This window comes from Lepidochelys kempii, chromosome 3 (assembly GCF_965140265.1).
Source record: "Lepidochelys kempii isolate rLepKem1 chromosome 3, rLepKem1.hap2, whole genome shotgun sequence".
Lineage (NCBI taxonomy): Eukaryota > Metazoa > Chordata > Testudines > Cheloniidae > Lepidochelys > Lepidochelys kempii.
In genome coordinates, this window is record NC_133258.1 from 110,236,129 (window position 1) to 110,358,024 (window position 121,896).

The 121,896-nt window shown below is 41.5% G+C and overlaps 2 protein-coding genes across 5 annotated transcripts; both read right to left on the minus strand.

Annotated features, from left to right (window-relative positions):
* Positions 1-24,750: 24,750 nt before the first annotated feature.
* Positions 24,751-75,461, minus strand: EPM2A (EPM2A glucan phosphatase, laforin). Of its 2 annotated transcripts, none has more exons than XM_073337536.1 (4): positions 75,035-75,461; positions 56,106-56,280; positions 29,596-29,837; positions 24,751-26,669 (listed from the first exon to the last, which is right to left on the minus strand). In XM_073337536.1, the coding sequence occupies exons 1-4, from the start codon at positions 75,294-75,296 to the stop codon at positions 26,395-26,397; spliced, it is 954 nt and encodes a 317-aa protein (XP_073193637.1). In that variant the 5' UTR covers positions 75,297-75,461; the 3' UTR covers positions 24,751-26,394. The 2 variants fall into 2 exon arrangements, with proteins under 2 accessions (XP_073193637.1, XP_073193638.1); XM_073337537.1 differs by having other exon boundaries at positions 75,079-75,130.
* Positions 75,462-95,790: 20,329 nt separating this feature from the next.
* Positions 95,791-121,228, minus strand: FBXO30 (F-box protein 30). 3 transcript variants are annotated; one of them, XM_073337538.1, is made up of 4 exons: positions 121,001-121,228; positions 115,006-115,111; positions 99,774-101,871; positions 95,791-98,778 (listed from the first exon to the last, which is right to left on the minus strand). In XM_073337538.1, the coding sequence occupies exons 3-4, from the start codon at positions 101,853-101,855 to the stop codon at positions 98,575-98,577; spliced, it is 2,286 nt and encodes a 761-aa protein (XP_073193639.1). In that variant the 5' UTR covers positions 101,856-101,871; positions 115,006-115,111; positions 121,001-121,228; the 3' UTR covers positions 95,791-98,574. The 3 variants fall into 3 exon arrangements, with proteins under 3 accessions (XP_073193639.1, XP_073193641.1, XP_073193640.1); XM_073337540.1 differs by lacking the exon at positions 115,006-115,111; XM_073337539.1 differs by lacking the exons at positions 115,006-115,111; positions 121,001-121,228 and adding an exon at positions 102,118-106,181.
* Positions 121,229-121,896: the final 668 nt, after the last annotated feature.

Below are 121,896 nucleotides of genomic sequence, written 5' to 3' on the forward strand. Positions count from 1 at the left end.
CACCCAGAGACTCCCCACCCTTTTGTTGTATTAACCATTGTGATTAAAATAGAGATAGAGGATGTATGTGGATGGATGCTTGGTGTGGATAATAACTGAATGATCAGGGAGGTGCCAGCCTAAGAATCCAGTGTCCATCGGCTGAAGAAGGTGTCAAGTGGAAATAACCAGAGGACCCCACCCGGAGGGCAGACTGGAATCCACCCAACAGCCTCAAGAATGGGAGAACCAAAGAACAAGATAACATCTTGGAGCCGTCAGGAATGTGCTATCTGCTGATTGATTCAGCAACAGCATGATGAAGCAATTCCCATAGACTGGCATAGGAAGAAATTCCTATAAAAATAGACTCTAAAAAGTGAGAACTTTGGGGTCTGATTCTGCAAACCAACTTCCAGGAGCATCAGATGAGCATCTGACAAGGCCCTGCTCCCTCCTCATGTCCAGGCCACCTGGCCAGTGGCTTGGCATGAGCAACTCTAAGGCTGGTAACTATGATAACAACCTTGCAGAACCTGTGTGTGTGTGTGTGTGTGTGTTTGTATGAATGAATGTGAGAATAAATATGAGATTGAATGGAATGTTATAGCTATAACTAACTGCTTACTATGATTCTTTCTGTATTCACAATAAATGTGGTATTTTGCCTTTTTCCCTTTAATAAGATCCTGCTGGTTTTTATTTTATTGGTACAACATTTTGGTGGAGAATTGCGAAAGGGGGAATATTGGTAAAAAACCTCAGTTATTGTAAATATTGGTGTGCACACCGCCAGCTCTATTGAGCTAGGCATTTCTATTAGGTTAACCAGACCTGCTGGCCTCCGAGAAGGTAGCAGGGAACCTGCTGGCCTCCGAGAAGGTAGCAGGAAAAACAGATTAAACCAGACCTGCTGGCCTCTGAGAAGGTAGCAGGGGACCTGCTGGCCTCTGAGAAGGTAGCAGGAAAAACAGATTAAACCAGACCTGCTGGCCTCCGAGAAGGTAGCAGGGGACCTGCTGGCCTCCGAGAAGGTAGTAGGGAAAACAAATTAAACCAGACCTGCTGGCCTCCGAGAAGGTAGCAGGGGACCTGCTGGCCTCCGAGAAGGTAGCAGGAAAAACAGATTAAACCAGACCTGCTGGCCTCCGAGAAGGTAGCAGGGGACCTGCTGGCCTCCGAGAAGGTAGTAGGGAAAACAGATTAAACCAGACCTGCTGGCCTCCGAGAAGGTAGCAGGGGACCTGCTGGCCTCCAAGAAGGTAGCAGGAAAAACAGATTAAACCAGACCTGCTGGCCTCCGAGAAGGTAGCAGGGGACCTGCTGGCCTCCGAGAAGGTAGCAGGGAAGAACAGGTTAACCGGACCTGCTGGCCTCCGAGAAGGTAGCAGGGGAAAAACGCATAGATTAAGCTATGATTTCAGAATCTAGGCTGTGTCACTTGCTAAGTAATACCAGCAGTGACAAAGAGATTGAAATATCCATGTTAAGATGTTTAAAAGAAAACAGGGTAAGCCAGTACCAGAGGGAGGAATGGAGTCAGAAGGAACTCCAACCTCACCTTTTGTTAAAGAAATTACACCTTTTAAACAAATCCTTCAAAAATTTGGGCACAGTCCTTGGACTAAACAAGCCCTAGCTGATGTCTGCACTATTTCGGACCTAGAGGATAGATTGGCTCAGTATATCCTCATATACAAACCTTCTAGTGCTGCCAAAAGAGATGCAGCAGCAATTTGGTTGTTGTGGGAGGCATGTAAGGATTCTTCCCTCCGCTTGTCTTCATGTAAAGAGGAAAAGGCACAAATGGAAAAGGGAGCAGACAATTGGAAGGTGCTGGCTACAAATATCCAAAGCCAGCTGAAAATAGTGAAAGAGGCACTCCAGGAATATAAAAAGAGTGAAAAAGTTAACTCTGCAGAGGCTGGAGGGAGGCAGGTAAAGGGGGAGAAGGTCCTATGTACGGCACCCCCAGGCATAATTACAAAGAGAAAAGAGAGTAAAAAAAAAAAAAAAAGTTAACTCTGCAGAGGCTGGAGGGAATTAAGCAGTTAAACTTTGTATTTCACCCAAACAACTTTTAACCGAAAATGTTAAAAAGGAAAAGTGTTAGAGCATTCTTGGTTTCTTTGCAGCCATTCTGAAAGAAAAATGGGCCCTTTTCCAAAGGAATGTCTGTAAATTAGCCAGGCAAAAATAAACTATCTGATTAAAATCATTTGACTGGACAATTTAGTCAAATTTGCTAAAAGAACATAAGAGGGTTCTATTGGAACTTAACTGCCTCAAATGTATAAAGGGAATGTAAGATGTAAAAAACAGAGCAGTGTGGAAGGGATGTTAAGGAAAAGAAAATGTGTATGTATCTGTCTGTGTGTGTGTAAATATGTAAAGTTCTAAGGACCAGTTAGTTTTGTTTTTGTTAATGCCACTAAAAATCCATTTGACTCTTTAATTCAAAGTTGCAAAACTGACAGACCTTTTTGCTAGACACAGGTAATTAGTGTTGTTTGGCTTTGGGATTTGGCATTTAACCCTTAAAAGGTAACTCAATGCTTTACAAAATTTAAAATGTTTTTAAGTTGTGGCTGCAGCAGGGCAGTCAAAATCAGGAGAATATAAAAAAAAAATATTTTGGATTCTTTTTGTTTGTTTTTTGTTTGTTTGTTTTTGTAACAAAATAGCAGATGAGAGTTGTAGTAAAAAAAAAATTAAAAAAAGACAGTGCCTCTCTGAAGCAACAGCAGGGGTGAGGTGCACAAAACAAAAAGAAGCAATGTTAGAAACACTGAGTCTTAAAATGGCTCTGAGTAATCAGACTGTCACTTTGATAAAGGTACATGAAAACTCTGTAAGCAAAAAAAGAAATAGTGACACCTTATGTAAAAATGGATCTGGATAATGTTATAGAAGTTAAACTATGGAAGGAATGTGCATTTGCCCCAGAACATGTGCAGGATATATTGTAGAAGGGGCAAAAGAAATGCAAACATACCATGCTACTTAATTAAAATGCTATTAGGGCTCCAAAGGGAGCCACAATAGGTTGGGTTTTCTTTTTCAGATTGCTGTGTGTTTTGGAAGCAGAAGTTAAAAGTAATCAAAACTCTGGTGAAAGTTGATTGTGTCCCTTTTAAGATAGAGTCTCTGAGCTGCTGATGGCTTTAAATCCAAAAGCAGGAAGTTTCTGTGAAAATGCAAATTACCTAAATGATAAAGGAAGGAAAGAACTAGCAGCACAAAGGAGCTGCAGATAAAGGACATACCTAGTCAGCAAACAAATTGTCTAAATAAAAGTCATGGGATAACAAGATAATTTTAATAAATTTAATGATAATAAGTATCCCTGTAACAACGTATAGTGTGTATGATTTTTGGAAAAATCCTTTAAGGTCGTATGGTAATGATGCTTCTCAGTTATTACCTGTAAATAAAACTTAAAGCTTAACACAGCAGAAAAAACATTATAAACTTGGTCTGCTGTATAAGAAGGAAAACTCAGGGATTTAATGACTAAACAGTGGGATAATTTCCCCATAACCCTTAAAAGATAAAAGCCTTTGAAACCTGGCCTGCCTATAGAACAAAAACAGGAAAATATGGGGGCAATTTCTCTGTTTTGCCTGCAATCAGCAAGGGTATTTGTAAAAGAAATATTTTAAGCAATAATCTGCCACCCCAAAAGGGGTAGAAACATGTTCTTTTTGTCTTTCAGAAAATCAGGAAAAGCTGCCAGCTGAAAAGCAACCCAATACCATGAATCTACTGTCACAATAGAAATTGTGTTCTGTGTTCTATGTTTTGTCTTGTGTTTTGTGTTGTTGCTAGCACTGTTGTGTGTTAAAAAAAAAATACTGAAGACCTGTAGGAACTTAAAAATAAATTAAGCTTTCTGTCCCAGCTACAGGACAGCCTGATACAAAAACAAGTACATGCCAATGTAGACTTGGTCCAAACTGGTCTGGGTAACCTAAAAGACCAATGGAATCTTTAGTAATGGCTTAATACTACCACATGGCTTATCCATAAGAAAAAAAAAATATTAGAAATAGGAAACTACACAGCCATAGCTATGGGATGCACTGAAATGCAGATACTTGCACTAGCTACTTTGGAACACAAAATGTTCTGGGTCATACTGGGAAATATTAAGGGTTTGATGCATTTGTTAAAAAAGAAAGAGATCATTGTTTGACACTTATCAATATGAATGGATGCAATATGTTTCCAGTATTGTAAACCAGACTTGTTAATGGGAGAAAATGTTGTCAAAATTGCACACCAACAGTCCCTGGAGGCAAAGGTATTGAAGGTTAACCCACTCCCCATATTACACATGGGATCCTTTTGGCTACCCTGGACCTTGAGCCAGTGGGCTGGGGAGGGAGGGAAGCTATTGGACACTAGAGGTTGTACCGAATGGACTCCTCAAAAGTGGGTGTGCCTCACCTTGCCTGTTTCCCCAGAACCTTGTAGTAAAGATACATCACTAGGATCATGTATGTGGCATGAATTGGAATCACAAACTCAAATTGCCTCACAGTACTTTCTCTTGAATAGGCTACATAGAAAGTGACACTGACGATTATAAATCTTAGTGTCAAAAGGGGGATTATGTTGGATCATATTAAAGAAGTTCTGTATTAAAATCACAAATGAGTTTGATTCCCCAGAGTTTAAATTCCAGGGTATTACTAATTAAGAGGTCTCTTGGGTTTTGGTACTGTTTCTCTCCCTCTATGTGTGAAACTTGCAAGCTGCTAATTGTGTTAGTACATTCTAAGACAGAGTCTGTTCTCAAAGCAATTCACAGAGAGAGAGACTCAAAGCAATACTCTAACAACAGAAACAGCACCCAGAGGCTCCCCACCCTTTTGTTGTATTAACCATTGTGATTAAAATAGAGATAGAGGATGTATGTGGATGGATGCTTGGTGTGGATAATAACTGAATGATCAGGGAGGTGCCAGCCTAAGAATCCAGTGTCCATCGGCTGAAGAAGGCGTCAAGTGGAAATAACCAGAGGACCCCACCCGGAGGGCAGACTGGAATCCACCCAACAGCCTCAAGAATGGGAGAACCAAAGAACAAGATAACATCTTGGAGCCGTCAGGAATGTGCTATCTGCTGATTGATTCAGCAACAGCATGATGAAGCAATTCCCATAGACTGGCATAGGAAGAAATTCCTATAAAAATAGACTCTAAAAAGTGAGAACTTTGGGGTCTGATTCTGCAAACCAACTTCCAGGAGCATCAGATGAGCATCTGACAAGGCCCTGCTCCCTCCTCATGTCCAGGCCACCTGGCCAGTGGCTTGGCATGAGCAACTCTAAGGCTGGTAACTATGATAACAACCTTGCAGAACCTGTGTGTGTGTGTGTGTTTGTATGAATGAATGTGTGACTAAATATGAGATTGAATGGAATGTTATAACTATAACTAACTGCTTACTATGATTCTTTCTGTATTCACAATAAATGTGGTATTTTGCCTTTTTCCCTTTAATAAGATCCTGCTGGTTTTTATTTTATTGGTACAACATTTTGGTGGAGAATTGCGAAAGGGGGAATATTGGTAAAAAACCTCAGTTATTGTAAATATTGGTGTGCACACCGCCAGCTCTAGTGAGCTAGGCATTTCTATTAGGTTAACCAGACCTGCTGGCCTCCGAGAAGGTAGCAGGGGACCTGCTGGCCTCCGAGAAGGTAGCAGGAAAAACAGATTAAACCAGACCTGCTGGCCTCCGAGAAGGTAGCAGGGGACCTGCTGGCCTCCGAGAAGGTAGTAGGGAAAACAGATTAAACCAGACCTGCTGGCCTCCGAGAAGGTAGCAGGGGACCTGCTGGCCTCCGAGAAGGTAGTAGGGAAAACAGATTAAACCAGACCTGCTGGCCTCCGAGAAGGTAGCAGGGGACCTGCTGGCCTCCGAGAAGGTAGCAGGGAAGAACAGGCTAACCGGACCTGCTGGCCTCCGAGAAGGTAGCAGGGAAGAACAGGTTAACCGGACCTGCTGGCCTCCGAGAAGGTAGCAGGGAGAAACAGGTTAACCAGACCTGCTGGCCTCCGAGAAGGTAGCAGGGAGAAATAGGTTAACTGGACCTGCTGGCCTCTGGGAAGGTAGCAGGGGACCTGCTGGCCTCCGGGAAGGTAGCAGGGGAAAAACGCATAGATTAAGCTATGATTTCAGAATCTAGGCTGTGTCACTTGCTAAGTAATACCAGCAGTGACAAAGAGATTGAAATATCCATGTTAAGATGTTTAAAAGAAAACAGGGTAAGCCAGTACCAGAGGGAGGAATGGAGTCAGAAGGAACTCCAACCTCACCTTTTGTTAAAGAAATTACACCTTTTAAACAAATCCTTCAAAAATTTGGGCACAGTCCTTGGACTAAACAAGCCCTAGCTGATGTCTGCACTATTTCGGACCTAGAGGATAGATTGGCTCAGTATATCCTCATATACAAACCTTCTAGTGCTGCCAAAAGAGATGCAGCAGCAATTTGGTTGTTGTGGGAGGCATGTAAGGATTCTTCCCTCCGCTTGTCTTCATGTAAAGAGGAAAAGGCACAAATGGAAAAGGGAGCAGACAATTGGAAGGTGCTGGCTACACATATCCAAAGCCAGCTGAAAATAGTGAAAGAGGCACTCCAGGAATACAAAAAGTGTGAAAAAGTTAACTCTGCAGAGGCTGGAGGGAGGCAGGTAAAGGGGGAGAAGGTCCTATGTACGGCACCCCCAGGCATAATTACAAAGAGAAAAGAGAGTAAAAAAAAAAAAAAAAAGTTAACTCTGCAGAGGCTGGAGGGAATTAAGCAGTTAAACTTTGTATTTCACCCAAACAACTTTTAACCGAAAATGTTAAAAAGGAAAAGTGTTAGAGCATTCTTGGTTTCTTTGCAGCCATTCTGAAAGAAAAATGGGCCCTTTTCCAAAGGAATGTCTGTAAATTAGCCAGGCAAAAATAAACTATCTGATTAAAATCATTTGACTGGACAATTTAGTCAAATTTGCTAAAAGAACATAAGAGGGTTCTATTGGAACTTAACTGCCTCAAATGTATAAAGGGAATGTAAGATGTAAAAAACAGAGCAGTGTGGAAGGGATGTTAAGGAAAAGAAAATGTGTATGTATCTGTCTGTGTGTGTGTAAATATGTAAAGTTCTAAGGACCAGTTAGTTTTGTTTTTGTTAATGCCACTAAAAATCCATTTGACTCTTTAATTCAAAGTTGCAAAACTGGCAGACCTTTTTGCTAGACACAGGTAATTAGTGTTGTTTGGCTTTGGGATTTGGCATTTAACCCTTAAAAGGTAACTCAATGCTTTACAAAATTTAAAATGTTTTTAAGTTGTGGCTGCAGCAGGGCAGTCAAAATCAGGAGAATATAAAAAAAAATTTTTTGGATTCTTTTTGTTTGTTTGTTTTTTGTTTGTTTGTTTTTGTAACAAAATAGCAGATGAGAGTTGTAGTAAAAAAAAAAAATTAAAAAAAGACAGTGCCTCTCTGAAGCAACAGCAGGGGTGAGGTGCACAAAACAAAAAGAAGCAATGTTAGAAACACTGAGTCTTAAAATGGCTCTGAGTAATCAGACTGTCACTTTGATAAAGGTACATGAAAACTCTGTAAGCAAAAAAAGAAATAGTGACACCTTATGTAAAAATGGATCTGGATAATGTTATAGAAGTTAAACTATGGAAGGAATGTGCATTTGCCCCAGAACATGTGCAGGGTATATTGTAGAAGGGGCAAAAGAAATGCAAACATACCATGCTACTTAATTAAAATGCTATTAGGGCTCCAAAGGGAGCCACAATAGGTTGGGTTTTCTTTTTCAGATTGCTGTGTGTTTTGGAAGCAGAAGTTAAAAGTAATCAAAACTCTGGTGAAAGTTGATTGTGTCCCTAAGACAGAGTCTCTGAGCTGCTGATGGCTTTAAATCCAAAAGCAGGAAGTTTCTGTGAAAATGCAAATTACCTAAATGATAAAGGAAGGAAAGAACTAGCAGCACAAAGGAGCTGCAGATAAAGGACATACCTGGTCAGCAAACAAATTATCTAAATAAAAGGCATGGGATAACAAGATAATTTTAATAAATTTAATGATAATAAGTATCCCTGTAACAACGTATAGTGTGTATGATTTTTGGAAAAATCCTTTAAGGTCGTGTGGTAATGATGCTTCTCAGTTATTACCTGTAAATAAAACTTAAAGCTTAACACAGCAGGAAAAACATTATAAACTTGGTCTGCTGTATAAGAAGGAAAACTCAGGGATTTAATGACTAAACAGTGGGATAATTTCCCCATAACCCTTAAAAGATAAAAGCCTTTGAAACCTGGCCTGCCTATAGAACAAAAACAGGAAAATATGGGGGCAATTTCTCTGTTTTGCCTGCAATCAGCAAGGGTATTTGTAAAAGAAATATTTTAAGCAATAATCTGCCACCCCAAAAGGGGTAGAAACATGTTCTTTTTGTCTTTCAGAAAATCAGGAAAAGCTGCCAGCTGAAAAGCAACCCAATACCATGTATCTACTGTCACAATAGAAATTGTGTTCTGTGTTCTATGTTTTGTCTTGTGTTTTGTGTTGTTGCTAGCACTGTTGTGTGTTTAAAAAAAAAATACTGAAGACCTGCAGGAACTTCAAAATAAATTAAGCTTTCTGTCCCAGCTACAGGACAGCCTGATACAAAAACAAGTACATGCCAATGTAGACTTGGTCCAAATTGGTCTGGGTAACCTAAAAGGCCGATGGAATCTTTAGTAATGGCTTAATACTACCACATGGCTTATCCATAAGAAAAAAAAAATATTAGAAATAGGAAACTACACAGCCATAGCTATGGGATGCACTGAAATGCAGATACTTGCACTAGCTACTTTGGAACACAAAATGTTCTGGGTCATACTGGGAAATATTAAGGGTTTGATGCATTTGTTAAAAAAGAAAGAGATCATTGTTTGACACTTATCAATATGAATGGATGCAATATGTTTCCAGTATTGTAAACCAGACTTGTTAATGGGAGAAATTGTTGTCAAAATTGCACACCAACAGTCCCTGGAGGCAAAGGTATTGAAGGTTAACCCACTCCCCATATTACACATGGGATCCTTTTGGCTACCCTGGACCTTGAGCCAGTGGGCTGGGGAGGGAGGGAAGCTATTGGACACTAGAGGTTGTACCGAATGGACTCCTCAAAAGTGGGTGTGCCTCACCTTGCCTGTTGCCCCAGAACCTTGTAGTAAAGATACATCACTAGGATCATGTATGTGGTATGAATTGGAATCACAAACTCAAATTGCCTCACAGTACTTTCTCTTGAATAGGCTACATAGAAAGTGACACTGACGATTATAAATCTTAGTGTCAAAAGGGGGATTATGTTGGATCATATTAAAGAAGTTCTGTATTAAAATCACAAATGAGTTTGATTCCCCAGAGTTTAAATTCCAGGGTATTACTAATTAAGAGGTCTCTTGGGTTTTGGTACTGTTTCTCTCCCTCTATGTGTGAAACTTGCAAGCTGCTAATTGTGTTAGTACATTCTAAGACAGAGTCTGTTCTCAAAGCAATTCACAGAGAGAGAGACTCAAAGCAATACTCTAACAACAGAAACAGCACCCAGAGGCTCCCCACCCTTTTGTTGTATTAACCATTGTGATTAAAATAGAGATAGAGGATGTATGTGGATGGATGCTTGGTGTGGATAATAACTGAATGATCAGGGAGGTGCCAGCCTAAGAATCCAGTGTCCATCGGCTGAAGAAGGCGTCAAGTGGAAATAACCAGAGGACCCCACCCGGAGGGCAGACTGGAATCCACCCAACAGCCTCAAGAATGGGAGAACCAAAGAACAAGATAACATCTTGGAGCCGTCAGGAATGTGCTATCTGCTGATTGATTCAGCAACAGCATGATGAAGCAATTCCCATAGACTGGCATAGGAAGAAATTCCTATAAAAATAGACTCTAAAAAGTGAGAACTTTGGGGTCTGATTCTGCAAACCAACTTCCAGGAGCATCAGATGAGCATCTGACAAGGCCCTGCTCCCTCCTCATTTTCAGGCCACCTGGCCAGTGGCTTGGCATGAGCAACTCTAAGGCTGGTAACTATGATAACAACCTTGCAGAACCTGTGTGTGTGTGTGTGTTTGTATGAATGAATGTGTGACTAAATATGAGATTGAATGGAATGTTATAACTATAACTAACTGCTTACTATGATTCTTTCTGTATTCACAATAAATGTGGTATTTTGCCTTTTTCCCTTTAATAAGATCCTGCTGGTTTTTATTTTATTGGTACAACACAGGACCCGGGCGACTTGGCGCGAGTGGAGGCATGCCAAGCCATCTATTCGGCAGCCTCCTCCGCCCGAGTCAACTGGGTCAAGAGCTCTGGCTTGGCGGTGGGGGACTGGCGGCAGGTGAGCTCCCTCCCACCCGCACTTCAGACCATCCGGTGGAGTGCGGGTCCACTGCTCTATCTCGGCGTTTACCTTTCCGCCACGCATCCTTCCCCGCCGGAGAACTGGCAAAATTTAGAGGGCGGGGTGATAGAGCGGATCCGGAAATGGACGAGGCTTCTTCGATGTCTCTCCCTCCGAGGGAGAGCACTGGTGCTTAACCAACTAGTCCTGTCCACGCTCTGGTACCGGCTCAACACCCTGGCCCCGGCCCCGGGTTTCCTGACCCATCTCCGGAGATTGATTCTAGAGTTCTTTTGGTCAGGAATGCACTGGGCCCCTGTTGGAGTTCTTCATCTACCCCTGAAGGAAGGAGGGCAGGGCCTGAAGTGTCTGTACACTCAGGTCCGCGTCTTCCGCCTCCAGGCCCTGCAGAGGCTCTTTTATAGTGCAAGTAGTTCGGCGTGGAGCATACTGGCGCACGCCTTCCTGCGCCGTTTCCAAGGGTTTCGATATGACCGGCAGCTCTTTTATCTTTCTCCGAGGGGTTTTCCGCGAGACCTCTCCGGGCTGCCGGTCTTCTACCAGGACCTCCTCCGGACCTGGAAATTGTTTCTAACAACCAGGTCCGTGGCGGCCACCGTGGGGGCAGATCTCCTCACGGAGCCCCTGCTACACAACCCCCAGCTCCGTGTGCAGGTGGCGGAGTCCCGCTCGGTGCGCCAGAGGTTGGTTCTGGCGGAAGTCACGAGGGTCGGAGACCTCCTGAACTACGGCCGGAGAGACTGGCTGGATCCCCTGATGCTCACTCGCATCATGGGGCTCTCCAGCCTTCGTACCCCCCGGCGCGTGCTTCAGGAGGTGAAGGCCGCCTTGACCCCCGCTGCTCGGGCTTATGTTAGCCGAGCCTTGTGCGAGGGCGCACCCCGCCCATCCCTTACCCCGGGCCCGCCGGACCTTTCCATCGGGCCCCCACCCCGTAGATCCCAACAAACCCCTCACCCTTTCACTGCAAGCCGGCTGCACGAACTGCAGCCGGTTAGCTTTCAAATTGCTCCACGGAAATACTTATATACACTTACGCTTCACACCCTTCACGCCCACACCCTGGTGTCCCGCCCCGATACAAAGTGGCGGGATCTCCTGCCACCTTTGGAGGGTGAGCAACCTCGGTGGGCCAGCCTGTATTCCACCCTGGTCCCAAGGCCCGTCGGGGACATCAGTTGGCGGCTCCTTCACGGAGCTGTGAGCACGGGCGTGTTTTTGACACGGTTTACCCCCATTCCGGACACTTGTCCTTTTTGTAATGTGAGGGAAACCCTGGCGCACGTGTATTTAGAGTGTGCCAGATTGCAGCCCCTTTTTCGGCTCCTCACAAATATTTTATTACGCTTCTGGCTTCATTTTTCCCCCCACCTTTTTATCTATACACTTCCCATTCGTGGCCCCACAAAGTCGCGGGATCTTCTGGTCAACCTCCTCCTAGCTTTGGCTAAAACAGCCATTTATAAAACCAGAGAGAGGAGGTTGGCCCATGAAGCGTCCTGCGATTGTGGGGCCGTTTTTCGATCCTCAGTACACTCACGTATCCGGGCGGAGTTCCTCTGGGCGGCGTCCACCGACTCCCTTGAAGCCTTCGAGGAGCGGTGGGCGCTGTCTGGGGTTCTCTGCTCGGTGACCCCGTCCGGTTCCCTCCGCCTGACCCTTTGACTGAGGGGCAGAGCGAGAGACGCCAGCCCCAGCCGTTGCCGCTGTGGATACCATCATTCCTGTCATCTAGGAGGGGTCTTATAATACATGGGTGTCTACCCCCCCCCTCCCTAACCTGCCCACCCCGCAGCCGTGCCCATCTTACCGGGCACTCTCAGGAGGGGGAGGATCGGTGACACTGGGCGCGGCACTGGGTAACTCGAGGGGGTGGAAGACCACGAGTGTCGAGGAAGCCCCCCCACTCTAGGCCACCAGGTAACTCAGGAGGGTGGAAGACCACGAGTGTCGAGGAAGCCCCCCCGCTCTGGGCCCAGGCTAGCCTGAACACTTCTCCCTCCTGAAAGCTGCTGTGTTATACCTTCTGATTGCGTTGTTTTGTTGCATAGTTGTTTTGTTTCCTTTGGTAATTCTGTAAGCGTTACCAATAAATTTTCTTTCTGTTTCAAAAAAAAAAAAAAAAAAAAAAAAAAAAAAAACCTTCCCTGTTACCTTACCCAGGGAAAATGGACCTACTTAGCCTGGGGCTAATATATCTGCCTTCTATTACTCTCCTATAGCCATCTGGCCCGACCCTGTCACAGTTAGGATATAGATATTCAGGCCTGTCTGTAAAGGCCTGTACTCTAAGAATTTAGGAGTATTCTTATCACTTAGCTAGTTATAGAGGTATAAAAGAAAGAATCAAAATCACTGTCTGCTTGTGTAAGGGCCTTCTCTTACTGTGACAGTCTGAGGCCCTGTTCTTAGGCTAAGATCTCTGGCGAAGCAGCAGAGGCAGCCATAAGCTGGGAAGCGAACGGTCGCATCCTCACATTTCAAACTAGTCACACTGAAATAAGGCAATCTGGGGCTCTTAGAAAGGTGATCTGATCTATCTCCTCCAGGGAAAGGGAAGCACCTAGAAAATGTAAAAGGAAACTTAGTTTGATAGCATCCTGTCTGGCAAGAACTCACTTATCAATAGCTGGGATGTGAAATCCTCATTTCGGTCGTGTTCTATCATTGTAGTCCCCATTTCCCTATTGTTTGTCTGTATAATCTCTGTCTGGTTCTGTGATTATTTCTGTCTGCTGTATAATTAATTTTTCTGGGTGTAAACTAATTAAGGTGGTGAGATATAATTGGTTAAATAAGCATGTTACAATATGTTAGGATTGGTTAGTTAAATTTCAGTAAAATGATTGGTTAAGGTATAGCTAAGCAGAACTCAAGTTTTACTATATAGTCTGCAGTCAATCAGGAAGTGAGGGGAGGGATGGGAACAGGGAATGGGGGTGGGGAAATTGGAATCGTGTTTTGCTAAGGGGGGGAATGGGAACAGGGACACAGGTAAGGCTCTGTGGTGTCAGAGCTGGGAAGGGGGACACTAAGGAAGGAAACTGGAATCATGCTTGCTGGAAGTTCACCCCAATAAATATTGAATTGTTTGCACCTTTGGACTTCGGGTATTGTTGCTCTCTGTTCATGTGAGAAGGACCAGTGAATAAGTGGGTGAAGGAATAAGCCCCCTAACACATTGTTCTTTTCCTACTAAAACTCCGACCCATGCTCAAGTAAGTGCTCTGATGCCTGGATCCAAAGTCTGTATCAGTTCCATGGGGACTTCATCTTCTCCTGACTGATGGTGCTGCCTGTCTCCAGCACTCCTGTCATAAATATAAAGGGAAGGGTAAACCCCTTTGAAATCCCTCCTGGCCAGGGGAAAGCTCCTCTCACCTGTAAAGGGTTAAGAAGCTAAAGGTAATCTCGCTGGCACCTGACCAAAATGACCAATGAGGAGACAAGATACTTTCAAAAGCTGGGAGGAGGGAGAGAAACAAAGGGTCTCTGTCTGTCTATATGCTGTTTCTGCCAGGGATAGACCAGGAATGAAGTCTTAGAACTTTTAGTAAGTAATCTAGCTAGGTATGTGTTAGATTATGATTTCTTTAAATGGCTGAGAAAAGAATTGTGCTGAATAGAATAACTATTTCTGTCTGTGTATCTTTTTTGTAACTTAAGTTTTTGCCTAGAGGGATTCTCTATGTTTTGAATCTAATTACCCTGTAAGGTATTTACCATCCTGATTTTACAGAGGTGATTTCTTTACTTCTATTTACTTCTATTTCTATTAAAAGTCTTCTTGTAAGAAAACTGAATGCTTTTTCATTGTTCTCAGATCCAAGGGTTTGGGTCTGTGGTCACCTATGCAAATTGGTGAGGCTTTTTATCCAACATTTCCCAGGAAAGGGGGGGTGCAAGTTTTGGAGGATTGTTCATTGTTCTTAAGATCCAAGGGTCTGGGTCAGTAGTCACCTAGGCAAATGGGTGAGGCTTTTTACCAAACCTTGTCCAGGAAGTGGGGTGCAAGGTTTTGGGGAGTATTTTGGGGGGAAAGACGCGTCCAAACAGCTCTTCCCCAGTAACCAGTATTAGTTTGGTGGTGGTAGCGGCCAATCCAAGGACGACGGGTGGAATATTTTGTACCTTGGGGAAGTTTTGACCTAAGCTGGTAAAGATAAGCTTAGGAGGTTTTTCATGCAGGTCCCCACATCTGTACCCTAGCGTTCAGAGTGGGGGAGGAACCTTGACAACTCTGGACCCTGAGCTACCACCACCACCTGGAAACCCCGATTGATTCAAGCTTCATGGAGTGGTGAGAACCCAGCTCTCTCTCTCTCTCTCTTTCTCTCTCTCTAGGGGTAGCCTTCTGACCCTGACTTGTGTGATCAGTTATAGTTTTCTAAACCTGACTTTTATAATCAAATTTAAGTTAGATTTAATATTGTAACTGTTTTGTTTGTTTGGCTCCCCTTGTATGGTTATTACCTGGCAATAAATAACTTTCATGGTTAAGCTGTTTGCTTCTCTCTCTCTCTCTCTCTCTCCCCCTCATGGGTGTTTTTTGACTTCCCCATTCGCTCAGCAGCAACTCTCCTCATACCTAAGCTAAAGATCCCTGCAGCGCCCAAAAATCCTGTGGGGTTTGCTCATCAAGTGAGTTACCACCAGAACAATAGTAACGTGAAAGTGGGGAGAGGGACGTGCTGAACCTGGGGCATATGAGTGTGGCAGACTGAAAGTGCTGCTCCACCCAGCCTGCTCAGGGGTTCTCTATCCCAGTGTGCTGTCCATGGCATATGAGGGTGGCAGCTTGGAAGTGCTGCTCGACCCAGCCTGCTGAGTTGAGGGACATATTGGGAGGAGTGGTAGATACGCTGGAGGGGAGGGATAGGATACAGAAGGACCTAGACAAATTGGAGGATTGGGCCAAAAGAAATCTGATGAGGTTCAATAAGGATAAGTGCAGGGTCCTGCACTTAGGACAGAAGAACCCAATGCACAGCTACAGACTAGGGACCGAATGGCTAGGCAGCAGTTCTGCGGAAAAGGACCTAGGGGTGACAGTGGACGAGAAGCTGGATATGAGTCAGCAGTGTGCCCTTGTTGCCAAGAAGGCCAATGGCATTTTGGGATGTATAAGTAGGGGCATAGCGAGCAGATCGAGGGACGTGATTGTTCCCCTCTATTCGACATTGGTGAGGCCTCATCTGGAGTACTGTGTCCAGTTTTGGGCCCCACACTTCAAGAAGGATGTGGATAAATTGGAGAGAGTCCAGCGAAGGGCAACAAAAATGATTAGGGGACTGGAACACATGAGTTATGAGGAGAGGCTGAGGGAGCTGGGATTGTTTAGCCTGCAGAAGAGAAGAATGAGGGGGGATTTGATAGCTGCTTTCAACTACCTGAAAGGGGGTTCCAAAGAGGATGGCTCTAGACTGTTCTCAATGGTAGCAGATGACAGAACGAGGAGTAATGGTCTCAAGTTGCAGTGGGGGAGGTTTAGATTGGATATTAGGAAAAACTTTTTCACTAAGAGGGTGGTGAAACACTGGAATGCGTTACCTAGGGAGGTGGTAGAATCTCCTTCCTTAGAGGTTTTTAAGGTCAGGCTTGACAAAGCCCTGGCTGGGATGATTTAACCGGGAATTGGTCCTGCTTTGAGCAGGGGGTTGGACTAGATGACCTTCTGGGGGTCCCTTCCAACCCTGATATTCTATGATTCTATGATTCTATATAGGAGGGTCAGCTTGGGAGTGCTGATTAACCCAGTCCTCTCCGACGTGCTCTGTGTGTGTGTGTGTTCGTCTGATTCTGGGGCTGGAAGAACCCAGCCCCGGGGAACCTAGGTCCTGCAGGATAGCTCCATTGGGAGGGGACTTGCAGAAGGGAGAAGTAGAACTCCATGTGAGAACACAAGTGACACAAGCAGTACATTGATAGAATTACAGACAGCCCCTCCCCCCCACCAGAAGAGCAACCCTAATAAATGAGCATAGCAAAAGTAACGGACAGATCTGGTCACAATTTGTCTGCCCTGCTGTGTTACACTCATTTGTTCTGTGCCATCTCTGTCCCTCAATGCACCCTGGCCACGCAGTGAAGCCTGCATTACGGGCCAAGAGTGCTTCTCCCTTCACCCCACATTACAATACTGGTCATTTAACCACAGAATAAACCAGATACTGTATATTGGATGCATGATGTTTGGCAATGCCTCCAGGTAGTTGGGGGGGTTATTAAATCCTGACACACCTCTAATGCATATGACTGCTTGTCTTGTTAACCAATTGTACTGGGTTAATTGATTTGATTTGCTAACACGTTGACTCAGCGTTCGATTTGAAATGAACAGCAGAACAGATTTAAAGTCCATTCTGTGGGCATCATGTACCGTTCCACTTAATTGTAAGCAATCTAATAAAGTGGGCAGATATGATGTTGCTGGTCTCATTGCTGGCAACAGCCATGAGGGTTTTGTAAGGAAGCCTTAGTATAAACAATAATCAAAGTGGAATAATAATAACTTAAGCAGTGAAGTGGTAAAATGAAAAGGACTTAACGTCTGTATCAAAATGAATGTGCAATAGAGGAGCCACATATGGAATAACCCAAAAACCAGCAGAGATTTGGGCCTAGGAAACGTCTCTAGCTCAGGTGTCTGACATGCAGGTTCCAAAGGGTGCATGGAATCTGCAGAGCAGTACCTGGGAATGGGGTTATTCGTGTACCTGAGAGCCAGACCACCAGCTGCAGCTTCTTCACTTCATGGAGAATTCTCCAGCGTTGGCTGGAGTCACTTGTCTTCACTTGAACAGGAAGTGCCCCCCCGAAAGGGGTTGGTTTGGGTGCAACCGGCAAATAAAAAAGGCACTACTTTGGACTACATCCCCGGAGACTGGAAAGACTCAAGGAAAAATTAATAGCTGGCACTCGAACCCCCTCGAGTGTATAGTCACTGGGCATTTGTCTGGTCACAATGCCTTTGCGCATCTGTCAGATAAAGCAGAGCACCAGCTGCACTCAGGAACATTAGTTGGATTTGGAATTCCTCCTGAAGGGATCTGGGGCCACAAAGAAATTAACCAATTACAAGGAGGCAGCATCTTCAAATGCAGCAGGTATAATCTTGTTCTGGTATTTTCAAAGGTCTGGAACAAACTCTTACTGTGCATTGGAAGCGTTGTAAGAGGGACATAGCAGAATATAAACCCATACAAGGAAAGGAATTTTCCTTGAACTATCTACAGTTTGTAGCTTTGTTTTAAACGGGGTGGAGTGTGGGGATGAAACGCCAAAGGAAAAGTAGCATGTGAGTAAACTCATGCATTGGAATTTGAGACAATCATATGTGTGCATAACACTTCGGAAACATTGCTAAGAACTGCAGTCTTTATGGAAGATTGCCCCGTGATTCTGCCAAGGTCAGTGTCACGACTGGAGTGTTCAGTAATGTAGGTGTCAGTTATGCTTCTGAAGTTCATTCATCTCCTTTTCAAAATGAGAGTGACTGCGAGTCTTTGGAATTTTGCTCTTTTGCCATGTTCTTCTCATTCCAGAGTGTGTTGTCTCCCTTCTGGGCTTGTGCATATATACAACACATGCCACATTTGGGTATGGGTCATTGCCCAACATTGTTAGCAAGCACAATCTGGATTTCAGACATACAGTAAAGTAAGTGGAAGAACCAGTTTCAGCTTCTTTTAGTTTCCACTCCCCTGGAAAAATTAAGCCATTTCATCTGACTATTTTACTGGTATTATTTATTACACTGACACTGTGATACAGACAACAAAGTCCTGAGTGCACTTCTAAATGCTAGCCATCATGATATTTGCACAGGGCATTATGATGGCAGATATATACAAATTTAGACGTCAACTCATCATTAGTTAAAGCTGAGATCCAGCAAAGCACCTAAGCACATGTGAAATGTTATGACTGAAGCCCATGGGACTATTCTAATACTTAAAGTGTGCTGAAGTGCTTTGCTGGATCAGGTCCTAACTGGGGGGGAGCATGTGTCCTGTACACTCAACGAAGGCTTTTATAATTCCAAAGAACAAATAGTTAGAATGTTTGATTACTTGCTACTTACCTCAGTTACTGTCCCCTCACATCCCTCGTCAAAAAAAAAGCAAGTGTACTTTGAATAGGTATAAACAGGTTCCCAATGATCTTCCTTTCATGTGTCTTTCTCTCCTCTTTTGTCATCAAGTAAGCAGATTCATGGGAGGAGAGATGCTGAGGTTACTCTTTGCTTTTCTCATCTGTATTGATTTTCTGTAATAATGCCAGTGGATTTTTATTTATTTATCACAGACTTAAATAGGAAGAACTCAGTGTCTTGACAACAGCACATGGAGAACCAGTTTTGGAAGCAGCTTTTGGTGATTTGTCCCTATGCTTCACAGAGGTGATGTGCTTTAGCCTGGAGTGGGGGAGGGAACTAGGAAAAGGAGAGGATGACAGCTGCACATGGTGGTCCAGGTTCTGATCTCAGCAACAGTGGTATAACTCTGGAGTGGCACTGAAGACAATGAAAATACTCCAGATACATACCAGAGTCTCTGAGATCAGTATTTGATCCTTTATCTGGTGACCCTTGGAACAGCACTAATGTTAGGACTAGTCAGGAATGGAGAACAAAAGCCATGTTCACCACTGAAATAACATTTTTGATTTCAATGTCATACGCAGAAGCTCACAAATGGCATAGCTCAGCATTTTCCATAGTGTATTCTAGTCATGTTTCACATTATTTCTTCTCAGCAATCAAGACAAGACTAATCAAATTTTTCCTCTTTAAAATAATCATCTTGGCAAATTTTGTTAAATAGTTTGCCAGTTGTTGTTTTTTTTTTTTTGGTCTTGATGCAGCATTTCCTCACTCATCCAGTCTTTATGCTTTCAAACAGTAAACTGTGTAATAAGGGGAATGAAACTTCCAAAGCAAATAGAAATAATAGAGGTAAGCTGTATACTGAGGTCACACTGCTCTCACTCCCGGGAAGCAGACCATCTATTATCCCATCCACTGATCCTTTCACAAGGTTCCTATTCATTTCAAAACTGTCCAAGATTTTTGTCACTCTCCACAAACTCCTTGATCTCCCTCTGCTCCTCCTTCTTACTTTGCTTCCCCAGCATTAGCCACCTCTTCCTGGATCTTTTCATGTGACCTTGCACCATTGGAAGGTCATTTATTCTGCCCTGTCTGGAACACTGGAACACTCCCTCCCACTTAAGTCACATCTTCTCTTACTATTGCTATTAAATCTTCCTCTTTTATTAGTATATGCCTGATTCTCATTCTGCAGAATGTTTTGTCATATTGTGTAATAAAGTAATTCTAATTCTACAAACACAGTATGGTACCTATTTAATTTATTTATTGTTATCAATTCCTAAAGTTAGGCACCTAGATCCACAGCTAGGAAACTAAATAGGATGCTTGACTTTCAAAGATGCTGAGCACTCACAGCTCTCATTGATTTCACTAGTATTTGAAGGACACTTTGAACAATCCTCAGATGTGAAGTGCTATATGAGCCCCCAAGTATTATTACGAAGGAAAGACAAAAGAAACAGGAAAGACAAAAGAAACATGTGCCTGGTGATGCTTGAATCTGTTCCTTGTTTTGAACTGAAACAGCCTATTCCAGCTTGGAACATAAGACCTTTTCCGTAAAGTAGACGCACATTACAGAGCCAGAGAGTCGGGATTCTTAGGAACTAGGCCACAGGGTGTCTGTGGCTGCAATCAAGTTGGCAATATTTTGGTTTGTTTTGGTGGTTTTGGAGGGAAGGAGGGGATCCCTGTGATAGTTGAATCAATCACGTAGATCCTTAATATACCGTTAACTTTCAATTACAAGCTTCTTCTGTTAACACAGAGCCATGGTCTCAGTGGAGTCTTTACTGCCACTGTAGCTGGAGTCACTGATTCTCTCTCTCCACCCAGCTATAAGCCCCAGGTGTGACTAGCATTATCATCATCCTTTTAGAGATAGGGTTGCTCAGGCACAGAAAAGTGAGGTGATTTGTCCAAGCTCATGCAGCAAGTCAATGACACAACAGCGAGCATCACCCATGTCTCTTGTTTTCCAGGCTGGGCCCCTGAATGCTGGAATACACTGGACCTCCCCCACCTTCATGCTCCTAAAATAGAGGTGGGCAAACTATGGCCCGTGGGCCACATCCGGCCTGCGGGACCCTCCTGCCCGGCCCCTGAGCTCCTGGCCCTGGACGCTAGCCCTCCCCCACTGTCCCCCTTCCCCTACAGTCTCAGCACACTGCGCCACCGTGCCAGGCAGCACGGTAAGGGGGCAGGGAGCTGTGGGGGGTGGGTTAGAGGGCAGGGGAGTTGGGGGTGGTGGTCAGGGGCAGGGGTGTGGATGGGGCAGGGGTCCTGAGGGGGCAGTCAGGAAGGAGGGGGGGGTTGGATGGGGTGGGGTGGGGCAGTCAGGGGACAGGGAGAAGGGATGGTTGGATGGGCCAGGGGTCCCGGGGGGCAAGTCAGGAATGAGGGAGGGGGGTTGGATGGGGTGGCAGGGGGCAGTCAGGGGTAGGGGGTCCGGGAGTGGTCAGGGGAGAGAGAGCAGGGGGTGGTGGATGGTGTAGGAGTCCCGGGGGAAGCCATCAGGGGGTGAGAAGTGGGGGCCGGATAGGAGGCAGGGGCTGGGCCACGACTGGCTGTTTGAGGAGACACAGCCTCCCCTAACCAGCCCTCCATACAATTTTGGAAATCCGATGTGGCCCTCAGGCCAAAAAGTTTGCCCGCCCCTGTCCTAAAAGGGCTAGTTTGCGTCTCTCCCTGGCACATCTCCTCCAACTATACAACATGCCCTCTGTGCACTTGGTCAGTTATCATAGAATATCAGGGTTGGAAGGGACCTCAGGAGGTCATCTAGTCCAACCCCCTGCTCAAAGCACTTTTTGCCCCAGATCCCGAAATGGCCCCCTCAAGGATTGACCTCACAACCCTGGGTTTAGCAGGCCAATGCTCAAACCACTGAACTATCCCTCCCACCCTAAATGCCAAAGGCAGATAGTACCTGTGCAAAATATGAAAATCATTCAACTTATAAATAAGTGACTTTGAAGCTACTGTTGCTTCAACTGCACTCTTCCACTCTAGCGCTCTGGCTTAATACATGGGGGTCCTTTCCCCAGTAACACTTGAGAGGCTGTGCTGTAGCAGCTCTGCAGAACAGCCATTTCTGTCTGACAACAAAGAGTGCAGCCAGCCACACACATTCTGATGCTTCCATTTGTTTAGGCATACGTTTGGAAGTGCCTTTCCCACCTACTTACCCTATTCTGAAACACAATCCCACACATCATGTTTAGGATCAAAACACCTATTCCTGGGGCTTGACTTTATTAAACAAGTAGATTTTAATGCTCAAAAAATCACCACTTGCAAAGTGCATTCACATCCAGCACCTACCATGCAGGGCATTGCTATTGACTTTTAAGATTTGCTTTCTGTGGCTAAACTTGAGAATAAAACTTGTTCAGAAGTAATACATATCATGACGATCGCACTGACAGTGATGTCAATGGGAGTTTTGCCATTGACATCAAGAGGAATGGGTTCAAGTAATCCCTTTATAAATACTATGCTCAAAACTATGCCCCCCAAAATAGTGCCTTTTCAAAACTATGCCCCCCAAAATAGAGGAGTACCAGAGAAAAGAAAAAAGAAAAACAAATTCCCTTAGCTGAATATGTTAAAAAATACAGTTCTGTTCATTTACCCATGAGAACAGAAATGCTGAGAGTTAGAAACTCTTACCCAAGTTTTGCTCTCAGCTACATGGATGCAATTCCTATTAAGCAGACTTTTGTCCATTTTCATTTTAAAGGCTGATATCTGCTTGCCAGATATGTGCTTTCTCTACAGTCCTTATGCTTTTACTTATATATTCATGATTTCCCATTACATAGCTCAGCTGTTTTTTTGATTAGTGGAATGGGGTTATTTTGCTTTAAATTCTACATTAGCTTTGAAACATCTCACTGCAATTTAGTGAGAAGGAATAAAAGGAGAGAGGAACAGAGGTTTTGTGGCAATTTTCTTTTTACTATATCAAATCAACAATTTTCCCAATTCCAGAACAGTAAAGTCAGTGTGTAATCCTGTAAAGTAGAGATGAAAAAACCCTACAGTGGTAGGTGCTAAAGTCCATTCTTTTGTCAGGGAAAGAGTATTCCCTACAGTACCTTTCCTAGTGCTTGTGCTTCTTCTGAGATTGGGTTTCTACCAGTTCCCTTGGCATTGTATTCCAGACACACAAAGGTCTCACATTTCCCAGCACCATGCACCACGAACATCACTGTTTTCCTGGGCACCTGGCTCCCACCAGGGGTTTTCTTGCATGAGGAGTGTGTGCAGGTTCTGATTGTAAGCTCTTGAGGGCAGGGACTGTGTTTCTTTGGTAACTTTTGCAGTACATAGAACACAGTTTGAAAAAACTAACGAGATGTTGAAACTAGATGTATTTGTTACGACTTAATTGCAGTAGCACCTAGAGGCCCCAGCCAAGATCACGGCCCCATTCTGAGCTATACAAACATAGAGTGATCCCCGAGGAGCTTACATTCTTAACAGGTAAGACAGACAAAGGGTGGCAAAGGAAGCAGCAGTAGGGAATTTATTTACCAGTGGTCACACAACCTGTCTGCAACAGAGCCAAGAATAGAATACAGAGCTCCTGACATCTAGTCCCCTATTCACTAGACCACGCTGCCTTGCTAATTAACTTTGTTAGTTAGTGTTCCCTATTTCTTCCTTGGTCACATTTTTTGGTCTCAGAAGGAAAACTATTCGTGAAATCACAAAGCACAGGCACATTAAGCAAGTCCCTCTGAGGGGCTGAATGCCTCTTACAAAGATATTGAGGGGAGTTCAGAGCACTTGGGGTCTTGCAATATTTGGCCATAAGAATAAATATGTGTATTAGTATCTATCCTAATATTAATATTGAGATATCATTATTAACCTGAAGTTGTAAATGGCCCAGGTTCATTCAGCAAATTCCATTTGCTTCTTCAACTAAACTAGATAAAATAATATGAGGGCTTTACTTCTACCTGGGCATCAAATACTTGATGTGCCAATTCTAACTGACATCTGTTTTCCCCAATGATACCTTCCAGTGATGATGGCCTATATGAGCTTTTGCATTGGTTTTCCCTCTTTGTCCTTGTACACTACTTTGATTTATTTTGCCCACTTTAAAATAACTACTGCAGTTTATCAATTCTTAATTCCCTTCTTAGGAGTTATTCTCTTCTAAATATAGTCTAGCCATAAAGGTGTTACTATCAAGAGGAAATATACAAGCATATTAACAGCAGCAATGCCCTCATCCTTTCACCCAAATTGCATAAACAGTTTAGTTGTGGAAATGGCCGATGATCCAATCAGCACAAGAACACATTTCAAATTAGAATTTTAATAGGTAAGCATTAGATACAGGCTTATCATGTCATTATGCAGCTGGGAAAATGGAATATTTTGAAACCTTTGCTTTCTTGTTGCTGTAGCCTTTTGCAATGGGCTCTTTATTATTTAAATGTCTGGTGCTTACTAATTGCATTTGACAGGCAGGACTTTCAATTAGTGTTACCTAGTAGAGTGCCTTTCAATAAGGAGGCAGGAATCAGTGCTCTGGGGACAATATGACAACTGGGTATGTTACAGATTATGTACTGTGGGTCTACAACCCCGGGGAACTCTTCGTGCCATTTACTAGTACATTTTTGGCAGGCTGGTTTCATCTATCTAATCTATTTACATAATCCACCTACTATATGTCCCCATCACTACTGCATGTGAGTGTCTCATCAGTATTTAAAAATACTTGCCTGGGTCAGCAAGAGGTAGAGAATGGGTGGGGGAGCAGCAAAGAATTGACCCACTTCTCTTACTCACTGGACACCATAGCTAAGCCAGCATGGGTAGGTTGTAATTTACTGCTGGTATAGGCCAGTGGCAAATAACTACCTCCTAAGAGCAAATGAGAAGAAGAGGAGGAATTAGGAATCAGGTATGAGTTACTGCAATACGGTGTCTCCCCAGGGCTGTGCCTAAAGTCACATTCTAGCCTTAAGCGTATGCCCCTAGCTGAGTTGCATTATGGCATACTCTTGTGCTCCTTGAGTAGGATGGGCATCATCAACACCCTTTAGTTCACAAGGTCAGGCACATAGATAGAAAACCCATTCTTGTTCCAGTCAGACCACGGGAGACTAGAAATAAACAATTATGGTTCCAATGGCTACTGTCCGCTCTTAAGTACAAATAACAAACATGTGAGCAAAACTTATGGAAGTGTCATAAGGCTTTTATTTAACATTGGGCTATAGTTTCATCCTGTATCTAACTGGTGACATACATTATTTCAAAACAAAAATCTGAAATAAAGTGATGATCAAATACATACATTTAAAATAACTTCCAGTGGCTTCTTCACATCTGAGGGCATCTGAGGGGTAGAAGATAAAGCAAAATATATTATGATGGACATTCTCCGTGAACAGTGCCCAGCATATTGTAACAGTGAGATCGCTAACAAGTCTCCAGTGGTAGGATTTCCTTATAATTAAGGTCACATGTGTCTCTCAACACCTCTTTATCATGGAATAAATCTCTATATAGACAAATCGTTTTTCTAAAAATAACTGGAAAAGGGATTTAGCTCAGCCATCTGCCTCTAGAAATTAGTTTCTTAATTTTTGTGTCCTCAACAAGCAACTCTCCCACCCAATCAGACCCTCAGTGGAGGAATTTCTCCACTTCCTCCCCTCAAGGTCATGAGTTGCAGCACCTATTTTTGGCTGAGTGGGGCATGTTTGGACTCTGGAGCCTAGTGGTGTCCTTCCCAGTTTTAGCTAATGGGACAGCAATGTCTGAGCAGCAGTGGAAGCACTTGTCTTCCACAGGAGCAAGAGACAGCTGGTATTGCAGAACTTCCAGGCAACGCCAAATAGGGGAATGAGATGGACACTGCACCTGGGGACTCTAAACTGGGCAAGAGCCTGCATATAGGCTCACCAGGCCAGCTCCCATATCTTCTGCTTTAACTCAATTTTCTTTATTGTTATTTATCTTGCCGAGGCACCAAGAGGCCCTAATCAAGGATTGTGGCAGTGTTAGGCACTGTACAGACAAGGAAAACAAAAACAGTTCCTGCACCAGAAATCTTACAATCTAGGATAATCTAATAAACCAGGAGTTCTGCCTTGCAGTAGATTAAATATGTATAAGTGGAACTTTTCCCCACCTTTATGCACAGCATCTAGAGTACACTCAGCACCATAACAAAGTACAGCAGTAAATTTAACTAAATGACATTAACTATAAACCTAAACGAGAGAGAAAGGGCAGCTCTTGCCTAATTAATTGAATTTAACTTGCTGTTTGTTACAAAAACAGAACTGCAAAAATCAATTTCCTTCTTCTTTTTCTCAGTCAGACCATTTCATTATAAACGTCTTTGTAAACACACCAAAACAGAAGGCTCTACCTGAAATGGTCAAACAACCCTGACTACCCAAGCCAGAAAAAAACCAAAAACCACACTGTTGACTTTTATTTCTTTATATAGCACTTCTGAATTGCTCCACCTTCTTCTTACCACAGTCTTGCCATCTTGCATGGCTGTATCTTGTGATATTTGTCCCAGCTCCTGGAGTCACATGAGTATCTCACCTTCCACTTTGCAAAGTAAGTTCCTAGCCCTCCTGGTTGCAGTGAAAAGTTTGAAAACAAGAACCCCAAAGGCTAAAAAACAGAAGGCAAATAAAAATCAACTAAATTAATTATTGTTTTTAAAGCTCATGATTTCCCACACACTCTCTCTCTCACTCACACACGAATTTGGGGGGCCTGACTTATGAATTTTGAATGCTTGGGGTTGGCAACTCTGTGATGAATCTCTCCCCTCCTCCAATCAGCTTTTCAACCACTAAGGTTTGCATGAGCAGCGAAGAGGCCCAAATTTCTGATAGAAATCATCTTCGGCACGAACCAGAGCTTCCTCATCTATGTAGACAGCTGGTCTCCTGGAGGCCACAAAGTACTGCACTTTCCTCAGGTTCCATCCCATCACATACTTTAACCAGCCACAGATGGCGGCTGTGGACCTGCCCACACCAGCATTGCAATGCACGTAGACGATATGTCCATTCTCTAGCAGCCCGTGCAGGAGACAGACAGCCTGAGGCAACATCTGTATTCTTCCTAGGATTAAAAACAAGGCACATTCCCATGAACACAAGAAAGGGAGGATCACTGTTAACAATATGTTTCTCTATTCTGCTGTACTGTGAAGTCATAGTGGCAGGCAAAGAGAAATCTATTAAAGCTAGTTTCTCTTCTTTCTCTGGTAAGAGAATATAAATGTCTACATAGGTTTTCTGGACTGTCAGAAATTAAGTACTCTTTTGCACAGGCTAGGCCTAAGATTTCCAAAAGTGAATAGTGATTTTGGATGTCCACATTGAGATACCTTACAAAGGCTCAATTTTAAAAGGGTAGATGCGAAGCACTTCCTAAAAATCTGGCCTACATGTGAAACTGTAGTGTCAGTTTTCCCAAATGACCTTCAACCCTCACATTTTGCTAAGTAATAGTTCCAGGTAATACGAAAGTCCACATAACTTGGATCCAGGACCTATTTGGCAACAAATGGTGATCTGCACTAAAATGTGTGTAATAAATCAGTGGTTCTCAACCTTTCTAGACTACTGTATCCCTTTTAGGAGTCTGATTTGTCTTGCGTACCCCAAGTTTCACCTCACTTAAAAACTACTTGCTTACAAAATCAGACAAAAATACAGAAGTGGCACAGCACACTATTACTGAAAAATTGCTTACTTTCTCATTTTACCATATAATTATAAAATAAATTGATTGGAATATAAATATTGTACTTACATTTCAGTGTGATACTTGCGCCTGATCTTCATTTGTGAGCCTTGTCTGAAGCCCGAGCCCCACCACCCCGGGCTGATGCAGGTAACTTAGCTTTGTGGGGGCCCCCTGTGGCCTGGAACCCCAGGCAATTGCCTTGTTTGCCACCTCCCTAATGCTGGCCCTGCACCTGCACCACCCCCATACCTGTCCCGTGCCCCCCTGGGGGTTGCAACCCCCAGGTTGAGAAACACTGATCTAGATGAGTTGAGTACCCCCTGGAAGACCTCTGCATACCCACAGAGATATACATACCCTGGTTGTGAACCACCAAAGATTACTTTTATATGGCCCACTGTCCCATACAGACTGAGTTGAGACAACCAATTTTATTTCACAGACCACCATAGATTATGTTAAAACAGTGGAGCCAGAAGTGAAATGCTTTAGTCATACAGTGTTTGCGAAGCCATCCAGATTCTCTTTCATTTCATGTCTCATACAAAGAATAATAAAAAAAAATAGCAACTTATATGAGAAGTATAAATGTTTCAACCAATTTAGAGGCAGAATCGGTCCACAGAGGCATAAGGAAAATAGGTACTAACTTGATTTATGTAATAGTAGGGTTACTTTAGATGAAATATACTTTAATTAATGTATTCAATTAATTCATTGTCAAATTGAATTCAGTGCCAAAGATGGTGTTTGTCATCAGTTCAGATATGGAGGCTGTATAGTATTTAATCTGAACACTGTTTCCTCCCCGCAAAAATCAACTTTTAACTGACCTATAAATGTATTCTTATATTTCCAATTTAAAACAAGAATATGGAAAGAACACTTCACATTTTATCCAAAACGATGGGGACAAGAGCATCTCCATAAACCCATGTCTCAGTCTCAATTTTAGAAATGTGCAAAATTAGCAGCTGCGGTAAATTAAGCCTTCCCAAGTCTCTCCTATGAAAATGCTATATTTTGCCATCATAGTACATTAGCAATCTATTGGAACATTCTGTGTAGAGCACAGACATACCTTTCATATCATGTTCAATTCTGAACATTAAGTAACAAAGAAATCCTCCTAATCACACACCTCTCTCTACTTATATGTTTTTAGGGCCTATAAATGGCAAAACTTCTACTGGCAAATTAGAGTGTATGCGGGCGGGGGAGGGGGTGGATTTGGTACTGCTGGAACCATGAGCTTCTCATGACCCATTTTCTTCAATTATGTGCATATGCTGGCATCTCCTATAGCCCTCTGTTGAGGGTCACTAGGTCTTTAGGCAAGGAGGACTAGATGGGATTTCCTTTGAAACTCATCAACATTGCCCTTTAATTTCTATCAAGCACATGGTTATGCAATGCAAAACAATCTTTTCCCCTCAAGGGTTGAGAAATCCCAGTCCCTATCAGTCCAAGGAGTGAGACTGCAAGAATCAAACCCTCGCTCTTCCCCCTGGCATAGCTGATCATTAACACAAAGCCAATCCATATTTTTTATTTCATTTTTCTTCCAAGTCTCCTGCCTCTCTTGATGCATATAACTGACATGACAGTTCTCTCTCTGTGACACCAATATTTCACTATAATTAAAAATTATCCTATATATTTTCCAGTATTGCAAACCACTCAAGTTTTCCAACCTCCTGCTTATCCATGGTTTCTTATCACTTAATCTATTTTTTAATCAATGTACCAAGGATTGTAACAGCCAAATAACATATCCTAATTTACGTTACAATTTGGCGTGCTATGCGTATCCTATATGATTACAAATTATTATATGTGACAATACAGTGGCTCAATAGACTGGCACACAACTGCAAAGAGAGTGGTGTACTAAGGGAACCAGAGTAGGTTACCTAGCACTGCTTATTTGGTTAAAACCAGCAGTTATGGCAATTTCATTTTCTTGATGTGCAAGCCAATGGTCATCAACCTGATGAATTTGCATTCTCACTAAATCAGTGCTGAAAGAAAAGGTTTTCAAACAGTCACCAATTTTCGGAGGGGATGGGGATATACCGAGAGAGGAAGATATAGATCAGAAATCGTTTGGATGACCTCTCTGCATATGACAAAGTGTACAGAATTCATTAGGGACAACACAGCAAAGTTACCAATTACAATTACAGTAATAATAAACAAAAGTTATTCAGAAAACAACAACACTAAAGCAATGTCATCATGTCATTGAGAGGTTTTGCTATTATTTATCCAGTTGTAAGACAGGTCTGAACATTACCTTCAGTGCTCATGTCTGGGGTTGGCATCCAGACATAAGCGAGACCTTCCTCTTTATACAGTTTCATAAGCACCTCTGGGCTCATGGGTTCTGGATAGCGGTTACAGCCCCAGGAATTCTGAACAACATCCCACTCGGTCTGGAAGTTCATTACAGCCGTAACACCCAATTCGTGTTTTAGCTTGATGGTCACATGCTCCACGTGCCGAGGGCAACTTCCCAGCCAGATGTTTGGCAGAATCCTAGCATTGAAAAAAATTGTAGCGTAGCTCATTAAGCACTTTCAACAAAAGAACTCCCCCACCCCTGCACAAAACTCACATTTTCTGTCAGCTGAAAAGGCATTCCGGTTCAAAACATCAGCACGTGAGATACATTGTTAAACACACCCGTTTTGTGTCCGGTGATAAACAGCTTCTCGTTTCATTACCATTTAACCAGTAATGTACTTTAAGAACCGAACTCTAAACCCAGTGCACGCAGCCAAATTCACTTCACCTGTGTAGACTGCAACCCTAGCAAAACCATGGCCTAATTAGCAGCACAGGTCTCAAAGACACCACTCATTCAATCCTGCAGCTGAAGCTTACTAGCAGCGTTGATGAGAATAAGGGAGCTCAGAAGACTCACACAATCTCTATGCAGAAAGAAACCCAACAGGCTCACAAAATTCAGATGTTACAGTAACAAATTGTAAGCCATATAACTATTGTTGTTTTATAGCTACTGCCATCGCAGCGGGCAAATCAGATCAGGTTAAGTCACCACCAGCCTAAGCCATATTTTCTGTGGTCGTCAAAAGAGTTTGGATTACTTCGTCCCCACATGCCTCTGCAATTCTGGAGTCCAGGCAGGACCAGCTACAGAAATGTGAACTATGTTTGGGCTCCCTGGAAGAACCAGAAGAACCTCAAGAGGATTGGATAATTTGTATAAATAGCCACACGTTTTGGTACTTAGACAAACCAAACCTCCAAACCTTCTGTGGTTTTCCCATCTCTAATGATCATAAAAACTATTATATGCCTTAGCAAGCTTTGGTACATAAACAAACTGAAACACAGAAGTGGGTGCCTAATTTACACATGTAATTAATGTGATTGCATTCCCAATAGAGTATTTACATGTTTAAATCATCAGCTACACATCTACCTGGCCTCTGGCACATACAAATATCCTATTTGCACAGGCAGTTACAGTAACCACACATGCAAAATAGGCACACAGTTGCACATGTAATTTTGCAAATCAGGCCCTTAATTATTCACAGGAAAAAATATGGCATCTTTAAGAGTCAGCTTCCATGACTCCTTTCAATCTATGATGAAAGTAAGTGTAGCCCACTGTGAGTGTGTGTTACAAGTCCCACTTTGCACCAATCCACAGCAGATATGAATGGTTACAGCTCCCACCTAGAGAGCCTTGGCCCTTTAGTTCAAGCTATAGCCACTCATGCTTTCAGCTCTGGTTTCATCCCCAGTGTGTTGGCCAAGACAGCAGCTGTCACATAAGTACTTCAAAAATGAAATAGGCCAAGGATGTACTGCCCACAGCTTTTTGCAAATTCTAAGCATTTGGGGTCAGACTGTGGAGTCCTTGCTCCCCCAAAGAGCATATATTCACATGAGTAGTCTCATTAAATTCTAATGTGAATACCCCCCAGCCCCTAAATTTGATGGTGCTACCCTCAGGAATAAATGGTCACTAATAGGAGTAAAGGCTCTGCAAATGGACTTTTGATCATGATTACATCCATCAGACTAGCCAAATTCAGTGTCAGCAGTTTGTTTTCCTTATAATTGTATTGTGCTAGCACCCACAATATGCTAGGTACCCATTAAACACATGGGAACATACAATCCCTGCCTTGAAGAGGTTACAATCAAGGCACCTCTCTTAATATGAAGATGAAGAGTGTGATTTTAAAATTCTGTATTTACAGCAGGGCCCCATCTCCCCAGTTTACAGAGAACTAATAAAAACGGTTCATTGGGGCACATTTATTAGGCAGGTTTCAGAGTGGTACCCGTGTTAGTCTATACCAGCAAAAAAAAAAAAAAAACGAGGAGTACTTGTGGCACCTTAGAGACTAACAAATTTATTTGGGCATAAGCTTTGGTGGGCTAAAACCCACTTCATCAGATGCATGCAGTGGAAAATACAGTAGGAATATATATACACACAGAGAACATGAAAAAAGTGGGGGTTGCCATACCAACTGTAACAAGACTAATCAATTAAGGTGGGCTATTATCAGCTGGAGAAAAAAAACTTTTGTAGTGATAATTAGGATGGCCCATTTCAAACAGTTGACAAGAAGGTGTGAGTAACAGTAGGGGGAAAATTAGCATGGGGAAATAGTTTTTACTTTGTGTAATGACCCATTCACTCCCAGTCAATGCCCCTCTGCCATGTACATTGGCCAAACCAGACAATCTCTACGCAAAAGAATAAATGGACACAAATCAGATGTCAAAAATTATAACACTCAAAAACCAGTCAGAGAACACTTCAACCTCCCTGGTCACTCATTTCAGACCTAAAAGTTGCAATTTTCCAACAAAAAAAACTTCAAAAACAGACTCCAACAAGAAACTGCAGAATTGGAATTAATTTGCAAACTGGACACCATTAAATTCGGCTTGAATAAAGACTGGGAGTGGATGGGTCATTACACAAAGTAAAAACTATTTCCCCATGCTAATTTTCCCCCTACTGTTACTCACGCCTTCTTGTCAACTGTTTGAAATGGGCCATCCTGATTATCACTACAAAAGTTTTCATTTCTCCTGCCGATAATAGCCCACCTTAATTGATTAGTCTCGGTACAGTTGGTATGGCAACACCCATGGTCAGGATTACAGTCCCTTAATTTCTAAAACTACACAAACCTACCATAGTCACTGCTACACCACCCCACCTTCCACTCACATAAGAGATATTGTATAGAAAAGGCGGCCTGGTCAGGACTTGCTTACACATTCGAGATCTGCCACTATCATCATGGCCCCTTAGGGCCCTTGGTTATCAGTATAAATTAAAGCAGCTAATTTTCACTGAGGACCAGATCAGTGCCTGGATGACCCCACGATTGGGAGAGCAAAACAGTGGTTTAATGCCACCTCTGTGGCTCCTCTCCCTATACCAAACTGTGCTGAGTGCCCGTTGGCCACAGCGTTTCATGATACAGGATGAGAAGCCAACTGTGTTCTCTGAGGACAAGAGCACCTTGTATTTTTCTTCACAGTTTTCCTGAGAGTTCAGTATATTCATATAATAAACCCCCAATGTTTTATGATTTGGGAATCAACTAACGTACAGAGTTATCATCTCTTCCAAGGGACAGAAGTGTAGATTCTAGCAGATGATTTAACCAGGAGGGACTAGAGTCCTTAGACCAATAATGCAATACAAAAATTGGGCTACAGAGAAAACACTACCTTAGAAATCGTTTCCTATGCTTATCCAGCATACATGCAGATGAAAATCTGTGAGTGCAACATATTCTGTATCCAGATTTCAGAGTAACAGCCGTGTTAGTCTGTATTCGCAAAAAGAAAAGGAGTACTTGTGGCACCTTAGAGACTAACCAATTTATTTGAGCATGAGCTTTCTACCAGGTGCTTTGAGACTGTCCACCAGAACTTTTGGACCTTCTAGAGTCCCCATTGTACTTCAGTTCACAATTAGTGAATCGTCTGGTGGCTTTACCATTGAACATCATCATATTTCCATTCAATGGAATGGAGGAAAATGGCAGTACACAGAGCAGAATCAAGACTAGGGCTGTCACCTGCCTGGATTTAGACCAAATGACTCTTATAAACTGGTTCCTTGAGACCAGCTCCAGGAGTTTTGCCACTGAAGTCAACAGGATCAGGATTTGCTCTGGTCTTCCCTATTCTGTTTACCAGTAATGGCCATAAAGCCTTGGTATACAGTGCATGCATTACTTAATTGGGTTTAATTGTTCTTTTATCAGGACGACATTCATTATAGATAACGTGCTCTGCACAGTGACACCAAGCAGATTTGTTTATTTAGTCAATTTATTTAAGAGATCTAATTATGATTATTTCATTCTTTGGTGCCTGGGCTTTCATTCAGCTTTATCAAGTTCATTCCTTTATTTTCTCTTCACTTAAAAGAGGGTTTCAGTTCAAATACAATCTGCAGAAATTGATGAACAGTTCAGTAATTGTATTCTATATATTTATGCCAGATATTCCTCACTTATCAACGGTTTCACTGTATGATAGATAATGGAAGTTAAAGAATTGTAATGCTGGGGGTGTAATGCTAGGGGATGATACTTTCAAATTTTCACTTCCCTTACCAAAAAAGTATGCCCTTTTTAAAAAAAAATGAACTTGTTTCCTTCTGGAAATTGCCACTTTATTTCACTAGGTAACCAGGTTTGGACTAGACTAGTACCAGGGGTGAGCAACCTCTTCATTTTCAGCTTTGAGCTACTCAACAGTTGCTGCCTTCCAGCTCCAGAAGTAATTACTTTTCAATGGTAGATTAAGTAACCTTTCCATATAGTTTGAAAAACATTTACAGATTAAAGGGGATATGTAAATGAAAGATCATTTCAACCATTAATCCCCTTCTCTTCCTAAAAAAGCAATGAGCCAAAAATAGTATGACACACTGGTTTTTTAAAGTGGAATTATAGGTATAATATGTCAATGTAAAAATGTTGTTTGCCATATTGTCGTAGCTGTGTTGGTACCAGGACATTAGAGAGACCAGGTGGGACAGACAATATCTTTTATTGGACCAACTCCCGTTGGTGGAAGAAACAGGGTCTGTGTCTCATCTCTTTCACCAACAGAAGAGGCTCCAATAAAAGTTATTACCTCACCCACCTTGTCTCTCACTGTAAAAATGGCCCTTTCTTACTCAATGTATCTGTGCACTGTGTGTTATTAAGGCCTGGTCTACACTAGAACTAGGTCAAAGGAAGCTGCCTTAAGTCGACCTGTTAATGTATGGGTCTACACTACTGGGTCCTTTATGTCAACCTAAGTTGCCTCTGATGTTGACTTCTGTAATCCACCTCTGCAGGGCTTAGTTTGATTTTCATGGGCCGACGGCGAGGTAGTATAGATGCAGCGTTTTGTAATTCAACTTAATTGGCCTCCAGGTGGTGTCCCACAATGCTCATCTGTGACTGCTCTGGAGATCATTCTCAACTCTGCTGCACTGCAGCAGGTACACAGGAAACAGCCCCTCCCCTGCTAAAGCCCCAGGAGTTTTTGATTTCCCATTTCCTGTTTGATCAGCATTGGGAGCATGCCAGCTTGAGCACAGCTGATCATGGAGACTACATGCCCCAAATGTGCTCCGGCCTGGTCTGCACAGGAGGTGATGGATCTCATCGCTGTGTGGGGAGAAGAGACTGTACAGGCAGAGCTCCAATCCAGCAGAAGAAACGCTGACATCTATGCAAAGATCGCTCATGGAATGAGGGAGAAGGGCTACAAGAGAGAGACACAGCAGTGCCATGTGAAAATAAAAGAACTTTGCCAAGCGTACCAGAAGGCAAGGGAGGCGAACAGTTGTTTTGGTGCTGAACCCTACACATGCCAGTTCTACAACGAGCTGCATGCGATTCTCGGGCATGACCCCCACAAGCAACATGGACACCTCACAGATGTGTGAGTCTAGGGACAACAAGGAGGATGATATGGTGGATAAGGAAGAGGAGGAGAAGGAGAATGGGAGGCAGGCGAGCGGTGGATCCATTCTCCCCGAGAGCCAGGAAATATTTTTAACCTTGGAGTCTTGTGGGTCGCGGGACATCACAGTCGACTTCATTAATTCGGGGGCTTGAGATCAAATTAGATAAAGTTGACTTAATTTTGTAGTGTAGACAAGGGCTAAGACTAAAACATTATATAGGGACTCAGAAGACGTGCTCAAATCCCAGCTCAGACACAGACACCCTGTGTGACTTTGGGCAAGTCACTTAGGGTCCAGTGACTAAGAGCTTGTTTACACGTTACTTCAGGCCACACCAGAGAGGTGTAAATGCTAGTCTGCATGAGCCTGTCATGTACTGACTGGCCTGTGTGGACCCTAAAAGTTCCCCAGTGCATGCCAATGTAGTCCTGTTTCAAAAAGTCTGCCTTTGTGTAAACTAAGGAACTTCTAGTGCAGGAATTCTCAAACTTCATTGCACCGTGACCCACATCTGACAACAAAAATTACTACATGACCCCAGGAGTGAGGACCAAAGCTTGAGCCCATCCAAGTCCCACCACCCTGGGAAGGAGGGTTGAAGCTCAAGGGCTTCAGACCCAGGCTGGAGGTCTGTAACCTGAGCCCTGCCACCCAGGGCTGAAGCCCTCGGGCTTCAGCTTTGGCCCTGAGCGGTGGGGCGTGGGCTTTGTCTTTGGCCCCGGCAAGTCTAACGCCAGCCCTGGTGACCCCATTCAACCGGGGTCCCAACACACAGTTTGAGAACTGCTGTTCTAGTGGATGGCAGGAGGGTCCACGTGGGCCGGTAAGTGCAGGACACACTAGTGAGGACTAACATTAACACCCCCTTGGTGCAGACTAAAGCATCCTTTTGACTTGTAAAATGAGGCAACCAATCTGGAATCATCACTCATAAAAAACAAACATGGAACCTTGTGAAGTCACTTGTACAGTTGCTTTTCTGACTGTCTTCACACTTTAATTATTTTCAATGATGCAAACATATATCGTGCTTGGATGATTCTCCTCCAAGACTCTTTTAGTCTTGATTAATTATGGCTGAAACCACATATTTATTTCATATAATCAATAGATATGCAATAGTTTGCTCACCCATACAGCCATACTGAGTCTGGAGCAGTGAAAGATTAGTGTCCTGATACTTTTTTGCAGAGTGGATTGCCACTTTCAAGCTAAAAATATATCCACCAAAGAGCCACACCACTGTGCCTTTCAACCCCAGATCTCTATCTGCAGCCTAAAGCCAATCTAGCATTTGTGGTCTTGTAGAAAACAGCATGATTCAAACCTTCAAGGTCTGCTTATACCTATGGCTGACAGCGTCAGTCAAGGAACAGTACTTTGTCAGAGTCAAAGTACTTCACACAGGTAATTGGCCATAAAGTCACTCTCAACCTGCAATTTGTTTATATTGCTGATCTCATTCAGATCAGTCAGTACATTATTTTGAACACAAGGCAGTGGATTCTTCCTCTGAGGCCAACTCAAGATGTAATCTAATGTAATCAAAACTTGAAATTCACTTCACTTGGCCACTCAGACACTCCACTACCACCTCACATGGATTAAGGAAGATCAAAATAAGAATCCGAGGATGCCAAGAGGAATACTAATATATACAGATAAAAAGGGCATCATCATTCACCTGAGGTGACAAAGAAAACAGTCTTCAGGTTGACCGGCCCTTCCCTCAAGGCTTTTAGTCCCTGAAAGGCTAAGGATGCAGCTCAGAATGCATTTCTGAATCTTTCCCTGATGATGTTGCAAAACTCTTTCATCCTACCTTTGCCTTCTACCTAGTGATATCTCTTTTCTGTGTTACGTCACATCACACCAAAGTGCAACATCACCACCACAACATCAACACCCACAGCTATCATCATCTGTGAGCTCCCTCCTTTGCAGTGACCTTCTTTAACACCTATAGGCAGTTGTTCTTATGAACCTTCCTGCCTCCCACCTGAGTACCTAATTGTTCTTATTGCTTCTGGGCCTTCTGAGCTCCCTCTCCCTGAAAACCTATGTGAGAGTAACAGTAGTTTGCTTGCTAGTGTCCAGATAGGGTCCTTGCATCTTGTCATGATGATGATTATGATGATAAAGGAGAACATATTCAAAGCAATCTAGAAAAAATACTTAGAAAATAACCTAATCTGCTGGGCTATTAGTTTTAACAACTACCTCAGGAACAGTAGAGTTAGGTCAACACTGAATGCTTTTGAACATCTTATCCTAAAATGTATGGAGCACTCTGTTTTTGCAGGTGTTTCAATCTTTCCAACCCTATACAACTGAGATGCACAAGAAGCTGACAGATTAGTTTCACTTTCTTCTCACAAATTAAATGGCAGATCTCTGGTATATTTTACTCTGTTAATCAAATTGTATTGTAGCACAGTATCTCAGAGATCACAGACGACTTAGACCTACAGTGCTGGATTACAACCTCAGTTACACCTGTGTATAACCTGAGTAACTCTACTACTGTTAATGGAGTTATTACAGATTTACATCAGTGTAGCTAAATCCATTGGGTCTAGTCCATGATCATCTCAATGAAGACTCTCCCCTATGGTATATTACTTCCTACTTTATCCATCTGAGTTTTAAATGATTCTAGTGATTAGGCTTCCACTACTCATCTTCTTCTGTTGTTTATTTGTTGCAGCTCTATTCCAAAATGTAATTCCTCATACCCAGCAGACTTAGAAAGACTGATTGAGAGGGTATGATGACTGACCTACTTTCTCATAGCTAGATGTCCTCTCCCTCCAATCAAGGACTGAAACACTCTATGCTGTGGTTTGACTTGGAATGCCACTGCCTGCACTACACCTATTCTGTGGATACATGGAGGAATTCAGTCTCCAAGACTCTCAGTCAACATTTTTCACAAGAAAAAGGGGTAAAATCTGCAAAAGACTGAGAATTATTCTGGATAGTCAGGACTAGAGAAGTTTGTTAAGAATTCCACAGGTACCAAACATAGCTGAACAAATAGGCAGAACAGTGGCGGTAATACACCTTGGAATAAATAATATGAACTACTCTAATACATCAATCTGATGAAGTTCAACAAGGACAAGGGCAGAGTCCTGCACTTAGGACGGAAGAATCCCATGCACCGCTACAGACTAGGGACCGAATGGCTCGGCAGCAGTTCTGCAGAAAAGGACCTAGGGGTTACAGTGGACGAGAAGCTGGATATGAGTCAACAGTGTGCCCTTGTTGCCAAGAAGGCCAATGGCATTTTGGGATGTATATGTAGGGGCATTGCTAGCAGATCGAGGGACGTGATCATTCCCCTTTATTCGACATTGGTGAGGCCTCATCTGGAGTACTGTATCCAGTTTTGGGCCCCACACTATAAGAAGGATGTGGAAAAATTGGAAAATGTCCAGCAGAGGGCAACAAAAATGATTAGGGGACTGGAACACATGACTTATGAGGAGAGGCTGAGGGAACTGGGATTGTTTAATCTGCGGAAGAGAAGAATGAGGGGGGATTTGATAGCTGCTTTCAACTACCTGAAAGGGGGTTCCAAAGAGGATGGATCTAGACTGTTCTCAGTGGTAGCAGATGACAGAACGAGGAGTAATGGTCTCAAGTTGCAGTGGGGGAGGTTTAGGTTGGATATTAGGAAAAACTTTTTCACTAGGAGAGTGGTGAAACACTGGAATGCGTTACCTAGGGAGGTGGTGGAAACTCCTTCCTTAGAAGTTTTTAAGGTCAGGCTTGACAAAGCCCTGGCTGGGATGATTTAGTTGGGGATTGGTCCTGCTTTGAGCAGGGGGTTGGACTAGATGACCTCCGGAGGTCCCTTCCAACCCTGATATTCTATGATTCTCTGATTCTATGATCAATGGGTTCTAAATAAACTAGAATCAACCAGGAAAGAAAACAATGTGTCACTGTGGATGGCTCAATGAAATCATTATTTCAAGTGGAGGTCAGAAAGCAACATTAGACTATACAAATAACTGCATTTAAAGTAATACTAAAAATATGGTAGCGCCATTATACATATCAATAGTAAACTCACATCTGGAGTCCACCATTCAATCCTGGTCATCCCATTTCTAAAGAGATACAGGAAAAATGGAAAAGGAGATAAAAATGATTGGCATCATGAAAAGATTTCCATATGAGGGAGACTGAAAATAATAGCCCTATTTAGAGGTAGACAGACCATTACATAGAGACAAATAAGAAAGCACGTGGCAGAGGTATATAAAACAATGACTGGAATAGAGAAGGCCAATTGGCAAGGCCTCCGGGGAAGGGAGGGTGAAAGGGACATTTTGCCCTGGGCCCTCCATTTGAGTGGTGCTGCAAGCTAGTGCGCAGGGTCACATTGCCACTTGGGTTTGGCCCAAGGGTCTCTCCATCATGATGGAAGGGCAGCCAGACCAAACCCAAATAACCCCGCGCACCTGGTCACAATGTCCTGAACGGGGAACTGGGCCTAGCCCTGTGGGACAGGAGCTGAGCCACCACTGCAGAGTGAATATGGTGCAAACTTGCTCTCCAACTTCCCCTTCGCCCCTCCCTCACTTCTCCTCAGTGATAATTTTTTTGGGGAGAGGAATGAAGAGGGGCTCAGTTTCAGATTTTGTCTCAGGCCCCTCCAAACCTCTGTGCAGCCCCATCAATTGGATAATCCTATTAATCCTTTCATAATACATGAGCAAAGGGATATTCAATTAAATTGAAAGGCAGCACATTTAAAACAGATAAAAAGTTTGGGGGTTTGGGGGGTTGTGCACAGGATAATCAACCTGTGGAACTCATTGCCAAAGGCTAAGAGTTTATCAGGATTCAAAAAAAGGATTAGACAGTTTTATGTAATATACTTGAATCCTCCCATTATACATATAATAAAAATATAAAGGATATAAACATTCATGATTCAAGCATAAACAAACTATTAAGAAGAAGAAAATCCTCTTATATGATGGTTATTTCACATATTTCCTTCCTTTCATCTTCCTCTGAAGTATCTGGTACTGGTCACTGAAGGATACTTCACTATCTGGATCACTGGTCTGATCTGGTGTGAGAATTCCTGTGTTCCATTAAATTCACTTTACATGAAAATAAAAAACAAATCAAAATAACTCCTTATCTGATGAAACAGTGGAGTAGAATTGACAGATTGAGGCCCAGCTTTTTCAAAGCGGCAATTGTTTACTCTGCAGACCTGACCCATTCTGCTGGTGACTTACTGATAAAGTTCTCCCACAGACCAGCCAGATCAAGTTTTACAATGAGAGGCTTGACTTGAATAGGATTGAGCAAACTGATGCACTGAACTACTGACAGCATGAGCAGAAACACTACTGACTGGAGTAAGAGAAGAAGATACAAGGATTTGCCAGCAGTATGATCTAATCATTGAAAACTATGATCTAATAGACAGGCATGATAACATCAATTTTATCAATAAAGACACATAGAACGGCCATAACCTGAGCAAAAGCCAACACAGGAAAAAAGCTGATTAATGGGAAAAACATACACTGCTGAAATGACATAGCAGCAACGTTATTAAGGCTACTTACGCTCCAGAACAAAAGTTTACTTTTATCTAATGCCACAAGCAGAAGGAATATAATTTCGTGATTAGAAATTCATCCCAGTTTACTATTAAAGCTGTAAGGTTTATTTTTAAGTATAGAATTCAACTGCAGGTTTTTAAATTAGGAGAATTAAATAGACTACAATATAGTTCCAATGGTTTGGAGCTTTTTCGCTTCTCATTATCTGTGGCACCCTGATGAAAAGTAATTAAGCTCTGGCAAATTTTCTTCTTAGATGTAATTTGGACTACTTATCCGGGATTCTCAGGTGGGAGTAGACTTGGCAACTGAATGGAAACACCTGTTTTTATCACTGCAGAACAACACAGTTTATCAGTCTGCAAAATTTCTGAAGCCCTTGAACACTGGTTGATATGCTTAATAAATGCTTATTTATTCAGTGTTCACAAATTTATTTATGAAATATGGCACCAAAGAGCCTGGTTCACTGATCTGCAAGATAAACAAGGCATTAAGCCAATCAACCTTAAGTTAACAATAGAATCAAATGAAAACAAAGGCTAAGATATAAAAATAATACCGTGCTGATAACTGAGACATGAGGCTATGCTGACATCAAGGTGCTAAGCAACTCATGAAGGTGCAGCGCACCCTCAGCTTATATTGATTTGAGGAGAGGAAGAATATGTTAGAAAATTGCAGAAATGGAAACAAAGTACTTATTCCCGATTACCATTTTAAATGGCATTCACAGGTCAAACCTGCAGCCCCCACTGCACCAATGATACACAAAGGAAGGAAAACTGCCCTAGCAAGGTTGCTAGGGATTCTCCTTTATACCACTCCCTGATGCATCTCCCAAATATAAGATGTGGAAGGAGGCATGACCAGAGTGCAGTATGCTCCAGTCATCCTGGGTTGATGGAATTACCCCTAAGGGGCAGTTACTGATGGCATGAATTAAAGCATCCCAGTAGCTATACTCTTTTATGTCACAGCCTGAATCTGGCTTACCCCAAGGAAAGAGGAAGTGTAAAGGTAGATTTAAGCCAGCTTTGCTCCTCTGCCCCAGTGAGAGCTTAGCTGGACCCAAGGATCTGGCCCAATGTTTTTTAAGCCTCTAAAAGCAGAGGGCACACTCCACTGAATTCAATTGAGACATTCCTGCTTGTCAAACCAATTAATTTGGCCCTACAAAATAAGTAAGCAAAATAAAAACATAAATAAACAAAATCAAAACCCTTAGACGGTTTCTTTATATCTCATAAGGCTGTGTTATAAAATGGTGTATGGTAGAATAAAACTACTTTGATTCTGTCTTCTTTTCTGGGAATGTCCTAGCACAACTTGCCATGGTCATGCAATACTTTAAGTATGTGACCACCCTCAACTTTGGAAAATTAAGTGTTCTCTTCCACATCACCTGATACGTAAGCTATGTTATGTGAGGCGGCATTTTGCATTTGTGCATTGTGCAATTGTGGAAAATCTTGTTCCAGATGGTTATTTATATACACTCCAGTGTCTTATAGGAGTTGACGTCCAAAGTTAGCCCTGTGAAATTTGCAGTCAAATTTTACCTTCTAACGTGCATGCTCATTGATTCTGAGGAGATGTTTGCATACTATATACAGCAGAAACCAGAATTTGGTCCTCTTTGGTCCTGATTTTTCCCTCACTTTCACTGGTATAAACCGGGCGTAACTCCACTGAAGTAAGTGGCATGTCACTGGTGAAAAGCCAGGGTGAAAGAAGAATCGGGTCCAGTGAGCTCATGCCAAATGATCTGAGAAGTTAGTCATGAAGATGGCTTCTCATTTGGCTTCAGAGAATTAGTATTTAAATGCTCTGATTACAAAACACTGCTTAGTGCATTGGTTGCCAACAGTTACTTGCTACATATGTCTTCATCACATTGCCAGCATTCAAATTTGTTTTGAATTAGAACTAATAATCATGAATGTGAGGTACAACAGGGGGTGCTTAACTAAGCCAGATAGAAATGAGCCATGAATCTGTTGGCACCAGGAACCAGGATTTCTAACATTAGTGCTTAACGATGGGACTGATGCCACTACCAGCACCTTTAAAGTTAAAATACCTTACAAAATTCATCCCCTAAGGGTGAACTTTAAGTAAACAGTTCAGAAGACACAGGCATTGCTGGTGAAAATGTCTTATTTCATCTTTGTGCTAAGTTAACTTCACAGGGGCTGGTTCGAAATCTGAACTTCCCAAACAATGAGCTACTCCCCAAAATCCTACTGCTGGGATCCATTGGGTACACATTAGAAACAAGCCCTGAAGATGAAAATTGTGTAACTGAAAATTAACTTATTTTGGTTGAGAGTTGGCTTTGTGGGCTAGTGCCAGTGTATAAATATGAAGGTGACAAAGTCTCTGCTGGACATGAAGAGCCTGGAGCTCTCTGGAGGAAGCACATTCAGAATTTGTGGTACGTGAAGAGGATGGAAATAGCCCACTTAATAAGAAAAGGGGGACTTGTGGCACCTTAGAGACTAACCAATTTATTTGAGCATAAGCTTTCATGATGCATCCGATGAAGTGAGCTGTAGCTCACGAAAGCTTATGCTCAAATAAATTGGTTAGTCTCTACGGTGCCACAAGTCCTCCTGTTCTTTTTGTGAATACAGACTAACACGGCTGCTACTCTGAAGCCCACTTAATGTCACTCAAATGCAACCCCTCGGACAGGTTTATTTGTAGTTAAAATGTCTTAGAACAGCACAGTGAATTGTAAGAATTGTTAAGAAAGCTAGAGACATGCTAGAGAATTACAGATGGGAGCATTAGGCCTTATAAATACTAATAGAAAAAATCTGAAAAAACTCATCTGACCACAGTGAGAACTCCAAAAAGTTTTAAGACAAGGTAACCCCAAAGCACAATCATAGGGACAAGATGGCAGGACAAGGACAAGGCATAGGGACAAGATGGCTGGACACTTCAATTGTATATAATGTACCAATCAATTGCTACATTATAAACCCAGGAAGAGCAATATTGACAGGGATGGTGTGCTGCCAAAACTTTAACATGGGACTGCTTCAGTCAGCCATACAAGTCATTCTCTGAGTAAATACTCTTCTCTCAACTTTAAATAAACAAACATATTTTATACTTTTAAGCACTAGCTGAGCGACACCTCCAGCACTCATGGGAACACTCACTTTAAGAACTCCATTTTCCAACCTACCACCTAGCCTATCACCAGAGATGACTGGATACCCAACTAGCTATTCCATAGCCAGAGGCCATAAAATGTCCTACATGCCACTACCACCATCACCACTGCAGCTGTCACATAGGGAAGCTACTTACAGGAGCCTCCATGAGGTGCTGGGGAGGGGGAAGCATGGTGGATTAAGAAGTATTGGGCTGGGTTATGTGGGGAGGGACTGGTGGATTTGAGGTGGGGTGGAATTGATGGAGTTGAGTGGTTTTCTCCTGACTCTTAGAGGAGGCCCTCAGGTGGTGTGTGTTGCAGGGAGAAGATGAGTACTTTTGCAGCTGTGAGGATTGGTTTGAGAATAAGGCACCAGGCTCCCTCCCACTACCAGGTCTTGAAACTCTGGTCTAGACAGACAGCAGTGAGGAGAAAGGTGGGCTGCAGGACTCATGCTCAATGCAACAGAAGAGCCCTGTCTCTTCCTTTAAAGAGCTTAGTCTATTTAGTTTAATGAAGAGAAGGTTAAGGAATGACTTGATTACTATCTGTAAGTACCTACGTGAGGAACAAATATTTAATAATGGACTCTTCAGTCTAGCAGAGAAAGCTATAACATGATCCAATGGCTGAAAGTTGAAGCTAGACAAATTCAGACTGGAAGTAAGGTGTAAATTCTTAACAGAGTGTGTGATTAACTTTTGGAACAATTTATGAAGGATCATGTTGTATTCTCAACCACTGATCTAGTCTGAGCTCCTATATAATACAGACCATAGAACTTCTAAGAATTATTTGGGGGAAATTCTATGGTCTGTGTTATACAGGAGGTCAGACTAGATCAGTGGTACTCAACCAGAGGTACATGAACCCTTAGGGGTATGCAGAGGTCTTCCAGGGGTACATCAATTCATCTAGATATCTACCTAGTTTTACAACAGGCTATACATAAAATGCACTAGCCAAGTCAGTACAAACTGAAATTTCATAGACAATTATTTGTTTATATTGCTCTATATACTATATACTGACGTGTAAGTACAATATTTATATTCCAATTGATTTATTCTATCATTATATGGTAAAAATGAGAACGTAAGCAATGTTTCAGTAATAGGGTGCTGTGACACTTGTATTTTTATGTCTGATTTTGTAAGCAAATAGTTAAGTGAGGTGAAACTTGGGAGTACACAAGACAAATCAGACTCCTGAAAGGGGTGCAGTAGTCTGGAAAGGTTGAGAGCCACTGTACTAGATGATCACAATGGCCTCTTCTGGTCTTGGAATCTATGACTCTCTTCTGGCACTGGAGCAGTAGGAAGGGAGATAATGTGAGATGTACTCTGAGAGGTGGTATGGGAAGGGAATTTTCCCCAGCAGTAGCAGGAGGCTCAGTCCTAGCTTCAAAGAGGGCTAAGTGCAGTAACGAGTAGAGCTTTTTCCAGTGGCAGAGAGACCTCAAGAGGAGATGTGTCTAGTCTTTTTCAGCCAGGACTGACAATCATACTATGGAGTCCTGAGAAAGCTTTGGAAGTCAAGGAGGGAAAATAATTAGTTTGACTAGAACTTTTAGGAAGCTGGCCTACAGCAGTTTGTTTCTATGGGAGCATAAAGTTAACAAGCACTGGGAAGGGAGGAGTGGTTGTCTGGTTTTTTTAAAACTACTTTTTACTTAGATTTACTTTGTTGCCTAGGATTATGATTTCATCTGCTTTGAAATAGAAACTGTGGGCACTTTGATAAAAGTACTAAAAGTGACCGACTGTAGTTTATGTAAGTACCTCTAGATCCCCTGCCAAACATTATTATCGTAACTCTGTAAAGTGTTACTCAGCCCTCGATAACAGATAGCCTTACTTCCTACACCACAAGTGTAGTAGGGAAACTGGGTTTGTTTGTTATTTTCTCTATCTCCTTTGGTGGAAATGTTACCCACTGGAGAGTGGTGAAAATGCCTCTCTGGGGCTAACCATAAAGGATATGAGCTGTTACAGCCCACAACTACAGTGCCTTGGATCCATAGCTCAAACTGTGGCAACTGAGGCTTTCAGCTCTAGAGATCTCTGGTTCAATCCCCCATGTGTAGACCAGGAAAGTGGACATCACAGAAGCACCTCAGCGTTACGGTAAGTTCAGCAATAAAGGATCTAGCCTTCTTTAGTGCTATGTTGTGCTCATGGTGAAATTCACACAAATGTGAAGGGTCCACATAAGACTTTCCACATCTTTGAAGATTGTTACAGAGGGAGGGGGCACCAAAGGAACAGCACACTGGGAAACTCTGCACACCCTACCTGGTGAAGAGCGAGGTATTTTCCCACAAAGGCTCTGAATATGCCAGTTTTGGGGTTGGCTAGAGATACACATATCCAGTGGCCCAAAACTGCAGGGCAGAGAGTCAGTTCATGGCCACACCCACCAACAGACTCTATGGATGAATGTGGCTATCTCACTGCTCCTCCTTCCTTCTTCACTCAACACCTGTACAAAGTCCAAATACTTGGGCTGTGTGTTTGAAGGGGTAAATTTCACCCTTAAAGAGCACACTTAAAAAGAACTACAACTACTAACATTTATAACTTTCACAATCTTATTTGCATTTCACTTTTCGCCACATTAAAAATTAAATTCGTGCTTTCATTGCATTTCCTCCCTCTTCTCCGTTTTTTCTCCCTGGATGTTTATAATCATTTTCAAATTATGCAGCCTTACCACAGGAAAAAAAATAAAAATAAAAAAAGTACCCTAAGACATTTCATTCTAATTTGCAACTCTTTTTTGGTCTGGGTTTTTCCCTCCTCTAATAAAAAGGATTTGAAATCCATATTTCACATAGATTGGCAACCTGCATGACACTCTGCTCAATTTTTGTCATGGTTCACTGAGGACTTTCACAATAATAAGAGTTATGCACCTAACTCCTTGAATTTGAAATGAAATTTTCCACTGCACAGCATTAAAGCAAAAAATGAAAGATTTTCAGTTAGAGCCCTTTTCCATGTTCTCTAGGAAGACAGCAGCAGTTCATCTGTTTTGTTTTGTTTTCTTCTGCAGAAATAAAACAAAACTCTAGCAAATATAGCAGCAACTCTGTAATATTTATTTATTCTCAGGAAATAAAACAGTAATGTTTCTGAAACTAAACTTCAGGGAAACTAAAGGAGATATTCAGGTTTAATATCTAATAGCTTTTTTGTTTACAGTTAAAATATGATCCTTCACACTTTTTTACACAGAGGAACCTTGTTGAATTCATCTTTCAAACATCAAGGGTTTTTAAGCTGCAAACCTGAATCTATATTTGTTGTCTGTTTTATAAATTCCTAAGGCATGAGGAAAAAGAAAAGGAGTACTTGTGGCACCTTAGAGACTAACCAATTTATTTGAGCATAAGCTTTCGTGATGCATCGGATGCATCTGATGAAGTGAGCTGTAGCTCACGAAAGCTTATGCTCAAATAAATTGGTTAGTCTCTAAGGTGCCACAAGTACTCCTTTTCTTTTTGCGAATACAGACTAACACGGCTGTTACTCTGAAATAAGGCATGAGGGAAATTTTGCAGGTTAGCTGTAGTTCACCAGTTTTTTGAGATATTCTCTACTCTAGTTCTATAGTTACAATAGCTAAGCAATGTTTGCTTATTTTACGTAGGGCATTTTGGGACAGAACCACAAAGGAACTGAAGTGCCTAAAGCCCAGTTGAAGGTACTATTGAGAGCCACAACCCCCCCCCCCACCCCCATTCAGTTGCTGCCCAATGCTGTAGATGCCTAAACTTATCTTGGCACCTAAATTTTTGCTGTAAAAATTCTGTAGGGGCCTAAGTTTCTACCTCTGAGCATAAGCACTGCTTCCTCCCCCAAGACATCCAGACACCTATCGCCTGCCTAAGCCTCAGCATAGTCTACAAACCAGGGCATAACAGGGGTGTTCCCTCCTCCTCTCCCACTGGGCTCTTTTGGATAGAGTTGGGCGTGTGAACAAGAAATGGCTTAGGTGCCTACACAGCTGACTCCAGGAGATCGGCTCCTGGCTGTGATGGAAGCAGAGAGGGGCAGGGTTTAGGATTCACCCCCTCATCAGCTTGTTAGGTGGCTCCCCATCTAGCATGCTGGCTTTTTTGGATGATTCTTAGATGCCTATCTCTTCCCATTCTTTTTACAGGAAGTCTGGGCACCTAATTCAGGCTTTGCAGATCCCATTTTTTGTTCGAGTCATTTTCTAGGCACTTAAAAGTTAAGCATTGCAACGCTGAGTGTTGCAACACCTATTTCCCTTTATGAATCTGGGCTTCTGTAATTTAGAAGATACCTGTTTCAGAAATACAGTATGCACCTAACAAAAACATCATAGCAAAAAAAACTAAGTCAGTTTGTAATCATATCAGCTTGTTGATTACGGTCAATCAGTTTCCAAGAAAGAACAGTCCTGCATTCTAGCCTTGAAGCAGTTTCCCCACAGTGCTGGCTGTGAGTGAAAATGACTCCGATTTTGGAATCGTAATCAATTTCATTCACAGCTGGCAATGTAGGCAAACTGCTTCTGTATAGCAGCACAAGGCTACTCTGTCTCTGACAGTTTGGACCTTAAAGAATAAAAATGGCAGTAAAAAGGGAAAAAACAAACAATCAGAAGAAAAATAGAGTGAGGAACAGAGAGACAACTAACAAAGAAAGAGGAAAGTAGAAACTACAAGAGTAGTTGAAAAGTAGAAACTACAAGAGTAATGACCAAACCCAATTTTCCCTCTAACTGTGCTATCTCACCTAATATTTGATTCATTGGACCATCAAGAGTTGCCTTTTGACAGCCCACAGGGTGAAAACAGTGCAAATCAGTTTGTTTACACCTGCAGTTTCCTTGCCAAGAGGGTTCCTGTTCTTGCCTCTGCTTTTTTCCCTGAAGAAATGGTATCAGTGTTTATTTTCCTTAAGAAATAAGGAGATCTTATGCAGCAACACAGCTATGTGAATTTCCATTTCAAAGAGCAGCAATGTTTTTAAGCAACTGTTACACATTGGCAGCTAATTTAGGAAAATATCCATTTTGACATCACCAGCCAATCTCAGCTCACTGTGGTTTTAGGGAGGGCAGATCATTCTACCCTGCATAGTGACTCACTCACAACCATCTCTCTAAGGCCTTGTCTACACTGCAGAGTTTTGTCAGCAAAAGGCAGCTTTTGGAGACAAAAGAGTGGAGGTGTACACACTGCAATGTCACTTTTGGCAACAAAACTCTTCACTCTCACAGCGCTTTAACGTGGCTGTGTAGTGTAGTGTAGTGGCTATAGAGTCGTGGCACCAGCATTGGGAGAGAGCTCTCCCAGCGCTGTAAAAAACCCACCCCCATGGGGGGAATAGCTACCAGCTCTAGAAGTGCGGGTTCCAGCGCTGATGCACTGTCTACACTGCCACTTTACAGTGCAGAAACTTGCAGCACTTTGGGGGGGGGGTGTTTTTTCACACCCCCTGAGCGAGAAAGTTGCAGCGCTGTAAAGTGGCAGTGTAGACAAGGCCTCTGTCTTTCTCCTCTTGCTCCCAGATCTACAAGATAATAAAAGCTACACTGCCTTTTCAGAGCAAGCCCAAACCAAGCCAATCCCATTTCGGAGGCATCACTTTCTGCCAATCCCCAAGCCAAAAACAAGCCACACACTTCAATGACAAAGCTACTTAAAGAAAAGCAACAGGCTACTTAATTTAAATGAATGGGCAATTACATACACAAAAAAGCCAATACAGGCTTGTTAAAGCAGAAATTCCCCCTCCCCGCCAGAAAGCCCCAAAACAAGCAACAGGCTACTTAAAGAAATGAATAGGCAATTAAAGTAACAAAGAAGCCAATATACGCTTTGCTGGGAGCTGCCTTTGGCAAGTAAAGATCTAGTAGGATGTCCATGGAACCATGGAATTGAGAAACCTGCATCACGTGACACAGTACCTGCCCCATGAAGCACTGCAAACCCTTCCCAAAGCACCCTGCAGCCAGTTGCACAGTGGAATAGCTACCCACAGTGCACTGCTCTCTGTGTCGATGCAAGAGCTGCTAGTGTGGATGCACTCTGTTGACACAAGGAGCATAGCATGGACATGCAACAGCAGTTTAATTAAAACGCTTTAACTAAAGAGGCATAACTTTTGGGAACAAAACTCTGCAGTGTAGACATAGCCTAGTTAATCTACTCAATCAGATAGCCAGTTCCCTTTCACACACACATACAGCAGAACAAAATCCAAACAAAAAACAAAACAAAACAGGAAACTACGAGGAGGGGTGCTAAACCTCATCACTCACTCATTTTACATTTTACATTGTTACTGCCCATTCCCTACTCCTGGGGTTGTAGATTGCGTGGTTAGATTGTAAGCTCTTTTTAGCAAAGGCCTTGCCTTCGTATCTATCTGTCAAGCACCCAGCATACTGTTGGTACTGTACAAATAGCCAGCTGCTTCTGTGAAATAGAAGCATTATTTTTAATACAATCCTATGCATCTTTTCCTTCCCCCAATACCACCACTTCTAGTTCAGCTGAGCTGACTATCAGCTATTTTCAATGTGTCTCGACGACTTGTCTTGCTCACCAACAGAAGCTGGTCCAATAAATGATACTACCTCACGTACCAGGGCAATTACACAAAATAAATCATGAAATGTCATTGGAAAAAATTCCAGTTGTACATCAAGAATAATTCCAACTGCTCCATGTCCAAAGGTAGGCAAAATCCCAATATAAAATCTCAGGTTTACTGGACTACGAATATATGAATAATGCAAGCAACATACATGGTACTTTCCTGGAAAGAGGAGAAAGGAAAACAAAATACCCCCAAACCAGGTGAACATTAATCATACTGATGGCTATCACTTAATAAATACCTTGACATAAAAAAATAATTAATGGCTGCCAAAGTTGGCAAGGTTTTTAAACAGACCCATTTGTTGTCACAACTGTTTTTCTCCCATTTCATCATGTTTATACAGACAATCTATCATTCTTTGGTAGTTAATTCCACCGTGTCACTCCAATGTCTAGAAAATATTTTGTGTCCCACTGATACCACAGTACACAATAAATCTGACAGAGTACTAGAGAGTGGCCATTCTTCAGGTTTAATAGAAGACATAATGCAGATAATGATAATAATGGTAGTTTAACAACTGATGAGAGTCAAGCAAAAATCCTACTCTGAAATTACTCCACCACTGGACAATCCTAAACCAAATTGCCCTATTATCTTCTAGTCAATCAAAATTATAATATCTGCTCTGTAATACCAGACTGCTTATAATTGTAGTATTCACCAGAAGTGTGTCTAGAGTACAGGACTGAGCGCCACGAGTCCCAACTTCCTTCCCCATTCTGACACTGACTTGCTATGTGACAGTGGACAAGTCTACGGCTATGTGGATAAGCACTTCTTGTTTGCATTCAGAAAACAAAATAAGTGGCTTGCCCACTTTCGTTCATCTGTCAAACAAGCTGCTTCACAGGAATGTTGTAAGGCTTAAATAATGTTTAGAATTGTTTCAACATCAGTCAGGTATAAGGTGGTATCAAAATAGAAACCACTATCCTTAAATAGTTTCTCTGAAATTATTTTTAATTGTATTTTGTTATTTATATATTTTTGTTATGCAGTATTAGAATTAAAATTGGTCTTATTCTCAAATTTTCAGTAGCCTGTGAATGTTATTTAACAACTATAACTAGGCTTGGCAGAATTAAATGATAATATCAATGTTTATTTTTAAGCATTTTTTAAATGTTCACAGTAGCACAAAAGTATGGGATTTATGGGGTTTTTTTTTTCAATTTTTTATCTATTTATATTTTCACAGTTGTGGGAAATTGGGGGAGTGTCAGACAATTATTTAATGACAGTAGATGCAAAGTTAAAGCTTTATAATAGTTAAAACACAAACTGTCAACTTCATGTCAAGATACACAAAGTAAATATCCTTAAATCAAACTCTAATAAGTTCTTAAGTAACATGTTTCTTATTTTGCCTATCTGTAAATTGAGACTAAATGGAAATATTTTTTCGTTTGTGTGCAAATGGTGAAATTGACATTTACCAATAAAAATCTAATCCTTCCATGCCAACTATAACTGTATGTTTATGCATCCATACATATCGTGTACACATAGAGTATACTAAAGTTAAAGAATGGTTAGAACAGGCATCATAATGAAACTAGCCAGTAGTTTAGTGGCAAGGCAATGCACTGCCACGCAGAAGGTGCAAATTTAGGTCCTAAACGCCAAAAGAGTTTCCTCCATTGCTCTTGAGCAACCTCCTCTGACTGACCTTTCTAGTTAATCAGATCCAGATGTTGAAGTTGACTGGTTGTCCCAATGTCTAACCAATATCAGGGACTGGTGGGAAGGGGCAGTAGCCAACAGTGCCCTTTTCCATTTATGACTTGTTTTTCTAGATGGAGACTCCCCACCCACCCCCACACCCCCCTTCCCCATATCTTTTGTCAACTCCAAGGCTTTTTGCAATGTGTTCTCCAAGGAACAACACTTGAAGACCAGTCAGAAATGTCAGAAAGTACAGAATACAGCTCCCTGCTTCTTCAACAGTACTTCCCTCAGGCAGCATATTACACCTATGCCCCTTGACCTGCACTGGCTTCCCATACATTTCTGGTTGCAATTCAAGGGGCTGGTTTGAATCTATAAAAAGGTTGGGCCTTGCTTATCTTAGAAACTGTTAGACTGCTTGTGCAATACCACAGAAGTTGAAATCAGCTGAGTTATCTGAGCTAGCAGTCCTCAGGTTTACACCTGAGGAAGTTGAGGACAAGGTGTTCTCAGTGAGGGGATCCCTTGTCTCTGAAACTTGTTTTCTCTCTCCCCCAGTCTGAATTTGCTTACCTTCAAGCCACACTGCAATGCCTATCTATTTAGCTAGGCCTTGGGGGGGGGGGGGGCTGCGGGAAGTTAATGAGGAGGGAGATTTAGAGCACTTTGATCTAGTCCTCTTCGACACAGGTCTAGATCAAAGGACAGTAGCAGATTATTAATGCATGTCAGCAGGGGCCACATGAATGGTTAGATTGTTGCAGGCTAGCTGGGGGCAGATTCACACCCCAGCTTGCTGTGAACTAACTGATGTTGAAGACAAGCCCCTAGGCTCTGTGGGAAAAGGCTGACAGTGGGAAGTTAATGAGAAAGGAGAGTTTCAATTTGGGTAGGTTAGGGAAGGTCTTTCATTGGTGAGTTTTGATTTGTATGTGTTTGGAACAAAATTTTGTTCATGTACCATAGCTGGGGATAGGCACGATTTTAAAGACATTTAAATAAATAAGCCCAGCATATACAGATAAGGTTCTGTTCCCATAATGTGGTCATCTTTCTCATTCCTCTCATGCACACACACACTTATTTTTTAAAATAACTACGTTATAAATTGTTTAAAAACTATCTCCTGCATTTAATCTCTCTCCCTGACAGCAGATATCAGTAATGTCATCATACATCTCCAGATGCAGGAGACAAATTGATATGACACCAAACACAGATATACACGGCACACATAAATAAAGTGACTTTTTAAACTATTCTCTAAAGGTTATTTCTATTGTTAAGTAAACAAGAGAACAGATGTAAACAAGTTTAAGATTGTGGCTCACAATAATTAGATAAAGCTCAAATTTCATCAAGCCTTCACTTCAAATGTCCTGGCTCTGGATGATTTTTGTATCACAAATATGGTTTAAATTACTTTTTTGAATTTAATTTATAAATGATTCGCTAAAATTATTGGCTTTTTTTGTATCAGTCATATCCCATTCTTGCTCCCTTAAAATCACTAGCAAAGCACCTATTAACTTAAATGGGGAAGGAGCAGGTCCTTAGTGACCTTTTACAACTACCCCAATCTTGTTCCTTATTTTTAATGAGAACCTGGGTCTTGGATTTTTATGTTTTTTTTTACTTGCAGTGGAAGGGGTGACTCTTTTGCTCTGTAGCTCATTATTTCTTAGTCCTGTTATTGATGCTGTTGCTCTACAGCAGTGATTCTCAAGTGTGGCCATGGTAGCCGCAGATGGTCACCACAATGCAGCCACATGTGCGGCCACCATAACTTTTGGGGTCCCAGAGCCCCTTCCCTACGCTCTCTGCCGTGTCACTGGCTCGGCTCCCTCCAGCGGCAGCCCAAGTCCATGATGGGCCTGGTGATGTTTCATTATAGTGTAGTAGGGCTGCTGCCTTTGGCTGTGGGAGGGAACCAGCCCTGAAAGAGAGAAGTATTGAACAATTCCTTTTCAAGAACATTTTGAAATAAAAAAAGTTCATTGATATTTACAACAGGTAACTTTAGTGGTATTAGTAGTAGTACATATTATTCTTTAAATTGAAAAGATTTTATTTGCATGACACTTCCAAATAACCACGACTATGTTGTTACTTGTTTAATATTTTAACTGGACAGAACCTTCACTTATATTCTACACTGACTGAAATAACTCCATGGTATTTAAAGTACATATAATGCCCATAAAACCCTGCCTGCCCCTGCCAAATAATGGTGGGGTTCCATGACTAGTCTTGCTCAGTGACTTCCCTATCTCATCTGCTCATTTAAAAATCAAACATTCACTTTTTCCCCAAATTCAACCTGACATTAAAAATCAGGTTATGTTTTTTCTGCCTCTCCAGTTATCACCATTAGTAAAAATATTGCAATCACAGCTCAGCTGAAAATTTCTGGATGTTGTCAGAGGCTTTACAGAACCGTGTTCGCTCTTCCATAGCTTTACTAGTTCACAGAGTGGTAAAAATATGTTTCCCCATCAGATTAAACCAACAGACGTCAAAGATAAACAAGGAGCAGATATTCTGAATAAGAACATTTTTTCATGAAGAAAGGTTACTCACCTCAAGTAACTGGAGTTCTTTGAGATGTGTGGTCCCGCTCAGCACTCACTATGGGTGTGCTCCATGTGCCTGAGACTGAAAGATTTTTCACTAGCAGTGTCCGCTGGTCTATGCCTGTGCCCGCTCATGCTCCAAACTGAGGACAAAAGAGGCGGCACGGCCTGCCTGCCTGCCTCTCCGGTTCTTACTGTATTGTGGATTATAGTAAGGTTCCAAAGCAGAGAGGAAGGAGGGCGAGTCATGGAATACATATAGGGACCACACATCTTGAAGAACTCCAGATACTATAAAGTAAGAAACCTTTCTTTCTTCTTCAAGTGCAGGTCCCTATGAGCATTCACTGTGTGTGACTCACAAACAGTATCACATCGAGGAGGAAGGTGTGAAGAACTATGCTGCATCACAGATCACAGACCCGCTGTTCCAAAGGAAACCTCTGGCTGAAGCTTGCATAAGGGGGTAATGCTTAGTAAAAATACCTACAGAGCCCCATGTGGCCACCTGCAGATCTCTAAGAGAGGAATTCCTTGCAGCAAATCCACAAAGGTAGCTTGTGCTCTGGCACAGTGGACCCTCACACTTTGTGGGGGAGGGGTGACCATTTGTCGTAGCTAACAGGATGCCACCTGAAATGCACACAAGTCTTTGCAATGAAATTGCTTCTCCTTTCATTTGCTCGGCATCACTACATTGCAACGTTAAGGTTGTTTGGGTGCCTTAATTGTGCATTCTCATACTTAACGTATTTGGGTTTCTTTTAAGTATAACCTTAACTGTGAGTTTTCTGGATTTGTTATGCTTAGTTTTGGACAGCTCTGTAAAGTTTTTAACCTTAAATTACTGATCAGTACTCTCACTCTGTGGAAGTTTGCCACTGACTTCAATGAAAGTAGGCTTGAACTCAAAATCTCTCCATTATGCAGACATATCTGATTTTTACCTGCTATGGGGCAGTTAATTTGCATTAAGCTTTACTGAGGGACTGTAAATTTAGCCTTCTGAGTTGTTTCTCTGTGTATGTGAATGGGTCGTTACTTTCTGTTCCACACAAATTCCCATTTGCCACCATATGGTCTAAGTCTCTATCCATCCTTTCAGTACAGATTTCCTCTTTAGCTGCCTGGATTGAACGAGCCCTTGAGAATTCCATTGTTTCTTTTTTACCTGGAATAGTGAATGGCTTGATGGCCAGCAATATTAAAATAGAAGTCAGTTGTGTGCTTCATCTCATCAGTGTGTCCAGAGACTTCGATCCAGTGTCCTATTGGCAGGCAGTAAACTCCATCTACCAAGTTGCTTTCATTGTAGACACAGCAGCGGTCATGATGGGGCCCATTACCTGAAACAGAAGCAGCAACATAACAGCTTGTGAATCAATACTGTTTACATGGAATCAAAGTAGATGTGAATTTAAATATGAATTTAAGGTCTTTGGAACAGGGACTGTGTTGCAGGGTTGCTGGCCTCATAAATGAAGTAGATCTAGCTCTCCTCTGCCAGAACAGGTGCTTCCACTTGCCCAAGTAAGAGGGTTGGGAAGCACCTGATGCTATAAAGAAAAAGGGAGAATCAGAGACAGTGAATCAGAGTCAGGAAGGGCAGATGAGAACTGCCAGAGCCAGAAGGTGTTTCCTGGGGAAAGGCTGAAAGCAAGGAGAGCAGCAAGAGGGGCTTTCACACTGACATCCCAAACCAGAGAGGGGAGGAGGCTGAAGATGGGAGGAGCAGCAGAGGGAGTTGCCTGCTAGCTTTAAGTCAGAGAGCTGGAACCAAGGGCCAGAGAGAGCTGAAGGTAGGGGAACCATTGGAGGGGCTTACTCACTGACATCTCCAGGGCTGGAGCTCTGGACCCAGAGAAATCATGAGAAGCCCATGGGGAGTGACGGATGCTCCCCTGGTAAAGATGCTCTCCCAGCAGAGCAGCTGTGGGGTTCCTCCTGGGAAGAGCAAGGTTGCACTCTTGTTAGAAGACCTATGGTCGCTGTCCTGGTACAAGAACAGGAGAGGATTGACAGAGTCTGGGCATGGCCGAAGGTGCCGGTGCATGGTATGTGGGGCATCCAGGGACAAGATGTCTTGAATTGCAATGACTGCTTGGACTGTGTGTGGGACATGGAATACATCTGAGATTTTGCTGGGGATTCAATGAACTGTGTTTTGGTAATAAACCAGCCCCAAGGGGGAGTGGGGTATTATTTAATCAAGAGAGCCTACATTGGATTTACTGGGAATACTGAAAGGCAAAATTGGGGCAGGTTTGCCTGCTGTGCCGCAGCCTGAAGAAAGGGGACGGTCCAGTGGGGTTGCTCCCATTTACTAAATGTTTGCAGAACACCCAGCATAATACAATTCGTATCACCCAATCTGACTGGCCTTAGGCACAACCACAAAATAAAAGCTTAGCAACCACCATCACTGAAACCTTTTTACAGAAGAAATAATAAGCGCTGTAGAGGATCCCAAATCATCACCAGGATACTTCCAAGCACTTAAAGGTTGCAAAATAGATAGATGAAACCGTTTGTTTTTCAAATGTATGTCTCTTCTCTGCTAATACCTGAGTTCAATGCTCTGCATTTCCCCTGCAACTTTTAAGGACATCGCTAGTACCTAAAAGAAGGCCTCATCTACAATAAGAGACTTTTCCTAAAATTTTCCACTGTTGCTATCGTCAGTTCAGCTCCCCACATGGTAAAGAAATCTAGAATAGACAACGCAGGTTTTAAGTACCATGTTGTGTAGGCCTGCTCTCAGCAGGGTGCTTAAATGCTGGGAGCCCTGTCCACACTTGCACTTCCACTACTGCAGTACAGAGCCACAACAAAAACACAACTTCCTTTCTACATTTACACATTTGTGGTGTTGTCAACTGTTGCAAGGCAAACAGAAACCTCAAGTCTTGACAGATAAAGAGCCTTTCCAGTTCATTGTTATAATGCTTTCACTTGTCATTTTTAAAGGTTAGTGTCAGAAGGCTAAATTATGCCTCTTCCTGCAGGGGGATGCTAGAAAGGGGAGATGGCTAAAAGGACCCAAATCAGGGTTCAACACAATCCAAATTCCAACACTGGAAAGCATACGGAGGTGTACTAGCTAGTTCCGCCAGCAGTGTAAGTGGTCCCAGAAACTGGGTGAGACACAAGAAAGCAGTATGGCAGCTCAAGGAAAAGCAGTGGCTATGTCTGTTATAGGGGTATAACACAGGATGCTCCCCACACCACCCAAGAAGCAGCACAACTTTAAAAGGTACTGGGTCTCCAACGGCTGCTGCTGGGAGTGCATCTTGCCTCAGCCTCACAAGAGGCATAATTAAGCTCCTGTTATGACCATGAGGTGGGAATCTCAAATTGTTGTTTTAAAAAACGCTTTACGTTAGACATACAATATGTGGCTCAATCAGTAATATAAAGCAATAGATAATTCTCTCTCACAAATGCAACAACATTCAAGTAATCATCCTTAAAGTATAAAATCACATACTGATATCCATTTACTTTCTCTGTTATTGGACTGATATAATGACCGATCTGTCACTATCCTTCTGATACAAAGATCAATTCTCAGAACTACAGATCAAATCTACAGTTAAAGAAAGATGAAAACACTGTTTTTTCTATTAAAGAATTAGTATGGAGCATAAGAAAGTTATAAATATAATTAGGGTTTCTATCTTGACGCTTATTTGATGATATTGCACAATCGGCTAGGGTCTAATAAGGTCTAATAACAAACAGAGAATATCTCAGTTCAGTGAAATTGTGTTTTTTAAAAAGTATAATTTATAGGGGCAAAAAAAGGAAAATATTTCAGTAGACTCCCTGCAGCTGTAAAAAATGAGACTGAATAACTAAGAGGTAAGAGGGAACAGAACGGTTGCTTGTGTAGCTAGATAATTAAGCAGATGTACACTACTTTCAAAGTACTAGTGCTTACTGAGTGATGGTGTCTTAATCATGGGGAGTGAACACATATGTGAGACAAATAAATGTTATAGGAAATCTACTGTGAAGAGAGCTCAGGAGAAATACTAATGCAAATGATTAGGATTAACATTGAATAGTTCTTTATTTTCTACATTGCATGCAGAACTTTTTCCCCTAATTATGGGTTATTATTTTAATATAAAATAAGGAATGTAAAAGCACAAGAGAGAAAAACACTTCTCCCTCCCATGTTGCTTAAATATTGTATTCCATATGCAACAACACAATGCAATTTCCATTAAAATATGGTAATTCAGACAAGCTTATAGCTTTAAACATTATGACTCTTGTCCTTATGCATATTTTTATTTCATATCTTTCATTGTGTTTGTGCTTTTAAATAATATTTCAAGACAGCAGAGGACATCAAAAGTACCCTCAAAGTAGAAAAACAATGACATTTATGAACACACACAAATAAACCAGCTGAATACATGATGGTTAGGGCTATCATTGGTAAGCAACAGCTTCCTTTTTTTTTTTTTTAAGTTTATTTACAAAACTTATTTAAACTGGAAGGTTAATGGCCCCAGTCCTGCAAACGTGGAACAACTTTCCTGTATAACGACTACTAGTGATCCAATAAAGGTAACAGAACTTAGCCTGAAACTTGCATCAAACCTACTCAGGATAACTTTCTGAAGTCCATTTTTACAATGTGAACAACTCTAAATAAAACACTTTTCTTTAGAAATTCCAAAACATTCCTTTGACATTCTGAAGAATTTATACATATAAAGCATATAATGTTACATTCATTAAAATAAATAAATGATTACTAACTACTGTCCACTAAATAGCCACATTGATTGCCTTCTTCAACAGCTTCGGCCGTCCTTCTCAATGCTTACTTTTCTCATCTTATCACTCTTCTTCACCGATTCATCCTAACTCTCCATATCACTATATCATTTCCCTCCCCACCCCTCTCCTGCTCCAGTTTACTCTACAACCTTTACTCTTCTTTCATATTAACTGAGTCATGCCTTCCCTCCCCAAGTCTAACACCACATTCCAGCTCTTCCTCTTGCGCTCTTTTCCCTCACCTCTGGCAATATCTGCTCCAACTCTACACTGGCCTTTTCACTTTCCTCCTTTCTCCCTCTTGCTCTTATTCCTCCCCCTTTCTCCATTGAATTCTGCGCCATTACACAATGCAGAATTCGCACAAAGTTAATGTTCCCCACAGAATTTTATTTTTGTATTTTTATTTTTTCATGCAGAATTTGCTACTGCTCTCCCCGCCCCCCATAGAAGGATGGAGTTGGCACTGCTGAAGAGTGAGGAAGAGGATGCAGGTGTGGGACAGCATTGCCAGTGCCAGGCACGAGACATGGAGGTGGTGGGCACCCAAGAGCTTGGAGGCGGCAGCTGTGGCTGCTGTTGCTCAGGCTCATCCCAGCTGTGCTGGAGGCTCCCATGGGCACAAAAGACATCCGGTGAGGAGGGGAATCTGGCTGGCAGGGGAGAGGAGCTGTGCCCTGCGGCTTGGCTCCCCCTCCTCAGGGGGACACTGTCAGGCAGAGGAAATGGGCACCAGGGCACATCCAACACGGTGATTGGGCGCAAGCTGTGCTCCTCAGGCCGCTTTCCTGAGGGCACCAGGCAGCTGGGTGTATGATTCCTTCTCCCCCAGGGACAGTGTGGGTCTCTGAGAGGCTGTGGAACAGCTTGGCCACTGTCTGCCTCCACCTTCGCATGGGCTAACGGCCAGGGAGCCCTTCAAGCTGAGAACTCACTCCCCTGCCTCAAAACGCAACTTAAGGGGCACTAGGAAGTGGTCCAATGTCAGCTTTCCAAGGTGTTGGGCACCCACAACCCCCATCACACACAGCGGGTGGGAATCAGTACACGTAGCCACCTGCGTTTGGACATTTTGCTCTCAGTCTCCTATTCCCTTTATGCTCTCTTTTTGTCCCATTCCCTCAATTAAAAACAAACAGTCTTAATTAGTTAAAGGTACGAGTATAAGGAAGTCCGATTTCCTGGACTCACAATGCTAAGTATCCTTAGCACTATAAAAAAGTTAAAAAAGTTAATATGCTCAATGGGCTTTAACATTGTCCCCTAAAAGACCGCACAGCATTCTGCAGAGGTACAGAAATATCATTGTCCATTTTAAATACTGGGAAACAAGAACACAGAAAGCTTAAGTGACCTCCTGCCCAAGGTCACACAGCAAGTGAGTGTCCCCAGAGAGAACCCTGGAGTTCCTGGTTCCTAGCTTGGTGCTCATTTAACAAGACTGCATTTGCCTCAAAGTCTTTGCTTTTCTTTTACCAAGCACTGAGATTGGCTTCCATAGAGTTTATCTTCTGAGGGAAACAGGCATAGAGGAAATTTTTTCTTGGATTGTAAACTTTGTGCACCAGTTTTGACCATTAATTTACTCAAAGTGACTTAGAGATAATGGACAATGAACTTTGGCCATTTGAACAACATTTTCTGAACCATACTCTGATCACAGTGAAAATCTACTTATGAGGCCTCCACTATAAAGCTTCACTGATAATACAGATTATTTTACTTCATTTTATTTTCTTTAATAGTCTTGAGATCATTTTTACATTTTATATTTGATTATTTTGAGGAGATCCTCATGAAATTCTTTTGTTAAATATTTTTTGTGGTATTTTTGATTTTTGTGTTATTTCAGTTTATTCACCTGGGTGGGTGGGTCTGCTTCCCATGCAGATTGGGGTGGGAGGCCCTGCACTCACCCTGCTCTGCTGGTTGAGTACAGTTTCAGACTCGGGGCTGCATCTTGAATCTTTTTTGTTGTCTGTATTATTACAGACATATTTGCTGACAGGTATTTTGAAATAAATTATCAAAATAATTGAAACTAGCATGATTATAGTGTGTTATTTTGACAAATAAAATATGCAGAATTTTGAAGAATTTTAAAATATTGTGCACAGAATTTTTAGACACAGAATTCCCCCAGGAGTAACCCCTCTGTCTCTCTTTAGTGCAGTCTGGAGTTGCTCAAGTTCCTTTTATTTTCCTGTTCCCTTTGGGGCTCCTGCTTTATTCTTTAGCAAGCAGACACAACCTGTGATGTTGCTCTCTCTCACTTCCTCCATCTTTCCTCTTACTGGCTTTCCCCCTACATGGCAGCCACTCAAAGGAGAAGGCAGCAACAGAAGCAATATTCCCATTCATCATGCTCTCAATATCAGAAGCACTGGCTTCCTGCTCTCCCATTTCTAACTCTTTTCCCTCCTTCCCCTTGAGGTTTATACCATCTGCTGACTAACTTTCCCCTGTCTCCTCATCCTACTTCCTCTTTAGCTTGGATTCCTGGTCCTCCTTTTCCTCTCTTCCCAATCCTCCATCTTAATTCTTGATGACTTCAACCGCCATGTTAATGATCCTTTCAACTTTGCCATCATTCACTTCCTTTCCCACATGGCACTGGATCTACAACCATACACAAAACTGTAGCCACTCCTTCAACTTATAAAAAGAAAAGGAGTACTTGTGGCACCTTAGAGACTAACAAATTTATTTGAGCATAAGCTTTCGTGAGCTACAGCTTATAGTCTTCATTAGGCATTGATCCTTCTCTTTTGTCACTTCCAAGTAGCTTCCTTTCTCCGATCACTATTTATCATTGAAAGAGATGGAGGAGTAAACAATCAAATAAAAAAGAAGCAAGTTTTCATTTGGGTTTTATTTTTTAAACAAACACCTTCCATTCATATAGTGCATTTCATTCAAAATTACACCAATTATTTTAGTCGCAATTTTTCATGCACACCATACACACGTCAGTCATTCCACCCCCCGTTGAAATACAGCAACAACATACAGTGCACAGCAAGACAACAATTTGAAACAGGAAGGGAAGAAAACTACCATATCCAATTGAAACCAAAGCCAAGAAAGTAGGGTAGGTGGAATGAAGTTACCCAATCAATATTGAGCCAGGACACTGAGGTTTACATCCCTCAGGGTCATTACAATTACATATAAAAATTGCCATGAGACCTTAATTATTGCGAGTGATCAGGATTGCACCTGTAAGTCTAATCCAAAAGATGCCACCTCCCCCAGAAGTACCTCCTAAAACATGCTTGTTTCACAAGATAAGTACAGAATACAAGGTCAAGGGGGTATATATAAAACAAAAAACTACTGAATCAGTTTATATGACGTCTTTACTTTCACAAATTATTGGGCTGCCTCAAATTATTTAGATACTGTAAAGTGGCAATGCAAGGAAAAAGTTCTAGCTACACAGCTACATAAACAAGTTTGAAGAAGTGAGATAGCAATTTATAATTCATAAACTACTTTTAATAGCATTTAGCATTCATGTCTCTTATTATTGAAATGGCTCTGGAGGAGCTGTGGCCCCATAGGGAGCAGAACTGCTGACACATTCTGTTGGACTTTGTCACAAATAGCTCTACTTGGTGAAAAACCCACAACTAGAAGATGTATCTGGCTACAACTGGTGAAGAAACCACTTGTGGTGATTCAAACCATCTGCTCAGGTGGCCTGCTAAGTCATTCTGTACACCCCACACATAAGAAGCTTCTAGATCTACTGAGCTGGCAATACAGAGCTCCCTGAGTTGGGCTTCTTTGTGACAGAGTGGGGAAGAGTGGGCTCCCCGCTGCTTGTTGGGGTAAAACATTGCTGTTAAGTTGTCTGTGAAGACTAACAGCCTGCTTCCCCTGATCTGCAATAGAAATACTTGGCACAGCTTTCAGTTCTCTGGCACTGATGTGTAAAGCTAAGTTCTCTGAAGACCAGAGACCCAGCAGAGAACTAAAATGGGCTCCCCATCCAAGGACCGAAGCATCTGGCCCTAGCATGAAAGCTGGTTGTGGGTGGACAAATGGAATGCCTATCTAGGGATTTGAGAACATGGGAGGGCATTCTTACCACAGAGTCCAATTGATGGCAGCTTGGTGGGTAAACAGATGCCAGCCAGCCCAACAGAGTTCTGAGCCACAGTCTGACGTAGTGAACCACATAGGTGCAAGAGGCCATGTGACCCAGAAGCCTCAAACAGTTTGGTGCTGTTGTGACCAGCAGACCTATGACAATTGATCGAATTGCCTGGAACATGGAAGAAAGGCCCTGGCTTGAGATGATTCCAGTGCAGCCCCTATAAACTCTATCCTCTGGACTGGAAAGAGAGGATATTTTTGTGTGTTGATTAACTTTCCCAGATCATTGATTGGATCAGGGCAATGCTATGCACTTGCTATTTAGACCAGCCTTTGACAAGCCAGTCATCTAAATAGGGATAAACCTACACTCCTGATCTTAGAAGGAATGCAGCCACTACTGCCATGACTGAGAGCTGCTGACGGGGTAAGAGGTAACTTAGTCACAGTTTATAAGTACCTACACAGGGAACAAATATTTAATAATGGGCTCGTCAATCTAGCAGACCTAAGGTATAACAGAATCCAGTAGCTGGAAGTTGTAGCTAGACAAATTTAGACTGGAAATAAGGCATAAGTTTTTAATTGTGAGGTGCGATTGGGTCAGGCCAGATGGCTACAGGAGAGTAACAGAAGGCAGATATATTAGCCCCAGGTTAAGTAGGTCCCTTTTCCCTGGGTAAGGTAACAGGGTAGGTTCCAGAACAATCAGGAACCTTCTGGAGACAATTAAGACCGGCTGATTAGAACACCTGCAGCCAATCAAGAAGCTGCTAGAATCAATTAAGGTAGGCTAATCAGGGCACCTGGGTTTTAAAAAGGCGCTCACTTCAGTTTGTGGTGTGCGTGTGAGCAGTTGGGAGCAAGAGGCACTAGGAGCTGAGAGTGTACAAGCATTATCAGACACCAGGAAGAAGGTCCTATGGTGAGGATAAAGAAGGTGTTGGGAGAAGGCCATGGGGAAGCAGCCCAGGGAATTGTAGCTGTTGCACAGCTGTTCCCGGAGGCACTCTAGACAGCCGCATTCCACAGGGCCCTGGGCTGGAACCCGGAGTAGAGGGCGGGCCCGGGTTCCCCCCAAACCTCCCAACTCCAGGTCAGACACAGGAGTCGTCGACCTGGACTGTGGGTTCAGAAGAACGGCCAAGCTGAGGGCTGCCGTGAAGCTCCAAGGTGAGCAAATCTGCCAATAAGCGCAAGACCCACCAAGGTAGAGGAGGAACTTTGTCACAGAGGGTAATTAACTACTGGAATAATTTACCAATGATTGTGATGGATTCTCTATCACTGGCAATTTTTTAAATCAAGATTTAATTTTTTTCTAAAAGATCTGCTCTAGATATTATTTTGCGGGGGTTCTGTGGCCTGTGTTTACAAGAAGTCAGTCTAGACGATCACAGTGGTCCCTTCTGGCCTTGGAAACTATGAATAATCACAAAGTCAGTATTATGCAATTTAAAGTTCCTGCATGTTTTAATCCCCAGCATTTGTTTTTCACCGTTTTTCCCTTCTACAACCAGTGTTAAAAAAAATTACATCAACGTTTACACTCACCCTTCTATCCTTAGGGTAAAACAAACACAAATACCCTGTGGAAAAAATGCCACACACAACTAAAAGGATAGATTTTTTAAAAGCTCAGACCACTTTATAAATGGATCTTTTTCTTTAACCTTGATCGTATTGATTTTTTTCCCTGGGAACAAATGTTGGTTTAATTTTTGAGAAGAAGGCAAACTTAAAAAAAGTTATGAAATAAAACCCAGCCTGTAAAATGCTCTTCCAGTATTTAATCCATCTACAGACCTCTCTAACCAGTCACATATGCCTTTCTAATTAAAGAACAAAGAATCTGGATGAGTTTATGAGCAGATAAAGGTTTGACTAACATACATCCTCCCTAAGCCCCACTGTGCTGCCGACCAGGAGCCGCCTGCGTTAAGTGCTTCCCGGACAGAGCTTGCACCTCTCATCCACTCCCAAACCCCAATATTCTTCCCCAGCCCAGAGCCCCCTCCTGCACCCAAACTCTCTCCCAGACCCGTCACTCCCTCCTGCACCCAAACTCCCTCCCAGAGCCCATATCCCTCACCCTCTTCTGCACCCCAACACTCTGCACCAGCCCAGAGCCCCCTCCTGCACCAAATGCCCTCCCAGAGCCCTCACCCCCTCCTGCACCCCAAGCCCCTGCCCCAGGCTCAGCCCAGAGCCCCCTCCCACACACCAACCCCCTGCCCCAGCCTGGTGAAAGTGAGTGAGGGTGAGGGACAGTGAGCAACGGAGGAAGGGGGAGAAACGGAGTGAGTGGGGCAGGGCAGATCCTGGGTTGATCTTAAATTCAGAAAGTGATCTTGTACAAAAAAGGTTGGAGACCACTGCATTACAATGATGAAAACCCTCAAAGTTCTATTTTGGGCCTAATTCATTGTGTTATCTGTATGTTCTACCCTATGGTGTCTATCAGCAGTTACTACAATTGGACTTCCACTGATACACATACAGTTCTCAAAATTTACTTATCCTTTACACCAGAGCCTGTTATGAAAGTCTCCCTGCTGCCTAATTGTTTGAGTGAAATTCAATCTTAGATGGCTTGGAATAAGCTCTGCCTCAACACAACCAAGACTGAATTGCTATTGATTTCTATAAGATAGAGGTATGGGAAGGTTGAACTTCCATCACCTGAATTTAGATGGGTCAGATATTTTGGCAGTTGATCCTGTAGGAATTCTTAGGGTCACTTCAGACTCATGTCTTTCTGATGTCAACATATGAAAATTTAAATCAATGAAAATTCAGATGTGGTTTTGATTTCACACAGCTGATGAATGTTGCCAAGATAAAACACTTGCTTTCTACATCTCATACAGAGATTCTAATTCCTGAGTTGAATAGAGTGTCTTAATTATTATGCTTTTTAATGCTGTCCTTCCTGCTGTTTCTATACAGTCTTTCCAATAGGTTCAGAAGCAGCAGCTAGCTTTTACACACTGGTTAAGTATGATGACAGTATTATTCATTTCCCACACATACTGCACTTCTAGATCAGTAGTTTGTTTAAATACATCTCTTTTCATAAGCTAGTACCATGTGATTAGTTTGAACTAACCACACAGTACATCCTGGCATGATCTTTTACAGGAAAGATAAAGAGAATTTGGGCTTGGGACTTTTGAGATGACAAAAGAATGAAATTAACAAATTTCCTGTCACTTGAGGGACTTCAGAGAGTAAAAGTCATGTCAATTTCAATCCTTTACTGACTTATAAGAGATATCAGTAAAGTACAAGGATGGTATAGTGTGCACATTTGTATCATACACACTTAGTAATGTTTGTTTTTTGACCATCTTTGAGGTAGAATGTTAAGTCTGTTGCAGCACTCTGTTTACAGACCTGATATTTTATCAGGGGGATAAGTTATAATAGTAAATGTTACTCAGGGGTACACTGGGTTTAGGACTGAATCCCGTCAATCGTGATAGCCTCCTTTTTAAGGATAAATTTAAACAATCACCACCACTACCACCTGGAATCAGAACTTAAAGACTTACAAGACATACTGATATATAGTAAACTGATATGAAGCAATCAATGAAAATTAGTTCCCAACCATGTCATAACTAAGTCACAGTGATATTTTAGGTGAACAAGATAAAACACTATATGCTATTGTAAGCTGACAATGTGGTTGCACAGATTTACTGAGAAATAGTGTTTAAATGCAGTCACATAAAAAAAGGAAAGTATGAGGCTGATTTCAAATTGATTCCTATTTACTCATATCAACAATGTTTCCTCACACCTGAAAGGCATTAATATTGCTAACATGTTCTCTCTCTGAACAAAGCAATGGGTTCTCAGTAAATCATTGTATATTACACAATTAGTCAACATCAATATCCAGTTATACTTAATATTCCACCCCTTACATTACTCATTTAACAATAAGTTTGGTGTGGGAGGAGAGAATAAAGTCCTACATTGCCTTAAAAAACAAAATGAATTATGCTATTAATTAAACTTCTATGTAGCTGCCTTCTGCAAGGATTGAGGAGGTATTTGTTATAGACAAGTAAAATAGTGACACCTAGTGGAAGTATTCAGAGTAACAGCCGTGTTAGTGGAAGTAATAATCAATCACTAAGTAAAACATCTATATAGAAACTTCTCAACCCAGTCCATCACAAGGATTGAGAAGTTCATTTTTTATTTTTAATTTACAGCTATTTTCCCCCACCCAGGGGATCAACACATTAGTTTGGGGGTAGGAGGAGATATGCATTTCACCAGAAAGGAATAATAGGGCAGGGAAGGAAGAATTATTTGCCTGAAATTCTGCATCCGATGAAGTGAGCTGTAGCTCACGAAAGCTTATGCTGAAATAAATTGGTTAGTCTCTAAGGTGCCACAAGTACTCCTTTTCTTTTTGCAAATACAGACTAACATGGCTGTTACTCTGAAATCTGCTTCCTTAGAGATATCATGAAGGATTCTTACTTGTGCTCTACTGCTGCCCTCAAGGATTAAAATAAAAGGAGATTTTAAGACACAAATGGCAATTAGGCATCTAACTGCCATTCACTTCTTTGAAAAGTCTCCCCCTTTCAGAGTTCTACTAGCCTTCTGCTACAGCACTGAGAGAAGAAGAAACCTGCACAAACTGTAGATTTAAATAAAATGTCATGATCTAGAGTCACTAATGACAGGTTGCAGAGTAACAGCCGTGTTAGTCTGTATTCGCAAAAAGAAAAGGAGTACTTGTGGCACCTTCATCGGATGAAGTGAGCTGTAGCTCACGAAAGCTTATGCTGAAATAAATTGGTTAGTCTCTAAGGTGCCACAAGTACTCCTTAGAGTCACTAAATTCAACTGTTAACACAATGCCATGAGTAAATTAATGAGAAGCTCTTTATAAACAGCACACACCCAGAGTTCTGCAAGCTCAGAAAGAATCCCAGAGGTCACACCTTCGCACATCTTCTTTTGTAACATTCAATCAGCCATGACAGCATGTGTGCTGATCCCTCACAACCAAGAGTGAAGACCACCTGCCCCAAGCAGTGTTTATTTTCTTTTTTGAGTGGGCAAAAATTGGAGGGGAGCTACAAAAATCAATAAAATAATAGAAGGTAAAGAAGAGGAAAGATGGGAATGAAAAAGTTGAAAAGGAAAGAAGAGGTCATGAAAGAAAAGCACATGGCAACCATATAACAGGGAGAAGTTAAAGAGGATTCACCAGTCCATCACAAGGGAGACTACAGTAAGTTCGGGAACCATTTCTTGATGTAGTCATTTGCTTAAATACTGAAAAGAAAAGAAAACCAAAACTAGTCTTTGAAAATGTTTTTGGCATACTGCAATTTTATCTAGAAGTTACCCATTAACCCAAAATGGAACGGAAAGCAAATCCCTACATGATGACTGGTTGAGGGACATAATTAGGCTATCCAAATGTAGTGACTTGTACTATGGCCAGGGCTTGAGCAACTTAACAAGACACCTACTAAGAAGTGGACACAAAATATTGGGAACCACAACAACAGGATCCAGAGAAAAAGTAGAGCACTAATCACAAGAGCACTCCCTACTTGGGACTGATCATTCATACGGAGTAAGATAGGGAGCAGAGGACTGATAAGAGATATGGACTAAACACACCTACAAGTGGGAAGCAAGAAGTCTCACTGGAGTCTGAAGAAGAACAACAATTAAATCCACAGGCATGGCTGTTCTCAGTGTTTTTAAAGCATCCAGCATGTAGGCACTAACACCAGCATCTTGACACTTAACCAATTAGTTTAATGTGAAAGAGTACACTTCTCTTCAGTAGCCAACAGAGCTGAGTTTTAAAAGCTGAAGAATCCACTACCATTTATGGAGAGTTTTTTATTACATACTGACAGAAGTAGTAGTATGTTTTAATGGAAGGAGCTAAAGCATAGGTCTGAAAGTTGCCAACCCTGCTTGATCGTTCCTGCGCTAGAAAAAAAAAAGTGTGCTCACCATAAATATGGTTTGCTTTATTTAAGCTGTAATGTGCCATATGACCACTACTATTTTCAGACCATTAAATGCTCAAGCGACTTGAAAATTATGAATATATTTTACTTCAGTTATTTTTCCCCACTATTTATATCAATTTATTAGCCAGCACTAACTGTATGTCTAACTGAAATTACAAAACTTTTTGAACTGCTTTCAGAAGATGTACATCTCCCAAGCGAGAAAAATCCAACTTCAGTTGCCTAACCCAACTTGGCAGGGGCTGGGATGATGCAGAGGCAGCAGACTCGGCCCCAAGCTTTGTAGCATAATTGTTTTTAAATTGAATTGTTTTTCAAGATTTGCCATAAGGCATCAGCTGTTCCTGAAAGCAAGAAAAATGAGAGATCGTCAAGATTTCATTTGGAATCCAGAGAATCCCTAGAAAACAAAAGTGGGAAGATTAATGTGAACAAGATTAATTATTTTGGGGAAAATAAAATGTGTTTAAGTGCTTTGAGTGTATATTATGTCATTTTATAGTAAACACACCCTGCCCATTCTCTACTGTTTAAATAAGTGAATTCACTGAAAAAAACCTGTATTAGTATGATTTTAAGACTGAGGCTATAAACACAAATACGACTGTTTGTGGTAGCAGCCACAATATGCTGGCACTTTACAAATAGAAAAGGGCACAATCCCTGCTCTGAGGAGCTTACGATACAAAGGCAGACAAACAGTGTAGAAGCTGTATAGGATACATAGTTATGGGCAAATATATTATATATAAATAAATTTATATTAAACTTTTTCCAAACTACCCCTCAAGCTTATCATGGTCAGCCATCAATTTTTCCATAAGCATCTTGCCAGAGATGTATCTTCAGGAGGGACTTGAACACAGAGAGGGTAAGGGCCATAACAAGCAAGCTCAGCCAAGTAATATACCTGCAGTAGCCTTCCTTTGGCCATGATGCATATAGATTTGTGGTCTAAGCACAAATCTATCTAATTCTAGCTTTGATGCTGGCTGTCTCACTGGCTTGGAAGAACCATGATCTCTCTGCCTCAGTTTCTTCATCTGTAAAATAGTGATACCTACTTATCCTGCAGGAATATTTATGAGGATTAGTTATCTTTGTAATATACTTTGAAGATGTAAATATGTATTATACACAGTATTTTTGATGTATATTTTAAGGAACATTATCAGATTAAAATCCTATTTCAAAATAGTTTTCTTACTTAAAGCTGTCAATGTGTAACAACTAAGCATTACGTCATAATTGATGTGATATAACGTTACACACACAACTGGATGGAAATCCCTTTAGTTGCATAGGAGTGCCTACGCCCAGATATTTGTAACAAATATAATTCTGCCTACTCCTATAGCACCTCCACTATTGATTGTGAGTATGCCTTCAGAGGTGCAGATATTCTAATAACTGTGTTATAAATGTTTTCCTGAGGATTGGTTCGTTTTCACCTTAAACACAGATGGTACTGACCATCCGACACGTTGATTTATATTTTATAAACCTTTTTTTAAAGAAAAGAATCCAGATGTTTTCAAACTGTAATTTTTACAATCGAATACAGAGGATCACAGGCATAATAGTCAAAGTTTTTAATTGATCCATCTTTGACAGTGTCTTGCCGTCCTTTTTTTAAATATTGGAAGGGGAAAACCTCTTGTTAAGCTCCCTTCTACACTTATAATCAAGAACAATGATATCCAGGAATCTGAGAGTTAAAGATCTAACTATTTTTGGTGACTGAGAACAGAGGAACCACTCAGATGAGTACCATAAAACCTCAGCAGTACGCTGACAATCCACAGGCTGTTTTCTTCCTTTGCAGCCAGGCAGGAAGTTCAAATTGCTGAATACTCACAATGATAAAGAATAAAATTCCATACAGGTTAGTCCTGAAGGAATATTTATGGCAAAATTAGAATATACTCAGTACACCACCCATTAAACAAGCACCCACAGATTAACAGAAGCTTTTATATTGTGATATGTCTGAACTGGACAGCAACTGGGCCTCCATGGTTACATGTAAATTGGTTCAAAACATTTTCACAATGTAAAAGAGAAAGGGGAGAAACATTTCCCAATAAGTACAGGTTAGCCTCACTGCAGCTAAATTCTATGGGGAAGCTGAATGATGTTTTAACAACACAAAAGGGGTTTTCACTCACTCTAGCTAAACTGGGCTCTTCTGACCAAAATCAGTCACCCAAAAGCCTCACTTGCACATTTCTTGCATGTGCCCTGGGTCCTATCCTGATTATTAGCAGTCAATCATTGTAAGAGTATCTGACACAATTTGTGATAAAGTTGCCCTCACGTTCCTAGCTTCTCTTCTCATTCAAGCTACAGAATAATAACTTCAGACTGACACCAAAGCAAGTTTGAAACACTTATCTTTATTGCTGCTCATATACTGTGTAACCTTAGAGTGGAAGTCTGCCAGGACTTCCTACACACCTTCATTACACACCATCATTGATAAGGTAACGTGTTATTTTGGACATTGCCCCTTCTAGAAAAGGGCCTCATTTACTGCTCCTTTGGATGGATGAGAGATTTTGATTTCGTAAGTTCACCTTTCCTGGACTTCTGCAAAAGAAAGAAATTGTCAAAACAGGCTGAGTATGTCTAATTCAGTTGTCATATATAACAAATTTCATTAGTCACATGTCCTAAGTATATCATAACATCACATGATGTTTTCAAAGACACAGATTGTTAGCTGTATATTCTTTTTAAATTTATTTTGCTTTCCTTTGTATGTAATTATGGCATGTCTTCCTCCATAACCTGTATGTGCAGACGACTGAAATTTTATATGTATCCTCCCTAATGTGCGAAGCACAGCTGTATGGTCACTTGCTTTGTCTGTGCACAGAATTAAACTTTAGTAGTAGTCGTTTATACATTTTAAAATACAAGTGGCTCCTTATTTAAAAAGATAATATCCTTTAATTCATCTTTTCCCCCTTACACTAAGTCTCAAGCGCCCATCGCTGAGGAGGCACAGAATCGGATCTTTAGCAGATTAAGTAAACTACTAAGTGCCCATTCTCTCGCGTCCAAGATATTACAGTGAAATTCACTGAAATAGTCTAAGGCAATGGTTCTCAAACTGTGGGTCATAACCCAAAAGTGGGTCATGATCCCATTTTAATAGGGTCACCAGGGCTAGCTTTAGACTTGCTAGGGCCTGGGGTTGAATTCTATGGCCTCTGTTGTGTCAGACTAGATGATCAGAATCTTCCCTTGTTGCATTAAAACTCTAGGAATGCACAATATGGAAGAAAGAATATATGGAAGAATGACCAATGGAATTGTTTTCTGGTAGTCTTAAAAATCTAGAAAAGAGGATGCTTTATCTGACTTTTTACTGTTACCAATTTAAAAGGAACAAGATTGCAAGTAACTGAAATTCTAGAAAATCCTCTGTGTATACATAATTCAACTATTTTGTGTTTACAAGAAAAAAGTGAAAGTTACAATTCTAATACCTTCAAGAAGATGATCACCAAAATCCTTCCACTTTATAAAGAAAACCCACATTTTGCAAGCAATCAGATGGTTGATAAAGGCAGAAAGGCTTTACTACTACCATACCAGGTATTTTCTGGATTCCTCACATGTACACGGTAAAGACAGAATCCTTAAAATTCCCTGTAAAGTAAATGATCCGATAGGAAAGAAAGCTCCTACTGTATTTGTCTGGACCCTGAACCAATCTCAGAGTTTGGCATAATATACAAGAGAAAAATACTGAAAAGCTTACCACCTCTGAACTAAACTTTCCTTGACAAGAAAAATAAAGCTGCAATTTTGCTCCAAAGAAAGTTGAGCCAGCTACATTGACATACTTATATATTTTTGGGGCAGACCGCTGTAACCCTGTTGGATAAAATCTGAGTCACAGTGACAGTTTTATTAGAACGGGGCTCTACATAAATACTGATTACCAAGGAAATATATTTCTTACAAGCTGAGAGACTTATTTGGATCAAACACAGAGCTTAGTGATTTACTATGCAACTATAATCCCACCTTTTATCAGTGTCTGGCTTCTTCAGCTCTTCAAGGAAGAGCCTATTTCTATAAAAACACCTAGCACATTTTGGGTGCTATCACCACACAAATAATAATTACAAAATGATGAAACAATTCAGTCAAATGATTGTTTGACTGAAAGCTATATTTTGGATATGCCACGGTTCTAATTAGCAGTTTGACTTGTTGTGTTATGTGAGGTAGCAAATTTTACACCATGTGCGGATTTCCTTCTGTAAAAGGTAAACTTTGTGATAAAGCTCTTAACAGGTTTTCTCTTGGCCTTTGTACTGGACACACACTGAATACTTTGTGGTGTACAGTAGAAGGTGTTTTTCCATTATACAAGTGGTTGCACATGGTACCCTTTCTTGACATCTTTCATAGACAGTATAATTCAATAAATGAAATTTAACTTCTTCACCGCAGAACAGCTTGTTCCCAGGTGCAAAACAAGAGCGTATGACACACGCACCAATAAAGGGATTACAGAGTGCTGATGCCCGCCCCAAATCCTGTACTTCTTCCCTCTCCTTCCTTATTACTAGACACTTAGCCCTGGGCACCTCTACACTACAGTGGCGCAGTTGTGCCCCCACAAGGCCGTAGTGCAGATGCTGCCTGTATGGAGGGAAGGGGGTTTTCCGTCGCTGGAGTTAACCCATAGGCGATTGGAAGAATTCTTCCAGCAGCGACCAAGCCACCTCAACACCCTTCGTGCGTGGCTCAGCTGACACTGCTCGCAGCCCGGAGCGAAACAGTGAGGTCAAGCTAGTCTTTAGGTGCAGATTAAGCCTTAGGTTAGAAATCGGCTGCTGGGCGCTCGCCCCACGCCGGAGCTGAGCGGGGGGATCGTGCAGGCAGAGGGGGAGCAGCGGGAGGACGCCCAGAGCCCGCTGCGGGTGCGCTGCGGGGGGAGACTCCAAGCTCCCTAGAACCGAAGCGCAGCGGGAGCGGCACGGCGGCGGGCAGCGCCCCCCTCCCACGAAGCGGCTGCTCTCAGCGCGGCCCCGGCTGGCTGAGCCTCCCCCCGCCCCTCCACGGGCCCAGCAGCAGCCGCCGCCCGGGGCAGGGGCCAGCAGAGCGCGCGGGGGGAGGGGCGAGGGAGGGGAACCCGGCGGCCGCGCCCCGCCGCTACCTTCCCAGACGGTGTCGGCGCCCCGGCGCTGCAGGAACTTGTACCAGAAGGTGCCCGCGGCCTCCTCGTCCGGCAGCGCCGCCTCCGCCAACCACAGCGCGGGCTCCTGGGCCGGGAGCGGGGCCGCCGGGCGCGCGGGCCTCATGGGCAGCGCGCGCTGCGGGTCCCACTGGCCCAGCTCCGGCCGCGAGCCGGCCACCATGAGCACCACGTCCCCCGCGGTCAGCCCGGCCGGCAGCACCACCCCGAAGCGGAACAACATGGCAGCGTCACCTCCCGGCCGCCCGAGGGACCGTACAGACCCCGCTTACTTCCGCGTTCGTTCGTCATCACGTAAACGCGTGGCGAACGGGGGCGAGGCACGAAAGGGGCGGGGAGCTAGCACGCGACTCGCCGAGCCACGGGGTGTCGTGGCCCATGCGCATGCGCATGCTGCAGGTGCGGGCGCGGGGGGCAGGGCGATGGAGACGGGAACCCTGGGCGGCGGCGGTGGCAGGTTGCTGAGCGGTGCCACCGCGGGAAGCGGCGCTGGGGGGGGTCAGGCGCTGTCGGAGCGCAGTTTAGCTCTGTGAAATTGTGGCTGCTGCCAGCCCTCTCTGCAACAGATACTGAGCTGCAGCCTTCTCTGTGGGTGCAGCCGGGTGCCCACCCCCAGGGGAGGGCTAACACCTTCCTCGCTCTGGGAGAGTTCACTACCTGCAGAAGTTATCAACAGGAGGGGGCCGCAACAGGGACAACACAGTTCAGCTCTGCTCCTACTGGTCATCTTTTACTAGCAAACCAAACAGCAGTCTGGTAAAGGACAGAGAGACCAATACACAAAACGCCTAGTATTTGCATTACTCGCACTACGTCTTCTGGAAAAGTCCTGTGTTACTCATCAGCCACACCATTGTTGGCATCCTTCTATCTCCCCCTCAAGGCTCGCAGGTTGGGATATAGCTTTTAGAATGTGTTAGGTTCATATATATTTAAGGAGGTTTTAACCCCTTTTCCTTACTTCTTTGAACCTCCACACCCCACTACTTTGGGATGCCCCGTTTTCCATAGGTGAACTTGTGAGTTCCCCTTATTAACATTTACATCACCTTATCATCATAGTAACAGGCAGTTTACCTTAAGGAAGTCTCTAACATTTCACCCTAGCTACTAATGGTCATCTCTTGTAGACACAATTATCCAAACACAGTTATTTTCAAAATATCAGTATATCACAAACAGCCACAAGCTCAGCAAGTTTATTATTAACTTACTTATGCTAATTTAACTTTTTAATATAGCTAATTTATCCTAAGATCTAATTTGGCTAAGCTAAGTATTTTACAAGCCTGAGACTTACACATGAATTAATATTTATATTTCATCCCTGTGTCTTCAATATATCTGCTATATTTTATCTTTGGTTACTGACCACATAGCTAAAGCGTTTCAACAAAGGTTTGAGCAAGCTCAAACAAATAATCCTATTCCTTTCCTCATATAGAAAGATGTTGGTTTTGTAACCAGCTACCCCTTTAAATATAGCATTGCTCACATTACTGTTTATACTACAGAATCTGTTAGACTCCAGTAGAGGTTAGGTCCCCATTGTGCTATGTCAGGTTTCAGAGTAAGAGCTGTGTTAGTCTGTATTCACAAAAAGAAAAGGAGGTCTTGTGGCACCTTAGAGACTAACCAATTTATTTCAGCATAAGCTTTCGTGAGCTACAGCTGTAGCTCACGAAAGCTTATGCTGAAATAAATTGGTTAGTCTCTAAGGTGCCACAAGTACTCCTTTTCTTTTTGTGCTATGTGCTGTACATACAAATAAAGAGATAGTGTCTACACTGACTAGCTTAGAGTTTAAGGCCCCAATCTTGCAAACACCTACTCAGACTAGAAGTGTTTGCAGGATTGGTGCCTGTGGGGAATGTTAAGTAATGTGTTCAGTTAGTGTTATTTTGTATATGGAGTTATAGGGAAAGTGAAGCTTGTGGTTGGACATAAGACAGTGAGGTAACATCTGAGGACTCTGTAAATGCATTTTCATTGCTAGGAACCATCTTAGAATGTTCAGCTGAATTCCAGCAGGCATGGGCAAGGACAATTGGAAGAGAGAAAGTATAAACAGAGCACTTTATATATAATCTGTCCTGTACCTAAAACACGCACTCTTTTAGGAGGAATGCAAATATATTTTTCTAATTTATATGTTTGTTTTTTAGATGCATAAATTAATTGGACAGCACTACCCAGAATCAAAGAAAGATTCTTTACTGAAAATTTCAACAACTATTATCTCTTTTTTTAAAGAAACACCACAAAGTGAACTCAGGGGTTTAAAGTGTGATGTTAAAATGATTGTGCTAATAATAGGAAACTGAAGCTAATGAACTACCTAGACCAATTAATGAGGCACAGACCCAACTCCTGTAATTAAAGTCTAATTGCATGACTTAACTATTTCAGATCTCTGTTTGCTCTAATCTAATGAAACCACAGTAACAGAGAAAAGTAGAGAATTTAGCTTTTATATGCGATGTCTGGGGGAAGACTATTAAGCAAATTAAGAAGCTGGTTATCACATAAAACTTCGTTGATAAAGAGAGAAACATTGTTTTGGCACTATTGCATAGCAGAAATAACAACTCCAGAGGTTGCTGTAACTGTTTGGTGCTGGTTTATGATGTAAGAGTATATTTTGTGCAGGATAGATTATAAAAATTATGACAAGAATATCCATTTTAGTAAGTGCACTTAATCTTGAGATTTATACTGTGATATTAGATAAGCAATCCCTTGTGTTTAGCTCTATTAGTATTATTTAAAAGGAAGCATAGGGTAGTATGAATATGCAGTAACATTTTTATAGAGTAAATAATTTGCTACTGTTGTCAGTATGTATTTGATTTTCCAGAAGCCTATATCTGTAATGAAATGCCAAATCTAACATAGACATTGCAGGACTGTTAAAATCACTATGAAAATATTCCAGCCCATTTGAATTTTGCATGTAACAGTGCATGTAAGTCATAGCAAGAGCTGATGATAAAACTTTCCCCTTAAGAGTCTATCTCAAGCCTTAAATCAAATCCTAACGGCTTTAATCAAACTGAATTATTTTTACATTATATTGACTTAACTGATGTAATGGCAAAGACCATCTGAGCTCATTAGGCTCAGCTGTGCAAAGCTTATGTGATGTTACTGGCTATTTGTGAAAATGTAAGAAATTATTGAATAAATTATGACAAGTTTCAGAGTAACAGCCATGTTAGCCTGTATTCGCAAAAAGAAAAGGAGTACTTGTGGCACCTTAGAGACTAACCAATTTATTTGAGCATGAGCTTTCTACCAGGTGCTTTGAGACTGTGTCTCAAAAGTGACAAGTTTGTGTGTGTAGGGGGATGCGGGGGTGAGAAAACCTGGATTTGTGCTGGAAATGGCCCACCTTGATTATCATGCACATTGTAGGGAGAGTGGTCACTTTGGATGAGCTATTACCAGCAGGATAGTGAGTTTGTGTGTGGGGGGGTGAAGGGTGAGAAAACCTGGATTTGTGCTGGAAATGGCCCAACTTGATGATCACTTTAGATAAGCTATTATCAGCAGGACAGTGGGGTGGGAGGAGGTATTGTTTCATGATCTCTGTGTGTATATAATGTCTGCTGCAGTTTCCACGGTATGCATCCAATGAAGTGAGCTGTAGCTCACGAAAGCTCATGCTCAAATAAATTGGTTAGTCTCTAAGGTGCCACAAGTACTCCTTTTCTTTTTGAATAAATTATACTCTGTGTCTGCATGTGCTATTTTATAAAGGATTATAGTACTATAAAGACATTTGCTATCTTGTTTTGAAGGCTTTAATCATGAGGCTAACATTTACCACAGTTACAGGAACACAATGAGATGTCTTGGAGGTGCTAATATTCTCTTTTCTTTTTAACATCTAATCTAGTCTAAAGATTAAATGGCAGCAATAACTTTGCTCATCTAATTTAAAACAGTTACACTGTTACCATATAGAAGCACACTGCGGTATTCAACGTAAAACATGAATTGCTAAAAACCTTTCCCTTGCGCAGTATTATTTATAATTTATATAAAATAACATTCACCTTTTTAACATTGCCTTTATGACCTTTTTCACACAATCACACCAGTTTGTAGTTCTTACTTATAGTTTCTTGATATTTGTTTTTACTAGTGATTTTATGAAAAGATAGTACTTAATGCTATATAGACCTGATCAAAGCCAATTGATGTCAATGAAAGGACACCCCATTGGACTTAAATGGTTATTGGAGGATGACCAAAAAAAAATTAGTAATTACTTATTCATAACACAGCATGTTGAAATACACGGTTCAGTACTAGTAAAGCTGGTGATGGTCAAAAAATCTGAAAGTATTTAATAATGCCAGGGCTGAGTGTACTCTTAGTACTTGAACTTAGATACCACAGGGGGTCCACAAAAGACTACCTCATTTGGGAGTGGGATGGAGGCCAGAGTTATAACTCTCATCCCCGCCTGTGTTGGCCAATATAGCTTACCCCATGTAGGGATGAGAAGAGTTGTATGTTAATTGCAAAAGCAGCCTTGAGTCTAGGAGATCTTTCCAGTCAAGTATTTCCCTACAAGTGTCACTACAGTAATGGGCAAAAAAGGTGGGAACGATACATTATAAAGACAGGTTTCAGAGTAACAGCCATGTTAGTCTGTATTCGCAAAAAGAAAAGGAGTGCTTGTGGCACCTTAGAGACTAACCAATTTATTTGAGCATGAGCTTTCATGAGCTACAGCTCACTTCATCGGTGAGCTGTAGCTCACGAAAGCTTATGCTCAAATAAATTGGTTAGTCTCTAAGGTGCCACAAAGTACTCCTTTTCTTTTTACATTATAAAGATTCTCAATACAGAAAGAAGTTATAAACACCATAGACCATTAAAAAATGTCTGCAAAGGCAATACTGTCTAGTGGTTTCAAGTAGGGACGGTGTGAGGACTCAGAACTCTGGGGTTTTACTCTTGACTCTGCTACACACCTGCTATGTGAACTTTGGCAAAATTTTACCTCTCTGTACCTTCATTTACCCATCAGTACAATAGCTATCAATTACATCTTGTTCTTACAGAAGTCACAGCCCAGAAGGAGAGGATCTAGGGGGGCTTTAAGCCACTTTTACATCCTCCCATCCTGGGCTGTTTTGGGTGTTGGGCATGCCCTCTGCTGTAACTTAAAAGCCCAGAGGGCCTGTACAAGCTCTGAAGGCTTTCCCAAGTACCATGTGGGCTACAGAACTGCCCCGAATCAGTGCAGCACTGCATGATGCAAACTCATTCTCCAAGATATCCTCCTGCAAAGACGTCCTTATTTCTTTCTTCTGCAGTGCTTGCACTGAGGCAATTCTTCCTTGACCGAGTACAGGGCTTTTAGGGCCCCCTTACACTACTCTGACCCTTTAACCTCATATGAAGGGGCTGGAATGGGGGTGAGGATCTCACTCACAGGGTTTATACATAATACGTATCTACCTCAGAGGGGTGTTGAGCAGGGTGGATAAAAATCAATTTAAAAAAATCTGATTTTTTTAATTTACATCAGATTTTTTTAATACAATGTTTTTTGAGGAAAAAAATTATCTAAAGATAGTTTTAATTAAGATACATTATAGCTTAAAGATATCTCATCACGTAATAGGGATTAAAAATTCTAATTCTATAGTATGAGAATACATTAATATAATGTTTAAGAAAAGTTTTGTAAATGAATTCCAATAGTTCATGAATTAGGGACCCAATCTTATGGGGTTCCAGGGGCTTCTGTATAGATTATTTAGGTTAATCTTTCTATCTACACACTGGGACTCAGTGCTCAGTCTAGAAGATGCCATCAGAGATGCTCAATTTTGCAATTCTCAGACTGTGGATTTGGGTCTCCAGAAATAACATGCTTGTTAACAGCAAAAATCTTTTAAAATAAATAATATATAGAGGGGAGAGATAACAGACCTCTACCCTATTGTCCCTCAGCAAATTTGTGTACATAGAGTCAATCCCTGACCACTCTCTAAAAGTGCAAAGTTTCAAAAAGGTCGATAAATAGAAGATTGTTGGAGGCAGAATAGATCTGGACAAGGAGAAGCAGTCTGGAGATAAATGTTAGAAGGGAGGGACAAGCAGTAGAAACAAAAGTGAAACTATTTGAGCAGCATATTCCAGAAGTCTTGAGGTCTTTCTGAGTGTAGCCTTCATTGATTTGAGATCTAACATACTATTCTCTCACGAGAAGGGAAAACCTATAATGGCAGCAGGCCATAAAAGAGATCCAGTTTGGGAATATTTTAATGAAGTTCCGCTACCTGTGGGTAAGACAGGCATGTGTGCAAAATGCAAACAGCGCAACAAAGAAATGCAAGGCCTAATTGCCCGAATGAAACAACATCATGAGAAATGTTCCTTCTCAGGCACAAGCTGCGTTGAAGATGATGAAAGGAACATGTGTGAACATGCAGGATCTTCAGGTTGGTAAACTTTTTTATTTCATACTTCTTAAGGACTGCCGGTCTTCCTTCTGGACTAAAGAGCCTTTTCAGCTTGGAAAAGAGGAGACTGAGGGGGGATATGATAGAGGTATATAAAATCATGAGTGGTGTGGAGAAAGTGAATAAGGAAAAGTTATTTACTTGTTCCCATAATATAAGGAGTAGGGGCCACCAAATGAAATTAATGGGCAGCAGGTTTAAAACAAATAAAAGGAAGTTCTTCTTCCACAGGTTGACTATGCTCTGAGTGAACTCCTTGCCTGAGGAGGTTGTGAAGGCTAGAACTATAACAGGGTTTAAAAGAGAACTGTATAAATTCATGGAGTTTAAGTCCATTAATGGCTATTAGCTAGGATGGGTAAGGAATGGTGTCCCTAGCCTCTGTTTGTCAAGAGTGTGGAGATGGATGGCAGGAGAGAGATCACTTGATCTTCGCCTGTTTTATTACTGACCCTGTTGAAATTTGGAAGGAACTGAGTAAGATCTTAAAAAGAGAAATATGCAATGACAGAATTAAATTACAAGCATTAAAAAACAAATGGAACAAGCACCATCTCCAGCTCATTTTCTTGCAAATATTCTCCGTACTTGGTACCATGGTCAAACAACTGCTGAAGAAGAGGAGTTGGCTATGACATGGACATACAGCAATCATCCCTCAATACTGCCAACTATAATAAACTTCAGAGCTAAGGGTGAACCATTCAAGAAATATGTGTTTGCTGATAGAAAAGGAATACTTGTGGCACCTTAGAGACTAACCAATTTATTTGAGCATAAGCTTTCATGAGCTACAGCTCACTTCATCGGATGCATAAAGTGGAAAATGCAGTGAGGATGTTTTATACACACAAACCATGAAAAAATGGGTGTTTATCACTTCAAAAGGTTCTCTCTCCCCCCACCCCACTCTCCTGCTGGTAATAGCTTATCTAAAGTGATCACTCTCCTTACAATGTGTATGATAATCAAGGTGGGCCATTTCCAGCACAAATCCAGGGTTTAACAAGAACGTCTGAGGAACAGTGTGTGTTGGGGGGGGGGGGGGAAAGAGGGTAGGAAAAAACAAGGGGAAATAGGTTACCTTGCATAATGACTTAACCATTCCCAGTTAAAGCCTAAGTTAGGCCTATTGAAGCCTAAATTAATTGTATCCAATTTGCAAATGAACTCCAATTCAGCATTCTCTTGCTGGAGTCTGGTTTTGAAGTTTTTCTGTTGTAATATTGCAACTTTCATGTCTGTAATCGCGTGACCAGAGAGATTGAAGTGTTCTCCGACTGGTTTATGAATGTTATAATTCTTGACATCTGATTTGTGTCCATTATGCTCAAATAAATTGGTTAGTCTCTAAGGTGCCACAAGTACTCCTTTTCTTTTTGCGAATACAGACTAACACGGCAGCTACTCTGAAACCTGTGTTTGCTGATGATGTTTTAAAGAAAGTCACACCAGTGAACTGGAGGAAGTCACTCAAGCACTTGGATTCAGAGACTGTTGAAGTGATCATCTCACTTTTAACAGCAGTAGATTCTTCTGCTGGTGTAGAAAGAATATTTTCTTCCTTTGAACTAATTCATTCCAAACTGAGAAATCGTTTGGGACCTGAAAAAGCAGGAAAGTTTGTTTTTCTTTTCCAGATTATGAACAAACAGGAAAATGAACGTGAAGACAACTGAGTTAGCTGCAGAAGCCATGTTGCAGAAGTTCTCATGTTGACCTGGCTGACATATTTAAAAAAAAATTTACTATTTCATTTAACTATTTTAGTTAAAAACAACTTTAACAAAAACAAACCTGATTTTAAAAAACTTGAATGTTTAACTAAATTCAAAAATTCATATACTTGTTTTGTTAAAATATGTTTGCTGTTGAAGAAAAAAATCCAGAATACATAATGTTGTTTAAATTAAATAAAACAATTTAAATGTCTGTCTGGTCATGTTCTCCTCCTAATACAGCATAGCAAGAAAATCCTCCAAATATTAATGATTAACCTGTTGAATTGGAGATAGTTCACCTCCCAATGACTTCATAAATATCTGCTTCAATTACCTTTGGTAAATGAAATAACCAAACAATCATTCATTTCCTGATATAGCTGTAAAACTAATCTGAAAAGTTTTCAAAATAAATCACTTAAAAAATGTAGAGTGTGTACCTTCTAAAAATGAAACCTATATCTATCTCTGAATTGTGAGATATCCCTTCCCCTAAGCCCCCTCCCCCAAGTGACACAGCTGGGGACAGGGCGAGGGAAGCAGACCGGGCTGCTCCCAGCCCCCCACTAATCCCCCAGGCCACTCTGGGCCTGTAGGGCCCCCCAAAATGCCTCCCCACAGCTCCTGCCTCCCAGACCCGGGGGGGGGGGAGGCCTGCTTTATCGCGTTGTATGCGAACCCGTGTTATATTGGGTCACGTTTTATCGGGGTAGAGGTGTATATATTAAGGTTATAACAATGAACAAGAATGCACTTTTATGTAGAAATCCATGATTAAAACGAGTCTTCTTGACTAGTGGTTTAAATCAATTTGATTTAAATCAAATCCACCCTGGTGCTGAGACTTACTTAGGTTTGCAAAGTACTTTGAGGTCCTCAGGTGAAAGGTGCTGCATAACAGTAAGTGCAAATTATTATTGCAAAGTCAATCTAATTATAACAATTGGGGTCTTAGAAGAAAAAAGATTCAGTTTGAAATGAGGCACAAAACAAAAGAACATATATGGCTGTATTTGACATCAAAACACTATTCCATTAGAGGAGGGAGTGGGTGACCCAAAATTAATGTGACATACACAATATGAGTGTTTACAAAGAAAAAATGTTTCCTTTGTAGAGACAAACCTAATATAACCCTTTCATTTTTCAAAAGCAAATACTCACAATCCATAGTAACAGACCTGCAATGGTACCCAATTAACGTAGTATCTGTAACAGTGCATCGTTGTAGTCTATCCTTAGAAATATCCTTAGAAATGAATGCACTTTAGCAACTTCTACCAGTTGGCAGAAAATTCCTATATTTTACCTTCCTGGCACTTGCTTTAAGAAAGAGTTACTGCTTAGTTTTCACGATTACGTGGGGTTCTCTGTTGTAAATGCATTATGCATGACTAACAACACTTGAAGTCCAAGCAGCAGAGGGCAAAACATTAGGCACTGATTAATCTGGAAGATCTGAGTTTCACTTAAGTAATATTAATTGTGCTTCATTTGCCTTCTTTAGAATATTGGTGGCTGCAATTTTTTGTCTTGAATTCAGGAACAAACCAAAATCCCCACTGTTGTATAAAAGGGGAGGAGGGGCATGGGAGTGCCATGGTCAGTTTCCAAGCAACTATGGGAAACAGAGTGAAATTAGAAAAGAAGATTTTCACTATACTCTCTAGCACCCGATGTTATGCTTTTAGCATAGCTACAGCTCTGTAGTTTTATTGGAAGTTATAATGGTATCAGAAAAATGAAAGAGATTATGTATAGATGGGCATATGCTTGAGACTAGATCCAGCTGACCACATTGTAACAATTAATATAGCAGATGTAACCCATTTCCTGTTAAAAAATTAAAGTTAATAACAGTAATAATAGTAATAGTGGGAGGGGGAGAACAGTCAGGCTTTTCATAACCCTGTACTTCTTGGATCATTTAACTGTGTTTCCATCAACCTTTGTAAAAAGGGGAGGAAATGGTGTGGAGGAGGGAAATATAGCTAGATTGGTTTATCATCATTATTATTAAACATACAATGCCCAGGTGCTCTTTGGCGTGCAACATAAAAAAATTAAATCATGTTTGGAGATGGTGCAGGTGGGCTCTCATTTCACCCCTTGACAACCTCCTCCAGTTTTGTAAAAATCTAGGCATCTAACCTTCTCCTATTGTTGTCTCCTTTATATTGACACAGGAGAGTGACCAAGTACCTTGTAGCAAAGTTCGCTATGGAAGGAGAAAAAGGCAAAATAGAAGAAAATTGGATTTGTGATTAAAAAACTGGGATTAGAAAGCACCCATCACACCTGAAAAGCAAATCTAATTGGCATCCATTCAGAAGTGAACAGATAGGTACTTTGAATACACTCTTATCCTTAGAAGGTTATTCCTGTGTAAAGACAAAGGCCACTGGAGGAGCATCCAGAGAAGTTATGGAGATATCATACTATATCCTGAATCTTTTATTTCCACAGTTGAACAGCAAGCCATGACCACACAAAGGTTGATTACATGTTTCTCTAGAGTCAAGCTGTCAAAGATGAGGCCTAAAGGAATTGGATATAGCTTTTGCTAATTTGAGTATTTCACTAGTTATCAAAATAAGACTATAAATTGATAAGTATCCAATAGCATTTAGTATTTCTGTATTTAAAAAATCACAAGTTTTATTCCATAATCTAGAGGTGAATGGAATTATCATGTAATATTATATATTTAAATAAACTTTAATATTATTTCTGTACCAGTGTACTGAACACATTCCTTCATCATCTTGACTCCGTGTATTCAGCAATTCTGCAGCCACAGACTTGTGCTCCAGAATTTTATCTTTCATTTAAACAAAAATTCTGGGGCATATCCTCAGCAGGGATAAATCAGCATAGCTCTTTTTTAACTCAACGGACTTACATAACATAGAATAATACCTGCTGAGGAATCAACACAGTTTCTATTCGGTGGCTGCAAAGAAAAACTTGAAAATATGAACCGAGTGTAAACCAAATGCAGTGATGGTCTGACCGGAGTTTGCAGACAGCCTAAAACAATAGTTCTGGGAGGCATGACTTGCCCCATTTATATCAATAGACGATTAATACTGAAATTTAAAGATGACAGTCTGTGGTATACTGAAAAATGAAAATGTAGGAAGAGTATAAAGTAAACTGAATAACAAAACAAACAACACAGGAGCTACTGCACTGACTATATTATTCTTTTTCATATTTAATTCAATACAAAACCTATATTATAGGATTATCTGAAGCAGTCACAGATGGAATCTAGCAATCTTGTGACTGAATTTAGGCAGTAACTCTTTCAGAAATTATGATTCGATGCAGGAAGTATTGTTTGAAATTTTTGGCTTGTATTATGCAGGAGAACAGATTGGATTAACACAAAGTTCCTAATGTCTTTAAAACCCATTAATTTAAGTCCACTTGTCACATAGAACCTGTGGCTTTGGTTATACTAAAAACATTAATGACATCTCATAGGATCTCATAGCTGATATTCTGATTTTGAAGTCCTTTATGCACAGGTTTCTATGAATTCCCTGGAAAAATCCTTACAGCTTCAAATTTAACAGGAATGGTTTGTGGCAGTAGACAATTTTTGAATCAAATCTGAGGTTGTTCAAACATGCCACTGAGAAGGGGCCTGGGAAACTAGCAGGAAAGGGCCAGAGTCAATAAAATTGCATGGCTCTTTAAGGGAAGTTGAGGGAATGATGTGGAGGAGACCCACAAGAAAAGGATATAAATATGCACAACTATAGAAACAGGGAGCCACTGGTGTGGACTTACTCTGCATTACTCTGCTAATTCCCCTTTTTTGCCCACCTGGTTCATCTGGGCAACTGGCTGTGTTCCCAATAACAGCCACTAAGGATACCTAGAGGGAGTTTTTGCTGCTTCAATCAACATCAACAATATTCACTGAGCTTTATGTCTATATTCAGCATAAACATTATATACATACACACTGTACACACACACAAACGCTTCATATTTTGCAAAAATAGGTAAAATTACCTTTCTTAATGACATATGGCATGTCTTAAATATTCTTCTATTTAAATATTCTCTGCCTAGAGAAGCTCAAGATTTAATCCTTGTTTATTTAGAATCTCTCAATTTTATATACCATATAAAATAATTATATATAATGTGTATATATGCACACAGCATATTTACATATACAGTAGACAATATGCATAGCCTCAACAGGAACTGAACCATTATTTGACTTATATAGCAAAAAGGATTCAGGAATAAAAATCATCTCAAAATATTTGAAAGATTAAAACTAAAGTAACAATTAAAGGATCATTTGTTTTCAGATCAAACTTACCCCAGGCCTGCCTTTCAGCCTGCAATTTTGCAGGTGCAATTATATGCACTCACAATATAGGTGGTGTAGATTAGTGGTTCTCAAAGCCGGTCCGCCGCTTGTTCAGGGAAAGCCCCTGGCGGGCCGGACGGGTTTGTTTACCTGCCGTGTCCGCAGGTTCAGCCGATCGCGGCTCCCACTGGCCGTGGTTCGCCACTCCATGCCAATGTTTTTTTTGCCCCAGTGGAATTACTCCTGGTTTACATTGGTACAAGATCAGAATGAGGTCTAGATAGAAGAAGAGCAGAATAAGGAGTGACAATGACAAACTAGGGACTAGTGCCAGCAAGTGGAAACAGAAATGGCTGAGCAAGCTAGGGGAAGCCATAAACAGCTGATCAGTTTGACACTAAGGGATAGATCCTGGTCTATGCTATGTCCCCCTCAAACTACCACTAGCTGGGATCTGAGATTACCCCTGGCACGGGGGAATCTCTGCATGATGTGGAGCCTCTGATGCTCATCCTGCTTATTTCCGTCTTGGAACAATAATAATTTAGTAACAAATTCTAAGAATGAATCAGACAAATGATAAACAGTATCCACAGATCTAGTCCCATTAGGGAAGAGATAAGGGACTTCAGCAGTGAAGCCCTGGATGAAGTAGGTACTACCTTCTCCTAAAAGGGATGATCCTCTCACACAGGAGAGTTGGGGCAGAAGAGGGGCTTTTATACTCAGTTCTAGAGCACTAGACTGAGAAACAATCTTGCCCCAATAATGGTTAATCACTGAAAATAATTCTGTGGCTCATGTTGCCAGCCATCACTCTTCCAGTGCAGATTGGCAGAGTGATGGAAAACTTAAGTTTCCAGTCTGCTCTGACCTTTAGACCAACGCTGCCTCCAACACTATTAGCCATGTATCATTTAAATTATGTAATTTCATCTCTTTGGGATTCTTAGCATTTTGGTCACAAATATAATATTGAATCTACATTTCAGGGAAAACTGTAAACTAGAGATAGGAACTTATTTATCACTTCTGGCTCTAGCAAGAATTTAATGAATAGTATTTGTAATTCCTGATTCTTTGATCCAAATAGTTACCAGAAATGCCATATTTAGATGCAAACTAAACAAATAATAAATACAAAGCCCAGACACAAAAGTTTGTGTCTACACAATACATGAATATTAATCATTTAACCCACTGTGCAAAGGAAGTTCAAACTTTTACATGAAGTCTATTGCTAGGTCTCTAAAAATGCTGCACAGTAATTACAAACCCATCAAGTTTATTCCTGACAGCCCCACATGCGATTATCAGTACCCTGTAATTGAACTATTTTAACAAGCCCTCCAAAACAAATGCCAGGAGATCCAGTAACAATGAAAGCATGAACTCTGAACTACATAGGAAATATGTGTTTGCTATTTTCAACTGAAAATTGTTTGGAGATGGAATAGGCCAGATTCTCAGATGGTGTAACTTTATCATAGAATCATAGATGATTAGGGATGGAAGAGACCTCCGGAGGTCATCTAGTCCAACCCCCTGCTCAAAGCAGGACCAACCCAAACCCAAACCCAAACCCAGCCAAGGCTTTGTCAAACTGGGCCTTAAAAACCTCTAAGGATGGAGATTCCACCACCTCCCTAGATAATCCATTCCAGTGCTTCACCACCCTTCTGGTGAAATAGTTTTTCCTAATATCCAACCTAGACCTCCCCCACTGCAACTTGAAACCATTGCTCCTTATTCTGTCATCTGCCACCACTGAGAACAGCCTAGCTCCATCCTTTTTGGAACCCCCTTCAGGTAGTTGAAGTCTGCTATCAAATCCCCCCTCACTCTTCTCTTCTGCAGACTAAGCCCAGTTCTCTCAGCCTCTCCTCATAAGTCACGTGCTCCAGCCCCCTAATCATTTTTGTTGCCCTCTGCTGGACTCTCTCCAATTTGTCCACATCCTTTCTGTAGTGGGGACCCCAAAATTGGATGCAATACTCCAGATGTGGTCTCACCAGTGCCGAATAGAGGGGAATAATCACTTCCCTCGATCTGCTGGCAGTGCTCCTACTAATGCAGCCCAATATGCCGTTAGTCTTCTTGGCAACAACGGCACACTGTTGACTCATATCCAGCTTCTCATCCACTGTAATCCCCAAGGCCTTTTCTGCAGAACTGTTGCTTAGCCAGTCAGTCCCAGCCTGTAGCAGTGCATGGGATTCTTCCATCCTAGGTGCAGGACTCTGCACTTGTCCTTGTTGAACCTCATCAGATTTTTTTGGGCCCACTCCTCCAATCTGTTTAGGTCACTCTGGACCCTATCCCTACCCTCCGGCGTATCTACCTCTCCCCACAGCTTAGTGTCATCCGTGAACTTGCTGAGGGTGTGATCCATCCTATCATCCAGATCATTAATGAAGATGTTGAACAAACTGGCCCCAGCACCGACCCCTGGGGCACTCCACCTGATACCGGTTGCCAACTAGATATTGAGTTGTTGATCACTACTGATTGAGCCTGATGAGCTAGCCAGCTTTCTATCCACCTTATAGTCCATTAATCCAATCCATACTTCTTTAACTTGCTGGCAAGTATCCTGCTGGAGATTGTATCAAAAGCTTTGCTAAAGTCAAGGTATAGTGCATCCACTGCTTTCCCCATATCCACAGAGCCAGTTATCTCATCATAGAAGGCAATCATGTTGGTCAGGCATGACTTGCCTGTGGTGAATCTATGTTGACTGTTCCTGATCACCTTCCTCTCCAAGTGCTTCAAATGGATTCCTCGAGGACCTGCTCCATGATTTTTCTGGGTACTGAGGTGAGGCTGACGGGTCTGTAGTTCTGCAGATTCTCCCTCTTCCCTTTGTTAAAGATGGGCACTACATTTGCCTTTTTCCAATCATCCGGGACCTCCCCTGATTGCCACGAGTTTTCAAAGATAATGGTCAATGGTTCTGCAATCACATCAGCCAACTCCCTCAGCACCCTTGGATGCATTGCATCCATCCCCATGGACTTGTGCATGTCCAGCTTTTCTAAATAATCCTTAATCTGTTCTTTCACCACTGAGGGCTGCTCACTTCCTCCCCTTACTGTGTTTCCCACTGCAGCAGTCTGGGAGCTGACCTTGTCTGTGAAGACCGAGGCAAAAAAAGCATAGAGTACTTCAGCTTTTTCCACATTGTCTGTCATTAGGTTGCCTCCCCCATTCATTAAGGGGCACACACTTTCCCTGATCATCTGGTCCCTAACATACCTGTAGAAACCCTTCTTGTTACCCTTCACATCCCTTGCTAGCTGCAACTCCAATTGTGCTTTGGCCTTCCTGATTACAGCCCTGCATTCTCGAGCAATATTTTTATACTCCACCCGAGTCATCTGTCCCAGTTTTCACTTCTTGTAAGCTTCCTTTTTGTGTTTAAGATCACCAAGAGTTCTCTGTTAAGCCAAGCTGGTCGCCTGCCATATTTGCTATTCTTTCTGCACATCAGGATGGTTTGTTCCTGCACCCCCAATAAGGCTTCTTTAAAATACAGCCAGCTCTCCCGGCCTCCTTCCCCCCTCATATTAGCTTCCCAGGGGATCTGGCCCATCGGTTCCCTGAGGGAATCAAAGTCTTCTTCTCTGAATCCAGGGTCCGTATTCTGCTGCTCTCCTTTCTTCCTTTTGTCAGGATCCTGTACTCGACCATCTCATGGTCACTGCTATGATTTACAGCAGCTGAGAAACTGGCAGATCCTCTTCACTAGATGTTATTGCCTTCTTAACATTAGAGATTCAGCACACATTTTCAAAAGCCAAGTTATCACAGGGAAACAAGATTCATTTAGATCAATATGCCACACCATCGCTGGTCCCAAGTGACTAGGTGCTGCTGCAGACGAAGTAAAATATAACGTCCTACTACAAGAACAAACCATGAGCTACTGGGACAATATTTCAGTATTATCATCACTTCCACACTCCCTGGATCCAATTGGGCAACTATCACTCAGACTGGCAAGCACATACCTACATCGTCTTGCTGTAGTCAATGGGACTACTTGGCTTAGTACTTCACTCGACTGTGGAAGGGGTGCAAAATTGGGGCTTTTAGGTCAGCCTTATCTAAAACTCAAGGAAAGAGGATGGGCAAAAAATATATTATTATCTCTTTGAAAAAAGATTAATTAACATTATCTCAGAAAAAGTCATAATCTATGAAAAAGGAAAGTTCTGCTCATCTCAAGGGAGGCTGATAAAGGTAGCCTTGTAGCTTTTTTCCTCAAGAGAATTTTAAGATTTTGAATACTTTTCCTATAGTTATATTGTGTAACTGTGCATATTGAGCTACACCCATCTATGTAGCTCATGTAGTGAATAGTATTTACTCACTGACATTTATCATGAATGCTAAGGTTGAGAAAACCACATCAGCTTTTAGTATCTCATAACTTTTTGAGTGAGTAGGATGGTTTTTAGGACAAAATTTTACACACATAGTCTTTAAAAAAAAAAAAAAGACCAAGTTTGAATCACATCTGTTTGACTGCTTGAATAAAAGGAAAATGAGAATCCTCGCACTTTCCCTGTTTGAAAGATTTGTCTCAGGTGTTTGTTCAAACAGACACAGATTAGCAAGCGGCTAGACTTCCAAGATGAAGTCATTACAGTGTCTGAAGAAATCTTTTTTCAGTGATTTTAAATATGATTTAAGCTTCTTTTTTCTACACGGATTATTTTTAAGAATACTCCGAGGATTAAAAGCATGAGACAGTGATTATGATGTCCATCCTGGAACTTCATTTCTTAGTCATGGACAAGTGGAATCCGATGCACATGTAGCAGAGGTGATTGCTACTTTTGTGCAATAGCACCACCACTTCCCCTAAGCATTAGTTCCACAATTCCACTACAAGAGTCTGTGGACACACGTTTCTCACACAGAGGCAGAATGATGTTCTGTCTATATGACTAATAATGTTTTTACCCTTAGTTTATTTTAGTTTTTGCCCAAAATGGCATCCGCTGGAACAGATTAGATCAAAATGTACTACTATAGTTAAGTCCTTCAGGTCTCATTTTGCACACACCTGCTTTAGCACAAAGCAGAACTGCTTTTCCACGCTGGATAAAATACTATCTGCTGGCAGATTTCTTTAACTGCATGGCTAAATCATGAACATCTTGTCTGTGTGTCAAAAGACCCAGTGTGCATAATACAACCTGAATCTGTAACACTGCCAGGCTTCAGAACTAAGATTAGCCAGCAGAGTTATGATTCTACTTGGATGGACAGATGGAGTTCTTATCAAAAGGATTATTCACATACACAATGGCATAGACACCTCTGGCTAAATGTAGTCATAACAACCCTTTTTAAATGTATCCCTGAATGGAAAGTAAAAGCTCGCAAGAGAGAAGTCTGAAAATATATACCTAGAAGACAGGTTAACTGCATATTTTATCCAACAGCAGCCAAAATTTTCAAACCTGGGAGTAAAATTTTCAAAAGCGAACTGCAGTAGTAGAAAGAGAATTTTTGCTATCATTGAAGGATGGATCCACCAGCATGTCTCTTCTCCCCTCCCCTCCAATCACACACAATACATAAATGACAAGTTTCAGAGTAACAGCCGTGTTAGTCTGTATTCGCAAAAAGAAAAGGAGTACTTGTGGCACCGTAGAGACTAACCAATTTATTTGAGCATAAGCTTTCGTGAGCTACAGCTGCATCCGATGAAGTGAGCTGTAGGTCACAAAAGCTTATGCTCAAATAAATTGGTTAGTCTCCAAGGTGCCACAAGTACTCCTTTTCTTTTTGCGAATACAGACTGAGTACTTGTGGCACCGTAGAGACTAACCAATTTATTTGAGCATAAGCTTTCGTGAGCTACAGCTGCATCCGATGAAGTGAGCTGTAGGTCACAAAAGCTTATGCTCAAATAAATTGGTTAGTCTCCAAGGTGCCACAAGTACTCCTTTTCTTTTTGCGAATACAGACTGAGTACTTGTGGCACCGTAGAGACTAACCAATTTATTTGAGCATAAGCTTTCGTGAGCTACAGCTGCATCCGATGAAGTGAGCTGTAGGTCACAAAAGCTTATGCTCAAATAAATTGGTTAGTCTCCAAGGTGCCACAAGTACTCCTTTTCTTTTTGCGAATACAGACTGAGTACTTGTGGCACCGTAGAGACTAACCAATTTATTTGAGCATAAGCTTTCGTGAGCTACAGCTGCATCCGATGAAGTGAGCTGTAGGTCACAAAAGCTTATGCTCAAATAAATTGGTTAGTCTCCAAGGTGCCACAAGTACTCCTTTTCTTTTTGCGAATACAGACTGAGTACTTGTGGCACCGTAGAGACTAACCAATTTATTTGAGCATAAGCTTTCGTGAGCTACAGCTGCATCCGATGAAGTGAGCTGTAGGTCACAAAAGCTTATGCTCAAATAAATTGGTTAGTCTCCAAGGTGCCACAAGTACTCCTTTTCTTTTTGCGAATACAGACTGAGTACTTGTGGCACCGTAGAGACTAACCAATTTATTTGAGCATAAGCTTTCGTGAGCTACAGCTGCATCCGATGAAGTGAGCTGTAGGTCACAAAAGCTTATGCTCAAATAAATTGGTTAGTCTCCAAGGTGCCACAAGTACTCCTTTTCTTTTTGCGAATACATAAATGAGGAACCAATGCTCTATCCCAACCCTGTCCATGCCATAAATTCACTGCACTCTTACAAACAATATCTGAATTGGGAAGGTCCTCATCTTGTGGCTAGACTGCTTCATCAGTACTGTCATTAATCTCCTCCTCCATTAGCTCCTCCAGTTGTTTTACCCACCAGTCCATGAGATTAACCAACTCCATAGCAAGCCTGCGAGAACTCCTTGAAATAGTGACAGGGCACTGGTTATTAGAGACCTTTTCAACATCTTTCCCCTGACTGTAATGCACCATCATGAACATTATTTTCTCTCCGTGCTGCCTAAGTTCACTGGATCCTGCTCTCCACAAGCTAAGAGATGCCCCAATACGCCTTCTGACTGTGTTTGGAAGAATTAAGTTCAGCCTGAATGCTCTCCTCTTGTCAGAGTAACCAAAGTCCCCATTGGGCCAAACAGCCAGTCACAGATATCAACAATTTACCCAGCAAAACAGGTAAGACATTTTAAATCTGCCTGTGGCTTCCTGCTAACTTAATCAGGTATGTCCTCTGGAATACCTTATGCACACAGAAAGAGTCCCCAGAGGAAAAACCAAGTGACATCCTCCACAATGTGAGATGTTCAACTGAAAATTTGATTTGCTTAACAAAATAGCCACATATGCCTATATACTGATAGGAACCAAGCCATGAGTCAGAGTAGGCAGCTGTGGGTTAAATGATTAATATTCATGTATTGTGTAGACACAAACTCTTTATTTTTATCCCCATACCAGTCTGTAGCATAGTAAAAAGCCGCTGCGTGAATGGAGCCTTAGTCTTTCATGAATAATTCTAGTATAGTTTTAAAAAAAATTCAAGGGTTTTCAGATTTACATTTTTCCCTCACATTCCTAGTATAAAGGCTACCCCCACTATAATTTTTCCTCACAGCCTAGTTGCTCTGCATTGTTGCTACTATTATTTTAAGCAACAGCCTTCTCCATATGCCCAAAAACTTTAGCCATAGGCCCAGGAGACTAGATATTGAACAGTGTTCTTCATGACCATGAGGAGCATTACAACCAATAAAATATAACCTTTTTGTCAGTTTAATTTTTCCTTATTACTACTTCCAGTTGGAGCTTTTTGAATGAGTTATAAGGATAACTGATAGAACTAGATTAATCAAAAGCCACTATCTTTAATTGTGGAGGAAAACCTACATAACAGCATGTGTCAGCTTCAAAAACAAAACATCAAAGTTGATCATTGTTTTAATTATGTGGAAATCAACACATATTGAGAAGGAATTTACATTCTTCAGGAGTATAAAGTGAATTTGGGTTTAGAGATTAAGTGTATTTATAGATTATGTATCTTCCAGTTTTCAGAAGTCTGATTTGACCATGAAATTCCCTTGAGTTAATCTGATTTTTAAAATATTCTTAACTGCAATCCAATAGCCAGCCATAGAGTGCCACATTTAAATACTGAAAGAAATGTTCAGAAGCTTAACAAAAAATACGGTAAATTCATACTAAATAAAGGGAAACTCCAAATGTATTTTATTAGAATTTTAACAGACACTGCAAAAAAAATTGCCTAATGATTGAAAACAACATTTTTAAAAGGTAGCAATGCAGCATCAAGTAAAAGACAAAGAATGCAACTTCTGTGTACATATGCTGTAAAGGAGATTGTAACAGAGAAATCAGGATTTGGGGAAAATGAGAGATATTTTTAAAGTCCCAGGACAAATATGAACAAAAACAGCCTAGTTTGATAAACTGATTACATATTGCTGATGTTTTACAGACTGCATAGCAGTGTAAAATAAATGCTGTTATACTAATTACGTAATGTATTCCTGCATATGAAACAATTTACAAGCAGAAATTTTGTTTACAGCACTGATATTTTAATAGCTCTAGATTTTCATAAAAATAGAAACTTATATTTAACAAAAAAGTCAGTATCTAACATTTGAGAACAAAAGTGCATGTGTTGAGAATGTAGTGTTATCTGTCAAGATGAAAATATCTAGTATTTAAAATGCCTATTTTAACAAAGCAGCAGAACCGATTTTACTTTAGCTGCATATTTGCACTGAGCTACAGGCTACATTCTGTCAACATAAGCCCTTGCAGTACCCTCTTCTCTCTAGAGAAACACCTCTGCCCAGCCCAGTTGTTCTACAGGAAGCAGGATCCTGGTAGTTACAAAGAACACTAAGTACCAAAGTCACAGAAGTCCTTGGCTAAGTGAATATCTATTACCTTGGGAGGCAGCTTTAAAGATGCATCTAAATAGTCTGAGTTCTTCCAGTATAACAGCTACTTCTGGAAGTCAGGGAAAGGCAGCAAGGGTCCATTACAGCTAAGAGATACAGTGCTGAAAGGGAAATTTTCCCTGCAAGAGACCGGAGGTTTCTTTTCTCTTGGTTTTGGGAGTAAACAGCATTACCAACAACTAGAGGGCAGGGAAGTAGGGATCCTTCTACCTCCAACTAAAACCTAATTTGTATGTCCAAATTACTATATCATACATGTTCCCTGCAGCCACCACCATGGATATGTATGGAGAGTTACTGAAAACAGATGAACTTTTTTTTTTCCAGAGGGTTCTTCCCCAATTTGCTCCCATCCAAGGTGGGAGGAAGAAGTGTGAAAAGAGGACACATGATCACAAGATTCAGACGTTCTAGAGAACAGGATGCAGAGAGCTTGTTTTGCTTGAGCTCTTCAACAGTTTTGTCATATGGCATTGAAGAACTGGGTTTGGTTTCTTTCTGGAGCATCTTTAGCATTCTGAACAGAAAAGGGCAATGACTGTTTAGCTGGATTGGACCCAGAATGGACAATACACAGATGCTGCAATTGTGAACTGTAGCCAGGTTAGCCATAAACAAGTATCTCCTATAGAAGTTACAAGCTTTAAATGTAGCCATTTTTGTAGCATCCTCTTAAGAGTATCTTGTTTTACCTAAAATTGAAATACATTCTATATTTCATTGTTCCAACCTCTGGTTGGTTTCTGTTTTAGTGTGTGGCACAGTTACCAAGTGCAACAGTCCATGGTCACCAACATAAAAGTCTGAAAGTCATTTTGAATTAAGCTATTATACTTTTGCAATTATCAGGGCATTTCTCATAGCACATACTTCCTATTCACAAAATGCTATGCAAGTTTCTACATTACAGGAGACTGTGGAAACAATTTAGAGTTGTTCATTTAATCAAAGTTGTGGCTGAACAGAACATTTTGGATATGCCTTATGCAACTTATGGAAACTGCCTCATCTTATGAAGATGATACATTTTGATACACTTAGGCAATTAAAATGCCCTCAACTAGTGTAGCATTTTTATAGACAAATTAACAGAAACAAAAGACAATACATGTTACAATACCATAAAACAAGTTAAGCCCTTTTGTTATCTGCATTTTAAATCCACAGTTGTGCATCCCATATTCCAATTTATGACCAGAAATAGGAAGATTTTGTTCAAGCATTTTCTCCCTTAATCAACTACAGGATTGGGGAATGGGATTTTTTTTTAAAAAAAGTGATTTTTAACTCAAATGCCAACTAAGGGCTAATATTTCATGGTTTTAACTTCAAGTGAAATAACTGTTAGTTCCCAAGAAAAGTAACAACTGCTGAAACGTCAAAAGAAAGTTGTGCTAAAATTAATCTGCCATAAATCAGAGTTCACTTAGCTCATTGCTACATATTTTAAAAAATTCATATCCTAGGTCACATGTATATTAACTAGGATGAGCACTAGAACACTGATTAAACTAAGAAATTCGCACACGTGCTTAAAAAGTCAAGGGTTTGTCTGAGACATCTACTTCAAAGTTCTGAATAGTGTTCAGCTTTTGAACGTTTAGTAATTTGTAACAAGACCAAACACACAAAATGTGTTTAGTCAGGATCTTGTCTCACTACAACTCAAAGTATCCTATTTGAATGTGCATACCTTTAGAAGTCCATTTCTGAAATATTATTAATTCAGCAAAAATATGGGCACCAGTGAATCAGGAAAAAAACAAACAAACATACATTAGAGAATTTTTTTTAAAATTATATAAGTTAGATAAAACTACCCTGTCCAGCAAGTTCCAAATTTTTCAGACATTAAGGCAACTTTCAATACTTTCAACTAAACAGTATTATAAAAAATAAATGTCACTTCAAAACATTATATACATAGTGACAGAGTAGATTTAACTAGAAATTATCTTTAGTACATTAATAAAGTGTCACATAGTATTACACAGAGGTTATATCAGGTGCTTGAGTGTATGTGCAAGTGAAGTGACATAGCATTTAAAGTACAGGTTTCAAGACAGAGCGGAGTGAACGTCCTTCTTTAGTGAGTTCTCGTGTTACACACATACATGGCAGCGGGACAGCCTCCTCCCTTCTCTCTACAGCATTATAATTACATTTCTTCAAGTGGTCAGCCATGCTTACAATGTCAGCAAACTTCCATTCATTCACAGTACAAAAAGCTGTACTGAACCGCCACACCTGGAAAACAAGAACATGCTTAGTGTCAAATTGTTCTTTGTAAACAGAGAATCAAACTAGTACTACCATGAACACTTCGTTTTGTAACTAATTTGGGTCCGCCCATTAATTACAGCTAAATCAACATTATCAGCTTGTACTGTTTACTAAGTTCCAGTCAGTAATATCCACCTTGACTTTCAGATTCTAGGCTGACTTTACAAGATGGAAGTTTGGGGCAGGAGCTGAGGTGGGGAAGAGAATTATTTTACTTTTAAAATAAACACATTTGATCAGGAAGTTACATGTCAGGCAAAAACATTGTGTGGTTTTAAGTCAGCGTGGTTCTAGTTTGAAAAGTAAGGTTCTGGTTATCAGTCGTGCTGAGTATCTTCAAGTCCAACTGAAGAGAAAGGAGATGCAGGTACTCAGCTCTTCATGTAACGTGTAACTTGATGCTTGATTTTTCAGGTCACTTGAATGTTTAAAAATTATTTACTTACTTGATGAAGGCACTCAGAACCATGGCAAGAGACATGATATAAACACCCAGATAGAACTTAGAATTTTAGAATCTATATACTATTTAAAACTAGACAAAATTCCCGCTTTCAGATATATATAGTATTAAATAAAGTTATGGAAGCAGATTTCTGATTTCTAGATAAATATTTCAATTTTTCCCAGTATTACAGAACTATTACTTTACACAAGTAAAGTTACACAATAGAAACAATGAACAGGAATTACCTCAAATCCCATTCCCCAAACTGTTGGGGATACGTTGAATGTGCTGGGAAGGTGACAACCAAACTACTTACTGTAGCACTTTTTTTTTTTTTTCATATTGGCTCTCAGAATAAATAGCATTGGGTTCCAGAGAAGATGGTCTTTTTTAAGAGACACCATGTCGTCAATTAACCTGAATACATATTATTTGGAGGGGCGAGGGGATGTTAGGGAAAACAGTCATCCTCAGGACAAGAGCAGATATGTCCCATACCTTCCTATCTTACCTTTTCTTTTATTTGCCATGAAGAACTTCCATCTGGGTACTTTCTCTTTTCCCAAAGCAGTATGACCATTCCACGTGCTTGAAGCAAGCTTTCACATACATCTCTCATTAATCGTGACACTCTTGAAAGCTGACACAAACTAAAGCCATCTAGAAAACCAGCAATATGTTGTAGAACCTCAAAAGGAAGACTACTCAGATGGTCACTACATGGACCAATGAGGCAGCTTTTAGCTGGTTCTACTAATACTGTAGATATACAAGGCTGAACTCCAAATGACCGCAGATGGCGATCATGAATAATCTTTGCCCCTTGTGTTGAAGGACAAAACCTACGTTGAGAGTAAGTACACCCATAGTATGCCAAGGGACACCTCTGTTCCATCCAGCCATTGAGACCAGCATGAATGTCACCATGCACATTCTTAAAATGTGAAGAAAATTCATTTCGCCTAAACAATTGTCCACAAACAAATGTAAACATTGAACGCTGTTTTGTTTGGTATCTAGCCACACATTCCAATACCAAGTCCAGCCCAAGTGTCTGAAAAGGACTTGGATTTGAGAGCTGTGGGTTGGCATGATCACATGCTGAAGCTGAAGCTATTTCCCCTACCATTGTATTTGTGGCCAATATCGCAGATGGGAGGGAAAATGTTTGAGTCCCAAAATCAATGTGATATCCATCAACAATGTGACTATCTGATATCCCCCTACCACCCGGAGAGTCTCCTAGACAGAACAGCAAAGCTGCTGTGATTAGATCTATCCCCTGAAGACCCATAGGGTCTTCTGTTATCTCCAAATCTGATGTATCAACAGCTTTGTCTTCCTTTGGTGTAGACCAACAGTGGTTAACAAGAAAATTGTATGATCGATGATGAATCAGAGAAAACACATCTACATTTCTCAACCTTTCTTGTTCCAATTGCCTCTCTAACACTTCCTCTCCACTGGAGTCATGTGGCAGTTGTCTATGGTTAACAGTGCCATTAAATAAACTGTGTGGCGTTATTACTTCACTAAGTTGTTGTGCTGCTACAGGAAAGGAGCTGCAAGACTTCAGTGCTCCACCATCAGGAGATGCAATACATTCACTACTTGCTACATTAGATGGTTTTGAATCACACACATCTAGATCTTCATTCTGGTCCAACGCCTCTGTACCTATATTTTCTGCATGAAAACCATTACACAAAGCAGAAGCATTACCATGATTCACACTGAAGTCATGTTTTTGCACTACATCATAACAAAAATCACTTGAACCATTTTGTTCCGATTGTGAATTTTGACTCAAGACATCCAAGTCAATTCCACCAACTGCTCCCATGTTATCTTCATCTGGATATTCATGGTCTGACAATTTACTCTGGATACATCCATTAGCAGTTTGTTCTTTAATCTGAAAATCTTCATTCATCCCATATGGCAAAATACATAGTCTTGAACTTAACATGCTTATGTCTCTTGTAGCAGTGTTCAGTATATCTAATGCAGCAGCTAAACTCTTAGTAGTTTCCACAGTAGCTTGATAAAGTGCACTGTAGGAATCTTCATCTGCAGGTACCAACCCATTTGAAAGCACTGTGTCAGGAGCACTTGACTTAACAGAAGTCTGCTCTCTAGGTTCTGATAGCGGATCAGCTGCTTTTGACATCATAGTTGCTACTTTGAGGGATTCTAATAGCATGCGCTGGTCTTGAAGGGCTAAAGCCATGTCTAACTGCTCTACTTCATCAACATCTTTACTTAGATTTTCATAAGATTTCCGGTCTGCATAACTGACTGGCCATCTATTCCATTCCATAGTGCAGCATACCACACTTGCAGGACAAGTTTCTAGATGTTCAGCAATTTTGTTTCGGGCTACATTAAAGGGACATCCAAAGCCACTATTCAAACAAGGCACTCTTTCAAATGGACACAAAATGCGATGCTCCTCAGCTTTGCATGAATGAAAGACTGCTCCACAAACCAGCGGGCAGCCAATCAAGTCACAGGAAATTCCAGTCTCTGGTCTGGTCATGCAACGCCGACTGACACAATTGACACAGTGTAAATGCTGCTGATGTTCCTCCATGATTGCAAGTCCAGCTCTGGGCAGGGAGAGGAAGAGAAAGGAGATAAAACAATCTTAATTTTAACTCAGTATTCGTTAAAGTTTACTAATAAAACAAGTAACTACATATTCTTGGTCTATAATGTATACAGAGGTATAAATGAACAGTACACTAATTGATCACAAACCATAAGTACAATAATAAGTAACACTTTACAAAAAAAAAAAAAAGAGTTTGAGTAACAGAGAAATGAAGGTTACTCAACTGTCACTGTTACTCAACTGTTATTCAAGATGGAGAACACAGCAGGACAAGAGGCAAACCTCTTAAATGCTAGTCTCTTCCCCTCTGAATCCACCATAGGATCAGTAAGCCCGAAGCAAGGTGCAGGAACTCATAAAAAATACATTTATAAAGAAAACAAATGAGCTAAAATTTCTAATATTAATCCTAACTAAGAAATCTAACTAAGGCACCAAATCTTTAAAGAAGATGGGTAAGTCTGGAGATGTTCCTAGTCCATCTGCTGCCACAGTTGAAAAGTAATAAGGTAATTGGAGTGTCATGGTGCCTTTTACAATCTTGCCCATAAAACACTGAGAAACAGCGAGGGGAAGACAGTAGGGGGGCACTCCAATGGCCACCAGCAAAGCTGCACTGCTAGTGCATCCCATGAGTGGGAATGTGCAATGGTCACTCAAAGAAGAAATCAAGTTACACTGTTTTAAAGTGACCTCAAACAAGATCATGGACACTTCTTTTAAACTTAAATTTTTTAAATAATTTCACACCTTTATGCAAAATGTTTGCTCAAAGCTCTAGCATGCAGCAGTTTTACTATTCTTTCTAATTTGCTAACCCCCTCCCCCCCACTCCATCGGTAAAAACAAAAAGGTGCATTTCCAGGTGTCCTAAATGGCTTTTTCTCCTCCCTATTTGGTTATGCTAATACTAGTGAGAAGATGGGGGAGCAATAAAGAAACTCCACATAACTGGAGTCATGTGATCAGTTTTTTTGTGAAGCAGCCACGACTGTAAAGCACTTTGGCACTAGAAAGTTGGATTCCTTGTTCTGATTTGGAGGGCAGAGTAAACATGGCATTCCATGTTTCCCCACTGCAAACATTTGTATTTGAAAGTACATTGCATTACTATGTTTCAAAGTCAGTTTATCCTCCCCCCACACACACACATTTTTAAGATACAGGGGCGGAATACACTTAAAATTAGAGGGCAGAGAAAAGGAGACAATTGCTCAACAACATGTTCTTCACATTCACATGCTGTTCACATTCAGTCCATGTTTACCCCAAACCTTTGTGGTTAAACTATTAATCTTGGAAAAAATAAATTTACAGGTTGCTCATTTATGCTTCAACCCCTTGCGTTAGCACAATTAGCAATCTCACAATATCACAAGCATCATACTGCATCACTCCATGATTCTCATGACATGTTTTACTGAAAGACTACACTGATGAAGTATGGAAAATATTCTTAAATCTTTAATTTTTTGTAGAGACTTAAAGGAACAGAACAAATGTACATCCCTCTGCCCACCAATAAATAAATAAATAAGTTTTCTAAAAATAAGCTGAATATAAAACTTAAAGTTGATAGAACAGAAATGTTTCCATGTTTGATTTTTATTTCCAATGGCAAAGAAATATACCCTGCAATGTTTTCAACTCAAGCAATGCAGCAGTATGCTATTGCAAAAACTCTGAAATGAAATTAACTGACTATAAATAAAAATGAAAGTGACTAGAATTTTTTCATTGTCTAAACTGACAAATGTAAGTAACCAACCAACGAACTCACAAGTTTTTATATGTTTTATTTTTTAGTAACTTAAGGTGGTTTTGTCACAGAATGCTATTCATGGGATTTTAAATCTATGCTCTTCTGATGCTTAAAGTTGTCTTGAAGTTCAAAATGTGAAGTATCAGCCCCCTAAATTTGAATAATTCAAATGTTTTGGCCACCCACTCTGCTGAACTCTACTAACAAAGAAACATATGTGCTGCACTTGATAGGCACAACACAGCTGGTTTATTTTTCCCCACTATGAAGAGTTCCTTTTTATTTATATGTAACAAATTAGCTTTTCATCATATGTTGTAAATAGTTTACCAATCACTAAAGTTATGCAATTAGTCAAAGGCTTCTTGCATATGTCCTACAGATTAAGTCAGTGTCTAAGGAAATTCTTTAATGAAGTTTTAAAATGTTTTGACTGTAAATAATTAAAAGGAGGGTGGGGGAAGAAAGGTCCGTAACAGAATTTTCCCATAAATTTTCCATTCTGCCAGGAGTGCCTTTTAAGATGACTCCTGCACAAATTTCTAAACTGAACAGAAATAGTTTAAAAATGGCCTCTTTACAGCTATGGAAAAATATTTCCCTCCCCTTCGGATTCTATTAGTTGAAAAGGAACATCGAGCAGGTTATTCAAAGAAAGCATCCTTTTTCACCATATTAGAATTACTTTCTCTGATAGGACCACCCCACCCTGCACACACACATACACACACACACAGCTTGCAATCTGTTTCTACGAAGCTAGGAAAACTAAAGGGCATAGAGAGTTCCACAGAAGAGGGTCTGCTTGCAAGACCATGTTGCAAGACCATTCCAAGCTCAAAAGAGGATCTTTGTTTGCCCCCGTTTCATATCTCTGCTCTCTAAATAAAAATTCTGAAGCACAACAGTCACTCACTCATGACCTCCCTCCCAGTCCAGGGTGAAGAGAGGGACCCAAAAAAGTAGGACTCATGGTGATGGAAGAGAAGCTTGTCTTTACTATTGTTGAAGTAGTAGAGGCTGCTATTTTGGAAGCGGTTGAGAACTGTATCATTCTCAGGTTGGGAAGAGAGATGCTTTCAGGGCTGCTGGGGATAAGGTACGTGGTGATGCCTGGGAGGAGGCCATATCCACATTGGGTTTATGTGAAGGACTGTCATGATTCTGGGATCGGGGCAGCAACTGCGTTAGTAAAATGAATATTGGGGAGGGAATGCTGTGTGTTTTTAGAAGAAAAAGTAAGGATTCATATTGAAAAAAATTACAACCAGCTACATTCACTTTGGATCATAGAAATTAGCTAGTGACAAAAATTAATTTTGCTAACATGTTCAGCTAATCCCAACGGATATACTGATAATCCTTCAAAATCATACATTGAAACTGTCAACCCATACCAAAACGTGAAAATAGAAAAGCAAGTTTATTGAAGGGGAGAAATTCCCCAAAATTTCCCATCACAAAGTGACCTAGTCATTGAACGTAGAGTTGAAGGGAGTGTGTGTGGGTAGGGGAGAAATAGCCCTGTAGCAGCAAGGCTTGGTTTATTCAGTTTTCCATAGTTATTTTTCAAGAGAGCTACAAACATCGTTAAAAGTGACCAGTGACTTCACTAACTCAGCTGCAGCCCAGATCAAACAATGATGCACATCGTCGAGAAGTGCCTGCTAACCAAATTTGGCGGTGGACTCCGAGAGCTCCACTTGGCCACTAAGAATGCTATTGCTTGGCTCTGTGAATACAAAAGCGGGAAATAAATAAATAAATCAATGTAGCCATCATGAAACACTATCTTTAAATAGACTATATAAGTTTATACAAGAGCATGCTACTATAGCACTAATGCACCCTAGCAAGCTATATTAGTCTTTGAAGTCAGATTGTGTGAAATTTGAGCTCTGTGATTAGTAAATAATCTTTTGTTAAGTTCCCAGCCTCTTCTCTCAGCCATTAGCTGACATTCACTAGTACTGAGTCAAGTATTTATTACACACATCCAGACAAAATTTAAAGTGTCTGGGGAGGGAGGACGTGGTGGAGACTTTTCAAATAAACCTAATGGGCACTATATAAATGCCAGATCAGACACTAAAATTTAATCACTTATACTAGGCAGACTCAACTAATTTAGCCTAGTATTCGCTAGGTGTTTGTGTTTGCACTAAATGTATATCTGCTTCTTAATAAAAATATTTTAAAAAAATACTTTAGAAGTGGATTTACATTTTCAGGAGGCAATGAGTACTTCAAATTCACCAAAATTCTGCATGCTGCACACTTAGGACTTCAGAACCCCAGCTGATGAAGTGTAATTGTGTCAGTAGTGTTTTATTCGTATCTTATTACCAAACTTCAAATCTTTTTGGATATTCTTTTCATGGATTTGTTATTTTAATCCCTGCTAATCAACACTGAACATCTACAGTGGACTTTCACTGGTTTAAACCAACCATGAACTCACTGATACACTGACAGTGTTTTAAAGTAACCTAAAATCAATTAGAAAAGGAGTACTTGTGGCACCTTAGAGACTAACCAATTTATTTGAGCATGAGCTTTCGTGAGCTACAGCTCACTTCATCGGATGCATACTGTGGAAACTGCAGCAGACATTATATACACACACAGAGATCGTGAAACAATACCTCCTCCCACCCCACTGTCCTGCTGGTAATAGCTTATCTAAAGTGATCATCAAGTTGGGCCATTTCCAGGACAAATCCAGGTTTTCTCACCCTCCACCCCCCCACACACAAACTCACTCTCCTGCTGGTAATAGCCCATCCAAAGTGGCAACTCTCTACACAATGTGCATGATAATTAAGGTGGGCCATGTCCAGCACAAATCCAGGCTCTCTCACCCCCCCCCCTTTTTTTCCCCCAGGGACACACACACACAAACTCACTCTCCTGCTGGCAATAGCTCATCCAAACTGACCACTCTCCAAGTTTAAATCCAAGTTTAACCAGAACGTCGGGGGGGCGGGGGGGTTAGGAGAAAACAAGGGGAAATAGGCTACCTTGCATAATGACTTAGCCACTCCCAGTCTCTATTTAAGCCTAAATTAATAGTATCCAATTTGCAAATGAATTCCAATTCAGCAGTTTCTCGCTGGAGTCTGGATTTGAAGTTTTTTTGTTTTAAGATAGCGACCTTCATGTCTGTGATTGCGTGACCAGAGAGATTGAAGTGTTCTCCAACTGGTTTTTGAATGTTATAATTCTTGACGTCTGATTTGTGTCCATTTATTCTTTTACGTAGAGACTGTCCAGTTTGACCAATGTAAATGGCAGAGGGGCATTGCTGGCACATGATGGCATATATCACATTGGTGGATGTGCAGGTGAACGAGCCTCTGATAGTGTGGCTGATGTTATTAGGCCCTGTGATGGTGTCCCCTGAATAGATATGTGGGCACAGTTGGCAACGGGCTTTGTTGCAAGGGTAAGTTCCTGGGTTAGTGGTTCTGTTGTGTGGTATGTGGTTGTTTGGTGAGTATTTGCTTCAGGTTGCGGGGCTGTCTGTAGGCAAGGACTGGCCTGTCTCCCAAGATTTGTGAGAGTGTTGAGTCATCCTTTAGGATAGGTTGTAGATCCTTAATAATGCGTTGGAGGGGTTTTAGTTGGGGGCTGAAGGTGACGGCTAGTGGCGTTCTGTTATTTTCTTTGTTAGGCCTGTCCTGTAGTAGGTAACTTCTGGGAACTCTTCTGGCTCTATCAATCTGTTTCTTCACTTCCGCAGGTGGGTATTGTAGTTGTAAGAAAGCTTGACAGAGATCTTGTAGGTGTTTGTCTCTGTCTGAGGGGTTTTAGCAAATGCATCGCAGAGCTTGGCTGTAGATGATGGATCGTGTGGTGTGGTCAGGGTGAAAGCTGGAGGCATGTAGGTAGGAATAGTGGTCAGTAGGTTTCCGGTATAGGGTGGTGTCTATGTGACCATTGTTTATTAGCACTGTAGTGTCCAGGAAGTGGATCTCTTGTGTGGACTGGACCAGGCTGAGATTGATGGTGGGATGGAAGTTGTTGAAATCATGGTGGAATTCCTCAAGGGCTTCTTTTCCATGGGTCCAGATGATGAAGATGTCATCAATATAGCGCAAGTAGAGTAGGCTCCAACCCCTCAGACAGAGACAAACACATTGAAACAGATTGATAGAGCCAGAAGAGTTCCCAGAAGTTACCTACTACAGGACAGGCCTAACAAAGAAAATAACAGAACGCCACTAGCCGTCACCTTCAGCCCCCAACTAAAACCCCTCCAACGCATTATTAAGGATCTACAACCTATCCTAAAGGATGACTCAACACTCTCACAAATCTTGGGAGACAGGCCAGTCCTTGCCTACAGACAGCCCCGCAACCTGAAGCAAATACTCACCAAACAACCACATACCACACAACAGAACCACTAACCCAGAAACTTATCCTTGCAACAAAGCCTGTTGCCAACTGTGCCCACATATCTATTCAGGGGACACCATCACAGGGCCTAATAACATCAGCCACACTATCAGAGGCTTGTTCACCTGCACATCCACCAATGTGATATATGCCATCATGTGCCAGCAATGCCCCTCTGCCATTTACATTGGTCAAACTGGACAGTCGCTACGTAAAAGAATAAATGGACACAAATCAGATGTCAAGAATTATAACATTCATAAACCAGTCAGAGAACACTTCAGTCTCTCTGGTCACGCAATCACAGACATGAAGGTCGCTATCTTAAAACAAAAAAACTTCAAATCCAGACTCCAGCGAGAAACTGCTGAATTGGAATTCATTTGCAAATTGGATACTATTAATTTAGGCTTAAATAGAGACTGGGAGTGGCTAAGTCATTATGCAAGGTAGCCTATTTCCCCTTGTTTTCTCCTAACCCCCCCCCCCCCCCCCCCCCACGTTCTGGTTAAACTTGGATTTAAACTTGGAGAGTGGTCAGTTTGGATGAGCTATTGCCAGCAGGAGAGTGAGTTTGTGTGTGTGTGTGTGTGTGTGTGTCCGTCCCCGGGAAAAAAAGGGTGGGGGGGGTGAGAAAGCCTGGATTTGTGCTGGACATGGTCCACCTTGATTACCATGCACATTGTAGGGAGAGCGGTCACTTTGGATGGGCTACTACCAGCAGGAGAGTGAGTTTGTGTGTGTATGGTGGGGGTGGAGGGTGAGAAAACCTGGATTTGTGCTGGAAATGGCCCAACTTGATGATCACTTTAGATAAGCTATTACCAGCAGGACAGTGGGGTGGGAGGAGGTATTGTTTCATGATCTCTGTGTGTATATAAAGTCTGCTGCAGTTTCCACGGTATGCATCCGATGAAGTGAGCTGTAGCTCACGAAAGCTCATGCTCAAATAAATTGGTTAGTCTCTAAGGTGCCACAAGTACTCCTTTTCTTTTTGCGAATACAGACGAACACGGCTGTTACTCTGAAACCTAAAATCAATTGTCCATAACTAGGGCTATGATTATGTCATGGAGGTCACGAAAACCGTGACTTCCAGAAACCTCCATGACATTTTCTGCTTTGGGGTTGGACTGGTCTCAGCAAGAAGCCCCGCAGCTCTCAGCTGCTGCTGGTGGTGGCCCACAGCAGCTCCTAACCACTGGGCAGCAGGGGGACCCCGGGGCTCCCTCCCTGGGGGTCCCTCAGAGCTCCCACTTGCCACGGGCAGCTGGGCTCACAGCTGCCCATCCATGGCAGTTGGCAGGAACCCCCCATCCCCAGCAGCCCAGCCATGGCAGGGGATCCCCCGCAGCAGCCCAGCTGAGGGGGGTGATGGGAGTCCTCCGGCATTGGCCCAGCTGCCAGGGTGGGGATTGGACCCCACAGTAGCCCAGCCACTATGGGTCCTGGACCCTCCTCCCTCCCCATTTTGTCAAAGATATTTTTAGGAAAAATCACAGGTCATGGGCTTCCATGAATTTTTGTTTATTGTCCATGACCTGTCCATGATTTTTACTAAAAATATTCAAAACAAAATCTGAGCCTTACATAACCCATAACACAAAATGTTTAAGTCTACATCAAAATGTGTACATTTTCCAATTGGGAAATTTAAGTTTAAGTAGTATTCATTTGTTTTAGGAATCATCAAATATATGAATGACAAGTTAGTTGCCATTACTACATTTAATTTTTCAAGCTAGCATACCTACTGAAGCCCCTCATTTTTCTTCTTCCATTTTCATTAGTTACAATATCTCTCACAGCTAAGCTTTTACATGATCCAGCAAGCAAAGAAATCTTTATTACTCAAATTTAAGGCTACAATCTTTTAAATGAAAAATGAGTCATTATTACTTCACTGAAAACAGGGAGCAAGAACCGTGAAACACTAATGTTTGTGTTAACTTGAAAAAAAGAAAAACTCTGGTAAAAAAGGATTTAGGTTTGAAGATACCTGAATGTTTAACAGTGTGTGAAAGTTGTTCTTTCAAAACAGTAATATAAAACTCGAAGAGTAAACAGATCAAGTAGTTGTGTTGCAATCATATAGAAATGACAAGGGAAAATATAAACGTTATTTCCAGATAGAACATGCCAGGAAAAGAACTGACTTATTTTATGTTACCCTACATGATATTAGTTACTTACCATACTTTGTCAAATTAGTGACTATACAAAGAACGAACAGCTGTACTTTTCCGATTATATAATGTCAGCAACTAGGTTCAGTTCATCTGAGAAGCTGAAGTATTTACGCTTGACTGTTACTAGCAGAGAAACCTAAAAATACATCCAGTTCCAGTGAGGTGACCACCGCTCTCAGAATTTGAAGGATCACTTGATGTTATTGTACATACAATATAGTCAGCTGACCAGATCAGCCAGAACATGCTTTGAAAACCTGCCATAATGAAAAGGATTAAAATTCCACCTGTTATGAACAACCTCATGATTATAGCTGTTGTGCTAATACAAATATTAAGACAGAGTTTAATAATGGCTTCAAAACGGTATCTTCTAGACCTTGTAGCAAGGCACCTCCTTCACCTCACTGGGCTCAACATTTTCCCCTCTAGCAGTTGGGGGCCAGGAGCAAATCAGTCCCACTTCAGAGAATTTTTATTCCTCAATCAGATTTTATTTTTGAATATTTACAAGGTGGGCCTCAGAGGAGGCCCAAGGAGTAAGCTCTAGCCAAATAAAGAGAATCAAGTTCATAACATAAAAAGGAAATACCTCTCCCTGTCACCTCTCTGGGGTGTTGCCTTGTTATGCTGGCTCTGGGGTGCCAGTCCTTCCCCAAACAGTCCATTAGCTGGATTGTTTCCCTTATAAGCAAGAAAGCAGTCTTCCAGCCAGGAAAAGATTTTTCTCCCTGCTGCAGCTTGTCTGTCTGTCTGACACACACGTGCACGTACCAGAAAAGGGGTTTTAAAAGGTCACAGGGAGCCCTTAATTGAACTGAGGTGTCCCTAAGTTCACCTGAAGTAACCTTTTTTCAGTTCATGGGGAAAAGAGCCTTTTACCATTCTAGGGCTCATATCAGTTTTCCACCACTTTCTGGTAGCTGTCCTGTCTCATTTTGTCACAACTTGCATAGTCAGGGTGCTAAAAAGGCCACTTTCCTACTTGCTTTACTTTTTAAAAAAGTTTCTAGCCCTTAAGATTTTGAAGGGAACCTTTCCAATGTGAATCAAGTATAAACTGATGTTATATCGTCTGCCCGACTCCAGACTGACCAATCTCTGTGCCTCTATTGCTCCTCAGCACCTTTTAAGCTGCAGCAGAATGAAAATTGACCAGTCTATTCAGAATCCTGTGAAACTGACAGTTACGTTCTAATGTTTGCTTTGGAAAAACATGGAGCAGAAATAGGCAATACAGCTAGTCACTGAAGAAGAGGACTCAAAAAATGAAGACAGACATCCCCTTTTAGCAGCCAGGTGGTTAATACAAAAGGCAGAATCCAGAAAGAGAACCCAGAAGGGAATCCTGGTAGTTTGGGGAGGATGTGGAAATATTTGGCATCTCACCTGGAATGGCTCCTGGACACTGCCACCCTACTGACCTTTCCATCTTTCATACTGGTTTTTCACCAGTAGATTGAGTCCTCTGTCTATTGTGTCTGGTAAAAATTTCACACCCTATATTTGAGAGGGTGGATTTATGTGCTGAGTGTAGGTGGGCAGGAGAGAGAGATGGGGAAGATTTATGATATGTGTTAGAAAACAACTGGATTGAAAGATTCTGGAGGACGAGGAGAAGAAAGGAGAAAAAAATACTGGAGAAGGTAAAGAACACAATGTAGATAAAAAGATAAGTACATGGAAGCAGGAGGAAAAAAAAACTGAAGACAACTCAGGAAAATATTCATCAGGATCCATCACAGGAGAAGGAACCCACAAAAGGAAAAATGGTGAACCAACCTGCCCCCCCCCCCAAAGAAATGCAAGTTTAAAGTGCATTACAGAAAATGGATAGGCAATGTTACAGTTAGATACAAAACAAAGTTAGACCTATTTTACTCTTTTAAACTACACGATGCATACTCTGATAGAAATTTTTCATTTTAACTAGTAAATTTAGTTCTCAGGTTAGTAAGTGTTAGGCAATTTTTTTAAGCTCTTACATAAATTTAAGCTCTTACATAATGTTCCCCAGCCCATCCTCCCCACATTCAAAAGTTTAAAATAATTTACAAAGTTAGAAAAAAGTGAGATAAGAACTCATTCTCTACTATAGCAGGACAATAACACTAACATTTAAAGTATGCATATTATTTGTAGCACTGTTTTTTTTCAGTTTTATTAAGTTTCAAATAATGGGGCAGATACATTTAACTGGAAGAGGGACATGCAAGTTCTATATCCTTGCTTCAACTAGAACTCTTCTGCTAAAAGAAGGCAGGTGATATACCACAACCTGTCATCCCTATGGGTTTTGACCAAAGGAGGGTAGCTTTAATGCCCACTGAGGGCTTCAGAGGAACAAAGGTGCTCAGATAAGTTGACTACAGCCATGACCTCTTCAAAGCTAATACAGCCTCTGCACCACAAAACAGAGGTTGCAGCCTCAACTTCCTGTTCAAACTTCCCTTCCCACTTCTGCAAGCAAGTGCAGACTGTGAGGGAAATTTAACCCGGTATTAGTTTCTTTATTGTAAATAAATAAAATCTTTATTTTAGTTGTAAATGCATACTATTATTAAAAATTAGTGACTGGAACTTAATTAACAACATCTAGTGTTATTTGGTAATCATTCATACGAAATAATTATCTAAAACAAGTAGATGGCCATGTATTATGCTGTACATATAGACACAAGGTACATTTAGACACGGATCTCAGTATATATTTAATACACAAGCCCTTTTATTTTACTATGTACAACAATTATTATGCAATTTTTAATTGTTTCTTGGATAAAGAAATATGTGGTTATTATAGATACAGCACCCAATGGTATTAGGCACTTCAGATAAATACAAAATATGGCACTTCCCTGATGAGTTTATAATCTAATTTTAAATTTATAAAACTAGAACAGTAAGGAGGATGAATTAGCAAGGGTAAGGGTTATAGTTTCAAGATTAAGCAGCTACTCAGCTGAGATATGCGCACGTCTTGATTCCATACGAATTTTTTAAGAGCAAATTAACACTTTCTGTAGCAAGAGTCAAGTGAGTTTTAGGAGATACTTGAACAAAGGTTTTGTTCAGAAAAAAGGAATTGAGAAGGCATGACTTCTCTGAAAACAGCATAAAAAAAGAGAGATCACTGACAAATTAATCTAATCCTCACAAAGCATATACAATGAACAGGATTTTGTATTTGATATGGATTTATAAAATCCCATAGTCCGTTTTCAGAAAAAAACTACCGTAAAGGCAACTTCATGTAGTTGTATGTTTCTCTCGTAATTAGGTCAAATCATATGTATTCAGTTTACAAGAGGTTTTCCCCCATAGCATCTAGAAGTCATGCTGGGTTCTTTTCTTCTCACATACCATCATCATCATAAGGTTCTGCAGGCCAGTTACATCTTCAGCAATACCTGTGCAAAGCAACTGCCCTCAAAGCATTTGCTCAGGTGTATACAACTAGACCAAGGCTTTTGATGCCCAAGAAGGAACAAAATTCCACTCCTTTTCTTAAAAGTGCTGGCTCTCCATGGCTAACATGAATAAAAAGCAGTAAACTTACTTTAGACACTAAATTCAGTAGAGAGAGCTCTGAAAACACACAAGGAACATACTACTAACTTTACTGTCACAAAGCATGACTATTTACAACCACCATACGATAGAAAGCAGAAAAACAACATTCACAACACTGTTTCCTGATATCTTATGGGGAAAATACCACTAAGAGAGATTCAGTTAGCATCTTATAGTTCTATGCATCAACAAACTATGTCTGACGAATGATCAAAACAAATACTATACTATTTGAAAGGCAAATGACCTAAAATCATGCCCGACGCAAAATTATAGTTGCTTCTAAATGAGACTCGGTAGAAGAAATAAAAATCCTCAGCACTTATTCCTTTTTAGATTTTAACATTAGTGAGAGAGTTTTATACATTTTACTAGTTCTAGGAGTTATAAGCCTGTCTCTAGGCCCCTTATGCCTCCGATTTCTTGTCTTAAAACCATCTCCCCACTCTCCAGAGTATTTATGATGACAGGGATCGGCAACCTTTGGCACATGGCCAGTCAGGGAAATCTGCTGGCGGGATGGGACGGTTTGTTTACCTGCCAGCGTCCACAGGTTTGGCCAATCACAGCTCCCACTGGTCACGCGCCGATCCAGGCCAATGGGGGCTACCGGAAGCAGCGGCCAGCACATCCCTCGGCCCATGCCGCTTCCCACAGCCCCCATTGGCCTGGAACGGTGAACCGTGGCCAGTGGCGGCTGCGATCGGCCGAACCTGTGGGTGCTGCAGGTAAACAAACCGTCCCGGCCCGCCAGCGGATTTCCCTGATGGGCTGAGCGCCAAAGCTTGCCAATCCCTGAATTAAGACTATTTCCTTCAGAAAGTCTTCTGACTATAGCCCAGAAATAGAATAATTTAAAGAAAAAACCCTTAGACCATTATACCACTTCTAGATTGGACCCCTCCAGCTGGTGCCTTTGACTACAAGACACCGGTTTTATTTTAGAATGCAAGCCTCTCTCAGGTGGAACTCAGGCTTCCCTCCAACAACCTTAAATAAATTAGGTAACATTGTCATTTTAAATCACCAGGATTTCCCTTTTGTGTTTTTGTGACACAGGTCTACCATGCTTTCTTGATCTCTTGCCCTATTTCCCAATTAACAGTCCAAAACTTTGATTAACCTTGGGCAATAGACTACTACAGGACAACTACACCTGGAGCAACTATACTTAATGCAAGGCTCAGGCACAAAAGCACTCTACCTGCTGAGACGGTGGCAGAGGGAAGTCAGCTAGAGAGCCAGTTTGGCTTCATGTGTAAATCACTTCTGAACTTGACCTCAGTACGACTGCTTGATTGTTGCAGACTCTGCAAAAGATGAAATAAAAAAAGATATAAGGCTTCATTTTTGACTGTAAGGATCACTCCCTAGTTGTACAATCCTCTAAAAAGAGTTATATGCTTGCCTATCTGGGACTGCAAGTAGGTTTGTATGACTAACATTTTGCAAAATTCTATATTCCACAAAGGACATATAAAATGTAATTAGTTTTATTATTAATCTTAATAAAGAACAGGGCAAACAGCTTTAGCACCAAAGATGGTAAGTTTTGCAACACTTGTCTGATGCCAGTTATCAGTCACACGAGATTGCTACTTCATAGATTTTAACGCCAGAAGCAATCATTAAGTTTATCTAGTCTGACCTCCTGCATAACATTCACATAGCGATTCCTGCATCTAGTTCAAAAACTGGCATCTTGAATAAGAACATATTTTAGTAAGATCTCCAATTATGAGTAAAAGGTTACAAGTTATGAAGAATTTAGCAAAGCCCATGAATATAGGATCTAGTGGTTAATTAGTCTTAAAAAATCTGCATTGTATTTCCAGTTTGAATTTGTGTAGTTTCAATTTCCAGACATTGGATTTTGTTAAGCATTTATCTGCAGCATTAAAGAGCCTTCAAGTGCCCTATCTTTGCCTTGTATATGCATGTAGCCACGCACTGCTAGTAGCTGTTAGGGGATATGGAGCACAGGGATGGTAAAAACAAAGGGGGGAAACGTATCCTTTAGGACGGTACCCTCTCTCAGAAAAGTTCTGTCTTCAGAAAAGCCAAATCAGAGGTTAAGAAACAAGGATGAGAGGGAAGCAGTCTGACCTAGAGAAGTAATGAGACACTGCACAAGGATAAGAAGAATTAATTATGCACCTGTGTTTATACTTATAAATGCAAAGATCTACATTAATGCATGATGGTTGACATTTTTAGCTGCACAACCAAAATCACAGCGCTACACACCCTCTTGCATATGTGATATATATTATTTCTGCAGAGGGTGTTAAGTTTAATACTTTAATTCATGCATGTTGTGGCAATTTTGCTGGGAAAACATCTAAATTCATGATCTTTGCCTAATTATAGATGTCAATCATAACATCTTGTTGAAACTTTGTTTCTGTGCTTTCTACACATATATTTGTAGGTGCCCACCTTGGAATGAACAAGCATATTTAAATGCAAACTGAACATATGAAAACCTGTGTCTAGTGATCAAGCACTGAAATGCAGATGCAATGCATTGTTGTGTAATTTTACATATTATGCATGTGTATCTGGGGATCTGATCATTCTTTTGTACTACTGTAGCACCTAGAGGCCCCAACCAGGCCCCCGTTTTTCATTGCACGAAGACAGTCTCTGTCCCGAAAGACCTTCCAATCTAAATAAACAAGACATACAACAGACAGGAGAATGATACACCATACATAGGATGATACACTAAACAGCAGGATGATCAGTTCCCTTAAGTTCATCCTGTGTGTTAAAATTTAAGAAAATTAATGTCCCTTCTACTTTCAGGAACTTAACTTCAGTATCATTAAACCATGCTTCATTAAACAATCCGAAACATTCATACTCATTGCAGTCTAGCATGTTTCCCCCCCCATTTGAGTTTTAAAGCATCAGAAATCATAGGCCTTTTTTACCAGGTAACTGAATAATACAAAACAAGGAGGAAAAACAATTCAATGTTTTTCATTAAGCTTTAAAAAGCCACTTTTGAGCTACAAGTAACTGAGATATCTAAGCCCCCAAAGTAACTTTCAGAATGTTATAAGGACATGTAAACAAGGGCTTAAAATTGAAGAGCTCTCTCAAATAGTTGCTAGGATGTACCTTTTAGCAACACAAAAGCGAATGTGTACTGATAACTGCCCAATGATAATATCTGTCAATATACTAGCTGTTTTATAGTTATTGAATTAAAATGAAGACGACTGTGTAAAGAAAAAAAGCTTGGCTCTTCAAGATTGTTTTGAGATGAATTTTTAGAGGACAATGAATCACCAATTTCTCATCTATATTTGCCAGTTAAAAACTGAAGTATTTTCCAAATGTCAGCAGACATGAAACTTAGATATATAATCCATGGGCTCCAAACAAGCATGCTTGTCCAAACCCTCTCAAGGACTGATGACAATAGTGACTCAGCTAAAACAGAGTGTTTTGAGTATTGCAATGCACTGTGGCTGTGGTAAACAAAGCATACTTTAAAAAAAACTACCTCATTTGTAACTGAGCTGTCACTCAAAACTGTTATGCTTCTGCACAGCACAGAAACATGCCCACATTCGGGGGGCGGGGCGGGGAATGGGACGGGACTACTGATTCTATAAGAGTTCTACTTCTAAGCCACTCAAATTTACCTTAACTGTAAGTATGATTGGCAAAACTGAAGATAATTTTAGCACCTACATGAAGTTTTTAAAAAAATGTTGCAACAGATACCAGTAGTTTGATGAACAACTTGAACCAAAGTCTTTTGTTAAATTGTTTTGTACTGACCATTACTTCTGCTAAGATTTTGTACTAAAAGACAGTGAGCTTACTAATTAGAAATTTAGCCACCAATATACCTTGTATTTGCTTTTAAAAACCCATTTGAGAGGATTTATTTCATAGTAGTGCTTAGAACAATTGTTTTGCCTTTGGCGAATGAAAAATTGTTTTCCATGTGATTATATTCCCTCCAATGATTAATAAATGTTCGTTGCATATTCTTTATATACGCGTGGTACTGAGAGGTATTTCAACATGAAAATATTTAGACATACTATATGTAAGTCACAGGTACTTTCATAATTACAGTGTATACAAAAAAAAAAAATGTAAAGACCTTAATTTTCAAAGTCAAGTTAGAAAATCCAAGAATTTAGGTTGCCCTTGCAACCTTAATTCTGCCCTCTTGTGTGTATGCATTACAATACAGTCTTTCATTACATGATCACATACTACTTTTAACAGGACCATTGCTTCATTCAGTGCAGAGAGGATGGACTATGCTCACAGAATGAGGCAGCTGTTCAATACTTCTTTTTATCCTCTAGCAGTGGCTCCTGCATACCATCCAAAGCCTTCAATTAACACAGAATTATTAATTTCCTTGTGGTCTTTTCTAGGGTATTCATCATCGTAACATCTGACTGACTGCCTCACTAACAAATGAATTTATCTCCACTGTGAGATAAGAGCATTATCCCCAGATGGGGAAAATAAGACAAGAGATTTGCCTAACGCCATACAGCGATTTAGCAATACAGACAGAGTTAGGATTCCTAACCCTATACTTACACCTCCAGACCACACTGGATTACTGACAGAGTGCAAAGCATCCACCTTATTTGCAGTGTGAGCACTCAACACTTCTGCTTATCAGGCTCCAAGTGTTTCAAGTTGAGCACCCAGAATATAAGAAGCACATAAGAAGCCCCCTGCCAAAATTTTGGTTTATGTGACTTGCGTAACATCACAGAGGAAGTCTGAAACAGAGGCAGGGAGAAAACTGTGCTTTCATGTGGCATTCACCTGCCTTGAACATGAGACCATCCTCTCTCTTCTTTCAGTCTCTTCCTTTCTTCTCTAAATACCTTTACACTTCTGCAACAAATGAGGCAAAGAGCATAAAAAAAGCCTCATACATACTAAGGTCAGAAGGGACCATTATGATCATCTAGTCCGACCTCCTGCACAACGCAGGCCACAGAATCTCACCCACCCACTCCTGCGAAAAACCTCTCACCTATGTCCGAGCTATTGAAGTCCTCAAATTGTGGTTTAAAGACTTCAAGGAGCAGAGAATCCTCCAACAAGTGACCCGGGCCCCATGCTCGAGGAAGGCGAAAAACCTCCACGGCCTCTTCCAATCTGCCCTGGAGGAAAATTCCTTCCCGACCCCAAATATGGCGATCAGCTCACACAAGCCTGATTCATTTCTCTACACCAAATAAAGAAACGCTCTTGTAGAAAAAAAAAAAATAGTACGTGATCATGTAATTAAAGGCTATCATAATGCATACACACAAGAGAACTGAATTAAAATTGCACAGACAGCCTAAATTTAGACATTTTTCAACTTTCAGCTGTTTGACTTCCCAACCTAAATAATATTCTTTTAACAGCTTTGTATGTGTAATTTCTTAAAACTTTTTTTAAAAAAGTAAAAACAAAAGTATATGCAAATATTGTGCATCTTTTGCAGAGTTTGAACCCTAAGCCTTCAAAACTGCAACACAGGTTGAGTTACAGGATTAGTTATATTACCTAGCAGTGACAGAAGGTTGTTATCCTGGGTGAGGTGGGGGATTGGGCTACGTTCTGGGCCCAGAGAAAGGGAAGGGAACCCAGCCCAGCTCTCTCTTTCCCCACTTCCTGGGGAGGTTATCAGCTGCTTGGGCTCCCAATGCAGGATGTGCTGCTGCTGCTTATTTGACATGTTAATAATACAAACAACAGAAGAGTAATGCGGATTTGAAAAGTTTCTCAGACAAATCTGAATGGAATTCCAGGGGACAAAGAAAAAACACTTACCCAACCCTACAGCTTTCTCCCTGCCAAATTGCAAAGGTGTTAAAGGCTTCTCAAAAATAAACTGCATGATTTTTTTAAAGCTAAAAGTTTTAGGCAAAGTCACTACCCAGCCCCCCTATATTTATGTTTGTTATTCTTTATTATCAGAGAATCGTAGAACTGGAAGGGACCTTGAGAAGTCATTTAGACCAGTCCCCTGCACTCATGGCAAGAGTATTATCAGTATTAATAAGTATTATCAGTTTCAGAGTAACAGCCGTGTTAGTCTGTATTCGCAAAAAGAAAAGGAGTAATTGTGGCACCTTAGAGACTAACCAATTTATTTGAGCATGAGCTTTCGTGCATCCGATGAAGTGAGCTGTAGCTCACGAAAGCTCATGCTCAAATAAATTGGTTAGTCTCTAAGGTGCCACAAGTACTCCTTTTCTTTTTAAGTATTATCAGTGTTCAGCTCTACTATCTCCTTTGTAGTTATATAGGAACAAGTTGCCTCCTCTTTTTTTATTTCAATGGATTAAGCAACTAACGGACCAAGTCCTCTCTTAGTTGGAACTGTCACTTATAATACTCACATAAAGGATCAGAGAAATCTTTAAGCAACTAGGAATTATTTGCTCCCTTTTCTATGAGTAAAAGAGCAAGACCGCACTGTGGGGCAGGGGCTGACTTTTTGTATTTGGATCACACCTAGCGAAACAGGATCCTGACCCTACTCTTTGGGGGCTCCTGTAATACATTTTTTTTTTATTAATATGAACAATAGCCGCAATGGGCAGGCTAAATAGAGGGGGAAAGCGACCATATGGCGAGCGTCTCCTCCACACAGCCATTGTGTGCTCCGCAAGAAACCTACCCAGGCAGCGGCCCTTACAGGGAAAAGGGGTGGGGAGCTAGACAGCAGGGGTGGAGCTGGTTCGCCAGCCACCCTAAATGGCATGTTACCACCACATACGCCCAACCGCAGGCTGGGATCGGTATTAAAGCCCAGCAGCCAAGGGAAGGGAGACACGATCCCCGCCCCCCGCCGGGCTGTCCCAGGAGAACCCCCCCGTGCAGCGAGAGATCCCCCCCCACCCTCTCCCGGGGCAGCAGAGAAGGGCGGCGGCCACCCACCCACGGCCCGGGCCACCCGTCCCCCGGGCCGTGGGGAGGAGGGAAACGCCCCTCCCCGGCCCCGGACTCTCCTGGGGGTGGCCGAGCTTCTCGCGGCTGCGGCCTCTCACCCCGCAGCACCTGAACTTTCACCGCCGCCGAGCCGGCGCGCGGCGGCTCCCGGCCCCAGGCCCGGCCCAGAGACCCCGCCCCCCTCTGCCCCTGGCGGCGCCGACGGGGAAGATGCGGACTGAGGAGAAAACGCCGCCCGGCCCCGGCCACTCACTCACCGTCCGCGCGGCGGCTCTGCCTCGGGCAGGGCCCTGTGCAGCCCCGCTGCCGGCCGCTCCTGCCTCCAACCGCCGCGCGAGCCGGCGGGAGGGCGCGCGCGCGCGCGGGGAGGGAGGGAGGGCGAGCGAGCCCCTCCGGATTCGACCCGGTTCCGGGGTGGAAGGAGGAGAGAGTGTGCGCGCGCCGACTCCTCCCTGGGACTGGCGCTGCCAGCGACGTCCCGCTGCCCCAGGTTCCATGCAGCGGGGGTGGGGCGGGTCGCCGGTGACGCTATGACGCACGCCGCAGGAGGGGAGGAAAAAAAGGGATAGATGGAACGTCCCACGGGATAGGGTGAGCGCGTGCGCGTCAAGTACCCGGACGTACGCCCGCCCGCCCGCCCCTCCGTGTGGGTTGCTCTGGGGACTCTGAGCTCAGTCATCGCCTCGGCTCCTGCTGAGGCGGGGGGCCCCCGCAGACGAGTGCGGATTGCGTTGGAGGTTGACGGCCGTGGGGGTGGGGCAGGCTTAAGTTCGTCACAGCGCGGGGGCTCGGTCCCCGCCCCGGGCCGCTGTCACCCCGCGAGGGCAACGGGCCCCGCGTTCTCTCGAAGCCGGACGCCAGCTGCGGCGCCCCCCCTCCCCCCCCCGCCGTGGGGGCGGCCCGCTGGAGAGGGCTGTTTTGATCGGGTTAAATGCTGGCTGGTGTTTTACACGGGCACGTTGTTCGGTGGGACCGTGCGTGGGCCCTGGGAAAAGAGAACGTTTTAAAAAATAACTTATTGCCCCTTTAAATCTGTTCCAAGAGTAGGAGCTGGACTAGCTGGAATGAATTAAATTCTGCCCCCCATGGGAAAAGCCAGGGGGAGCAGAGTGGGCCTGTAATTCGCTGCCAAAGGCGTACTTGCCTCATACCC

Excerpts from the sequence above, each read along its gene's own strand:
- EPM2A (XM_073337536.1), bottom strand. The coding sequence starts at position 75,296 with ATGTTGTTCCGCTTCGGGGTGGTGCTGCCGGCCGGGCTGACCGCGGGG. Across the intron at positions 29,838-56,105 it reads CAAGCCATTCACTATTCCAG|GATTCTGCCAAACATCTGGC; the intron begins GTAAAAAAGAAA and ends TTTCAATGCTAG. Across the intron at positions 26,670-29,595 it reads CCCAGACATGAGCACTGAAG|GAAGAATACAGATGTTGCCT; the intron begins GTAATGTTCAGA and ends TTTTAATCCTAG.
- FBXO30 (XM_073337540.1), bottom strand. The coding sequence starts at position 101,855 with ATGGAGGAACATCAGCAGCATTTACACTGTGTCAATTGTGTCAGTCGG. Across the intron at positions 98,779-99,773 it reads CATGGCAAATAAAAGAAAAG|GTGTGGCGGTTCAGTACAGC; the intron begins GTAAGATAGGAA and ends CTTGTTTTCCAG.